This window comes from Cryptomeria japonica, chromosome 1 (genome assembly GCF_030272615.1).
Source record: "Cryptomeria japonica chromosome 1, Sugi_1.0, whole genome shotgun sequence".
Taxonomy (NCBI): Eukaryota; Viridiplantae; Streptophyta; class Pinopsida; order Cupressales; family Cupressaceae; genus Cryptomeria; species Cryptomeria japonica.
The window spans coordinates 250,579,525-250,723,703 of NC_081405.1; the positions used below are offsets into that span (position 1 = coordinate 250,579,525).

General features: G+C 37.1%; 1 protein-coding gene across 2 annotated transcripts; it reads left to right on the forward strand.

The window, feature by feature from the left end:
• The first annotated feature begins 10,776 nt into the window (after nt 1-10,776).
• On the forward strand, nt 10,777-115,369 carry LOC131053683 (vacuolar fusion protein MON1 homolog). 2 transcript variants are annotated; one of them, XM_057988286.2, is made up of 14 exons: nt 10,777-11,923; nt 44,674-44,753; nt 44,883-44,954; nt 45,075-45,114; nt 46,532-46,633; nt 46,813-46,934; nt 47,332-47,464; nt 50,088-50,179; nt 50,571-50,652; nt 50,834-50,898; nt 51,138-51,434; nt 51,572-51,663; nt 113,930-113,994; nt 115,085-115,369. In XM_057988286.2, exons 1-14 carry the CDS (start codon nt 11,243-11,245, stop codon nt 115,178-115,180), a joined length of 2,019 nt encoding a protein of 672 aa, XP_057844269.2. In that variant the 5' UTR covers nt 10,777-11,242; the 3' UTR covers nt 115,181-115,369. The 2 variants fall into 2 exon arrangements, with proteins under 2 accessions (XP_057844269.2, XP_057844270.2); XM_057988287.2 differs by lacking the exon at nt 44,883-44,954.
• The last annotated feature ends 28,810 nt before the right edge of the window (nt 115,370-144,179 follow it).

Here is a 144,179-nt window from a genome sequence, read left to right on the forward strand (position 1 = left end):
ATCACCTCACAAGGGTAGTTCGAATTGGGACACGTCAGAGATATCAACCCTCCTGGCATGATCTCGAGCAGGTTTTTCGAGCTGCTATATAAATAAGTTGATCAAGCGATTGAGGTGCTAAGTGAATTCAACGTATGTGGGGGCCCTCCCTGCACCAATAAGCTCAATTAGAGCCTTTAGTGGCTTGCTTCGAGAATCCTTTGTTGGATTGGTGATCCCTTGAAATTTACACTACACACCAGTTTTAGTAGCCAAAATCCTGCATTTGATAGTGCAGGGAATGCGAATCGTACCCCGAAGTTACTCCTCATGTATTCGCTCAGGATGAGACAGAAAATCCCCATGTAATAGATCCTTGGATCTTTGGGGTAAGAGAATTTTCTATGCCTGAGAAGTGAGTGTTGTGGAGTGGAGCCAATGCTACTAGAATCTCTATTTGTTCATTTGAGTGAGGTGTTGCTTATGCAAGGGGCCTATCAAGTGGTTTCCACTTTCCCGCCTAAGTTGTATTTCTTCAAGCGTGTTTTCATTTGTGCAAAACCTATAAAATTTATTTGGGCTAATCTAGGCCCCCAATCCCTCTCACGCTTATCATGAAGCGTTATCTTGGCCAATATATATTCATTGTTTGATATCTCTTGCCAAGTCAAACAAGTCCAATATTCCCACATCTAATCAAACCCTTCAAATTCCACCTTGTCACTATCAAATCCCTATCCCCTCATCTCCATCCAAACGATCATCAATCCCCGACCAAATATCTTTATCCCATCATCAATCCATTCTTGGGTAGCCTTCCCCTTCTTCTTCCTTCCATTAATCCATAATCATTTTCTTCTCACCTTCGAGGACTTAGCACATCAACCTAATCAAATCTCCAAAAATCTTAATTAATCAATCAATATTTCTTTAATCCAATCATCAATCATAAATCTTAATCCAAAGTCAACACTTTGTGAAAGTTTGATTTAGACCTTTATCTTTAATCAATCATCAATTGGCTTTTTGTGCTTGGGAAACAATCTCCCCCAAGTACCTTTGCTTAATCATTTGGGTTGATCAAAACCCTAAATCCTTTGCCCTATTTTGCTTAAGCACGTAGGTCAACCCTGACTAGAAGAAGGCTTGATTATTTGGATCATTTTGCCCTATTTTGCTTAGGCACGTAAGTTCACCCTAAGTAGAAGAAGGCTTAATCATTTGGATCCTTTTTCCCTATTTTGCTTAAGCACGTAAGTCCACCCTAAGTAGAAGATGGTTTAATCATTTGGATCATTTTTCTCTATTTTTCTTAGGCACTCAAGTTCACCCTAAGTAGAAGAAGGCTTGATCCAAAAGTCTGAATTTTACCTAGCTTGGTTGTCACCTTGCTTTGTGGTTTGCATCATCAATCTCACGCCTCACTTAAGTCCTAATCCAGGGGCTAAGGTTTCATTTTAATCCAAATCAATCTTGTCCTAACCCAAGGACCAATCCAATTTAATCAAATTCAACCCGATCCAAGCAAATCAAATCAAATCAAATCAATCTATCAATCCAATCTAAAGTTGCCAAGTCCTAGTCCTTATCTTCATCTAACATAATCTCATTACTTTTTTTCGATTAAGTCTATATCCAATCCCAACTTATCCCCCCATTCTCAGCATTTTGAGGTTACATGGCTACCCAAAATCCTCATCCAAACTTCAAAGCTTGGTATGAGAAAATGTTCATGGAAGTTCATGGATCACCCTATCAACCATCCACATCTAGCTCATACATGCCTTAAAATTATCCGACTTCCACCTATCCATGTCTCCCATCCCAACCCATTTACCAAGTCAATCCCAATTCATCTCGCATCTCTTATCTTTCTTGGTTTATTATAGCATATATACTATCCACGAAACTAGATGCCTGAAACAAGCATCATGTGCATTCCCCCCGTATTCTTGCACTCTACACTTGGGGGAAAGCTTCATCCATGCTATCCTACCATCTGCATTATCCATTTCCATTATCCTCTATCCACATGCTATCTAAGTCCATCCCCCTTTCCTATCTTTTGTCTTGACTATACTATCCATATCCTCCATCTCATATCCCTCATCTTATCCAAATTCATCCTGCATTCCTACCTTTGGTCTTGATCATGCTAGAGAAAAAATGATGTGTACGCATGCTTTGGGAATTTATGCAAGCCCAAATTCCTCCTCCATTCTTATCCACCACACATTATCTTTCAATCTCACACATCTTTATCCGTCATCCTTCCATCCCTAATTGCACCACCTCTAGTGTGGGGCAGTTTACTCCTTTGCAACATAGTCCTTGGGTCTCCATCCTACTATCCTCCATCCTTTAGTCCTCCATATCCTATCACTATTCATCCATTTTCCTATCCAAGAAATCTCTCCATCCATCCATCCTTTTACCAAGCCTTGGTTCTCCCTTGTCATTGGTCCCCATTCATCCATCCAATCCCATCCTATCCAATCATCTATCTGCATCCTATCATATCCAATCATATGTCCTCATCCCATCCTATCCCATCCATTTATCCCCCTCCCATCCTATCCAATCCATTTATTCTTCCTTTCATCCCTATAATCCAAATATCACAAATCAATCCAATCTAATATAATCAATCCTAATCCATGCAATCCAATCTTGTAATCAAGCCCGTCATCCTTAATCAATCCATCATCTTGATCCAAATCAACTGATAATCCATTAATCAACCTTTAATCAAATCATCATCATGGGATGTATCCTTCCCAATCCTCGGGGTATGCATTGTTCTCATCATTGACATTTCTATCCTCTCAATCAATAAATCAATCACTTGGTTTTCAGCTTGACTAGGGGCAAATTTTTGGTTTGCTTTTGGTTTGTTGTGCATGCTTACTTATTGCTTGTGTGTGTTATCATTAATTGCATTTATCGTGGTCTCTACATTCCATTGCCACAAAGGCATCATGGTCTTCCATATCATGGTGTTATAAGGCATATGTTTGCACTTGACCTTTTTAATCATGTACTTGGCACATTGTCATCTAGGTTCCTCATACCTTGGTGCATAATGTCAAGTACACTATCAAACCTATGATTTCTCTTCACATAATGCATAACAACAATCCCATCCTCACCCATTCCTTCCATTCAACCCATCATATCATTTTTCATTCCATCTCCTCGCTTTCCTTTGGGCTTTAATTTATTCTCTCCCTTTCATCCTATAGTCCTATCCATTTCAAGAGCACACCCTTATTCTTGGAACCCGTGTGTCCTCTCGAGGGGGCATACCATAGCTTCCTCGTCATCCTTCCTCAACCCACTAGTGACTGGGGCATCATGCTACTAGTCCTTATCCTTTTCTATCCACTATGTTTTATTCTTCTTTGACATAAAATCACTTCATGATGATATATCAAAGACTTGGGCAAAATGTAGACACATACAATTAATATTTAATTAATCATGTTAGACTATTATTCCCCTAAATTAATTAAATTACATTTAATTAATTTTCCCCTTCCACATATATAATTAATTTATTAATTAATTATACATGTCTCTTTTATCCTAAAGTTGATTTATTTCATTAAGTCAAGCTCACCTTTAAGGAATATTCCAATTTTATTCTTAATCTCAATTAACAAATGTGTAGGGGAAAAAGCGAGACTAGGTTAACATGCCCTAATGCTACCTTTTGACACACATTGTGGAATACGAAAGAGCCTAGAGGTATCACACAATTGGCTACTTCTTTTTGTGGAAGAGAGAGCCACGGGCTACCTATTAGGATTTCTATTCCTTTGTTGTAATTGAAAGATAAAATGATGCAAGTTCAATTCCTAACCCCAAAGTGCAAGTATGAACTAATGACAAGATTGTAGAATTGAGATTAAACAATGAAAAACTATAAACACAAGGACAAGACAAGAATGCAGATGCGTACCCGGGGTTAAAATCTGAGTGAAAATGTTCGAGACAGGGGCGCGGGTGCCACTGTCCTGATACTGCTCCGGAAACTGCTCCTGAAACTGCTATTTTGCAACCTGAAAACTATCGGAAAAATGCTGAAACTTGCTGTCTGGCTGTAGGACCAGGGCACCCAGCGCCACTGTCCCAGGGACCAGGGCGCTCAGCGCCCCTGTCCTAGCAGGACCAAGGCGCCCCACGCCCCTGTCCTGGTCTTCTGGGTTGGAATTTGGTGTGAAGTTCTGTCTCGGTCTGCTTCCGTCGGATCTGCAACTTGCGGCATCGTCCGAATCCCGAAACTTGCACTTATATCTGAAAAGGTATGGTGGGCGGCTATATAGGGTTTTGCCTTAGTTAAACCCCCGCTTTGGTGGTTTCCACCTCCACGAATAGCCAAGTTGTATTGTAAAAGTAGTGTGTGTGCAGACCTTGTGTGCGTGCAAGATCCTAAAATACAAGTAAGCAAACTAGAGCCACCTAGAAAGTAAACCCTAATTGCTTGTAAATGATAATGTAAATGCTCCAAATCAAGATGCAAAGTGATCTAAAGCATGAATACAAATGATATAATGAGGCTTATGCAAAAGACATGAAAACAACATGAAATCATACCCAACTCCAAGGGAGAGGTACAAGCCAATCTTCAGTCGGTGATCCCTTATTGCTCTTCAATGCCTTCAAAGCCCTAAATGGATGAATGAAATTGATGAATGCTTGATGTATGGATGTTGAATTTTGTTGAAGTCTTCAAAGATCTACTCTTTCACTGCATATAAGGTCCTTGAAAACCAAAATCCGGATCCTTTCAAATGAAGAAAGAGAGTTCTTATATATGAAACCCTAGGTCGTAATTTCAACTTTTGGCTGACCTAGAGATTGAATCTCCCGCCAATTTCTTGGGGTTAAGCTTTATTTTATGATTGGATTGCCCTCCTAAAATTTCGGGAAAAATGTCTAGGACCGTGTGCACTCCGGGCGCCATGGTCCTGGCAACTTTTCACCAAATTTTTAGGGTCGTCGGATATGATGATTTTAGAGAGAATCTCGAAGTTACAGGAGATTTCGAGATGTTTTGACCCCCAAAATCAAGCCCCTATGTTCAAAATAGGACCTAATTAGGGTTTTTGATTAAATGATGTATTGGAGAAATAAAATGAAAGGGGCACACTATAATGAAAGGGCCCAACTTTATGATGTGGAAGATGATGAAATAGAACCTTAGACCTAATTAATTTAATTAATTAAGTGCTAAAGGGAAAATGCGATGCAAAATGCAAAATGCACCAAGGCGGGTGCTAAACTAGGTGTGAAATTGTACCACCCTAGCAAGTGCGTACAGTTTACGACGCTACAACAAAATTAATTTGTAATTAATTAAGATAATTCTAGGATTCCTACAAAACTATTTTATAATCCCCCCATTAAACTAATTAAACTAAGGCCTAATCCCTATTAGTATTTATTCAAATTAAAAATACTGCACATCTACCCAAAATCCATATGTGAATCCAAGTGTGAACCCCTCTTGAAGGACTTGCATGCACAAGTCACTTCAACATCTCCACACCACCTTTGACCAAGGGGTGCTCACACATGTGTGAGAATCTCTCTTCCCCATAGAGCCACCCTACATTTTCCCTTTTGGCATGAATGTCATAAACCCCCTTTTCCTAGTTCCTACCCCTTTCCACAAGTATTTCACTTGTCAACTCTTTGGACTTCCCAAGGTTGCTCACACATGTGTGATCACATCTTCTTCTTTTCCCTAGGATAGTTGTTCTTCCCAAGATGTGCTCACACATGTGTGAGCACACTTATCCTTGCCCCCTCTTCCCCTTGTGACACTTGTCACAAGGCTAGGCCTTTAGATATGGGATCACACTCCCTTTCAATCTAAGCCCTTCATCTAACTTTCAATCTTAATCATCCATTTCTAAGCCCCAAACTCTATAAATTGAGTCCTTATCTCTTATCAAATCATCCACTTTTCATACATCATTATGCTGGCCTTTTATCTACTCATCATTACATAATCATAATGTCATTTTGATTTCAAAAGCCATATCCATATTTCATCCATATACACTCATCCACAATATGTTGTTATGCTAGTTGAGAGTATTCCACTTTCACTACATCTCTCTCCCACTCTCCATTAGTCAAACTTTGGAGCTAGCAAAGTTCGTGGAGAGGAGGAGAACAAGGAAGAGTTATTTGCAATGGGAGCTTCACGAGTATACTTTATTTTATGTTGTTTATCTCTCATTATGTTTTCATTTCAAATCTTCCTTGATAATGTCTTTAAAATGGTTTGATTTGCTTGACTAATCATACTAACCATTTTATGATGTTACAGGTAGATTCAAGCACAGGTAGGGAAAGATGGGTTAAGATGGATTTCAAGGTTAAAGGTATCAGAGATAGTTACTGTTAAAGAGTTGCAACTTGAGATGTATGCCATTGCGGCAAGATCATAACTTTTTTGAGAATTCAATAATATAAGGATGAATCTTTTGAAGGTTAGATGTCCCTCTTTAAGAGTTCTCCTAAGATATATCTTGTGTCACTTTACTGTGAGTTTCTTGCTCATGTGTGTTATTTTATTGTTGGTTGGACAATTGCATACTCCTTCATTGGACCTTCCTATCATAATTGCATTATTTTGCCTAAAAAAAATAGTTTCATTAAGCCACAATACATCCTTGATAAACATTATTGTTGTTTAGAAAGTGATGGAATGGGCTCAACACCAACAACCTACACTATTTTTCAAAAATTATTTTACCAAGGATTATGACCAGATCGAATGTCCTTTCATTCTTGTAATGCTTAAGTGTTGGTATTTGGGCCTCATATTGTGAATTCAATTAAGAGTCCTTTTATAAATGGTTATGCTATTGGTCAACAATCCAATACATTTATGATCTTATGGTCCATTCTCCAAAATTTCCTTTATCTCCTACAATTTACATGCTTGTTGTCGAAGACTTTGACTATATTTTGACCCACACACTCTCCTAAAAATTAGTCAATGACATTGCTTTGCATTATTCATATAGCTAACTCATTAATGACCACTTTGTAGACAACTCCTTTCTTACTTTAGTTGAAGGTAATGATAGTGTCAAATAAGTCCTTAATTGGATTGAATTTTTTTATAAAGATTTAGGGTTGAGTATTGAATGACATAAGACATAATGCTAGAAGCAATCTTCCTTCCTAAACTTTGTTGGTTAGATTATTTCATCTAGAAATAGATCGATCACATGAGGTTTTCCAAATTTCTTGGCATCCCCTTTATCTTTTAGGCCTCTACTATTGCCTTATGCAAGCTATTATATATCCATGATTGAGAAAAATATAAATTATTGGATTACTAAGCCTCTTGAAAGACAAAAAAGATGCAAAATAATGCTTCCAACACTAATCTAGTAGGGTTATGTTATCAAAAATTTCTTAAAAAGCTTAATTATTATAGTATAATGAAGAACACACAAAAAGAGATATTTAAAACATGCATAAATATTACCATAATAAACACATGATATATATTGGAAAAACCATTTCAAGTAAAAAACCCAAGACTCCAAAAGCACCATACTTTGCATTATATGTAAACAAAGTGGTTACAATATAATTCCACCACAAGGATTCTTCAACATGAGCCTACAACAATGAATCCTACACTTTGAATCAACTCTAGTAGCATAACATCACCTGCAAAAAACTTCATATACAAAATACTCTCAAAGACATCTAATAAATAGAAAAAACAAGAATGAAGGAAGCTTCTAGGCCAAGACAAGAAAGGTTTGTGTACAAATCCACATGGCACATTTTCCAACCACCTCCAAACATGCAAATAACAAGCTTCTTTTATCCCTCATGCATACCTCCAAACTTGGACACCCAATTTTTGCTATAAATAGGTATGAAATATGCTCTTACACAACTTATAATTGTCATAGAATCTATCATAACTAACAACACTTATAGTTGAAAGCGAATTTGTCAAACCTAAAAAAATAATAGTTGATTCTTTTACATCCTATCATTACCCAACTTGGGCGTCCACCTCTTCATGCAAAAATGTCTCTTAACACTTGTCCTAATCTGGTTCTTATGCATCATAACTTATTATGAATCTATCAATTGCCATAAGTTGTTACAAGATCTTACACACTACTCAAGATGTTGACACATGGAAAAGAATCTCTACCACAAAGTGGGACGCCTACATCCTCAAATATAGACAAAAATATCCTTGTCACCTCCCAACAAGATGACAACTCACCATGTCAATCACACTAAAAGACAAAACAAGATGTGTAAGCAAATACAAACATAGGCATACATAATATATTAATTAAATAAATCAATGCTAGGAAATACTAAGGTTGAGACACCTTAATTCCCAACACTTCTCTCTATAGTTGGTAAATTTTAGGCGTGATAAATTTTTTTATTTGTTACTCATGTGTATGATTCCTCTTGTTAGGTTCCTTCTAAGGCTCCCTGTTTGAAAATTGAAAATCTTCTTAGAGACTTTCTTTGGATCTCTTTTGATGGTAACAATGGATTTTATCCTATATCTTGGGAATATTGTTGTCTTCCTCATGATTATGGGGATTTAGGTTTACTCTCAATCGAAGACTTATTACTTCATGCTAAATGGATTATTGTGGACCTAAAAATGAGGATGTCTCGAAAGTCCTCATTCAACATTTTATATCCTATGGAGTACCCTTTAGGTGTCCATTAAAAGGCCCTAAACTTCATTCCCTCCTTAATATGAAGTAACCCATTTAGATACATGATACATTAGTTATCAAAAGTATTTGGGGGGATTGAGAAATTATCAAGCCCTAACTTTTGTTAGAAAAAATGATTTTTGCAATGATCTTTTATTAATCAATAATATTTTAGTGGTCTACAATCCTTTTTTGTTGAGTTTTGGCTAAAGCCACTTGGGTTTGATCTTTAAAGTTTTAAAAAATTAGGGCAAAAATGTTGCTAGATCTTTTTAATAAATTTACTAATAATTTCTTAACTTGGCTTGAGGCCAAGTTAAAATTTTGATTGTCAAATTAGGATCATGACACTTACAAGGCTTGATTATTGATCCTATTCCTTTCCAAGTGGTTCACAAAATTGGGTTAGTAATTTCAAGGCTTGTTGAAAAGATTAGAAATGGCATTTTGATACAACTTTTCATGATTGTAAACCTCATAAGGGATATTTGTGCCTTACACCTCTATCTCTACACAATGGCATAGTTAAATCTCTATTAGCACCTCTAGGCCTATCTAGGCACTTGGCATCACATTTTCTAAGTTGTTTGGTTGACTATTTAAACCCATGTTGCTTATTTTGCTTAGTGTATTATTTATCAAGGCCTTCTACTTAAACCCCACTTATCTCATTTGGGAATTTGTAATAACCATTGTCCATTTTGTGGACAAATTAAGACTCTAAATCACCTTTTTTGTTTTGTTTTGTACTAGAGCCTAAGAAGCTCGGACTTGGATTTATGACTTCTTCAAATAGATCAAGTTTGACTATTTTCATGGCATACAAAATTGTTGGAAGATCAATCTTACCTCCCTTTCAAATTTACTTAGGTTTGACATGCTTTTAGGCTGGAGCTACTTTTTAGCACTAGGAAAGGCAAAAAAATTGCTATTTTTATTGGTTATTGAGTTGATATTTATTTTGTATTTTACATTATAGAGATGATAAACTTGAATGTATTTATGCAAATTTAGGTGCAAGAGAACAAAGTTGTAATCAAACTTGCTCATTTGTAGGGGCTTTTGTATCACTAGAGTAATGCTCCTTGTACAAATGTTAGAGCGCTTCTGTTTCCATCTCCCACCAAGGTCACTCCCTACATGTGGGCACACACATGGATGCAACTAGCCTACCATAAGAGATCATGGCTTCTAATTGCATAGCTCTCAATTACCTTCGAAATGAGCTAGGGATTGTTTTTCTCATAAATTATATTCAATCTTTTCAATATCCATCAACTAGATGGTGTAGTTCTCTTTGCTTAACAACTTTGTTGATTCTTGCTATTTGAACTTGATCCCATTAGACTTTATTTCACTATTTTATTTTGATTAAAATCTAATCATACATAGACTTGAATAACATGCCTTCTACCACCCACCTTCCTTTGAATGATATATTATTCTCATTTTAATATATAAATAATAATAATATAAACCATTCTTCATGATAAAAACAAAACAGTATAATTTCAAATCCGTAATATGCCCTTACAAAAAAGCAATTAAAGTCTTAAATAGAGAGCTAAAAGTAATCATGTCGTTTTTAAAAGAATATAGGCTATACTAAACCAAATACAAATTAAAGTGGAAAAACACAAAACAAGACAAAAGTAGAAAACTACACAGCATGCACTTTTGTCTCGTACTATGCCACAAGTTAACTAGGGATTGAACTTTTTCTACGTTACAAATTCGGAAATTTTGTTAAAGAAAAAAAAAACAATGTGATAACGAAAATGCCCGCTCTCATTCCCTACCGTTCCATTCCATACAAAAGGTAGGGTTGACAAGGCCTTATAATAAATCACATTATACAAACTCTCCAACTCATACCCGAAACCACAACAAAATAAATATTATAATAATAATAATAATAAAAAGATTAGGAAGTGAGGGCTCCTTCTAAAACTTAGGAACCTACCTAGTTGTTTACGAAATCATGAAAGTGACACTCTTCCATAACAGAGCAAAATAATCCCAACGAATTATTTTTACTCCCAGTCACGAGTAATTGAAAAAAACAAAAGATAGAAAAATAAAATAGGCAAATCTAAATATTTTCTTGTACCCGTTGTTATTTTTCAGCAACTACCATTCAACTCAAGGCTGGTGAACGAAGAATGGCAGATATGGGGGCAAAGATTGTGCCTGGTTTTTGCACAAGTTTGTTGCCATTTATGTAATTGTGCCGGATTTTTGTCGCCGAGTGTATAATTTTTTCCGCAATTTTGGACCCACCTGGTTGAATTTGGGGAATTTTTGATGCTGGATCGGCAGAGTTCCGAGCATTCAAGGGTTTTGAAAAGTAAACGGGTTTTTGAGAGATAGGCTGTTCATTTGACTGTTTAAAACCAGTTAATTTGTCTGTTAAAGTCGCCGGGCCGGCTCATTCATCGTAGATTTGTGCTGATTTGGTGAAAAAGTTCAGGTGTTGATCAAATGTGAAAATTGTGTAGTAGTGCAGAATTTTATAGAGATTGGAACTCATGGAATCAGTTTCCGCTCCGGGAAATAGCGAAGAAGAGAATAAATCTACTCCGGTGGATCCTGTGGAAATTGATGTCGCAATAGAAAATGATGATAATAATAATGATGTCGGATTGGTGGAAGAGGCTTTAGAAGTATTGAGGTTAGAGGAGAATAGCTTTGTGCAGGAACAGGGGAGCAACGAAGACCTTGGGAAAAATGAACCTGATATTAATAATGGAGATGATTTGATTCGAGCCGTGGACGTTGATGATGATGGCGATGGTAAAATTTATAATAAGAATGCGGACTGTAGCTTAGAGGTTGAGGAACCCTATCCCAGCCAGGAATTCGCAGAATTAAGTTCGCAGAAAGAGGTTTCTGAGGAGAAAGATGGGAAAGACGAGGAAGTTTTAGAACCGGAAAAGGGCAGCGTTGATGAAGGTGCAGAAGTTAAGGAATTTTCAGAATTACCGGAGCGATTGGAGGAAGAGATCTCGGAACAGGAGGATAATGAAATTGAAGCTGCGAGTAGCCCGAGCAGTAGTGGATATGCAGGTGGAAGAGGTAGTAGCAGTCCTGCCAGTGTTGGTAGTGGCAGTGGAACGGACGAAATCAAGTTAGGTGGGGAAACAGGGTTTTATGATAATGGAAATGGCGCACGTCCAATGAAGGCAGCTTCGAAGCGGAACATTAATGAGGTGAGGAAAATTGACAAATATAGGTTTATCAATGATTTTGTTCCACTGGTAAATTTCACCTGGACTTGTAAGATTGGGCTTAGATGTCACAACAGTTTACCCGCCTCATCCATAGAAGTACATTTTGCCTGCTATTATATGTGCAATTTAACCTAATTTTAACTCTTGCCTCCTCGATTCGATATGTTTCATTCACCGTTGGCTGTGGCAGTATTTTACACAATCTCAACAAATGGGGGCTGGGTTTGAAACTCTTTGTAATGTCCCCTTAGAGACTTTTCTTTTGTTTTTAGGATATATTTATTATTTTCTTAATGTACCAAAATGAAATAAGAATTACAAATAGCTTTATCAACAACATGAAACTCCTCATATGCCATTCAGATTTGACATCCTCGGTATAATGATAACAATGTAGCATGTACAGCTAATAGTGCTTACAGCCTCTTGTCACCTATAGAAACATAAATTGTACTTACATAAGTCTGCAACTTATCTATGTAATCTTCAAATATAGATCGCACTCACATAAATCTGCAACTTGCATATAAAATCTGCGCCATACTTATGTATGAACTGGATTTGGAAATGCGGATGCCATGATAGATCAAAGTACCGTTGCAGAAAGGACCACCTCCAGACAGTGCGGAGCAGAATATAAGACTACAGCATATGAGTGTTTTAATTGTCCATATAAGTTATAATTGCCCTTCCTCAAAATGTGCAGTGAATACCAGCCTGTGTTTGGGCTGTTGTTTGGCATGGCTTCATATGATCAGCATCAACAGCAGCAGCTAATGAATAACTTTCTTTGAACAGCTAGGATCACCCTTAATGATGAGTATTCATGAGTATGGAATGCGGCAATTGATCACAGGACTGATGCGGTTCACTAAACAGTGATAAAATACAGTAGTAGACTCTAACATCAACAATAATGGTGCTCTAAATGGTCAACATATACATCAATGAGCTCCTCCAACATTTGCTTGCAAATTCAATCACCCAAATTTGGAACTCACGTAAAATTAACAATAGTCAGCTCTGATGCAACCTGAGTGGAGTTGCCCTAGTTGGAAATGAGGATTTTCGTTCTCCTAGACTCCACAAACCAAGGGTTTTCATCCTTGGATAAGAAATTGAACACAATGTCCAAAATCCAGAAAGTTGAATGCAACAATGACAATGAGATGCTTTCTTTGATCCAATCACCGTTCTTTTATAGTAATCCAATTTGGGCCCATCAATTCAAATTCCCTCCAAAAGTATTTAAAAATACTTTTTTTATATTAAGTGTTTAAGACAATTTAAATTAGCTATAATGATATATGATATTATTAAGTTGTCCCTTTTAAAATATACTTATTGCGACCAAACTAAAAGTAGTATTATTTTTGGAAAGGGGACATGACACTCTTGCCATGATGATTTTTCACTAAAAAACCATCTTATTCCCTGAAATCTTAAGGTGAAGTAGATAACATGATGCTGCAGGTGTGTAATGTGTTTTCTCGATGTTGTTGGTTTTTTGAATCGAATGGAACTTCTATAAGTAAATTTTAACATGAAATTCTTAAATAACTGACCAAACAAATTCCCACGAAATGCAATATTTGATATTTGCCATAAACCACACATTCCTTGAGAACCAGTTGACAGTTCATCATAAAGCCCATGGACATTGCTTGATAACTAGTTTATCTTATGTAATGCAATATTTGATAGTTTATTGTAAATCAAACCAAATGGATGTTGCTTAATAACTAGATTTGTGTCTGAAGTTCTGAACACTATGCCATATGTTGCTAAATGTTGACTACACCTGCTGTGATAGTTACGAAACTTTGAATTAACGAACATAAGTGTGGTGAGTTACAAAGCCACAAACTTGACACACACTACCATAAAACATGCGGAAAAATGGAAATGTATTTGCAAAACCACAAATGTCAAAAGAAAATGTTTTTGGTCGATGCAAGCTTTGAAATGATAATTGATTATTTTTATGGACAAAATCATGCAAAACCCTTCCATGATTTTTTGTGGAAAAAAATAAGAAACCCTCCATAAAAATCAGAAAACGGGAAAAAACCCGATCACAAAACACCAATATGCCCACACCAAAACCCCTGGTGCTCATTGCAGGAAACTCACGATCATGTAGAAAAACACCCATCACAGGAAACTGCAGAAAACTCACAAATTGTTGAAAAAATCGTGATCAGAAACTCGGACAAACCCTTCACGTGGCAAAAGAATAACACTGACTTTGCGTGGTATAAAAATATTACCAAACAAAAATCTGATATTCTTATGGTAAAATGAAGCCACAATTTTTATCAAAAAATCAACCAAAAAACTTTTGGAAAAATTTCCAGGTAACAAAACCATGATTTTTCATTAAAATTCGCAAAAAACTTATGGAAATAAATTCTAGGTAAAGATGCTATGAATTTTATTTGAAATGATGTGACTTATAGATAAGATATATAAGTCAAAATGTGTTCTTATTTTTTAGTTTAAATGATGTGACTCATATAGAAGATAGAACTTCATCGGATGTGTGTAAAATTTATTAGGCAAAGTTCATGTTCCTGACCACATCATATGTTTCTGGACTTGTTTGATTATTTGAGCAATCAGTCATAAACCTAAAAACTTATCTGTGTGTAAAATTCTTCTTCTTGCTTTTGTAACTACTTTATCTAACATTTTCTTTTTGAAAATCCCTGAAGCAGTCATCCTTCCGTTGATGTGTTTTTTAGGACACCTCAAACAAAAAATAAAATACTAAGATTTCTATCCTCTCTTGACAAGGAAACTTTATATGCTAAATAATGTGATCAAGGCTACCCCAAGGGATTTCGAGTCAGGTTTTGACATGCAAATTGGATAGTCTTAGTGAAATGATGTGATATGCTGGTATCACAAAGGGACTTGGTGTCATTTTATGACACCCTTGGTCCATCAGTGAGAACTGATCAGATATATGTTCCATGGACAAGCGCTGCCCCAGTCGATCAAGGACAAGGCTAGTGGTCATGAAGTGTTAATTGTTGTCTTGTCAAGAGGTAAGTTCCGAAGCCTTTTGAAACCCGGAACCTCAGAATCCTGAAATTCCCAAGTTCCCAAGCCTTTTGAACCCCGGAACCCTGGAATCCTAAAATCCCCAAGCTCCCAATCCTTTTGAAACCTGTGAAACCCGGAATCCCGAAATTCCCAAGTTCCCAAGCCTTTTGAAACCCGAAACCTTGGAATCTCAAAATTCCCAAGTTTGCAAGCCTTTTGAAACCCGGAACCCCGGAATCTTGAAATTCCCAGGTTCTTGACTCCTCTCGACTTGCAACACTTCCCAATGACATGATCAACACTCAAGACTCTTAAGGCTCCATCAAGCCCTCTGACTTGTATGCCTTCGTTCATGGAGCTACAGGGGGCATATTTAATGCTTTTTGCAGGATTGCCATCAAGTGGAGTACAATGCCATGCTTATTTATGGTTACTTGATGACCTTCATGTCTGGTTTGCATGCTTTGACTTTGGAATGTCAAATAATCCACCTTCTAGAAGTACTTTCCTTCTTGGGATTGCCTTGTCAGGGTATGGCCAGGTTGCTTGCATGTCCACCATGTCAGGTCTGTGCACCCCCTTGCTTTCCTTGATTGACATTCTCCTGTGCACGTCAGGGTCAAGGCTTCTCCTCCTTGACCATTGGTCTCTCCTTTGCGACCAATTTGCTATATATAGGCTGTTATGCCTTATAGTAAAGGGTTCTCTCCCTGTTGGTTTGAGCTATTATTTGGTCTTTCATTTCTTTTGAAGATTTGTATATTTTCTTGCATTTCTACAACTCTAAGTTTGGCCATTGGCTTGAGAATGAATTGAAATTATCATTCTTGCCTTCCTTCAACTTATGCATGTTGTGTATGTTTTCTAACCTTCATTGTAAGTGCATGTTTTGTGGCTTTCTTTCACATATATGTCGTGTTAACTTGTTTTTGGGTGTGACTAGTGGGAAACCTTCTCCCCTTTTGACATTCAACAAATTCTAACCTCCATACATGCATTCAGGGTCGTTCATGCAATTGATGTTTATGCATCTCATGGGTATTTCAATTGATTCTTTGTGTCATTTCTGGGTGGGGAGAGAAACATCTCTTATCTTGGTGCATCACTTTCTTTCATTTTAACATTTCCTTCTTCCCTTTTCCTCTACAAGCTGTTAGGATAGGTTGAGAAGTAGAATTTGGAATGTTGAGTTGGTTCAACACCTACACTTGGATTGAGAAGGAAGCCAGCCTTTTCCAGAGATTCAATCCCTTGCACAAGGTCCCACACTTCGGGGTAATTTTTGGCATGCCTGGTGGGAGTCATCCTTCATGAAGCTGAAGATTTGGTGTGTTCTTCAGTGTATTCAGCCTTGGAGAGGCATCTTTCAAGCAATTGGCGACTCTGCTATCAATTTGGTGAATTTGTTGGTATGTTATGTGTCTTTGGTTGAGTAGATCCGTTTGCTCTTTTAAGCATTTCATTAAACAAGTTCTACCTCTTGCAAATGCTTTATAATGAATAAATATCATGGGAATACCTTCTTTTCCCATCCTTCCCATGAGCCTACTGGTTATTTTCCTTCTCATCAGCAATATCAAACAAGGAATGCTCCTAGTTTCATCCTGAAAAACTTTGCTGCCCCAGGGTGTTGGCACATCCAATATGCTTGCCACCCTCCCAGCCCAACTCAATCTTCTTGGCAACCTAACCATGCTTATCGACAACCCCAAGAAGCCTATTTCAATCCCTTCTAGCATGCCCGTCAAAATGAGAAGAGCCTGAAAGATGTCAGCATCAAAGATATAATGTTGAACTTCCAAGAGCAGTTAGAAGCTGTTGACAGAGAGCAGGCGTGCGTTCTAAAACAAGGTCAACTTGCTTATCAGGCTCAACTTCAACAACAATAGATGGAAGCCCAAAGACGACAACATGAGGATTTTCTTGCAAGGCAACTTGCTTTTGCTAGGAAGAAATTCAACCATCTTGCAACTATAGAGATGCAGCTCATACAGGAGGAGGGTTCCCGCCCCTAAAGTTCCCAAATTTGAAATCCCAAGCTTCAAGCAAGGGAGACCTTCTAAGCTAGGTTGCCAGTTCGGGTTCAGGCACCGGTACAACAAAATTTTGAAAAGGGGTTTGGGTTCGTTAGTACAAAAACACAGTGTTCCACGGGCGTTGGGGATGGGGGGACGGGGGGATGTGGGGACGCGTTTCCGGGACGGGGGGACCAAGGGCCTAAGTTTGGGGACGGTGGGGGGACGACGGCGGGGGGGTGGCGGGGTGGTGGTGCTAATATAGTTATACATATACATATAGTACTTGAAAAACTAGTTTTGAAAAGATGTATGACAGTATTACAGTGTAAGAATTATATTTCAAATGAGACTATAGGAAATTTGAAATACTAAATCTAAATACCAAGATTTCTAAGTTGTGTTGTTATATGGAGCCTAATCAGACTCGGAGGTTAGATTTTCCCTACTTCTATTGGCGCGGTTTCCCCCTATATTTTTCAATGGGGGTTTGGGGGCAGCGCCCCCAAGTTGGGGTCAAGGGGCAGCGCCCCTTGCGTGTTCCCTGTCGCGATACAGGGCGGGGTCGAGGGGCAGTGCCCCGCGAGGCCAAAAATACTTTTATTATTTTCTAAAGGCGTCGGGTGTTATTTTTCTTTTGGCCCACGTCCAATTAGAGTTACCCCTTAACCCTCAAAAAACTTAAAAAGTCACTTTTTAAATTTTTTTTAATATTAAATATTGCATATACGTGGGGGCGACAGGAGACGTCTGGGCGTCTCCCCGTCCTTGGAGAGACGTCTGCACGTCTCTCTAAGGACGGGGAGACGCCCAAACGTCTCCCAAGGAGACGTGGAGGCGTCTCCATGTCTCTCTGGGAGATGCCCAGACGTCTCCCAAGGAGACGTCTCCACGTCTCCCCGTCTCCCTGGGAGACGCGGGGACGTCTCCGCGTCCCGGCGGCGCTTGGGTGGCGGTGGCGGGACGGCGGGGGACGTCGCGTCCCCGTCCCCCCGTCCCCGAGACGTTTTTGACAGGGGCACGCGCCCAAAAAGGGGGGGGACGCGTCCCCGTGGAATGCTGCTGAAAAACATGTAAATTATATATATATATATATATATATATATATAAGCATGAATTAAGATTAGCATGTCACATAGCATCATATAAACAACAAAACCAACATAAACTTGTAATCATAGCATCATGATCATACCATAACAACATCATATACATCAAGTTTAATATCAAAATGATAAAATATTCAAGTATCATTGTTTCAACTTTCAACAATTTAAAGTTTGATCATCAAATGGATTCTCTAATTTATCATCCTCATTCTCCGCCTCCTCATCATTGACATTGACATTAGATGAATTAATGCCAATGCCACTTACACTTGCACTTTAACTTTAAGTTTGCTCGCTATCTGAGTCATCAAATGCAACAAGCTGAGAAGTGAAATCATCCAAATCAGTATGTTTTGGCTCCATATCCCACATCTTCGTTTCCCCTTGCTTGTAGTCATGTTGCTTGTGTGAAATGAGCCAAGTTAATGTTTTAAAACTCACTTGTAGGGTCATATTTTAATTTTTTATGTGGTGGAATTAAAAAAAAATTAGATTTTGCTAAAAAAAAATCCATTTTTGGGCTGTCAGACCCCTGGGTTCGACCTGGGTCCTCTTGGGTTTGCCCTGGTTCGAACCAGGCCTGTGAATCACGAACCTTGTCCAAACCATAGGCGAACCGGACCCGAACCCGAACCGGGACCGTACCGGACCAATACCAGGGGTCTAGGGGGCCGAACCCGGAACTCAACTTCAAAGACTTCAAATAAGTCTCCTAGGTTTTAAATCCCAAGTTTCAAAGGAGCTCAAGCTGTTCTTTTACAAGAGTCTTCCCCTCTACAACCTCCCTTGCAACATCCCCTACCAGGTCAATCTTCTTTCCTTGACACTATCTCACTCTTCAAAGGTGGACTTGTTGTTTGGAATGGTGGTTGGCTTGATCATCAAGGAAGAGGGGAGGTGTTGTTTGCTAGCTGTGAGCTTCCTTGTACTCAACAAGATTGAGGTTTAGACTTATTGCAAAGGAAATTTGAAGATGATCTACGACAAGAGGGCATTAAGCGAGGATGTGAGGACAACATGGAGGAGCCACTTAGATTAGGTCATGATGTTGATCATTCAGAACATAAGTCAGCCTATGATGAAAATGGTGAAGAAGAAAATATTTTTGATGTCTTACCTACTTTTGTTCCATTTTCAAAGGATAGGATGGAGATTGATGCTCCTTTATGTTCAAAGGATGTGTTTGTTGCTTCACATGTTGAGGAGGCCACAAGAAATGATGTTATTGCTTTAGGCAATATGGGGGTTAGATCATGCCATGAGGCTGAGATTTTTGCAGTTGGTTGTCAAGAGGGAGAAACAAAAACAGAGAGGCAATCCAAAGATTTTAGATCTTCTTATGAAGTGCCTCATAAATCAGAAGTTGGTGTTGATGAACTAAGTATCGACCCATGTGATTATGATGTATGCTGGTTTTGCCCTGCCCCTGAATGTGATGATGTTGAATATGAGGTCTTCATTCAAGGTGAAGACATTGCGTTTAGCATTAGGGACAGTGCTGGATTGGAATGTTTTACTTGGGACTAGCATATCAAGGATGGTGATGTTGAGCAACAACGTACATGTCAAAAAAGTAATTCCCTTGTTGCTCAAATTGATAGTATACCCGAGCTTCAAAGTTTTCTATTCGATGCCACGAGGAGCCCCCTTGTGCAAGTCAAGGAGGTATGGTATACTTTTCATCCCCATGAGTTTGAGGCATTTTCTTTTGGTTTCAATTCATGTCTGGAGGAGGTCAGCTATTGTGGGGACAATGATGCCCCCTTGTATGAAGAAGATGCCTTCTTTTTTGCAAGGGGTAGTGCTTTTTAGGCTAACCTACTGCTAAAATACTTCCCCCTTGCTACTGTGTGTATGCTTGATGCATCCTTGGATGTCTCAGATGCCTACATTCTATGGCTTCCTTATGGTGGCAAGGTCAATGGTGAAGTGTTCTTTCACCATATAAGCAATATGTATGATCTGATGCACACATGCAAGAGACTTCAACTGTTGCAGTTGAGTGATGAATGCAACTATGGTATGAAGGAGATCGACTCCTTCAAAAGACTCATCTTTGATAGAGGCAAATGCATTAATTGCCACTTGTTGTAAATCAATGTAAATATTAGATTAGAGGCTATTTTGCTTTCATAAGTGCTTTTGCACCTACTGCATTCTCCTTAAGAGGGTGTGTGCTCTAGTTTCCAACTTCCCTCCAAGTGTTGGCATGCACGTGTTTTGGATCCTTCCAGTGACTTAGTGCCCAATGGATGCTTAAGGCTTTTGGACTCCAAGCTCAACAGGCAAGCACCTCGCAGAGGTCGCTAAAATGTTGTCATTTTATGACATTCTCAGTCCATCAATGAGAATCGATTAGAGATATGTTCCATGGACCAGTGTTGCCCTAGTTGATCAAGGACAAGGCCAATGGTCATGAAGTGTTAAGTGTTGTCTTGTCAAGAGGCAAGTTCCCAAGCCTTTTGAAACTCGGAAGTTCGGTACCCCGAAATTCCAAGTTCCCAAGCCTTTTGAAACCCGAAAATCTGGAATACTGAAATTCCCAAGTTCCCAAGCCTTTTGAAACTTGAAACCCTGGAATCCCAAAATTCCCAAGTTCCCAAGCCTTTTGAAACCTAGAACCTCAAAATTCCTAGGTTCTCGACTCCTCTCGACTTGCGACACTTCTAGATGACGTGATCAACACTCAAGGCTCTTAATGCTCCATCGACCCCTGCGACTTGTATATCTTCATTCATGGAGCTACAGGGGCGCATTTAATGTTTTTTTTTTGTAGGATTGCCATCAAGTGGAGTACGTGGCCATGCTTATTTATGGTTACTTGATGACCTTCATGTTAGGTTTGCATGCTCTGACTTTGGAATGTCAGACAATCCACCTTCTAGAAGTACTTTCCTTCTTGGGATTGCCTTGTTAGGGTATGGCTAGGTTGCTTGCATGTACACCATGTCAGGTCTGTGCACTCCCCTGCCTTCCTTGATTGATGTTCTCTTGTTCACGCTAGGGTCAAGGTTTCTCCTTGACCATTGGTCTCTCCTCTGCGACCAATTTGCTATATATAAGCTATTAAGCCTCATTCTAAAGGGTTCTCTCCCTACTAGCTTGAGCTATTCTTTGCTCTTTCACTTCTCTTGAAGATTTGTATATTTTCTTGCATTTCTACAATTGTAAGTTTGGCCATTGGCCTGAGAATGAATTGAAGTTATCAAGCCTGAGAATGAATTGAAGTTATCATTCTTGCTTTCCTTCAACTTATACATGTTGTGTATGTTTTCTTACCTTCATTGTAAGTGCATGTTTTGTGGCTTTCTTTCACGTATATGCTTCGTTAACTTTTTTTTTGGGTGTGACTTGTGTCAAACCTTCTCCCCTTATGACATTCAGCAAATTCTAACCTCCATACATGCGTTCGGGGTTGTTCATGCAATTGAAGTTTGTGCATCTCCTAGGTATTTCGATTGATTCTTTGTCTCATTTTTGGGTGTGGAGAGAAACATCTCTTATCTTGGTGCATCACCTCCTTTCATTTTAGCATTTCCTTCTTCCCTTTTCCTCCGGAAGTTGTTAGGATAGGTTTAGAAGTAGAGTTTGGAGTGTTGAGTTGGTTCAACATCGACACTTGGATTGAGAAGGAAGCCGACCTTCTCCGGAGATTCAACCCCTTTGCGCAAGGTCTCACACTTCAGGGTTGTTTCCATGTTTCACAAGGTTGCTGAGTTGATAGCTCAACAAGGGTGCAAACTTTTGTGACAACAAGACCTACGCAATTATTCTTAGGATTGTATCACCTCTTTTAGAAGGAAAACTTTAGTAATTCCAAATTATAAAACTCGAATGACATATGATTTTGCAATAATGCTCTTGAAAGCAATCTCGATGAATGCTTTGAAATATAAGGCAAAAGGATGAGGGTTTAGAAATCTAAGCTACTTCTAACAATGTAAGAAATAACTATTGACTTAGTGAAACCAAACCATACTTTACCTTGCCATGAGATAACAACTACACAAATATGATGCGATCTTCTAAGGTATATCAATGATTTTCAAATCAATTTTGCACATCAACAATATGAACAATGAGCATAAAGCAATCAAAGCTGAGCTTTGAAATAAGTTTAAACTAACCATACATTGCAATTTGCAATTAAAAAACCACAAATGGTATGGACATAAGAGGTTTCACCATAAATCAACAACAATGTCTTCCATTCAACTAAAGAACTCCTTTAAAATTGACCTTAAAATTAATATGAAAAAATGAAACCTAACATTCAAAACAACACATAGGCTCACCAAGCTTCAATGAGTTTGTAGTTATTTTGGTAGCATCTTAGCAACAATTCCACAAAAGTCTCCCTTAGAAATGAAATGGGCAACTTTTTTATATAGAGCTCCCAATTACAACCAAGGGCCCAGATTGATTTCAAATCAATGGCCAAGATTGAAACAGTAAAACCCTAATTAGGGTTAGTTACAATTACTTACTAACCCACTAACTTAATTACATAATGACCAATGAAAAATAGAGAACTCTCCTTAGCACAAAATGCGAAGAGTGGGAGCAAATAGGAAAATTCCATGCCACCAAGGAACTACGTGCCCCTTATCTGCTTCCACCTTGAATTCAATGATTGCCAAGTCCTCATTACACAACAAAAATCTTTTCCCATTCTATCCTTTGCTTATGAATTCCATTCATGAAACTTAGGAATGAAGCAACATCCTCCAAATGACTCCCCAAAATAGAACCTGTAGCTTTGAAGAAGACACTTTTCTATTTATCCTTCAAGTCATTTACATGCACATCTTCATCATCATTCATCTTTTGCCCAAGTATTGACTCTACTGGAACAAGGATTTTGTCTTGAATTTCCTTGACTGTTTTCTTCAATCGAACACAATCATTATTAACTTTCTCAAGACCTTCCTTTTTAAAGATCAATACACAATACCAACTATGAAAATCATATGTCTGATTCACTTTCATCACCTTTCCTTCTACCAAAGTTTTCTTAGGAATATCCTTTAGCACATGCAAACGTGGAATAGTTTTATCTTGATGATTATGAAAGTCCTCCCATAATTCAATCTTGATTTGAATTCTATCCAAGATAGCTGCAGAATTCCCATATTACTTGTACCAACTCTTTTGTGAATTCATTTGTTTTATTGAAAGTATTCTTAATCCATTCCTTTGTCTCTTGAGCCATCTCTTTCATTTCTTCAAAGTTCTCAACTAATTCCCTTGGAAGAACTATAGGTGGTACAAATGTATCATCTTCTTGTCGAACAAGATTCATCAAGCGCCTTATGTAGTCTTTCAATTGCTGGTTCTTGACTTTAAGCTGTTTCTTCTTTTCTTTTGCCTTTCTCCATCTTTCCTTAATCACTTTTGCCGACTCATCAAATTCCACAATTACTTGTTCCTTTGTTGCTGCTCTCAAATCAACTGTTGTGATCTCACACTCTTTTGGAATGATGTCTTCCTTTGCTTTGTCTACCTTTGGAACTGCAAAATGCAAGGTGCAGGATCTTGAACTCTCATGTGTAATCTTGCAGTACTTAGCTCTCTTCTTCTCCACAATCTTACCAATCCTTTATAGAAAATCCTCCAAGTTATTAACTAGATTACTTTCTATCATAGATTTCTTCTATATTCGTTCTCTTAACCATTTAGGAATTGTTGAATGTTCCTTGTCCTCATCTTGAACTTCTCACAATGCGGATATCATCCCCTCATTGAGCTCCTCATCCTGAAAATTCAAGTTTTCTTTTAAGACTTCCTCAAGTGGAATCGGTTCCATTGATTGATCATCGTCAATTTCCATGGCCTGAAAAGGATTTTCTTCTTGATTTCTTTGCAAAGTAGATTGCATAGACTCATTTGTACCTTGACCATCTCAAACTCTTGGATTTGATTCATTTTCCTTCGATGGCTCGTTCTTAGCAATAGATGCCCCATTCTTGTCTACAGAAACAATCACCTCCTGCATTGAAGAATTACTATTTGATGAGTGAGTCATACTTTTCTTTTGCTTTTTTGCTTTGGCTCTTCACTAGGAACCTCCTTCCTTTCCGCCTCTTGGGTTGTGAAGTTTCAGCTACATCTTTCCTTTGCTTGTGACTTTCATCCTCTTGCCTACTTCTTTCATGTTCAATATTGATTTCTTGTTGACTTTCTGTCATTTCATCATCAGAAGATTGTGACTCCACATCTTCCATCAAAGCATACGTTAGGGGGATATCTCGTGCTTTCAACTTTGCAACCTATTGATCCACCATTTATCTTTTATATGTCGTAATTGGTCTCATCAACTCATTTAGGTCCACTATTTCAACTTCTGATCAACTAATATGAGTACTTGAGGTTCATTCCTTTCTTTCACAAACTGATGTTGGACATAATTTCCATCATCTTTCACTTGATCTGGCACAGGAAATGATTGGCAAATTATGATCATCTATACTGGTAGCCTTGAATACATTCTCCTTTGGATCTCAAAATCATCCACTGCATTCGCCCAATAATCCTCAAGGTGTATTTTGTGCCGGTATTTTCTTCCATAAGCTCTCCCTATATTACCATAAGGATCAAAATTCACTCTAGATGGGTAAGCTACAAGAGGGTAGAATTTTAACTCCTTGGACTTCTTGGCTGCTTGGATTGAAGGACATATTGTTGTGACGTTTTCACACATCGCCCCATTGCAAATGGGGACCCCCACTTTTTTCCACTTAGTTGTAGAGTCTTTTAGACTTTTACAATTAGCCTTCCACTTGGATGAGGTGTAGTATCTTAGGAGGCCAGAAGGTAATCAAGTCAAGTCTCTCTTTAGCATGAGGTGAGGTCAGTTAGTTCTCGAGGCTTACGATGTGAACGATTCATGATGATCATTCCATTCAATCATCTGTTGCTTGCTTTAATGGAAATTAATTGCAAATTTGGCAAAGGCAAGTTGGTTTTAGAGGTTAAATTTCTAAGGAAAGGAGGAGCTGAAGTTCAAATTATCATGAGAAGTTCGGAAAAAAAGCATTAAGACAGCGAAAGTCGCCATTTTGGAAGACTGACTTTGCCCCCACAAAAGTTCGACTTAAGCTTTGGGACTTCCTTGACCCTTCAAATCAGCAAACTAAGCTCTATGCATTTCATTTTTTGGAATAAGGTCATGATCTTGCTAAGTGCATTGTTGCAAGCTTAATCGGTAGCAAGTCAGGAAGAAGATTGATCACTTCCAATGAAGGCCCCAATCTATGACCTAAGGATTGATCATTTCCTTTGATGTCTCAAATGTGCGACCTAAGACTTCCGATACCCAAGCAAAAGTACGATCCTTCATTCCACTTCCTACTTCTCCCAGCACTGCCCGATCACTCCCATTTCCATCCCATATCCTTTCCAACCTTCCATCTCCCCTCATTTCCATTCCCTCCCATTGCCATCTCCCTTTCACCTTTCCATCTTTCTTGTCACCCTTCACCACATTCTTCGCCTATCCATCCTTCTACTTCCTACCTTTCCACTTCACCTTTCACTCCCATCTCCTTTCACTACCTTTCTTCACCTTCACCTATCATAACCACCTCACCTACATCTTCTATCCCTTCATTCTCCATTACTTTATCCCTCACCTTCCTTCCTTCCATCACCCCCACCTCCTACCTTTCTTCCATCCCTTATGTCTCCCAACTTCCATTTCCTACATCCTCTAACCCACATCTCACATCCTTTACCCCTTACTCCCCTTAGCCTACCCTTTTGTTGATGCGTTTTATATGCACATACGAACACAAAATAAAATACCAAGGTATCTTATCCTCTCTTGAACAAAATCTTCCCTAGTGCTAAACTATGTGATCAATTGGAAGACTCCAAGGTTCCTATTGTCGGGTCTCGACTTGTGGATAAGCTCAATGGTTGATATGATTGTTGGTAATCCAAGGGGACTTACGATGAATAATTGAATGCTTGAATTGTTGGAACTTAGATTCTAATTACTTGCTGGGAGAATAAAAAAAAGCAAAATAGATGGGTGTAGGAAGACTATGCTACTCCTAAGAATGCAAGAGACAATGGACAACCTTTGGTGAAACTCCATTAAGACTTGCTTTGACATGCAAAGCAACAACTCTGCAAAGCTTAGTGCAATCTTCTAAGGAAATTAGATGATTTTCAAATCATTACCAAACATAGACACCATTAATTGAATGCATATCGATGACTGAATAACAATTGAACTTAAGCTCATTCAAGTATTCCAGTTGACCACGCAAGGCAAATTTGCAATCAACAAACTGCTAGTGGTATGTATTAAGAGTTTCACCATGAATCATGCACAACTCTTTATCATTCAACTAATCAACATGACAAGAGTACATCCATTTACAAGCCTTAGCAACAGTTTCTCTTCTCCTACTCTATTCTAACTTCTAACTTCTAATCTATCTATTCTTCTATTTTTCTAACATTAACCTCATATTAGCTATTCACTATTTGTAAACTATCAACCTTTACATATGAGAAGTTTGAGCCTTATATAGAGAGCTCATTACAATTCAAAGGCTCAGATCGATTTGAGATCAATGGCCTAGATTACAAGATGAAAACCCTAATTAGGGTTTTTTACAACAAACTCTGCTTAGCCAATGAAATAATTACAACATTTGGACACGTCTTCTCTTGAATATTTGACCAATAAATAGTTGGGGTAGGTACATTGGAGTTTGTGTCCCTATGGATGAGCTTGGTTCATTGGATCTGGACATGCTGATGCAGAACCCTCTGATTGGTGGAATGATGACTAGGATGACACCTCAGTTTGCTTGTAGACTTAATAGATCAACACAAAGTGTTTGAACAATATCTCTTGATACTCAACATTATTCGCTTGCTCAATGTGGTGATGATGGGAAGCATCATCATGATTAAGTCAATCCTCCATCTTTTCTTGCTTATCTTGCCTTGAGATAGTTGTATGATCTCTCCTTTATGCTTCAAGGTTTTGACCTCTTCATGTCATCACGATGCAATGTGAGTTCTTGAATACCTCAAAATCCTTCCTGTGAAGTCACCTTCCTTGATACCCTTGTACTTGCTGATAAAATCTTTCCTCTTGAAGACATGGTCCTTGTATGGACCTTGACCTTGATGGAAAAAATTTCCTCCTTGGAGTACTGTGCTGATCTTCTTACAATCTGCCCCCTTTGATCTCCTCCTTTACCACCTGCAAAACAAACAAATAGGTATCAAACACACATAACATATATCTAATTTCATCCTTCTTTTATTCCTTATGTGTTCTGATTTTGTCTGATTTGGACTATTTTAACCCTGAATTGATGCACCTGATCCAAAGACATGTCTGATAGTGCTTAGGAATTTCGCTGATGTTGGAGGTAGATGAATGAATTTGCCTTGCACCTGATCAAATTTGCTTTATTTCTAATCAAGTTCGCTGTTCTTTCTATGATCAGATTTGCTCCCTTGCTGATTGGGTTTGCTGCTTTGCTGATTATAATTGCTGCTTTGCTCTTAAATTCACTGTTTGGAGAAGGAAATCGCTTTGAATTTGTGATTAAATGACTAATTTTGACTTGACCTTTATAGGCCTTTGAAGGAAAAGATGTGTATTTTGGGTTATAGGCTGATTTCTAAAGGCTTAAATAAAATTAATATCATTTCCCTAAATGGCTGACTTGTTTGGTATTCAACACATTTTCTTTCTAATTTCAGATATTGGTGCCAAAATACCCCTTCAATTGCTGCTGGGCATGGTTATTGGAAGTTCGCTCCCTTCCATTGGCAAAGGAAGTGCATTGAATTCACCATCCAGCTTGCTCTTAGCAAATTTTCATCAATTTGTCCCTTTTCATCAATTCATGCCTTAAGGTTCTGTTTTCCATGCATGTAAATTCATCAAATTATCTTCAAAGAATACCTTGGAAGTCATGTCGCTCCTTTCCATTGGCAAAGGAAGTAGGTTCACTCCCTTCCATTGGCAAAGGAAGCAAGTTCTCTCCCAAGAAGGAGCAATGGAAGTTTGCATATGCTTAGCCAAATTTTCAGGTTGCTGGTTAAAAATCACATTCCCTTGCCTGCAGTGAAAACTTTAGTGGCTAATATTCGCTAATTGGCTATTTTTTCAAATTTGGGAATCAAATTTGGCTAATAATTTCAACTTTTAAGGTGACCTAAATCATCACATTTTTACAAATTTTTATTTTAATGTTATTTAAATCGCTAGAGAATTTATTTTATTAATTTTTTTAACTTAAAGATTTGCCACAATATTTGATACACGATTGGATCAGATTCGCCAACATTTTATAATTTATTGTAGAAATCCAAATTAATTCACCAATAATATATCATAATTATTAGTTACTTTAGGGTTATATAAACAATCTTTTGTTTTCACCATTGATTTAAAATATAATCTAATGACCTTCATTGTATTCCATTAGGGAAAATGTACCTACAAGTTGTAATGCTCGTGGCGTTTGAAATTGCTTTTGAATTGTTGACTTCAATGAAAACCAATGGTCTAAAAGCAATTTTTGGCCCCATGAGTATTACAAATTGTTTGTAAATTTTATCTCACAAAATAGAAAGAGGGCTATTAGATTATTTTAAGTTAATGGTAGAAACCAAATAAAGCATAGTCTAACCCTTAAACTCGTTAATGATTTCAACCTTCATGCCTTTACTTTTTTTATAAAAGATTATTTTTAAATGAAAGGAAATGCAATGGTAATTACTGCATGCAATGATTATTTTCTAAGATTTGCCAATATTTTCTACCCAAAAAAATTGATATAAACAAATTCGCCAATAAAATTAATTTTTTTTTTATAAAAAGGAAAGATTCCCCAATAAACATTATTATTATGTTTAGAAAAAAATAAATATTCGCCAAGATTTTATACAATTTTTTGAGGGGGGGTTTCTTAAAGTTATCACTACTTGCTTGACCAAGGTTCCATATTGCAATTCAAGGCATCTTGGACCTCCTAAGTGACAAGGTACAATGGAAGTAAAGCCGCTCCTACCAAGGGACAATGGAAGTAGGTTCGCTCCAACAAGGGAGCAAAGGAAATTTTCATACACTTAACCAAATTTCTTCCATGCGACCTACCCCTCAACAAAGTGCAATCAGACCTCTTGGATGGTACGAAAATTTTGTATAATTGGTGAAATTTCATCCAAGGGATTCATCTATCCAACCTCCTCACTAGTCTTGTTTGAATTGATACCTCATCTCACATCACCTCAGTTCACATCGCACATTTTGCTTCTATGAGTTCAAGGAAGTGCTACCAATGCCTTGGAAGAGCAAAGGAAGTCACTGTTAGTGCCATTGAAGGGCAAAGGAAATTTTCCTATACTTAGTCAAATTTCGCCTAAGACACCTCATTTCACATCTCACATGCCAATGATGATGATTAAATGGAATGGTCATCATATATCATTCATTTCCTAAGCTTTGACAACTGACTAACTTCTCTTTTTTCAAGAGAGAGAGACTTGACTTGATTAGTTCTTGACTTCTTCAACACAAAGGTTAATAGCAAAAGACTCTACCACTATCCTAGAAAGCAGAAAATAAAGTGGGGGTCCCCATTTGCAATGGGGTGATGTGTGAAAACGTCACAACACCTTTCACTACCCACCTTCATTTCCACCCATCATAACCCCGATCCTATCCTAACCTAGCCACCTTAATCCCATCCTTTGCCACGACATCCCTTTACCCCTTTATTTCCCTTTGCATATCCTATCCTACCGCGTCACTCCTCCTACCCCCACATCCTTCATTTAACTTACCCCTTGTGGCATCTCCTTACCACTCCTTCTTCTTCACCGCATCTCTTCCAACTCATTACCTTTGACTCCCCTTCACTAGCGTGCCACATTGTGAGGAAAAGTAGAGTTTCTTTATTCATTTCATATATCTTTCGAAGAAAAATTAACATGAATATCTTTTGGACTCCTAAAGATGGTTGTAATTTTATTCAACATATATGATTTGATGTTTTGTATCTTGCAAGGAAAATTGAGAAGATGGTGAGGATGGGCTTGCCATTTGAAGGAGAGGTTGAACTTTGAACCACACAAGAAGGTTAATAGATGATTCATCAGCGGATACACTTCACCCTTTCAACATTTGCAAAGGAGAGATAAAGGCTCACCTTCATTAAGGAAAGGTATCAGCATCTTCAAGGCAAGATCAAGATCAACATCATGAAAGAGAAAAACACTCGTGATGAGGTGCAAGAGCAAGCATAGGAATGCATGAACTAGAAAAATAAATTTTCACAATCTTGAATTTCCTCTAGAAATCCAAGAGGCATTGCTAGGACAAGAGAGTAATCCAGAAAGGGAATTCTAAAGAGGATCAAAGACAATCAAGACGAAAGGTTCCAAGGTTGGGAAGCGAAACATATCCAAGACGAAGGAGTTTCCACACAAGACAAGGAGAATGCAACTAATCAAGACGGAAGTTAGTCCCAAAAGAGTTAATCAAAGTTAGAGAATCGACTTGAGCAAAGTCATCACCACATCAGGCGCTTGGAAATGTTGAGTATCAAGAGATATGCCTCATTCATCTACAACTCGCGATGAGTTACAAAGATCAAGCAAGCTAAAGTAGCGTCTAGTCATCACTTATCCAATCGCATTGTTTCAAAACAAGGTGTTCAGATTCAATGTACCTGACTCATCCATCAAAGAGGATAACTACCAAATGTGGGCACAAAGTCGGATGCTCCTACCATCGTCACTCATTGGTCAAATATTCAAGGAAGGACATGTGTCTCATAAAATGTAATTTTATCATTGGTCAAGCATTAAATGCTTTGTAATGGGTGTACCCTAATTAGGGTTTCTATCTTTTGATCTTGGCCATGGATTGTGAATCAATTTGAGCCACTCAATTGTAATGAGAGCACTATATAAGGCTCGACTTCTTCATTTGTGAAGGTTAATAGATCGTAGAGTAGAAGAGAAGGCAAAGATTGTTGCCAAGACGTTGTAAGAAGCATGTAAACTTCATTGAAGATATGGTGAAATTCATATGTTGATTCGACAATTTGCATTGTCTCTACTTCTCATTTGTTTTCATGTTGTTTAGATGAATGGAAGAACTTTGTGCATGATCAATGGTGAAATTCGTACACCCATACTACCAACACCTTGTTGATTGTATAGTGTCTTGCATAGTCAACTGGATCCATCTTAGCCAAGCTTAACTTTAATTATCACTTTGTTAATATGCTTCACCTTGAGGGTATCTATGCTTGTAGTGGTGATTTGAAAATTGTTAACTATCCTTAGAAGATTGCACTAGACTTGTAGAGATGTTCATGGCATGTCAAACCAAAGCTTAGTTGAGTTTCACCAAAGATTGTCTATCACTCTTGCATTCTTAGGATTAGAGTAGCTTCTTAAACCCTATCCTTTTTCCTTTATTTTTTAAGTCAAGTGAAATTTCCACGTTCCATCGACATTCAAGCATTCAAGTAAAACGTATGTCCTCCTTGTGCTTCCAACAATATCACATCAAACAATTGAGTCTATCCAAGAGCATGTCAAGACTTGACATTCGAAACCTTGGAGTCGTCCCACTTGATCACTCATCTTAGCATTTGGGAAGTCTTTGTTCAAGAGAGGATAGTATACTTAGTATTTTATTCTGTGTTGCATGAGTAATAAAACACCCATCAACACATACCTCAATTGAATTTCCCATAATGATTGGAAATGCTATCCTAGCCTTGTGTTTATTTTTTTGATTTTTGTCATACATAGACAATTGTCTTGTAACCTCCAACAATACCATCATGTTTGTTGGAAACCTCGGGTGCTTGTAGAGAGAGGATGAGAATCCCTACAATTGGATGTAAGTGAACTTAGAAAACTGAACGAACCACTAACCATACTTCTTCACCAAATCCTTGGCCTTGTGTGACAATCTCATATGAGTGCCTCCTTGTAAAATTCTCACAATATACATTGAAAAGGCATCATTCTCTCTTCTAAAATGAGTAGTCTTATGCAGGGGCTGTTACAAGCTAGGGTTGTCGTTGCACCAAAAGATCGACCTGACAATGCTCGATACAACCACTAGACTTATAGAATCCACAAGAGGTTGTTAAACCATCTCGCGAATCTCCGCGAGGGACGCTGGCCCAGTGCCAACAATCCCCCTCCTAGCGTCACTCGCCGTGGCCTGAGTGATTCAAACTTGTGACCAAGCTCTGATACCACTTGTTACAAGCTAGGGTTGCCGTTGCACCAAATGATCGACTTGTCAATGCCCTATACAACCACTAGACTTATAGAATCCACAGGAGGCTGTTAAACCATGTCGCGAATCCCAGCTAGGGACACTGGCCCACTGCCAATAGGGGCAATTGAGGGTAACAATCATATACTTTCACTTGTCCTTCATTTTTCCCAACTATTCCTTTGTATGTTAATCCTTCATACCTATATGTTCTTGCCAACAGGTAAACAAGGTATGAACTCATAGAGAATATCAGGAGCCCTCCAACTTCCTCAGCTGATCATCTAAATTATTACTGATTATCCGTGCCCAACTGATCATCTTCACTCTTGATAAAATTTCCTCAATTAAATAAAACATCCATGGTTCGAAATTAAAAGCTTGAGGGCATCCCATGACTCTGTTCAACAATGTGACAAGATCCCCATACTCCATAAAATCTGACCTATGAAGTTGCTTGGGCATCCTAGAATGATGAGGTCTTGGTTTCAACTTTCAACAACCAAGAGTTATTGATGATTTCTGCACAAGAATCAGATCCATCCTCATATATCTTCAAAGCCTCTTCCTTTGTCATGTAAATTGTGGAATTATATATAGGAATATCTAATGTCTCTAAAATAGCCTCCTCCATAAGGTAAGCTAATACTTTTGCCATTAGGAGCTACCATGCGCTTTTCCTTGGGATCATAATGCTCGACACATTCTGCTATCAACTCGCTACACGGTATTACAAGAGGGAAACTGACAGCTTGCACAATTCCATTACATATCATCCATTTAGCAATCTTCGACGGGTCGTGCCTATACACTCGCCTTTTGAACTTCTCCATGTTCATGTGTCCTAATTTGGTATCTGCAACTTTCTTCCATTGTGAGATGATCCTTGATGCCATAAGTACTCCCTTAGCATCATTTGTTATTTGAGTTTGCCTTTACATCTCTCTGGTCCTAGCATCCGACATCTACCTCCTGAAAACAAAACACCTTAAGTTACAAAGTGAAAGAATGCAAAATTGGTTTCAAAACATTTCAAATAAAATGCAAGAAGTAGCTATGATAACATAATGGAAGTTTTGACAACCCATTGCATATGTAGAAGGATTTTCACATAATCAATTGAATTCACAAAAATCACCAATTCCCTTATTTGAAACCTGAAATGTATGGAAGTCTTGGTATGAATTCTGATTTTGTTTCAAATCTGGACTTGAATAAGGCTCAATGCACTTTTACTCTTCTCAAATGGGCACCTTTTCCTCTTCCAAAATTCAAATTTCCCTTGAAAATTATGTTGTAGGTCAGAAATCTGATCAGAATGCAGGTAAAATTGCCTCCAAATCAGTATGTTTCTCCTTTCCCTTGGCTGGAAAATTTGCTTCAATTAGGTCAAGTCTGGAATTTGTTTTGCAACTTTGATTTTTGATGGTGAAAATCATCTAACTCCTGCTGTAACTCACACTTGAATGCTGGAAAAAAATGCCTCCAATGCCTGCTATAATTTGCACTCCATGTCTGATCTACAAATTTGCTTCCATGTGCAAGGTAATTGGTGGAGCACCCAAAGATCGAACTGTCAACGCCTGATACAAACACCAGATTTAACCCGATCCACGGGAGGCAGTTTAGCCATGTCATGAGTCCCCAAGGAGGTGCTGACCACCAAGTCAATAATGTCCCCCTCAGCACCGACTGAGCCTTTAGCACCCATTGAAGGGAGATTCGAACCTGTGATCTGTTGATGTGTTTTTTATTCACATGCGAACACAGAATAAAATACCTAAAGGTACCTTATCCTCTCTTGAATTAAGTCTCCGCATGCTGAAGATGTCGTGAAAAGGATCAATCGGGATGACTTCAAGGTTCTTTGCTGTAGGATCTCTACGTGTGGATAAGCTCTCTGTGGTATGATGTGATTTTGCTGGAATCACAAGGGGACTTACTAACTAAGCTCTCTGTGATGACTGAATGTCTGATTTGTTGGAATCACAAGTCCTACTAACTAACTGGAAGACAAACAAATGGCAAAAGATGCAGGGTTCAGGAAGTCTACTCTACTACCTAGAATGCGAGAAGATGGATGAATGACTAGGTGGAGTCCTACTGGGCTGGGTCTCACCATCAGGCTGAACAATTCAATACCAACTCAATGCGATCTTCTAAGGGGTGCTTCCAATATGTTCAAATCGTACACCATCAGACACTGATCACCATTCAAGATAATGTATGAAACAATAGACGTGTAACGACTTAAGATTAAGCTCATTTTTTTCCAGTTGACCACGCAAGGCGCACTTACCATCAACAAGAGGCTAGTGGTTTGGATTAGATGGATTCCACACAGGTGCATTCAACAATTTCCTTCATTCGATCTAATCATCTACCATCTAGAATTGAAGATTCAACAAGAAACCATGCATATTGCAAGAAACGACACACTTCACCATTACTTCAATGAAAATGGAGTTTATTTACAATCAATGGCAGCAATTTCTTGCCTTGTCCTCCTATTCTACTCTAATTGCTATTCTATCAACTGACTACTCACCTTCTAACTATTGACTAACTATTTTCTATTCTAACTCCTTCTATTAGCCTTTACAAAATGAGGAGTCGGGGCTTATATAGTGCCCTTAATACAATTCAATGGCTAAGATCAATTTGAGATCAATGGCCAAGATTCAACAATGAAAACCCTAATTAGGGTTTGTTACAACAAACTTAATGCTGACCAATGAAATAATTGTATTAATTGGACACGTCTTCTTTGGAATATTCGACCAATGGATAGCCGGGGTAGGTACATCGAAGTTTGTGCCACCTCCCATGAGTTAGGTACATTGAATCTGGACACGCTGAGGTGGACCAATCCGACTGGAGGAGCGATGACTAGGATGCCACCTCGTCTAACACTTGCAACTTGGTAGATATCCAATTCAATGATGTTGAGAAGCTAGCTTTAATTAATTCATCTGAAACTATCTGCTTCTTCAACGAACCCTTGCTCTGACCTTAGTTTGTCTTTGATGTGCAGGATGATGATGTACCTCGCCTTGGAATACTGGATTGGAGGAGGTTATTCCTGATGATGCTTGACCGAAGAAGGCCGTCCTTGTCGATGTTGGATTGGAGGATAGATGGAGAAGGTCGTCCTTGTCCTGGACCAGATCTTCTATGATGAGAGCCTGCCGACCTGTAGATCCTCCGGGCTTGGGAGTCGCCATTTGATGCCTTCTCTTGAGTACTTAACTCTAAGACCTTCGAAAATGATGAAAGAAGACTGGATTTTGCTAGACAAGGTTTAGATTATAGTCTTCCCTTGGATGAATTACGCCTCCATTAGTCCTCAAAAGAGCTCCACCTTCCACTAGCTTCTTTAAAATCTAGAAATTCACCTTCAATCTAGCAAGAAATTCGCCTCTCCAATTTGCTCCTCAATTTCGCACTTAGAAGGATGAATGAATGATTTGAGACTTAAAGCAATACTCCCCCATTATATAGAGTGCTCACCCTAATCAACCATGAGGCCGACCTAGCAAATAAGCCTTAAAATTAAATAAAAACCACTAAAAAGGAGGCCGACTTGACAAATAAAGGCAAATAACAAATATTGAGCGCCCAACTTAATTTTTCATTTTCAAAATTAATTTCAATGCCTCCAAGGGGAATTTTTTATTTATTTCAAGGCCTAAAATTTAATTTATTAAATTGCCAATGCCTAAATAAATGGGAACTTAATTTATCCTTTCCAAAAGCTTCGAAGTTAGCAATTTTGGGGAATTTGAGGAATATCAATGTTTGATTAAGGCCACAATGAAGATTGACAATAATTTCGCCCTGGACCCTCAGCAAGGGTCAGGAGCGATTTTCCAAATTAGACCTTGAATATCCAATTTTTGCAAATCCAAAATATCACCAAGGCACTCCAAATGGCATCTTTTACTGGAGTTTGGGCTTGATTTCACTTGAATTTTGGAAGAAAGTGCATTTAGGATTTTTTCGCCTTGGACCCTCAGCAAGGGTCAGGAGCGATTTTTCAAATTTGTGCTTACTCCTTCATCAACTTTTCTTGAATCCACCCTTCAAGGCTAGGCAAAGGTCTTCTCCTTTCACTCCATCCAAGCTTGGTTTGTTCCTGCAAGGCAAAATAGGGGATTTTCAAATTTTCGCCCTGAACCCTCAGCAAGGGTCAAGAGCGATTTTTCTTCCCTGGCTTAGAATCATCAAGTTTTGGAAGCAAATCTTCATTCATCATGTTTTTGAAGGCCATTTTTACCCTAGTGCATCCTTGCCTTAGCCAAAACTCAAAGGAAATAGGTTGATTTTGCAATTTTCGCCCTGGGCCCTCAGCAAGGGTCAGGAGCGATTTTTGCAATTTTGACTAAAAATCTTCATTTTTCAAACTTGAAACTCCTTCACCACGCAAGACCATGTTCATTTCTCTATTCAATATGCCTTTGATACTTCATTTCAATCAAACCAAGCCAGAAAAGCCTCCTTCTAAGCCTTTTCGCCCTGGACCTTCAGCAAGGGTCAGGAGCGAATTTTGCAATCTAGACTCAAAATGTTTCATTTTTCACCTTGAAACCTCTTTGACATTCCAAAACTAAGCAAAAACATCCCCCATAAAAGGCTCAGGAGCGAATTTTAGGTTTTCAACAAAGTCCTTCATCTTTTCAAGTTGAAACTTTCTCAGGTGGGTAAAGGGAGATGCCTTTATTTCACTTATGTTCAAAACTTGATCTTTTTTCACAGCAAAATAAGGGAAATTCAAAATTTCTCCCTGGGCCTTCAGCAAGGGTCAGGAGCGAATTTACCTTTGTTGCCCAAAATTCACCATTTTTCATGCTTTCAAACCTCCAAATGCATCAAGTGACATCCAATCTTCCTTCCAGGAGACCCTGTACATAAAAATTTAGCCAAAATTAGTTACAGATAAGCTTAAATAAGATTTTCGCTTTGGACCTCCTGAGAGGGTCAGGAGTGAAATCTTCATTCTAGGCCAAATTGCTCAATTTTTTAGTTTCAAACCATTTCACAGGGCAAGGTTAGATCATTTTCAAGGCCAGGAACAAGGTTTCAAGCTCAAACAAGATGGCAAATGAAGTTTATGATGAATTTCGCTCTGGACCCTCTGGAAGGGTTAGGAGCGAAATTCCTCTCCAGGCTAGAATCCATCATTTTTTTCAAGGTTTTCAAACATTTCCAATTTTCCCTTCAAAATGCCTTGCAAGTCAAAATTTGGTCAAATAAGGCAAGAAATGAGTCCTAGGTTGATTTTCGCCCTGGACCCTCTGGAAGGGTCAGGAGCGAAATTTGACTTTTTGAACTCTCCGTCAGGATTATTTTATGGAATATAACATTTAAGTATAAGCTTATACTTTAAGTTATATTCCATATATACTTTCAGGATGTTTGAGAGTGGTTTTAGACCTCCAGGAGTTATATTGCAAAATCTAGGTTTTGGAGGATTCTTCAGTTTTCCAGACTTAGCCAAATTTCAGGATAAGGACTTTCCAGACTTAGCCAAATTTCAGGATCAAGACTTTCCAGACTTAGCCAAATTTCAGGATCAGGACATCACTCAAGCAAGACTTGCTATCCAGGTGATCCCCTTGGCGACACTCAAAATGCAAAGGCTAACAGACAAAACCCTAAAAAGACCTAGAAAACAAACCCTAGAAAGCAAAAAGCAGGGGTCCCCATTTGCAATGGGGCGATGTGTGAAATGGTCACAACATCTAGCGCCACCTTGAATAAATGTTCCTTAACATTTCAGAGATAAAGACTCAATCGACACCTAGAATCTCCGGAAAATTCAACCTAGCTCATCAGGAGATTAGAAAATGTACTCAAAGTGGAAGGAAAATCTCTGACCAGATCTAGACACTTAGTCTTTGATTACCCAGGTGTGTGCAAATGCATTCATTCCTCTCAACAAGACAATTATGACCTTCAGGTTCCCCTATGATTGGCTACGTAGTTTATCTGAACCTCAAAAGCATCCTGGATAGAGCCCCGCTGCCAGTCAGACATCTATAGTCCCCACGAGGTTATCGCCGCAAGCTCACGAACATTGCTCCATTGCCAGCCGGATGTCCATAGCCTCGATGGAGTTATCTGTATATTCCCATTAGCCAATTTTGATATTTCATTTCATTTCATTTTTTTTTTCTAGATTTTTTCTCTTTTTTCTCATTTTTTCCTTTTGATATTGCTTTTTCATTCTGTCAATTCCTTTGGCTCGTAAGCATTGAAGCTTACTAGGGTTTGAGGATTGCGGTGGCACTGAAGTCAGATTTTAGATTTTTCACCAATCACAGCTTTGTTTGAAAACCATAATGACTCGGAGTCTATTAATGTGTGAAGATATAGTAATCAACAGATGTTGGCATCAAGATACAGAAAATGATTCCCTTCCAAGTCAAATACAGGTCCTGATCAGATGATAAAGCTGGAGAGGAACAACCTTAGATTCTGAGCATTTCATGAATAGATATCTAAGAAATGAGTCTAACATAAGATCCAAGATGTAGCCATCATGTGAGCAACAACACAAACGCCTGTCTCACAAGATGGAGGCTCCCACTCAAGACACCTAAACTAAAGCAAACGACCGACGGACTGACTCAAAGCAAACTAAGCTAAAGCGCACACCAAAAGCAAACTAAAGAAAGCAAACAACTAAACTACCTGAGCCACACTAGATCATGAGTCAAATGACTCAAGGCAAATTAAGAACAAGGCTCAAAAACCTCTAACTAAAGACACGAAAATAAAACCTACTCTAAACCTATATACAAGACTCCTAGACTCAACACGACTTAAAGAAGCAAAATATATACATGACTTCACATGATTTCTCAGGTTGTACAACAGGAGCATGGCAAACGTGATGGTTCTCAGTCAGGCAAATTCATCCTTAAACATAGAAAAGCAAGCTCTCACCATGCATATCTCATACTCAAGCAAATTTTCACTCAAAATGATCAACTGGGGTAATTCATTAGGGCCATGATCAATCCAGATGCAAGTTGTTTTCCCAAAATCCCCGTAATCAAAATCATAATAACTTTCAAGGCTAGGATTAAGGAAAGAGGCAACCTGGCATTGTTCGTGCTTAGATGGAACTACATTGTCGGAAGCGAGATCACCAGCTACTTCAGGAGGTCGCCATTGGTGATGAATCATTCCACGAGCATTTGTAGTATGTTGATCTTGATTTGGAAGTTCCTCTTGAAACAAGCTTAGCGCCCCTTTGAATAACTCAAGATTCATTGTTTTCACTGAGACATCTTGCATAAACCAGGCATCTTTATGAAATTCCAGTAGCATATCTTCAAAAATGAGAGTTTCCTTGAGGGATTGAGCTTCAAACATCTCCTCTAGTTGATCAAATGTAATCTCTGGTGGCCTTTCTTCTTCAAGCTTAGTCTCAGGAGGTCGGAGCTGATGATGGATCATATCACTCACAGTAACTTGCTTATCTTGAAAAAAATTTGGCAGTGATTCCATTTGTGCTTCCTCTACAAGATCTTTCAATGCTTCCTCAAATAGCATAATGGTGAGGGAATCTTCAAGTGCCCCTTTGAATTGTTCTTCATACCTGGGCTCACTTATGATGATTTGTATTTCTTTGTTCAATATGTCAACTTGATTGTCTTCTTTAAGAATGCCATTTGAAACCTCCTGCAATTCAATCTCAAGGATCTCCTTTTGTAGCATAAACGAGAATTCTTCAAGGAATGAGTCATCTTCTTCTTTTATTTGCTTGTTCAACTCCTGAATCTTCCTTTATCATTGTTTGAGTATTCTCAACTGATTCTTCAACTTTTGTTTCATGGTATTCCTTTTCAGGTGCAAGGCATGGCAAGCTATCTACCGTAATATATTGTTCCTCAGGTGCATTTGTATCATCAGCGTACAATTGATCCTTCTCACAATCAGATGCCAGAGCAATGTCCTGTTCATAGGTTCTCCTGAATTCAACTGCAAGATGTGCACCCCAAGATCTATTAATGATACATTCTTCCTCGGACAAAGTTGGCATTCCAAACTGGTTTCTGACTTGATTGATAGCCATTTCACATACTGAGCAAGTAAATTCAGAGTGAGGTGAGTTGTGAATTCTACACCACAATGGTAGCAATATGTTTTGCAAACGCATTTCACCATTCAAAATGAATTGACTCTCGATCATCCACATGAAGCTTAGAAGAGGATCCTTGCTCTCTGGGACACTGAAGCTACCTTCTTCTGTTTTTGGCCTGGGGACATCCCAAAAGAAGATTTTTCCCTGTGTTGTCGATTCCATCCTTGATAAGTACTTCAAGCAATGCATTTCATCATGTTCCTCTGTCTCATGGACTCGACACTGCCCTGGTCTTGCGAACTCGGACAATCTGCGTGGATAAAGCTGTGTATCTAATCTCCACCAAAGTTCAGGAAAATCAACTTGTTGCTCCTCGTGAAACTGTTGTTGCTCCATGAGAAATCTGTTCTTTTTGATTTTTTTTTTTTTTTTTGATTTTCTGGAATAAGGGAGATCTTGAATATCTCAGATTCAACTTGAACGTTCAATTGGTTCCAGCTTGATTCCTTGTTTTCGCAAGTCCAACTGACAACCCAACGATCACCTTCCTCCTTTGTATCACTTCTGTCGAGTGTTTGAGAAAAGGCTTTCCACTAATCTTCCTTGGATTCAAGAGTTCGTATTCGCTCACCTTTCTTCTGCTTCAATCCTGTCGAGCGTGGAGGAGGGTAAAAATTCCTTAAGATTACTCCTTGCCAATTATGAATTGATAGAATCTGGATTTTCGGGTGTTTAGGAATTCATCGCGACCAGGCCCTCCTTCTAGCGCCAATTCTGTTGATGTGTTTTTTATGCACATGCGAACATAGAATAAAATACCTAAAGGTACCTTATCCTCTCTTGAAGTCATCCCGATTGATCCTTTTCGCGACATCTTCAGCATTCGGAGACTTTATTCAAGAGAGGATAAGGTACCTTTAGGTATTTTATTCTGTGTTCGCATGTGCATAAAAAACACATCAACATGATCCAAGGCTCTAATACCAATTGTTGGAATCGTTTGCCATTTCGCCTAAAGCTTGAACTATCAACACCCGATACAAATGCTAGATTTAACCCGATCCACGGGAGGTGGTTAAGCCATGTCATGAGTCCCCAAGGAGGTGCTGACCACCAAGTCAACAGTAATTACTTGAAAATTCGCCCTTGGTTTGCCTTAAAACTAGTAAAAATGTCTTCCAAGTTCGCTCAAATCAGGCTTCACAAGTTCACTTCAATGTGCAATTCAGAAATTTGCCTTAATTTGCAAGATGATTGCCTGAAAATCTGATGAAATTCACTTCAAGTCTGCTGTAAACCGTTTCCTCCAGGTCTGCTTATAGTTTGTTAAGAATGTTTTGAATGAATTGATGTTTGAAATGAAATTCCATGACCCTCATATATAGGCGATACCTAGATTCCTAATGTGGTGAGCCTAGGTGAAATTTGAATTGTTTTGTTTCATCCTTATAGGGCCGACTTGGTATTGTTTTTCTCAATCATGGCTCATCCCTTAAGCTGACCTCCACCACTTAAGCTTTTCACCTACAGGTTTTGATAACCTTCATCAAAGTCGGCCTAGTAGAAGCAATTACTCATTTGAGTCAAAACAAGAAGTGGCAGGTTTTCACCTAGTGCATGTATTAAACAAGGCATTGATTAGGAGTGCATATGCGCTGCCTGGTGGAAGTTAGGGGATCTTGTGCAATGCATGGTGGAAATTCATCTTGTGCACGCATTGATGAGTGGAAATCACCTCTTGGCTTGCATTGACAAGCAAACTTGATCTTATCATTGCATCCTTTGGGCGGAGTTTACAAGGATTGCAATATTTTGAATTGGATATCACAAGGATTTTGACATTGCTTTTTGAGAGGACTTTGATCCCTAGTCTATATTCTCAAGTGAAATCCAACCTTACCCTTAGAATTTCAAGCTGAAGTGATCCTTGTGCATTATCGGACTTCTCATGCATTCATGTATTAGAGATCGGAGGTTTAATGAGCTTATTTATATATTGCCTATCGGAACTTGAGGCTTGTCTTGCACAACCTTGTGGAGATACACTTAATGCATGCAATACATGGTGGAGTTTTCAAGTGTATATGTATTCCTTGGTAGAGATGACCCACCCAGGCAATGCAAGGCATAGTTTAAGGGTCATGTAATGCTTGGCAGAGATATGGGGTGCTCATGTATAAACCAAGGCAGAGATTCACATTGTGCATGCATAAAAGGGCTTATACATGGTGGAAATTCACCTTATGCATGCATAAACTAAGAGATGCAAGGTGGAATTTCTCACAGTGCATTCATAAAATGACTAATGCAACATTGGAAATTAGATGTAGTTGTGTATAACAATCATACTTCCTCACTTAAGCCTTCACATAAACTTTGTATCAACAACTTTGGCAACTTTCTCGCTCCTTGGCAACACTTTGCATTTTGATGACTTTATTGTTGCACTTGACAACTTTCTTGCACTTTTGCATTTTTGATAACCTTTCGACAATATTGACAAACATTTTACAAAACTGTCAATATTGTGCATTTTGCCTAAGTCATAACCTTGATGGTCATTCATGAATTCTGATTCAGATAATTGACTTAATCATACCCCCTAGGGTAAATTTCACCCCCAAGGATCAAAACTACTGCCAAACATACCGAACCCTAAGAAAAACCCTAAAACCCTAAAGCAAAGCAACTCAGAAAAGCAAAGACAATGTGAGTTTCCATTTGCAATGGGGTGATGTGTGCAAACGTCACAACACCTTCTAGCTAAACTTCTCAAATTGTCAACATCATCAGTTCTAATTACCATTTGCAATTGACATTACTTGTGAAATTTTAATTTGGATTAGTTGTCCAGACGTCTTGATCACTCTTTTAGTAATATCTGGATGAATTTAATCTCACTGGTTTTTCAGCATCTATTGGATTTTTTTCACAACCTTCAAAGAACACACGAATAAATGGTCTTTGGGACATTTCATTATTTTCTGGAGCAACAGTTGAATTTTAGTTTCAGAGAATTATTTTATCTATTCATATGATATTAAACAATGCAGAAGTAGCATTGTCAGATATGAGCCATAATTATTGAGACAAATCTGCTGTTGGTGTTGGAAATAAGCCACACTCGGACCTACGATGGACTGGTCCAAGAGGAGCCAGTAGCTCAGTGGTAGAGCACTCCAGCAGCGTATGGAAGGTCCTAGGTTCGAGTCCTAGCTGGTCCATGTCTCAACATGGTATCAGAGCCAGGTCCAGGCTAGGAGCCCCAAGCACACGAGAGGTGTGGCTTAAGGGGGGTGTTGGTGTTGGAAATAAGCCACACCTGGACCGACAATGGACTGGTCCAAGAGGGGCCAGTAGCTCAGTGGTAGAGCACTCCAGCAGCGTATGGAAGGTCCTAGGTTCAAGTCCTAGCTGGTCCATGTCTCAACATCTGCCAAAGGGAAGCTTTGATTACTAATTGATTGTGTAGAGATTCCCTTAGGGTTTTTCAACTTTTTTGAAAAGTTGAAAGTAGTGCAATTAGAGCTAATGTCAGAAATCAAGGAAATACTGTGGATTTAAATAACAATAGGTATAGTGAGGAAATAGGTAGATAAACTGAGTATTTGGTGCATTTTGCATATGAAAGTTATTCCTTGTCTATAATGTACCATGTTTATTTATTTTGCAAGGCTAATGCAGCTGTGTGACTTCTGTAAACAAGATTCTGATGAGATATAAGATTGAGGAATTTTATATAGTAGGCAAATTTTTGTGAGATAATAGGTAAATAATACTATGAAAATGAAGATTTCTTGTGTACATTTCCTGAAAAGTAGCAGCTACTTTGCTTAACCAGTAATTGAATGCCTCACATTGCTACTGTTAGAATAATCTTTCACTCTTTTCTCGTGCTGGATTCTTTGTTCAGAATCGCAAGGTTTGTATTGCTGGCCTTGGAAAATGATGGCATTGGTACATAGTATAGAAAATTTTTGGTGGTTCAATTAATACTATTTTTAATGTTTGTAAGCTTGAAGATCAAGCATAACTCTTATTGAAAGAAATCAAAATCTTACGTGTTTGTGGTTATTAAAAATTCAGTTATCTATCGATTACCTGTGATTATTTTCTGTTATAATTGAAGAAGAGTTTTCATGGCTAACCATACATGTAACTAATTCTCTTGGAAACTGTAGGACGAATCCTCAATTTCATGGAGGAAGAGAAAGAAGCACTTCTTCATACTTAGTAATTCTGGCAAGCCAATTTACTCTAGGTTTGCACTCTGCCTTCCAAATAGAATGAGATATTAGCTTTGATCACGACATATAATTTTTATATTAGTTATACATTTATATTCAAAATCACCAATTTTCATTAAGATTTTACTGGATATGCTAATTAGATATGGTGATGAGTACAAGTTGGCTGGTTTTTCAGCAACTCTGCAAGCAATTATCTCTTTCGTTGAGAATGGGTACATAGACTACATTTCTATATAGCCTTTATCCATGTTGATTCTCTTTGTTTCTTCGTGCAAGAAGTATTTGATTTCTGACAATGTTCTCTGAATCATTGATTGTGTTGTGTGATGTAGTGGAGATCATATCAGATTAGTATGTGCGGGTAACTATCAGGTCAGTCCTCAGAAGCCTTGGTCATTTTATTAGTATGGTACAATTTTCTATGCTTAGTCATTTTAAAGGACTTCTGTTCATTTTTGGAGATTTTTGTCTGTTATTATGATGCAAGTAGTCCGGAAGTCATATGTAATGAATGAAAGATGAGAAATGTGAATTCTTTTGGACCCCTAGATGTGGTTCTGGAGAGATGAGATGTGGTCATTGAAGTATGTTGCTCTGCCAAATGCAGGTTCTATGAGTTGGAATTCCCTATAATTTAATTGCTATCCTTCCTTACTGTATTAATTGATTGAATCTGTTTAATAGTGTGAGTTGTTACATGCATTCATAACAAATGTTTCAGGTTTTTGCTGCTAAGAGGAATTTTGTTGCGCTTAATTCCTCAAGATGATTGCAGATAATTTCTTAGGTAACCAAAGGGCTACAAATATCTTGTAATTTTCATCTATCTGCCAAGAGAGTATATGCTTTGCAGGATTTACGACATAAGCAGACATAGTTAACAAAACCAAAATCACTGCACAAATCCAGCCTACCCAAAAAAAAAATTCTATGCCAAAATTTATAAGGATTCATTCCAACATTTGATTTAAAATAGAATCTGTTAAGCTGTCCTCGTGTTCAATATTCTTATTTTTGTACACTTGGTAATGATTCATACTCTGTGTCACTGAGCTCTTATCTTAAAAAAGTTAAATTATTATTGGCCCTATAAAATGTGTTAATATTTCATTGTTAGCACTTGGAGAATTAGGATGACTTCAATTTAAATTCTTAATCATGTAAAATTTTATTTTTTTTTAAGAAAAGCTCTAGACAATGGTATAACTATAGTTTCCAAGGATCAGAGTTACTGCTCCTGAGGCCTGTCTTGTTGTAGACTGGGTAAATGAAACTAATTAGTGTGACTCATCATATATAAATAGGTCACAAACTCCAACAAGAACAAAAGATAGCATAAATCACAAGTTCACAACCTAATTGTTATAGGTATTGGTTGCTTTTGTCATCAGTCAATACGTGGATGACATCTCCTTTCTGCTTTGTTAGGTAATTATTGATTTATGGAGTTTTGTTGGGGATCTGGTTTTAAAGATCACACTTTTAACATCAGTTGTAACTTTCCATACATTACTATTTCTTATAAAATTTTCACTTAGCACATATAATATTAATGAAGATTTATGTCATCCTCTTCATTTCAGCAGCAAGTTCATTACTCCTGAGTTTGGACAGATGGATATGATAAGGGTTTTAGAGGGTCCTGCATGGTTCTGACAATGTGGAGCAATTGTGTTTGTTTCTATGAAATAATCGAGTTAGTGTCTCTAAGTTTGATGTGAATATCTTGTTGGTTTCTTTCGGGTACTTGCCATGCAGGGGGATTAATGTATCCTCTACTGTCATTCAGATTATTTTTCTTGTTAAGGGTCCAATTTATTTGGTCTGTATAAGCTGTACAGAAGAACCGTTTCGAGCTTTGAAGGGGCAGTTAGAACTTCTTTATGGCCAGGTATTGTTTTTTGTTTTTTCTTCTTTCTTTATGATTTGGCTTTAAAAACTAGAGATTTTAATTGTAAAGGGTAGTTTCTTGATGTATTTTAATGGGACACAATGCCTTGTAAATTTCTTGTTGATGAAATTTGTTTATATTTCCTATCTGATCCATATTAAAATGTTAACACCATGCAGATGTTGCTAATTTTGACAAAGTCAATAGACAAATGCTTTGAAAAAAACTCCAAGTTTGACCTGACACCCTTACTTGGAGGCACAGATGCTGTCTTCGCATCTCTTGTACATGCATTCAGTTGGTATTGTGCTTTCAACATGGCAGTTTTTATGGATATGTTTTTATGTCCTCCTTATTAGAGTAAGAAACAACTTACACAAGTAATGCTAGGGCTTGGCTTCTTAAATTGTAAACAAGAAACATTGAATACATGATTTTCTCATGATAAGCATCTGCATAAATTTTTTATAATTGTTTTGTGCATCACTGCAATGCATACATGCTTATCTGAAAATTTGATAGTGCAAGGTATGAATTGAGTAAATAGAAGGGAAAGTTTTGTCATTTAAGTTAATTAATATAGTGGATTTAGAAATGTATAGAAAACCACACATCATTTTATTTCTAGAGTGCAGTGGTTCTAGACAATGTTTCAGGTACTTGTTTATCTGATTTTAATTATTCTTTGGCTTTTGTAGTAATCCTGCAACATACTTGCATGCGTATATGTGCCTTCCTCTACCTTACTCGACCAGACAAGCTGCAGGCGCTATTCTCCAAGATGTTGCAGATTCTGGTGTCTTATTTGCCGTTCTCATGTGTGGTCATAAGGTAAATCTTCTTTTTTCTGTATCTGTTATAACTTAGTTGGGGTGGAGGAAGTTTTGAATGCAGATTAGGAGAGAGAGTTTATGAAGTTGGTTTTCTTAAAACATAGTAATTAGCAAAAATATTTCTTGGGAACAAATTGGCAAACCAAATGATAAATATTTTTTCACATAATTTGGAAAAATTCAGGTTATGGTTAGAGAAATATAAGATAATATTTCACTTCAGAATTCAGAATAGAACCCAGAAAAATCAGAAAAAATAAGGAAAATTTTGAAATTTGTTTGTTTAAAAAAATTGGCCACCTGACCAAATGCCAATTATCTGCGATTTAAACATGATTTCTCCTCTTAAATTGTTGCAGATAGTACTGTCAATTTGTTAACGTGGAGAGCTACAAATCCTATAAGGGCCATTTCCTTGCCAAACATTTTTGAAGGCTGTAATATCAAGATCAAAGTTTCTTCATTTTTGCTGAATTACATGTTTTATGTCTACTTCAGCCCACTCTCTCGGGCCCCTGCAGCACCCCCCCACTCTTCTCTCCACATATATACCACAAGTCATTCTTATTGATACTTATACAGTACTACCCTTGAAGGTTCAATTAGAAAACCAGAATTTTAGCTAAATTAAAAATGTCAATGTTCTATTTTCTACTTTGGTGTGGACATGGATAACTAGCTATTCAGAATGCTTCTTAAATGAGTGGGTCAGCTATCTCAATCATATCAAATTAAATTCAAAGAAACAAAGATATATATTAGTTCTCCTTAATGATCCAAATTGGTCAATTTGACTTAAAGATACAACTAACAAAATTATTAGTATAAAGAGTGCCTATTGCATTTCCTGCCTAAATAATAATTACAAATATGATTTATGGAGGAATGGATGCCCTAATGAAAAAGTAAGGCTACAAGATTTGATTGCATGGATGATCCATTCATGCACGGATACACAATCTTGTCATGGTATGATACGAATGAGATTAGCTGAAGTAACAGAAGGTTAATTAGCCAAACTCCTGGCCTGCATCATATTAGAGGGAGAAACATCCAACCTAATAAATTCCCACTGGCGAATCTCAGGGCTTTGTTAGAACAATTACTTGAAGTGAGAGGACTAAGCGTAGCAATCCTTGTCGGCATGAGAGGAGGGAGTTCATTAACAGACAATGGTAGAGATCTAATACAACAAGAAATGAATTTAGTGATATAATCCTGACTATGAGTTCAAGATTGAACTAAGGAACAGTTATCATTTTATGTCATCCAATTTCAGTGTGATTTCATCTCTGAGCTCTCTGGTGTTATAACTATCACCCTACACCTCTGTGCATTATATCTAATACTTGGGCATAGAAGCTAACAACTAAACTAAATCTCAGACTAAAGTATAAGCAATAAGACTGAAGAAATATGGGGTAGGTGAGTTTGGTGAGTTTTGTCACGAAAAATTAAATTCTTTCATCAGTAGCACTTGCAGATCAAATTAGAAAAGTAAAAAAATAGCAGCCTTAGTAATCTTGCCTTGTCATTGCAGTAGCAACCTAGAGTTATGATATCCAGATTTGCAAGATGACTGAATATATGAGACATGATGATGTAAGGCAATATAATATTGACTGGATATATTGGCAGTTGCGGTGTATTAAGTAATCATTTTGATATCTGGATTGTACTTGCTAGTGATGTATAACCCAGGGATTTTTACACTAGTAAATCTCTTTTATAGCCAGTTGGTCTTTCCAACTACCATGAACTTATTATGGCTATCTGGCAATGTTAAATTAATCTCTTTCTTTCATTCTTACTGTACTTGGATGTATTTGCAATCATTAAGTCATTTATCTATAATTTAGATAACCAGTATATTGGTAAACAACAAATACAATTCATATCTTGGCATGTCCACAATTTTTTAAACTTAGATTATTTCTGTGTAGCAGTGTGTGTATGCTGTGGCTACAGTTCCGAAAACTTTGGAAATCTAGAAACCACTGCTTTGGGTAACACAAGTTGGAAAGCTTAGTGATGAAGTGGGGGGCACCTTATCGTAATTTTATAAATCTCAAGCATTGTAGAATTTGTTTATCAAAGATAGTTATCAGCATATGAAATTCAATCACCTGGTTTGGAAAAAGGCTAGAGATTCATTATATCTTGGAAAGTAACCAATCACAACTGGTAGCACTAGTAAATGAACCATAAAAATTAAAATAAATCTGTACGACTGATTGACTAGAGGATACATTCTAATTTGAAAATTGTTATTCATTATAGGTCACCATAATGATAGGCTTAAGGTTAACGTGTGATATGTACTGAGATGTGGTGCATAAATTCAACCAAATGCATAGGTGCTGTTATGATCATATCTTGACGTCTCTAGAACTCTTCGCACCTATTATATAGCAACCTTATTGCATGTTCTTGGTGAATTTGTATTGATACAGTCCTAGATTTGATTTGTGGATATAACTATCATTATGGAATTAACCTGTTAATAGATAGAACAACTCTGTTTACTTGCTTCATTTTAACCATGATGGACTGGAAGTAATCAGTTTCATTTAGTTTGATTCTAAGAAAATGGTGCTTGACTATGGACATCTTTGTTGCAGGTTATTAGCCTTGTTGGAGCACAAAAGGCAGTCCTTCATCCAGATGACATGCTATTACTTTCAAATTTTGTGTCCTCTTCAGAATCTTTTAGGTATACAGGGAAAACAATGTTTGTTGCACAACCTTTACTATTCTATGATTGCTAATTTTCTGATCTCAAAGAGAATTTTCTCAGGAAACAGGATTCATGAAATTGTCATTTTGTTCTTAATTTAGCATATTTGCAAACTTGCTAGGTCTCTTTATTGATTATAGCTACGCCACAGTAATAATTACTGAAATTTGGCTCTAGACAATAATAAGTGAGAATCTCTATATAAAATAGATGTCATTAAACTCTGAAGATTATTAATTGGAATTATTAAAATGATTCATGTCACATATCCTTGAGTCTGTGCAGATAAAAATGACGTAAAGTTGCTCTTTTCAAGCTCAATTTTTACTATCACATGTGGATTTTAATGCACTTTCTGTGCCTGCAGAACAACTGAATCATTCTCTCCAATTTGCCTGCCAAAATACAATGCAATGGCATTCCTTTATGCTTATGTGCAATACCTTGAAGTGAGTCAATCTTGAACATACTTAAGCTGGAATATATTATGATCGTTTATGTGCTAGATCTCTTAAATAATCAATATATTTATGATCTAGTTTTCAAAAACTATTTTGAATGTTTGTGCTGTGCTTTGTTCATGACACACAGTCATGCATTTGTCTTTGTTTATTGTTTTTCTGATGACAGGTAGATACATACCTGGTGTTGCTTACCACTAGTTCTGATGCTTTTTTCCATCTCAAAGAGTGCCGGTATGCATATGCTTTCTACCCAATTAAAGAATGAAATGGAAAGTTGACCTTGTACCATTAAAGAAATCTAGAATATTTTAAAATGTTTGCAATCCTCCATCACTGTTTTCAATGCCCGTGTTCAGATTAACTTAGAAGTTATTTGAACTGTCTTATGGTATTTAGATTGTAGTAGACTATTCATTTATGAGAATTAAAGCATTATCACATTTCAATCATTTGGATGATAAATGTCCCAGGATACGCATTGAGAATGTTCTGGTCAAATCACAAGTTCTAAGTGAGATTCAAAGGTCTGTGCTAGATGGTGGTCTGCATGTGGAAGACCTACCCGGTGAGAACACAGTGCCTATGAGATCAACGTCCTCCCGTGCTGAACAGGATATGGTTGGATCTTCTACAGGAATTGAGAGAAGAAACATTGGAATTGGAGGTCCAGCTGGGTTATGGCATTTTATGTACCGTAGTAATTATCTGGATCAGTATGTAGCTTCAGAATATCCACCACCCTTAAATAACCGTAATGCACAGAAGAGGTAGTTCTTAATTCTTAAAGCATAAATACTGAATATAACATCACATATATGAACGAGATTAGTGTCATAGAGCTACTCTTTATTATTTTGGTGTAAAGGCCACTTTATTTGATATGACTTTTGGTTATTGGTTCCAGGTTATTCAGAGCTTATCAAAATTTGTATGCCTCAATGCATGATAGGGATATAGGACCTCATAAGATGCAGTACAGGAAAGATGAAAACTATGGTTAGTTGCATCACTCATGTTTGTCATAAATGTGGTTCTTTCCTCCCTTCTATCTTGATTTATCTGATTGATTTTTATTATAATATACTTTCAAACATTGGCTGCATGTTGAACAAGAAATAGGATATTCTCCTCGATTTGGTTGCATTGAGAATGTTCTTATTGAATATAAATTTTCTACAGTGAGATGATTTTGATTTCAATTTTGTTTTTGGAATGAAAAACTTACATGGTTTGAATTCTTTGCTGTTATCTTCTCTTTGTATTTGTCATTGTCATTCTGTTTGCCATTTTTGGTCTTGCTTTGGATTCTTATTATGCTTTTTCTTGTCTGGTAAGATTTTAAGCCAATCCTTTTATCTTGTGATTGCTATTATGACTAATAATATTGTAAACAAAGCATCTAGGATTTTGAGTTAGATTGCTCTTTCCTCAGGGTTGGTTCTTCTAACTTTAAAGTGCTTTGGAGCTTTTGTTATGGGTCATCATGGATACATATGTTCTTCATTGGCTTGAGGCTACAATGTCTCTTTTAACATTGTAAAGATATATTTCATCAATTAGAAAAGCATTACAGAATGTTGCAACAAAGAAGCTGGCTGGCATGATGGAACAATTTAACTTATGAAAACACAACATATTTAAATAGGAAATTGTCTGAAATAAAAACCATTACAAAATCTGAAGTCCTTGTCGAGAAAAAAATTGGTTGGAATGCAAACTTTACATTGTGAAGGGTGAAGATAAACCAGAGACAAAGTGCCATTGGATGATCATATTCATGTTTTCTTTATGGAATATGCAAAAGCTTTGTTTTTCTGTCAACACTTGGTATAGTCTTTTTATCTCTGATGTTTGATATTGAACAAGGACATTGTAAAAAAGGATTTGGGATATTTAGCTTGATTTCCCTTTGCAAGACCTGGCTCTAGGTCTTGTAAGTAGTTATTGGAGTTTTTGTTTCTCAAGGGATTGTGATGTAACAGTACTTGAGTAGTTGTAAACAAAGTGATTCGAGTTCAATTCTCCTTGGGTAGTACTTGCTTTAGCACACCTGATATTAGATTGCAAATTGTGTCTCAATGGTTGCGGAATCTATCAAAAGCTGTCATTTACCAATTAAAAGATTATAGCATTTGTTCTTGGTCAGCATGGATACATTATGTGCTCTATTTGACTGTAGGTAAGAGTATCCTATTTCTAAATTGTAAAAACATAATTCACCTATTGGAAATGTTCTACATATTAATGTAATGAATAAATTGGTCAGCATTTTGGCACACAGCTCACATAAATATGTTTCCCAAAAATGTAATTGATTGCTATAATAAATAACATAGCAAAAACAGTTAGCCACATTCATTGAAATAAAATCAGACCTTAAATTTCCTCACATGGTGAGGACAAACAAGAGGGTAAGTGCCATTAGTGCCTATGAAGGTACATTAGAATGGCTCTCCAAATGCATCATACAAGAGGGAGGACATTGCATAAAGTTCCATAATGACTATTGTATCGGAATATCGAGTATTAGATGTTGGGTTTCTTCTATATGATGTGACATATAAGATGTACATGGGGTTAATGCTCCTTACGATACTCAATTCATTTGTTCAATTATAAGTCATTGTTGGAATTCAAGTCCTAATTGGAGCACAATAAAGTTTAGGGAAATTTACTAGTTCAAAAGCATTCAATGAAATGACATTGTATCTAATAATAAAATAAGTTAATAAAGGGGTGACCCATGAAGTACAGCGGTTAAAACACTTGCTTGGTGAAACCGCCATCAAGGTTCAAATCTCCGCTGGGTTGCTTGGCTCGCAAGCATGGTACTTTCACTGGGCTGTTGTGCTCGCGGATTTGAACAACAATAGTGTTCAGCACCTTAAAAAGTGAACATTACTGATCAAAAAAAAAAAAAAAGTTCATAAAATTTCATAGGAATTCAATCACATAGTTAAGAAACTAAATATAAATATGAGAAAACATAATAACTATGTTCCTGGTCCGTAGGTTTGAGCAGCTGGGTCCCGAGCCGGTTCAAACCCACTGTGGGTCCAAATGGGGTTTCGACCACAATCTTTGGGTTTGGTCTAGATGGACTTGGGTGAATTTGGGGCATATTTCATCTCTTCATTTTCTGTTCCACCAAATTTGATGGTTTTTTGGAAAGATCTTTATCTCTCTGTTTGATCAATTGGTGGACCTATACCTGCCAATAGTAGTCCCTCGCCGGATGAACCATGCACCTTTGAACTCGATACTGTCTTGCTTCTCTTGTTTCCTATGCCATTTTTGCTCAAGAAAGATAGCGGGGAGTGCCTAAGTATATTTAGCTTATTTTTTTGTAAGTTCTGCGGGGCATATCTTTGGAAGCACTCCATCCTTGTTTCCTGTGTTGGTCCCTAATCAATTCCAACACTTTCCTTTCATGTGGATGAACATACGTATCCCTATGAACTTACTTTTCATGTGGATGAACATACGTATCCCAATGAACTTTCCTTTCATGCGGATGAACATTTACATTTAAACATTTAAGTATTATTTATTATTGATGCTCAAATTGAAATTATTTTATTTTATTTCAATTCTTAATTTAAATGTAAGTTTAACCATTTTAAAAATATGGAAATTTATATAAATTTTAATATTAAAAATCATCTTAATATATTGACACACATATAGAATTGTCGTATCCAGCCACACACACATATTCATGTTGATAATTAATTTATTAATAATAATATTAATATATAGTTATACTATATTTCATATGTATATGTTTTTTTAGGACGACCCCAAAATCAACCCGACCCCAAAACTTTTTTGGACCAAACTCGTGAACTGAACCCGAACTAGTACCAGGACTAGTAACTTAGCATAATAAACATTACATAATTGAAGTATTAAAATACATATTAATATATGACTAACATCATGTGATGATATATCAGGATTCAATTGTGTAGTTTCAAGTCAATCTCCATTAATCGATATTTCATGCGTAATGGTTCACAAGAATCTATTTCTCATGGTCATGATTGTTCCACTTAGCACTCATCGCATATAGGTGATGCTCATAAGGCTGAAACAAGAGAACATTCCAAGAAGTCATTTGTCTCATTATTGCTATGACCCATGCGTGCTTAACCTCAAAGTTTTGTCCATGAGCAATCTTGCTTAGCTTGCTACCCTGTTTGCAAAACCTTAAGTGTTGTGCGTATGAAGCATTTGTTATAGAGCTCCCTACCTCATTCATTTTCATATATGTGGGATAAGCAACATATATGAAATGACATTAACATTGTAATGTCCCCATTTTTTGGAGGCGGAATAATTTAATTAATTTAATTAATTAAGTTGTCCCAATTAATGATATTTCTTACGGATAGCTTAATTGATTATTTTAATTAAAAGTATTAAGTTAGTTATTTATAAAGTTATCAAATAAATAAAAATTAAAAGGTAACTTTATATTTAATTAATCTAATAAAGTGACTTAAATTAATATTATATCAAAAAAAGTCACTTAAAGTGAAATAATATTATTTCTAGAAGCTTCTTGAAAGGTTGGAGAAAAAGTATAAAAGAAGGTCAAGTTAAGCTTCTACTCATTGAGGATTTGATATTTGATTTGGAGTTCTTCGTGGTGAAGGAGCCAGCTTGGGTTTCTACCATTATTGGTCATTGGGAACAATACCTCCCATGATTCGCATAACCGAGGTGGTGAAAGGTTCCTCTGAAGGGTTGCAGCTGAGAGGAAGACATTTCAGTCTTTCTAATTGAGCTTCATTGGTGGCCATAGGCCAAAATTTCTGAGGTCATCTTGCATAGCAGATTGGAGATCATTGGTAGAATTAGATTGCATTGATTAGTTGCATTTGAGGCATATTGGAGGCGTTGGAGGACTGATTTTATTATTTTCTGAAGTCTAATGTAAAGTTACAGTCATATTGGACAGCCCTTAGAAACCAGGATTTCACTCATGGAAGGTTCATACTACATCGATTCCACTTGCTAGTTGGAGCGCCCTCTGCCTTGGGTTATAGCAATGGAGTTTAATGCTTAAAGGGAGACAAAGGGGCTGCCATTTATAACAGGGGCAATTTTGGGAAAGAGGTCGATTTGGCAAGAGGAGAGCATAAAGTGTATTGATATTGCTTGCTTCTTCATCCAGGTTCACTTTGCATTGTTTGCACTCAAATTTTAGTCATGTATGCATGAATTTTTGGGCTGCCATTAGTACTCAGAATTTTCTAAAATAGTATTCATTGTAAGCCAAGAGTCTTGGCCATTGCTTAAGTACTTTGTAATCAGTCATTTGCTTTTCAATAATGAGGAGGAATAAGGTAGCATTCAGCTCATATGTTGTTACTTCAATTAATTAGTTGCATGCCAAGTGTTTGTGAAAATGCCTCTTGGCTGTAGGAGCACATTTGTCATTGAAATTCATCTATATGCATTTGAGAAGAGCAAGAGTCATTAATACTTTGAATTTATAATTTAGATATCATAGAAATCATTTGCAAATGCATTTCTTGTGTATTGGTGTCAATAACACACAAAGTTATGCAAAGCCTTTTCCGTGGCAATAACACACAAGGTTATCAGTCTGAAACTCAGAACAGCAAGCCTAATGTTTGTATGTGAAATGTTTGATATTATACCTTGGGTCATAAACATAAAGAAAGCAATCAGTTTTTGGTAACGGCAGGTTTAAGGTTGTAGGACAACTATTTGACAATATTCCTTGAGCCTATCTTCAACGTTTTAAAGTCATAATCAGCAAGGGATATTACAAACATGTTGAAAAACAACATTTTAATGATTGAATGGAGTTGATCATGTTTTCTTAAACCTACTACAACATTTAATATGATTATAAAGCTTTTGATGGAAGATTTATCAAAAGAAAAAAAGATGGAGGATTTGCAGAAGGAAAAAGGAGAAATTGGCAGATTCAGAAAAAGGAATATCAAAGATGGAAGTAGGGGATAGTTGGTGAACCACAGATAGGAGATATAGAGTAGGGATGCTGGAAGAATGGAAGACATGCATAACATAAGGTGGTTGTGAAGAAAAAAGTAAGAAAGGAATTTCAAAGAATGGGGGCCTTTGTGAAAATATGGAAAGAAAGGTAACAAAGCAGGAAAGGTTAAGACCTTCAAAGCTGGTGAAAGAACTGTGTTACTCATGATTGACGAGGAATTGATAGAACTCAGAGGTGAGATTTCTACTTTTCAAAATCCTCATTTAGGAATTTATGGGTTTTGGTTTCATATGCTTTGACCTCACCAAAACACATTTTCTACATTCCATAGTAGTTCTATCATTTAAACTCAAGTAATTTGTAAAATGCTTGTGAGTTTTAACAAGAAATCATCATTTAATTTCAACCATTTATCTTTATCTTTGCCATCTTTTACCATTGAAATGAGAAAATTCTCAGCAGTTTTAAACTCTTAAGCAACATATGAAATGGGTTCAAGCACATTGTGTGTAAAATTTCCATCCTCTCTAGCCCAACCTTTTATCTTCTTCATTTTAGTAGGGTTAGGGCTCAACATGAAGGTCACTGTTCCAGTTGCTAATAGTATCAATGACTTGACTATTTTGGTGATGGTAGTCTTGGTGGAGTTGAGAACCCCTTAATCTTGCAATGTCAAGGTGTTAGGTGCCATCATTAGATGTTGGTAGCTCCATAAGCATGTTGCTGCTGCTTCGGACATTGGTCTTATACTTAGGGTATACAAACTGATTCATTGTATTACAATTTTTGTGCTGACCTTTTTCATGAGAGGTGGACTATCAAATGCAGCTACCAACAAGGTAAAGGTGTGATACTTGATAATTCCAGTGGGTAGGGTAAAGTCTTCAATTTTGATCTTGTTGACAAGGAGAGTGTGTATACTCAAGTAGTTTCAAAGTATTGTGTGCAAGAAGCCAAGGCAACTCGAATGTGTGCAAGAAGCCAAGGCAACTCGAATTGGGCACCGTTTTCATTTTGGTTTGGAATCAATGATCTAATTCTCATTCACTTAAGCTCATTATTTTCTAGATACAGCATTTTTTCTGTTTTAGTTTACAAGGCTTTATTAAGTAATTTGAATTGGAATGGTGAGTAAATATATTGTGCTCTCAAGAAACATAGTTCATAAAGCTAATACACTGTAACCTAGCCACACTGCACATGTTTCAATCTCTGCATTGCTACTTTTGGGGTTATAAGGTATATTAGTATCTACATTAACTTTATGGCACTAAAAAGATAATAATTAGTTATATTTTCATGACAGTGCATAATAAAAACAATTTGCATTGCATGTGCAACCGTTGCTCTTAACATTGCAAGAAAATTCAAAACTTAATAAATTCTAGTCTACATATTAAGCATAAAGAGGCACTATATTTGGTGATCCAAATTGTTCCACACAATCCTTGAGAAAGACCTAAACCTGGAGACTTATGTCAATTTAAATCAACAAGGCAAGAATCATGGATAGATTGTAGCAATTGTAGCCAATTGACAAGAGTGGCCAACTCTTTTACTCTTTTGGCTTTCTAGGACCAAGGAGGGTGTTGCCAAAAATTTTTTACAAGACAATTCAAGAAAAATGAAAAACTTATTAGATCACATAGCTGAGCCGCACCTTTTGTATAACCATATCCCAAAAATTTGTTACTAAATACCGCTTACACTAGCTTACTGGTCTTGCAGACCTAAATATCTTTTAACAAAGCATATTATGATTAGGCTATGCATGCAAATGTAGATGCAAATATGGATTATACCCCTAGGTTTGAGTTCATTCACTAAATCATACTTCATGCATAATCCTTGAAATTACAAAATGCATAACCCGCTAGAGATAAAAGACAAGTTCAGGCTCTTAAAATATATGCAGTGTTCCATGAGAATATGTCACCCCCCAAAATCCCCATGTTTCTAGTACAAGGACGTCCTTGGGATTGGGTACTTGGAGGGCATGTCTCCTCACTACGCCACCACCTCCATTCAAGACTTAGGGATACTTTTTAGTTGTCCTCCTTAGGAGGGGATGTTTTTGGAATGTGCCCTTGTTGGGGGGGCCTTTTGGGGAACTCTAGGATGTCCCCTTGATGTCCAAGAGACTCCCAAGAGTCTCTCAAATGCCTTGGAGACTTCCAAGTATCCCTTGTGGTGGATAGATGCAAAAGGTCATTTAAAAAAAAATAAAAATGTTTTTCTGAAATGTGTGCCATAGTTCTTAATCCTAATGGCTATGGGCCCCACCCAAACACTCAACACTCACAAAAAAACTTACAAATAGGCATCTAAGTCTCATTTGAACTCTCTAAAGTTTCAACAACAGAGTTAAAGTTGAAACAAGCTCTAAGAGTGAGAAAGATTACAAGTGAAGGCATTAGGATTGAGGAATAATGAGAGGAAGAGTGACATCAATCAACTATTGAATCAAGCGATTCAAAGCATTATCCAAGCTTCAAGGTAGGCTTCCTTCATGATTGTTTTTCTTTTTTTTTTTTAAATAAAAGTTTCATTGTTCAATTTAATAACTAGTTAGTAATTACTAATTTTAGTTGACAAATTTAGTAATGAATTTCGGGGTCTACTATTTACATTGTTGTAAATTTTAATTTAAATCCATTATTTTAGTATCACAGAGGAATAATGATCAAATTATTAATTTTAATATTTTATAACGGCAATATTTTATTATTTTGGTGTTCAAATTTTGGTCAAATTAGGACTTCTTTTGTTTATCCTTTGCATTTGCACTTCATGCAACTTGAATTAAGAAAAACAAAAGTGACATCCTTGTTCGACAAAGGTTAAGAATAGGATTCTTATTTTTATATATTTCTGCTTTTGTGTTTAATGTGACCTGAAGCAAGAAAAAAATAAAAATCCCTGTGTTTTACCTATGCATTATGCTTGGTTTGAATTTTAATTTTTAAATTATATACTTCAAAGTTTATTTCATTTCATGCAATGTTTATACAAGTAGGAGTTCTCACAACATGAGTGAGGATGTGGTCGAGTCTCAAAGGTATTTTCAATCTTACATTCTGTTGTGACCAGTGTTCCACGGGCATTGGGGATGGGGGGACCAAGGGCCTAAGTTTGGGGACGGCGGCACGGGGGGGGGGGGGGATGGCGGGGTGGTGGTTCTGATATAGTTATACATAATACATATAGTACTTGAAAAACTAGTTTTGAAAAGATGTATGATAGTATTACAGTATAAGAATTACATTTCAAATGAGACTATAGGAAATTTGAAATACTAAATCTAAATACCAAGATTTCTAAGTTGTGTTGTTATATGGAGCCTAATCAGACTCGGAGGTTAGATTTTCCCTACTTCTATCGGTGCGGTTTCCCCCTATATTTTTCAACGGGGGTTTGGGGGCAGCTCCCCCAAGTTGGGGTCAAGGGGCATCGCGTTGGGGTCAAGGGGTCTAAAGGCGTCGGGTGTTATTTTTATTTTTCTATTGGCCCACGTCCAATTAGAGTTACCCCTTAACCCTCAAAAAACTTTAAAAGTCGCTTTTTAAAAAAATTTTAATTTTAAACATTGCATATACGTGGGGGCGACAGGGATGTTTGGGCGTCTCCCCATCCCTTGAGAGACGTTTGCACGTCTCTCGAAGGACGGGGAGACGCCCAAACATCTTCGGGCCCAAATGTCTCCCAAGGAGACGTGGAGGCGTCTCCATGTCTCTCTGGGAGACGCGGAGACGTCTCCCTGTCTTCGGTGGCGGTGGCGGGACGGCGGGGGACGTCGCATCCCCATCCCCCCGTCCTGGAGACGTCCCCATCTCGGAGACGCGGCCAAAAAGGGGGGGGGGACGCATCCTCGTGGAACAGTGGTTGTGACGTATTCACACATTGCCTCACTTTTTCGCTTTCTATGTTAGTTGTCTTAGCTTAGTTGTTAGTAGTTTGAGTCCTTGTGCTATTAACCTTTGCATTGGAGAGGTATAGTTGGTCATGAGGCTAGGAATCAGGAGGATAGCCCTTTTGTGAGGTGTGAATAGTAAGGAGAGATGAGGAGTCAAGTCAAGATTTTGATTGAGGAGCCCCTTAAGGCCAAGTCTAGTCGACTATGCAGGTGTTTTCTTGATCCTCCAAGTGACCCAATTACACTTAATTGGGAAGTATGTTGAAGGGGCAAATTTTGACTAAGTATATGAAAATTTCCTTCGCCCCCGATTTTGAGCGACCTTCCTCAAGGTCACTGTTATCACAAAAGCTTGCACCCTTGCTGAGCTATCAACTCAGCAACCTTGTGAAACATGGAAACAACCCCGAAGTGTGGGACCTTGCGCAAGGGGGTTGAATCTCCAGAGAAGGCCGACTTCCTTCTCAGTCCAGGTGCAGGTGTTGAACTAGCTCAACACTTCAAAAATAACTCCTAAGCCTATCCTAACAAAGTGCAGAGGTAAATGGAAGAGAGAATGCTTGAAATAAAAGGAGGTGATGCACCAAGAAGATATTTTCCCCCTCCCCACTCGAAATGGCACAAGGAATCAACTGAAATACCCAAGAGATGCACAAACTTCAGTTGCATGAGTGACCCAAATGCATGTATGGAGGTTAGAATTTGCTAAGTATCAAGAGGGGAGAAGGATTCCCACAAGGCACACTCAGAAAAACAAGTTAACACAACATATATGGAGAGAAAAGCCACATGACATACACCTATGATGAAGGTAAGAAAACATACACAACATGCATAGGTTGAAAGGAGGCAAGAATGGTGATTTTCAATTAATTATAAGGCCAATGGCCAAACTTACAGTTGCATAAATGCAAGATAAATACAAGAGAAGTGGGAGAGTATGGGATAGCTCAAGCCAGCAGGGAGAGAACCCTTTACAATGAGGCTTAACAACCTTTATATAGGAAAATGGGTTGCAAGGGTGATCATGACCCCTGCATGCCAGTCTGGAAGTGCAGGGAAGTGCATGCACTTGACTTGTACATGCAAGCAACCTAGCCATACCACCAAAGGCAATTCTGAGAAGGTGGATTGATTAACCTTCCAAAGTCAGACATGACATAAGTCACCCAACAACCTCTCTTGAACAAAGTTTCCTCGAACACAGAATAAAATAACAAGGTATCTTATCCTCTCTTGAACAAAATTTCCTCGAATGCTGAAGATTTCGCCTAAGGATCAATCGACGCAACTCTAAGGTTCTTATATGTAGGGTCTCTACGTGTGGATAAGCTCAATTTGGTCTGATGTGATTATGTTGGAATCACAAGGGGACTTATGTTCGAATGCCTGAGCGTCTGATTTGTTGGAACTCAAGTCTTATCTACTCACCGGGATAATAAAGAAATAGCAAAAGATACAGTGTTTGGAGAATCTAATCTAAGACCTAGAATGCAAGAAGATGGATGAACGACTAGGTGGAGTCCTACTGGGCTGGGTCTCATCATCAGGTTGAACAATCCGACACCAACTTAGTGCGATCTTTTAAGGGATGCTTCGAATATATTCAAATCGTACACCATCAAATACTGATCACCATTCAAGATAATGCATGAACAATAGACGTGTAACGACTCGAGATTAAGCTCATTCTATGCCAGTTGACCATGCAGGGCGCACTTACAGTCAACAAGAGGCTAGTGGTTTGGACTAGGTGGATTCCATGTGAGTGCATTCAATAACTTCCTTCATTCAATCTAATTAACCATCATCTAAAATGAAGATTTAACAAGAGACCATGCATATTGCAAAGAAACGACATATTTCACCATATCTTCAATGAAAATGGAGTTCATTTACAATCAAGGCAACAATTCCTTGCCTTCTCTTCCTAATCTATTCTAATTGCTATTCTATTTTACTAAGTATTAGCTATTCTAACCTCTATTAACTAACTCTTAACTATCAACCCTTACAAATGAAGAGCCAGAGCCTTATATAGGGAGCTCTTTACAATTCAATGGCTCTGATTAATTTACAATCAACGGCTAGGATTACAAGATGAAAATCCTAATTAGGGTTTGTTACAACAAACTCCCTTATCCAATGAAATAATTACATTCAATATTTGTGAGCCAATAGGAAATCGGGGTAGGTGCCTCGAAATTTGTGCCATCATTGGTGAGTCAGGTACATTGAATTTGGACATGCTGAGGTGGAGCTATCTGACTGGAGGAATAATGACTGGGATGCCACCTTGTCTGGTGTTTGTGCCTTGGTTGATCCTCCTCTGTCTTTGATGTGATGAATGATGTACCTCCTTGACTCCCATGTGTTTGATGAAGTCTCCTTCCTGGTCAAGTCAATCCTCCTCTGGTAGCTCATATTGCCTTGAAATGTTTATAAAATCTTTCTACTTGACATCCTGTGATTTTTCCATGTAGTAGAATGAGGTCTTTGAGGATGGTTAGCTTTACTGTTTGAACACTTGAAGTCTTCCAACATTTTAGAAGCGCCTTGAGTCCTCCTCCATGCTTTTGAGGTGTCCTTGATGATGATGGAACTTGAATAGGTCTTCCTTGTCTTGACCTGATCCTTCTAGCTCGGTCTTGTTGATCTTCAAAACAAACAAAAGATGATTAAGAACATATGACATATTCATTCTAACATATTTCTTACCTTAAATCATCAACAAGAAAGCATTAAGATGAAATTCGCTCAACATCCCCTCTAGGGACATGCCCTATAGTGAAATTCGCTCTGGACCCTTTGGAAGGGTCAGGAGCGAAATTGGACAAAGTTGCTCAATTAGACCTCATTTTCAACCTTACCTTACCAAGATCAAATCATTCACCTCCAAAATTGTTTAGGAATGGGTTTTGCTCAAGGACTTAGTCAAAACTTTAGATCTCCTAGGAATTTCGCTCTGGATCCACCCTTTGGAAGGGTCAGGACCGAAATTTGCATTTTAGCTCAATTTTCATCATTTCTTTGTTTCAAATCTCTTCTTAAGGCAAGAATACATCAATCTTACGCCATAGGGACAAAATCTAGGCTTCAAACAAGGGGCAAAATAGTGTTTTAGGAAATTTCGCTTTGGACCTTGGCAAAGGACAGGACCTATAAGGAATTTCGCTCTGGACCCTTCGGAAGGGTCAGGAGCGAAATTGGTGATTTAGCTTCAATTCCATCACTTCATTGCCTTAAATCACCTTTCAAGGGCAAGTACATATCAATTCTTTCCAAACCATGCCTTATAAATCAAGATCTTGGTCTCATCAATGAGCAAATAGAGGTTTTAGGAAATTTTGCTCTGGACCCTTTGGAAGGGTCAGGAGCTTGAAAAATTTTCGCTTTGGACCCTTTGGAAGGGTCAGGAGCGAAATTTGCCATTTAGCTTTAATTCTATCATTTCCTTTGCTGCAATCCACCTTGTAAGGCAAATATGCATCAATCATCCCTCTACTACGCCATAGGGATAAGGTTCTCGATTTGGACAAGGAGGAAAATAGTGTCTTTAAGGAATTTCGCTATGGACCCTTTGGAAGGGTCAGGAGCGAAATTCTTCCTTAGGCTCATTCCACACTTCTTTTCCTCTCAACTCACCTCAAACTTGACTTATCAAATCTCCTCCTACCATAATCAAATTAATTCGCCATCTATTTAGCTCAAAACAAGGTCCTTTTAGTGCATTAGGCAAAATAGAGAGTCTAGTTAAGGATTTCGCTCTAGACCCTTTGGAAGGGTCAAGAGCGAAAATTACATTTTTAGGCTCAATTCTCCATCATTGACTTCATTTTCAACTTTTCCCTATCAAAACAAGGTGCTTTGCTTTCAAAAATGCATGGGAAAAGGATTAGTTCATAGAGCAAGGTAGAAAGCTTTATGAAGAAATTTGCTTTGGACCCTTTGGGAGGGTCAGGAGTGAAATTTGCTCTTTTGGCCCAATTCTCATCTTTTTTTACTCATCTTTGCTTTAGACTTGTCTTCTTGACTCCTTTCCTTTCTATATATGTCCATTATTTGATGTCCTTAGTGAAGAAATAGGTCTTTTGGTAAATTTCGCTTTGGACCCTTTGGAAGGGTTAGGAGCTTGGATAAATTTCGCTCTGGACCCTGTGGAAGGGTCAGGAGCGAAATTTGTAATTATGCCCAAATTCTTCACATTTAGCAATTATGACCCACTCAATTGCATGCCTAAGGGCACTTCTAAGTTGAATCAACCTCAATTAATGCCATGGAACCTAAGCTTGATGCAAATTAGGGAGATCCAAGGAAATTCGCTCTGGACCCTTTGGAAAGGTCAGGAGCGAAATTGGTGTTTTAGCCTTAAATATCACTCAGTACATACTACCAAACCTTCTTAAAGGAGTTCCTAGCCAAGATGTTGAATAAAAAGTGCATTTTAACCATTTCGCCTAGGTATCTCTGAAAGCACAGGACCTATCCAGGAATTTCGCTTTGGACCCTTTGGAAGGGTCAGGAGCGAAATTTGTCTTTTAGGTTCAAATCTTGACCTTTTCATCAAATTTCCATATCCAAGCTTATCCAAGGCGTCTCCAAAGGTGAACTCAAGCTTATTTCCCCCAAATCCATGCCTTAAAGGGAAAGTTTTGCCTAAAATAGGAGTTAGAAGGGAGTTAAGGAAGATTTCGCTCTGGACCCTTTGGAAGGGTCAGGAGCGAAATTTGTCTTAAATGCTCAAATTCTTGACCTTTCTCCAAATTTTCAAGTGTAGACTTGGTTGTTAGGCATTTTTCAAGGATAAATAGGTCATTTTCACATCAATCAATGCCTAGAACTTCATTCATTAATTGGACCAATCTCAAACCCTCAAAGATGATATTCACTCACAAAGCTTCATTGACTTCCTTAAGCTCAAACAAGACATAACCTAGCAACAAGAGCAAAGCCTGACCTAGGGAAGGCTTTCAAAGAAAACTTGACCTGGACCATCTACTGACCAATTTGAATTCAAGCAGAGCTTGCTATCCTAATGATCTCTCTGACAACTCTCCAATGCAAAGGCTAATAGCCAAGACTAGACAACCAAGCAAAGAAAATAAACCCTAGAAAGCAAAAAGTAGGGGTCCCCATTTGCAATGGGGCGATGTGTGAATACGTCACAACACAACCCCGTACCTTCCTTGATGGAAACTCTGCCAAAAACATTTAATGCACCCTTGTGGCTCCACAAAAGAAAGTGCACAAGTCACTAAAACTGTCTGAGCATTAAAAGCCTTGAGTGTCGATCACGCCATCTGGAAGTGTTGTCAGTCGGAAGGAAGTCCGGGGATTTCGGAAGCTCGGAGTTCCGAAGTGAGGAAGACAGGGGAAGAACCTTGGAACCTCGGGGTTCTGGGGTTCTGGGATAGGAGAAAGAAGGGCAGCAAGGAACTTCGGAACCTCGAGGTTTCGGAGTTCTGGGATAGAGAGAAGGGGAGGAGAAAGGAACCTCGAGGTTTTGGAGTTCCGGGGGAGTGAAAAGGAAAGGAACTTTGGAACCTCGGGGTTTCGGAGTTCCGGGAAAGGGGAAAAGAAAAGGAGGAACTTCAGAACCTCGGGGTTTCGGAGTTTTGGGAGAGGGCAAAAGAAAAGGAGGAACTTCGGAACCTCAGGGTTCCGGAGAAACGAAAGGGAAGGGAGAAGAACTTCGGAACCTCGGGGTTCCGGAATTCCGGGGAAACTGGAGAAAAGCTAAGGAAGGAAGGGAACCTCGTAACCTCAGGGTCCCGGAGTCTTAGAGCAAAAGAAAGTGGCTAAGGCAAAGAATTTCGGAACCTCGGGGTTCCGGAGTTCAGGAAAAGAAAGGAGAGGCAGCAAAGGGAAGGAACTTCCTCCGGTCAGGGCAACACTTCACACTTCATGATTCTTCTCTTCTTGATCAACTGGGGCAGCGCTGGTCCATGGAACATATCTCTGATCGATTCTCACTGATGGACCAAGGGCGTCATAAAATGACAACATTCACTTCCTTTGATCCCAATTTGGAGCGATGTGGATTTCTTTTACATATTTGGCAGCAAGGAGTGAGTTCAATACCTTTAACATCAAGATTGATTGTGAAAGAGGAAAATGCATCATATTTTTGATAAGGGAACGAAGGGAAGATCAAAGCAACCTTAATTGAATGACTTCCATTGCCCATGAATTTGAGCAATATCCTTCTTGGATGCATTTCCTTTGCCCTTGAATTTTTGGAGACTTCCTTTGCTCTTGAATTTTTGGAGATTTCCTTTGCCCTTGAATTTTTGGAGATCACTTCCTTTGCTCTTGAATTTTTGGAGAAGACACTTCCTTTGCTCTTGAGTTTTTGGAGAGAGATCTTCGTTTTCTCTTGAATTTTTGGAGAGAGATCTTCCTTTGCTCTAGAATTTTTGGAGATCATTTCCTTTGCTCTTGAATTTTTGGAGATCAAAGCGAATTTCTTCTCTATTAAAGGCAGAGCAGGCATTCTAATCAGCGAATTTCAACCATAAGAAGGGCGAACTTATTCAGCAAAGGAAGCATATTGAGCGAACTTCATCATAAAGATAACAAATTCATTCATTAAAAGGAGCAGCCTCCCCTAAAATGCACCTATCAGACCTGCAACACAAAAAAAATCAGTGTTATATCAAATCAAGAAGGCGTGTAGGATTATATATCATGTGTATTTGATTTCATATTTGTTTGTTTTGCAGGGATGATGATGCAAATAGCGAAGCAGCACCTTGAAGCAATAGGAGAAAGGAGATTACAAGACCTACATCATCGTGCAACTTCAAAGGGAAAAACTTCATCAGCAAGCACAAGGGTATCGAGGAAGGTGATTACACAGGAAGGATCTCAAGTACTCTCACCGCATGAGGATAACATGAAAAGGGCAAAACCCCAAAGTATAAAGGAGAAGTCATACAATCACCTCAAGACAAGATAGACAAGCAAGGGTAGAAGGTCAAACTTGATTATCATCACACCAAGTTTTGAGCAAGTGATTTATGTTGAGTATCAAGAGATATCGCTCAACATTCCCTCATGATGATACCAAGTACAAGCAAGATGAGATGGTGTCCTAGTCATCATCCCAGTCACTACTCTGCCAAATCAAGGAGTTCCACATCAGCACGTCCAGATTCATTGAACCAAGCTCATCCATTGGGACACAAACTCCAATGTACCTACCCCCACTATCTATTGGTCGAATATTCCGAAGAGGACATGTGTCACATTGTTGCAATTATTTCATTGGCTAAGAAGAGTTTGTTGTAACAAACCCTAATTAGGGTTTTATTGTAAAATCTCGGCCATTGATCTCAAATCGATCTGAGCCTTTGAATTATAATGAGCTCTCTATATAAAGCTTAGGTTCTTCATTTGTAAAGGTTGATAGTTGGTAGCTCAAGAACAGTTTAGTAGCAGACATCAGCTAGAGTAGAATAGTAGAAGGCAAAAATTGTTGCCAAAATTGTAAATAAACTTCCTTTTCATTGAAGTTATGGTGGAATGTGTTGTTTCTTTACAAGTGCATGGTTTCTTGTTGGATCTTCATGTTAGATGATGAACGATTAGATGAATGAAGGGAATTGTGTATGATTCATGGTGAAATTCTTAATCCATACTGTTTGATTGCAAATTCGCCTTGTGTGGTCAACTAGAATCCTTGAATGAGCTTAACTTCAATTGCTATTTGTACCTTGATATGCATCACCTTGATGGTATCCTTGTTATTGATAGTGATTCGAACATCATTTTTTACCTTCCCTAGAAGATCGCACTAAGCTTTGTGTAGTTGTTGCTTTGCATGTCAAAGCAAGGCTTAGTGGAATTTCACCGAAGGTTGTCCATTGTTTCTTGCATTCCTAGGAGTAGCGTAGTCTTCCTAAACCTTTCTCATTTGCCCTTTTTTACTCTCCAAGCAAGTAGATAGAATCAAAGTTCCAGCAACTCAAGTATTCATATTCAAGGTAAGGCCCCTTGATGAAACAACAATCACAACGACCAACTGTGCTTATCCACACGTGGTGACCCAACATAGAAGAACCTTGGAGTTATCTCAAGTGATCCTTGTGCAAATCTTTTGCATTTGAGTAACTTTGATCAAGAGAGGATAAGATACTTCTGGGTATTTTATTCTGCGTTCGCATGTGCATAAAACACACATCAATAGGTTCCTTTAAAACAATTTGTAACTAAATTACAAGGGAAGCTTGGGATAGCTGGGGGTACTAGGTTGTGGAAGGGCCACATTTGTAAAATTGAATTTCAAGGTAGTGTTGCTAGAGTTAATGCTAACCTCTTTCATATACGAGGCAACAATGTAGAAGTTGGCACAAAACTTGAAATATAGAGCTAAAATAAGTAAATAATGGGGTTGTAGTGAAGTAATTGCACCTACATCTGCTTCTTTGCCACTAAAGGGAGGGGTATCTAGAGTTCTACTAGCTCTTTAGAAAGGCCATAGGCACGTATTCTATTTTTTTCTAGTTTAGGGACAACAAAATCTAAGGGGAAATGCAGGGTGACTAGTGATTCTCCAAACTCATTTGCAATTTTTTTCAATTGTTGTGTGACAAAAAGACCCATTGCAATTCTACAATGAACATGTTTAGCCAATCATTCTCACAGATGGGAGAAGCTCAATGCTTCCTTACAAATGGCTTCCTATGCATTGAACCCATAGTGGTATGTGCAAAGACTTGGAAAAATTACACCTATACAAGAAGTTAAGGTGAAGGGAGGGTTCATAAAGGCTATTCAAATGATGTTTGATTCAATAGTTGCTAGCATCATTTGTATTGAGTGGACAAAATTTGTTTCTGTTAAGGGATATTCTAGGTAGGTCAAGATACACAAGGAGATTGGCACATGAGGACTCAATTTTGTGGTAGACGATGGACTAGTCTACTTCTTGGACTACCTCCCTAGCCATTCATTTGCTACCCTAAGTTTCTAGTTCTTCTATGGAGAGGTATTGTTTTACTTATAGCTTCATCCACTCCATTAAGAGGAACATGCTAGGGCTGGTTGGTAATGGTTTGGAGGTGCTGGAGCATGAGTCCAATAGTTCTAGTGATGAGGAGTTTAGGGATGGTTAGAGGCATCACTTTCTACTATTTTGTCATTTTGAACATTGTAATCATCAGTTATGAAATTTTGAATATAATATGAATTTTGAATTCGACATTTTCATTGTTATTTTTCACTTCAAATGTTGAATGCAATCATTGCAATGTGTTTATTGTTTATTAGTTTTAGTTTACTTAGTATGCCAAAGTTTCATTTGTAAAATTTGTAATTCTAAGTTCTTATACTTATTCTTTATGCATCTTTTAATAACTAATTTTTCCGAGTACTATAATTCGTATTGAGTGGACAAAATTTTACACTCTTAAGGGATATTCTAAGTAGGCTAAGATAGATAAGGAGACCATGGCACACAAGTTCTTTGACTACCTCTCTAGCTATACTAGGTTTCTAGTTCTACTATTGAGAGGAATTGGTTTACTTGTAGTTTCCATTGAGAGTAATAGGTTTACCTCTAGAAGGGTGAAGAAATTTGTGGTTGTACATAGTGCCTTGTCTCTCATTGACCATAACACACTTGTGTACAAGGAGAGTCCAACATCTCAATGGAATGTCGAGTCAGAGGGGCCAACACAGGTTGATGAAGATGCTACAAAGATAGGGCTGGCTGGTAATGGATTGGAGGAGCTTGAGCATGTGGAGTCCAACAATTCTAGTGATCAGAAGTTTGGGGATGATTAGAGACATCACATTAGGCCGCTTTGTCATTTTGGTAATCATCATTTATGAAATTTTTGAATATAATATAAATTCTGAATTCGACATTTTCATTGTTATTGTTCACTTCAAATGTTCAATGCAATAATTGTAATGTGTTTATTGTTTAGTAGTTTTAGTTTACTTAGTATGCCAAATTTTCATTTGTAAATTTGTAATTCAAAGTTCTTATACTTATTCTTTATATATCTTTTTATAGCTAATGTTTTAAGTACTATATATATTTGTGCCACTCCTTGTCGCCATTGGAGCCCCCAACCCTTCCCCCCCATTGTCCTAAAACTTAGGCCCTTGGTTCCCCTATCTTGAAAACCCATCCCGCTATCCCCTCATCAACAAACTCTGTGAAATATAATCATCATTTTTGAAATTTTGAATATAATATAAATTCTGAATTCGGCATTTTCATTGTTATTGTTCACTTCAAATGTTCAATGCAATCATTGCAGTGTGTATATTGTTTAGTAGTTTTAGTTTACTTAGTATGCCAAATTTTCATTTCTGAATTTGTAATTCTAAGCTCTTATATTTATTCCTTATGCATCTTTTTATAGCTATTTTTTCAATTACTATATATGTTTGTGCCACCCATTGTCTCTACCCCAACCATCATCACTTCCCCCCATTGTCTTGAAACTTAGGCCCTTGGTTCCCCCATCCCGGAAACCCATCTCCCTATCCCACCATCAAGAAACTTTGTGGGACTACAAATATATGGCAAAGCACTCAATGCTGACATATGCAAACTGATGTGACACTAGCTAAACTGAATTATAGAAAATAGACTAGGTATTCTAATATGGAAGATTAACTATTAAAAGACCAATTCCTTAGTGTTGTGATGTTTTCACACATTGCCCCATTGCAAATGGAGACCCCACTTTTTGCTTTTAGTTTAGCTATTTTTGCTTAGGTTAGTGTTTTGCTTAGCCTTGCATTCAATTTTGTTGCCTAGCTTTGATAGGGAAGGTAAAGTCTAGTAAATCCGAATGAATGCATAGGTTAATCCATGGAGTAAGTGTAAGAGTCTGTCCTTGCTAAGGGTAATCACTGATTGGAAGACTAAGTCTAGGATCCTTGGGAGAGTGATTTTTAAAAAAAATTTCAGGAAATGTGATTTGAGTTGAGGAAATTCACAAGATGAAGAGTTGTTAAAGCAAGAAAATTGTTGCAAGAAATGTTGACAATATTGTTGAAAAGTAGTCAAAATTGCAAAAAGTGCAAGAGAAGTTGTCAAGTTGTCAAAAATTTATACCGAGTACAAAAATCAATATACAAAGTAGTAAAATAATATGATATTGGAAGTTGGTATGAAAGGAATGTTGCTTTTGGAAAAATTCTTTATCTTTAGCTATATAGTCTTGCTCCTCCATCTCTCTCATTGTTTCAAGATCATCATCACAATTAGCTTGATGACCCATGCATGGTCTTGTTGGGACTGCCAAGTTTTTAGGGTTTGGTGTTTATGTTTTGCCTTGCGAAGATCCCTAAGTCTTAAACCCTATGTCCTCATGTCTAAGTGTTTAAATCTTCTAATTTGGAGTTGATTTGTTACTTTTGGTTACCAATCTTTTAAGTTGCAACTTAAGTGTGCTTTTGTCGTCAGTTGGCCGACCTCGCATGTTAGAGTGTTACCTTTTCGCCTGGTCAATATAATTTTTCATAAAGTATAATTTTTAATTTATCGCTTTTAGCCTTATGGCCCCGTGCCACTCATAGTCCTTTATTTCCTAGTAACACTTGAGTCTTCACATGCTTAGTTCATAAATTAAGTTGTAGAGTCACCTCACGTTCCCGTAGTGGTTGGTCAGGGTTGCGTTTAGCACCCATTTGATGGTGGGATGGCTCCTTGTGACCTCCGCCTTCATTATACATTCTATCTCTATGCCTCCCCTGTGTCCCCGCAAGGGTTGGCTTTGAGCCTCCTTAGCCCCTGTTGGAAAGCGAGGTGGTTAAAAGAAACACTTAATGCTAAGAGATCATCCTCTTCAGTGCCCCCACAATGATAGTGACATCATCGATTAATACCTTGCGGGATAGCGGGAGGAGTAAGGACTTAACGACGTGGTTGATCCTGGTGGTTATCTTACGGTCTCGTTGGTCAATGATTGTGTTTAGGAGATAGCTTACGGGTTTGGAGGAAAGGTCAAGTAGTAATGACTAGTGGTAAGGAATGATAGACCCCGTTCTCTTGTGGGCTTGCCAAAGTAAGACTAATGTTAGGTCATGGAACGACGGGAGCTCGCCACGTGTCTAGTGGGCCGGATCAAAGAATGAAGAAACTATGTTCCCCATGCCCTTGTGAGGAAGATGACAAGGCAGCTGCGTATGCCACAAGTGAGCGGGAACTTGACAAGTGTAAGGTGGGCTTGATGGAGTAGAAAGAAATAAGAGACCCTGAGGCCCCGTAGGGATATTTGTGTGGAGCCTTGTTGACGTTTATTTTGTACACTATCAAACATAGAATAAAATACCCAAGGGTACCTTATCCTCTCTTGAGTAAAGCCTCTGAATGCTGAAGATATCTCGAAAAGGATCAATCAAGGTGACTTCAAGGTTCTTTGCTGTAGGATCTCTACGTGTGGATAAGCTCTCTGTGGTATGATATGATTTGCTGGAATCACAAGGGGACTTACACTTAATGACTGAACGTCTGATTTGCTTTGAATATTGCTGGAACACAGGATTTTACTAGCTTTGATTTGAAAAAAGGAAAAAGGACGAGGGCGAGGAAAGGATCTAATTCTGATACTAAGAATGTAGGAGCAATGAATGATCTTTGATGAAATTCTAACTAAGTCTTGTTTTGACATCACAGGACCATCTCCACAAGGTTAGTGCGATCTTCGAAGGAAAGCTTTATGATGTTCAAATCATCACTACAGGCATAGACACCATCAGGCTGATGCATATCAATGAAGAAGCGACAATTGAAGTTAAGCTTAAGCTGAATGATTCTAGTAAAATCAATTTATTAAATGCCAAAATGTTTTCAATTTAATGTCAATTTAATCTTAATTTTCCAAAATGCCTCAAAATTAGCAATGTTGGCGATCAAGTGCAATTTGGAGAATATGAATTTTTAAAACAAGGCTTAATGAGATTTCTTGAGGATTTCGCCTTGGACCCTCTCTGAGGGTCAGGAGCGATTTTTGAATTTTAGCCTTGAATATTTCATATTTTGACTTGAAAATCTCTGGGAGGGTAAATTGATATCTAGTTAATGCGTTGCACTTCCAATCTGACATTTTTTATGAGGAAAAATAGGTGAAAATGTAAATTTCGCCCTGGACCTTCACTGAGGGTCAGGAGCGACTTTTCATTTTCTAGCTGGAATCCATCTCAACTTGTTTGTTAAACTCACAATGTCACCTCCAAAATCCATTTCCTTGCACGATAAAGTTAATTCATCAATAATTTTGAAGGAAATAATGTCCTTGAAGGCAATTTCGCTCTGGACCCTCTCTGAGGGTCAGGAGCAATTTTTCATTTTCTGACCAAAATCATCAAGTTTCAAAGGCAAAATAATATTCATCATGTTTTTGGAGGTCTCTTCGCTTTATCCTAACCTTGCCTTAGCACCATTTTGAAGAAAACATGCATTTTTTGAAAATCTCGCTCTGGACCTTCAGTGAGGGTCAGGAGCGACTTTTTGGTTTTAGGCAAATTCCTTTATCTTTTAATCTTCAAATCACCTCCAAGGCATAACACATCACGTTCTCCTCCTGTCCAAGCAAGATTTTATCTCAATTCTTCAAACAAAGGAGAGAAACCTGGAAAATCGCTCTGGGCCTTCAGAGAGGGTTAGGAGCGATTTTTGCAATTGCCTTAAAAATCCTGACTCTCAACAATCTCTTTTCACTTCAAGGCAATTTAAACATTATTTCAAACCCATGCCTAGCCTTGGCTTTTCTCAAACTTGGATGAAAAGATCATATATTAGGTTTTTTGCCCTGGACCCTCACTAAGGGTCAGGAGCGATTTTCCATTTTTGGCCTGATTGCCTCTTTTGTTGATCATCCAAATTATATTCAACGGGTAAAACATACTTTCCTTCATCCATTCCAATTGTAAAAATCACTTTGACTTTGCAAGAAAAATGCACATTTGAAAATTTCGCCCTAGACCCTCTCTGAGGGCTAGGAGCGATTTTTGCTATCTGGACCAAAATGCTTCACTTTTAATCTCAAAATCTCTTTGCTAAGGAAGATGTCACCTTGTTTCATGCTATGAATAAGTTCTCATGCCCAAGAAAAGTCAAAAAAATGTGCTTGCAAAGAATTTCGCTCTGGACCCTCAGCAAGGGTCAGGAGCGATTTTACCTTTCCTGGGCAAAACTCCTTCAATTCATCATCTTCAATCAAGTCTGGATACTTTATCATGCTCACTTCATCCTCCACCATGCCTTTGACATCACAAATCGACCAAATAAGGCTAGCAATGACCTCTATAAGATTTTTCGCCCTGGACCCTCAACTAGGGTCAGGAGCGATTTTCCTGTTTTCAACAAGGTCCTTCATCATTTTAAGTCAAAACTTCTTCAGGTGGGTGGAGAAAGTCATTCATTTCCCCTTCATGCTCAAAACTTAGTCTCTTTTCATTGCAAAATGAAGGAAATCAAAATTTCGCCCTGGGCCCTCTCTGAGGGTCAGGAGCGATTTTTCCTTCCTTGGCCAAAATCCATCATTTTTTCAAGGTTTTCAAACAATTCCAAAGTCCAAACAAAATGCCTTGCAAGTCAAAATTTGGTCAAATAAGGCAAGAAATGAGTCCTAGATTGATTTTCGCCCTGGACCCTCTGGAAGGGTCAGGAGCGAGATTCACTTTGGGCCTCCTGAGAGGGTCAGGAGCGAAATTCGCTTTGGACCCTCAGGAAGGGTTAGGAGCGAAATTTGACTTTTTGAACTCTCTGTCAGGATAATTTTATGGAATATAACATTTAAGTATAAGAAAGAAGAAAGTAAGTTATATTCCATATATACTTTCAGGATGTTTGAGAGTGGTTCCAGACCTCTAAGAGCTATATTGCAAAATCTAGTTTTTAGAGGATTTTCAGTTTCTAGACTTAGCCAAATTTCAGGATCAGGACATTTAGACTTAGCCAACTTTCAGGATCAGGACATTCAGACTTAGCCAACTTTCAGGATTAGGACATTCAGACTTAGCCAAATTTCAGGATCAGGACATTCCAGACTTCATTTCATCAACTTGACCTCACTCAAGCAGAACCTGCTATCTAGGTGATCCCCTTGGCGACACTCAAAATGCAAAGGCTAACAGACAAAACCCTAAAAGACCTAGAAAACAAACCCTAGAAAGCAAAAAGCAGGGGTCCCCATTTGCAATGGGGCGATGTGTGAAATGGTCACAACAAGCCTGTTGTCATTTTATGACACCCCTGGTCCATCAATGAGAACTGATCAGAGATGCATTCCATGGACCAATATTGCCTCAATTGATCAAGCGCCAAGATAGGGAACCATGAAAAAGCTCAAGTGATCTTTCATCATGAGGCGGGCTTCGGGCATTGGAGTCCTTTGGTCCCGTTGTGACGTTTTCACACATTGCGCCATTGCAAATGGGGACCCCCACTTTTTTTTTGCTGTCTAGGGTAATTGTTGAGTCTTTTAGCTATTAGCCATGCATTTCGGAAGTAGTATCTCAGGTGGCTAAGATGTAATCAGGACGAGTCTCTCTCTTTAGGATGAAGTCAAGCACAACACTTCCTTTGCCCTCCAAGCTGTTGACCTGCCTCTCCAAGCATTGCCAGTGGGTGCCCAAGCCCGATCACTTCCCTTCCACCTCACCTTCTGCAATTCTCCATCCATCCTACATCTTCTACCCTTTCCATTTCCCTTTCCTACCCTTCTCTACCTTCACTTATCATTATCATCCCAAGTACCTATCCTCTATATACCCTACCTTCCATTACCCTCACTTCCTACCTATCTTATACCTACCACTCCCTACCTTCTTATCCTCCACCTACATCCACCCTACCTCCTACCCCTATCCTATCCTAATTGACCTTCCTTGCTACCCTTCATAACCTGATCTTATCCTATCACCTATCCTCTATATACCCTACCTTCCATTACCCTCACTTCCTCCCTATCTTATACCTACCACTCCCTACCTTCTTATCCTCCACCTACATCCACCCTACCTCCTACCCCTGTCCTATCCTAATTGACCTTCCTTGCTACCCTTCATAACCTGATCTTATCCTATCCCACAACTTATTCCCTTTATTCCCCTTAGCATACCCCTCATAACCCTCCTTGCTAACCTATCATAGCCTCTATCCTATCCTATCCTACCCATCCATCACCCGCACCCCTTTACTTCCCTAAGCTTACCTATCCTAACCCCATCCTAACCTGTCCTACACCCTACACCCTACACCCAACCCTTTGTTATCCCCTTATACCTTAGCACCACAGCCCTTATAACTCTCTCCTACCTTAACCCCTGTGCGTTCTCCATAACACACCCCCGCAACCGCTGTACTCCTATTTCCTAACCCCCTTACCACTTTCCTTACCTCTCTTACTCCCCGTTGCTTTCCCTTAAACTCCCCTTTCTTCACCGTACCCCCCCCTTTTCTAAACTCGTTACCTTAAACTTCCCCTCTTCACAACCTTGCCACGTAACATGCTTGGGCCCACAAATTTTAATATGGAAAAGTTAAAAGTTTTTTTAAGAACTTAAAAAGAACATAAAAAAAAAAATGGCATTGCTGGGACCTACCAAAGGGGAGAGTTAAAGGTTTTTTTGAACGTTTTTTAAATGTGGTATGCTGATCCCCACAAAGCAGCATTATGGAGGAGATTGAAAATGTTTTTAAGGCATTGATAATATCACTTCAACATAGAGTGAGTGAGAGTCATTTTAAATAAAAAATTCAAAAAATTCAAAAGAAAAAGAATTCAAAAAATCGAAAAATATTTTTTTTTTGGCTAAGGTATGGAAAAAGTTGAGGCGTTCTAGCCAAGAAACCCATCCTTTGAACATGAACCACGTCCTTTGAACATGATCCCCGTCCTTTTAACATGAACCCCATCCTTTAAACATAGCAATCTATCCAAGACAAGGCGTTCCGATCTAGAAGGCTACACGTTTGAGGCTAGAACATGAGATGTGATTGTCAAGAACCCCGTCCTTTGACCAAGAGGCCCGTCCTTTGACTTTGATCATCTATTACTAATCGATTCTCATGAACAAGTTCAAGTTCGAATGGGGGTGGGTTCAAGGTGGCACTGTTTTGATCAACACGATGTAAGCCAACTAATGAACATAGCAAATGAAGAACAAGAGACGCGTGCAATGCATAGACAATAAAAAATGCTACCTCAAGATTTAGAATCAATACGATGCAACTCATTCAATGCGAGTTGTAAGTGCAATGAAGAGTTCAAGAGACCGATGAAAGGCATTTATTAAAGGTGGTTGCATAAACTGAAGCATGTAAAATCGGTGTCTTATGATGTTAAGTTCAACACGAATCATTGAATTCAAGATAGCCAACACAATCGCAATTGAATATCAAAGTTGTAAAAATCTAAGATGAACGATTTGGATGCAGAACCCTATATTGCTTTATTAAAGATTGATCAAGTAGTATTAAATGGAGTGCGCTGCATTTTTTAATTCAATAACTGGAAGCCGTGCATAAAAAACGTCATTGGGTCACAGCTAATAAGGAGACTCATCTTATGAGATATCAATGGGAGATGCAATGAGGAGGTAATTTGATCGATGCAATCAATTAAATGCAAAGAGACTAACTGACTACACTAAGTCACAAAATTCGAAGTTCTTCATGAGCTTAGATTGCAATCGTTTAATGTGTGACGCCTTATATTCATTCATTGCATTTGATCTGGGTAGCAAGAAGGCCTCGATTTTATAGGATGTCTTCATTTAGCTGTATCGCATTGAATAATTATGACCTGATTGCTAATGGTTTAATTGCAGATGAGATTAAATGAAGGTCGCGAATGATTTGTGATGAGGTATCGACCTTCTTAGTGATTATAAACCTGAATTGATCATTTCATTTGATCAATTCAAAATTGACATTGCCATCATATCAGCGATTCAATTTCATCAACGAATTGGTTTAAGTTACAGCGATTTATCTAATATTGGATCCATGCGATTTTGGATTAGAGTTATGATGAATTCATGAACTGCGATTCTGATTTTAAGATCAGCGATTGATGTTTAGGTATTACCCAGCCCAGGTTCCAATCAAGTGTGGTCACAATGATTATTGATTGACGCCAAATTAACCTTTGGCGAAATTGAGTTCTTTTTCACACGATGTTGTTAAGGGCGGGCGATTCAGATTTTGGACAGTGATCTGAGTCTGAATAAGACAATCACAGCGAATTACTTTGTTACCAGAACGATTTTGATGCAGAAATATGGTGAGGGTATCAGGTGTGACCAGCGATTTTGTCCAAGGAGATAACAATTTTGTTTCCTTAAAACACCAACGAATTCAGGTCTGATTGAAGGCAATTTTGATTAGGATGGAGGCAAAGACATTCAAGGATTCAAACCATAGTGGCAATTGACTTTTCCCAAACTGCGATTCTTATCATTTGACAGCGACGTTGCCTCCTTTAAGTATCTGCAAGATGATCTACAGTGAATTCTGGAAACAAATTCAATGCCTGCATCAACAACTTGACAAAATCTAACGGATAGTATCAGTGGCGCACTCATTTAGAGTGACAATCTTGTCAAAGTCAACCAAATCGGAGTCTCAGTTCATGTTATATCACAGGGCTGAAATGCAGTATATGTCTTCAAATTGAGATTGGATCAGACCTTATTTATGATCAATTTGACCTTTATTTACTAAATTTTGGTTCCTTGAATGCATTTTGATCATTTATTTAGGCATTTGTAAGGACTGGTTATTTTCATAGATGATCATTTTCATATTAAGGGTTAGATATTCATCCTAGGGTTATGCATCCTAACTTAGGCCATTAAGTTGTTTGCAAGTAAATGTCATATCGTGAAACTAATTTGAACAAATCTTATAGGATGAAGGAGACAGGATTCGTTCTAGGCTAGGACGAGATCCATCCAAGACATGAACGAGATCCATCCAAGACATGAACGAGGTCTGTCGAACACAAGAACAAGGCGTCCAAGGCAAAGACGAAGTCCGTCCAAGGCAATGACAAGGTCTGATACAAACAATCAACATTAAGGCAATGACCGAGATTGATGCAAGCCATCAACACATCAGGAGCTTGATAATGTTGAGTATCAAGTGATATGCCTCATTCATTCACACACTTGTGATGAGGAACGAAGATCGAGCAAGATGAGGTGGCGCCTAGTCATCACTTATTCAATCATATCATTTCATGATAAGGCGTCCAAATTCAATGTACCTAATTCATCCTACAATTAAGATAACTACCACATGGGCACAAAGTTCAATGTACCTACCGTCATCATCTATTGGTTGAATTTTCTAAGGACATGTGTCCCATCAAATGTAATTTTCCCATTGGTCAAGCATTAAATGCTTTGCATTAGGGTTTCTATCTTTCAATCTTGGCCATTGCTCTCAAATTGATCTGAGCCACTGAATGTAATGAGAGTACTATATAAGGCTTCACTTCTTCATTTGTAGAAGTTAATAGTGAATAGTTAAGAGTAGATAATAACAAATAGCAAATAGTTAGAGTGGAAAGAGAAGGCAAAGATTGTTGCCAAGACATTGTTGCAAAGGCATGTAAACTTCGTTGAATATATGGTGGATTCTATATGTTGATTCAACAATTCGCATGGTCTCTACTTCTCATTTGTTTTTCAAGTTGTTTAGATGAATGGAAGAACTTATATATGATCAATGGTGAAATTCGTATATCCATACTACTAACACCTTGTCGATGGTAAAGTGCCTTGCGTGGTCCACTTGATTCATCTTAGCCAAGCTTAACTTCAATTATCATTCCTTCATTGATATGCATCAATTTGATGGTATCTATGCTTGTAGTGATGATTTGAAAATCATAAATGTATCCTCAAGAGATTGCACTAGCCTTGTGGAGATGTTCATAGCATGTCGAAGCAAGACTTAGTTGAATTCCACCAAAGATTGTCCATTGCTCTTACATTCCTAGGATTAAACTAGATCTCTCTCAATCCTTATCCTTTTTCTTTTTTTAATCAAGTGAAATCCTACGTTCCAACAACATTTGAGCATTCAAGTATTCAATGTAAGACCACCTTGTGATTCCAGCAATATCACATCATATACAACTGAGTCTATCCAAGAGCACATCAAGACTTGACATTCGAGAACCTTGGAGTCGTCCCACTTGATCACGCGGCTTAGCATTTGGGAGTCTTTATTCAAGAGAGGATAGAATACTTAGTATTTTATTTTGTGTTGCATAGTGCGTAGAAACACCATCAAAAGGTCCCTGGACTTCCCTTTCCTTCTGGATTACGGAATGCGGGGAACTGGTCGGGTCCCTCTTTGGGAAGAGGTATGCCATCTCACTAGACTTTGTAACTCAGACTTCCCTTTCCTTTCAAATGCAAGGAACCGGTCTATGCCTTCCCTCTATGGGAAGAGGCATGCCGTCTCCTCAGACTTCACTTTCCTTCTGAATTATAGAATGCGGGGAACTAGGCTACCCCTTTCCTCTTTGGGAAGAGATATGCCATCTCCTCAGACTTCGTAACTCGGACTTCCCTTTCCTTCCAGATTACAGAATTTAGGGAACCGGTCTACCCCTTCCCTCTTTGGGAAGAGGTATTCTGTCACCTCTGACTTAACTCGGACTTCCCTTTCCTTCCGGATTACGGAATGTGGGGAACTGGTCTTCCCTCTTTGGGAAGAGGGATGTTGTCTCCCCAGACTTCCCTTTCCTTCCGAATTATGGAATATGGGGAATTGGTCTACCCCTTCCTTCTTTGGGAAGAGGTATGCTGCCTCCGTGGACTCCATAACTCGAACTTCCCTTTCCTTCCGGATTATAGAATGCCAGGAACCGCTCTACCCCTTCCCTCTTTGGGAAGAGGTATGTCGTCTCTCTGGACTCCTTAACCCGGACTTCCCTTTCCTTCCGGATTATGGGATGCAGGGAACCAATCTACCTCTTCCCTTTTGGGAAGAGGTATACTATCTCCCCGAACCCCAAAGTTTGGGGCCCTCCTTCCTCCTCCCTTTCCTTGCTTTGGACTTTAGGGTTCTCACCTCCTCTTCCCTTGCAACGTTTTGCTAAACGCTCAACGTCTGTCTTCCGGTGACTACAACACTTCTAGATGGCGTGACCAACACTCAAGGCTCTTAATGCTCTACCAACTCTTGTGACCTGTCTACTTTCATTCATGGAGCTACAGGGGAACATTTAATGATTTTTGTAGGATTGCCATCAAGTGGAGTCCAATGCCATGCTTATTTATGGTTACTTGGTGGCCTTCAGGTCAGGTCTGTACGCTCTGACTTTGGAATGTCAAGCAGTCTACCTTCTAGAAGTACTTTGCTTCTTGGGATTGCCTTGTTAGGGTATGGATGGGTTTCTTGCATGCACTACCATGTTAGATTCATGCACTTCCCTACTTCCTCGGATTGACATTCCTTTGCATATGCTAGGGTCAAGGCTTCCCCTCCTTGACCATTGATTTCTTGTCTGCGACCAGTTTTCTATATATAGGTTGTTAAGCCTCATTGTAAAGGGTTCTCTCCTCGTTGGCTTGAGCTACTTTATGCTCTTTCACTTCCCTTGAAGACCTATATATTTTCTTGCATTTCTGCAATTGTAAGTTAGGCCATTGGCTTGAGATTGAATTGAAATAATCATTCTTGCCTCTCTTCAACTTATGCATGTTGTGTATATTTTTTACCTTCATAATAAGTGTATTTTATATGGCTCTCTCACGTATATGCTGTGTTAACTTGTTTTTGAGTGTGACTTGTGGGAAACCTTCTGCCCTTTTGACATTCAACAAATTCTAACCTCCATACATGCGTTTGGGGTCATTCATGCAACTGAAGTTTGTGCCTCTCTAGGGTATTTCAATTGATTCTTTGTGTCATTCTGGGGTGGAGAGAGGAACATCTCTTATCTTAGTGCATCACCTCCTTTCATTTTAGCATTTCCTTCTTCCCTTTTCCTCTGCAAACTGTAAGGATAGATTTAGAAGTAGAATTTGGAGTGTTGAGTTGGTTTAACTCCAGCACTTGCATTGAGAAGGAAGCCGACCTTCTTCGGAGATTGAACCCCATTGCGCAAGGTTCCATACTTTGGGGTTGTTTCCATGTTTTACAAGGTTTTTGAGTTGATAGCTCAGCAAGGGTGGAAACTTTTGTGACAACAGAGCCCACATGGAAATGGAAGAAGTAACATAGCCTTGCTAATGTGGAAAATGGACAATGACTCATCAAGTCAAAAGCCATTGATGCAATCTAAGCCGTTGATAAAAATAGATTAACGGGTGAAATTCAAAAAGTAGCATGACTGACTATCAAAGTTAAGTAGGTGTTTGCACGATTTGAATTTAATTGTTGAAACAATGTAGCTTCAGTAAGATAAATGATTGAATGAGAGATAAATGAAGTCTCTCATTCAATCATCTATCCTATCGATAAATCTACATACTAATGGTAGACATCATAATCATCTTTATAAGCATCAAGATATGATCGTATTTGCTATACAGTGATTTCATATGCTGTGATTGTAATCGGTTCTGTATATCTATTCTAGTTGTCATATGACAACACTAATTACTACAATAGTTATCACCTTAACATATTTTTACTCTTATACCGATTCATAATCGGGTTACATTTACCACCGATTACCACAAAATAGCATTAAATATAAACTGATTGATGATCGGTTAATGATTAAATTGCATTAGAATCTAATTGATTTATTATTGGATACAATGATAAGCAAACCACATTTAATCACAAATCGATTGGCATTTGTTATGAATCGGCTTTGACATTAACCGATAGTTATCGGTTTGCTCCACGAAGAGGCACCACCCTTGAATCAAGACATGTCTTGATTGGACATGTCATGAGACATGTTTGGTCAAGGCATGCCTTGATCTCACGAGGCAATGCCTATATATGTGCCGTGAAGCATGCTGAAGATAATATTGAAATTAATAAATATTATCTACAACACCTGCAACCAAAGAAGTTTCGGTTCATGATCAGAAATAACTAAGAGAGCACACATTAATAGCATTGAATATTGTCTAAAAAATTAAAGAAGATAAAATCCTTAACATTCCAATTTTGAACATAAATTTGAATACTTTTACATGGTATCAGAGCCAAGGTAATCGAACCTAAGGCATTCAAATTTGAGAAGTTCAAATCGAGGAAATAGACATCACATTTCCATGGCTAACGCTATCAGATTTGAGGATAGATTTGAGGGAGGCAACAATTTCTCAGCATGGAAATTCAGAATTAAGATGATTCTAAAAGAGAATAAAGTTGAATCATTTGTAAAAATTGAATCTAAAGAACTTGAGAATGAACCTGACAAATTGGCATGGATCGAGGGAAATGAAAAAGCCATGAAGATCATTGTCGATGGAGTGAGAAATCACATTATGCTAGTAATAACAAAACATGAGACTGCCTACCATATGTTCAAAGCACTCGAAAGTGCATTCGAGATAAACAACGCAAGTAGAACCCTGGCTCTAAAAAGGGAAACAAATCATATAAGTATGAAGGAGAGTCAATCAATGCATACTTTATGTGGATATCGAGCCTAAGGGATGAACTGGCAACACTTGGATATGAGATCCAGAGCAAAGAGCTAATGCTCATTGCTCTAGATGGGTTGCCTAGTACATGGGAAACATTCGTCCAAGGCATTAATGCAAGGGCTAAATATCCGAAATTTGATAGGCTAAGAGCAGATTGTCTTCAAGAGGAGTCAAGATTAAATAAGAAGGGGATCAAGCAAAAGAACATAGATGAAGATCTACATGTTCTAAATACCAACTCCAACAAGAAAAGCAAGAAGAAACATTTCAAGAAGAGAAAGACCTGACATGAGAAAGACAACTCTCACATTCAGTGCTTTAGGTGTGATCAATATGGACACTATGCAACAAGATGTTCGGATAGAATCAAACAACAAGCTACATTTGCAAAAGTGAAAAGGGAAGAATATGACTCCGAGAAGCATGTATTCTACTCTGCCCTCTCTAGCCAAGCATCCAATAAATCTAACACGTGGATCATTGACAGTGGGTCTTCAAGACACATCACTGGGTATAGAGAATTATTGGATTCCATGTTAGAAGAAACTGATGAAGAAGTAACCATTGGTGATGATTTTGCACATCTAGTGAAAGGCGTCGGTACCTGCACCATTAAGCTGAAGACAGGCATGTCTCTCCAACTCACTCGAGTCCTATTCATTCTTGGCATCAAGAGGAACTTAATCTCCATATATGCACTTGAAGATGATTGGTACAGAATAACCTTCATGATTGGTAAAGTTCTAGTATGGCCACAAAACTCTTCCATCAAGAAGGCTATAACCCCAGGACATTGAAAAGGCTATTTGTACGAGGTATGTACCGAATCTAACCTAGCCCTACTTCATGAGATTGCAGATTCTAATGAAATTTGGCATAGAAGATTAGGTCATTTAAACTTTCGTGCTTTATGTTCAACGAAAAATTAGTAATTGGTTTGCCTAAGTTAAAACAATACCATTTCGGTACATGTAAGGGGTGTGCCCTAGGCAAAAATACTAAGAGTTCCTTTCAGAATAGTTCTAGGAAAACGAGCAATGTTTTGAAACTAGTTCATTCTGACCTATGTGGGCCAATGTCTGTACCATCATTAGGAGGGTTCCTTTATTATGCAATATTCATTGATGACTTCTCTAGGAAGACCTTGATCTACTTCCTTAAACGTAAAGAATTTGAAGAGATTCTCAAGAGATTTAAGGAATTCAAATCCCTCTCTAAGAACTCTTTCGGAAAGAAAATTAAAGTCGTAAGAACTGATAATGGGAGGGAATACACCTCAGACATCTTTAGGGAATTTTGTAAAGAAGCTGGGATTAAGAGGGAGTTCACTGTTCCTTACAAACCCCAACAAAATGGGGTTGCTGAAAGGAAAAATAGAACCATTGTAGAAGCAGTCAAAACCATGCTCCTTGATCAGAACTTAGAAACTCACCTTTGGGCAGAAGCCTCCAACACTGTTGTTTACATACAAAATAGATATCCTCATTCCCACATTGAAGACAAGACCCCTGAAGAAGTCTTCACCGGGATTAAGCTAGATATCACCCACTTTAGAATATTTGGCTGCCCTATTTACTTTCACATACCTAAAGAGAAAAGGACAAAACTAGAACCCACTGGAAGAAAAAAAATCTTTGTTGGATATAGTGAAACCTCTAAAGCTTACAAAATTTTTGTACCTGGACATAGCAATATTGAACTTAGTAGAGATGTTATATTTGAAGAAGACATAGCCTTCAAAAGGGCTAAATACTCTACTGAGTCTGAACCTATGCTCCATCTTCAGACCTAGAAGAAGATCCCACTCCTGAGATTCAGAGGGAGTGTTCAGAAGAAAATGAAGTACAGATCCCTCCCCAAGAAATCCCTAAGAAAAGACCTCTATGGGCTCAGAAAACAATGGAGGATGCAAGGGACTTTGTAGCTCCTTCAGGGACTTTTAGAGAAAGTAAGAGGCCCCGAAGATTTTCTAGCTATGTAGCCCTTATGAATGATCTCTCCAAATCAGAACCCTCTAGTGTACCAGAAGCTCTTAGACTCAAGTATGAGAAAGTTGATTTGGATCTTCATGGGTTCACTGATTCAGACTGGGTTGGAAGTGTGACTGACAGGAAAAGCACCTCAGGATGCTGCTTCAGTTTGGGTTCAGCCATGATATCTTAGATTAGCAGGAAACAGTCTTTAGTAGCTCAGAGTTCTATAGAGGCCGAATAAATCGCAGCTTCCATGGTTGCACGAGAAGCTGTATGGCTTAGAAAACTACTTGTGTGATTATTCGATGAGCCACTGAAGCCTACTATAATTCATTGTGATAGCCAGAGCTGTTCGTGAACCCTGTATTTCATGATAGATCCAAAAACATAGAGATTCCTTACCACTATGTGAGAGACATGGTGGATTGGAATGTGATTCGGTTGTAGTATATCAGTACAGGAGACCAGACAGTAGGCATACTGACCAAGCCTCTGTCCAGAGTAAAAGTTGAACACTTCAGGAAAGGACTTGGTATGATTGAATTGTAATTTGCTTTATAATTTGTACTAATATATAAGATGTTTTAATGTGTAAACTTCTTTTGTCGTGTTATGACTTTATGGGCTCCTCCCCTTGTGTCCATTTCTAAGAAGTGACGACTTTTTAGATAATGAACACTTCTACTGAACATTACAAGGTGATGATCTTGTAATGTTGATATCATGCTGACTTGATATCATCATGACTCATGGATGTGCCATGATATGTTATGGTAGACATTATGTGACATAATGTCAGTGCACATACCATAACCTGGATATAAGAGAATTCAATATTCTAAAATCATTTTATATCCAAGCTATCGCGTGTTATGCGATGCTGATATCACGTGCTATGTGATATCTCTATATCACGAGATGATGTGATATATTTTTGTATCACGTGTTATGTGATACATCATGTCATGAGCATATGTGACTTGATCTTTTGTATTACGAAGTCATGTAATACATTCTATTATGAGAAATGTGATGTTATATAATTAGATGATTATTTATCTTCCCTAGCTAAGAGGGAGTGTTGAAACAATGTAGCTTCGGTAAGATAAATGATTGAATGAGAGATAAATGAAGTCTCTCATTCAATCATCTATCCTATCGATAAATCTACATACTAATGGTAGACATCATAATCATCTTTATAAGCATCAAGATATGATCGTATTTGCTATACAGTGATTTCATATGCTGTGATTGTAATCGGTTATGTATATCTATTCTAGTTGTCATATGACAACGCTAATTAGTGTTGTCATATGATAACTACAATAGTTATCACCTTAACACATTTTTGCTCTTATACCGATTCATAATCAGGTTACATTTACCACCGATTACCACAAAATAGCATTAAATATAAACCAATTGATGATCGGTTAATGATTAAATTGCATTAGAATCTAACTGATTTATTATCGGATACAATGATAAGCAAACCGCATTTAATCACAAACCAATTGGCATTTGTTATGAATCGGCTTTGACATTAACTGATAGTTATCGGTTTGCTCCACGAAGAGGCACCACCCTTGAATCAAGACATGTCTTGATCGGACATGTCATGAGACATGTCCGGTCAAGGCATGCCTTGATCTCACAAGGCAATGCCTATATATGTGCTGTGAAGCATGCTGAAGATAATATCGAAATTAATAAATATTATCTACAGCCACCTGCAACCAAAGAAGTTTCAGTTCATGCTCAGAAATAACTAAGAGAGCACACATTAAAAGCATTGAATATTGTCTAAGAAATTAAAGAAAGATAAAATCCTTAACATTCCAATTTTGAACATAAATTTGAATACTTTTACATTAATGAAGACATGATTGCAGTAAATCTGCAATACCATCCCATAAATGCCCACTTGATCAATAATTTTGTTCATTCTATATTTGAAAATTGAATTTAAGGAGTGCTCCAACCAAAATGGCAAATTTTCAGCTAGCAACAAAAAAACTAGTACGTCTTTTTATTCCCTCTGATAGGTGGTATAAGGTGGATAGCATTGCTTTCTCTACTAGAATTGTTGATTGGAATCGTTGAAATTAGCTAGAATTTCAAATCCTAGTTAGTTTTATTTGGACAAGATGCATAAGGGTAGTGAAGCATTTGGGTCTAAGGAGAAGAAGAGGCAATTACAACAAAGACATCCTAGATATTTTACCAGAATCAGATGACAAAGGAAGTAAGAGGGTTTTTAAGGATTCTTGTGATAGATGTCGAGATGTAGGAATTACTATTTTAGGGTGGGAGCTTTTTAAGTATTTTTATGGTAACAGAGAAAGAGATGTCCCTATGTCAAACCTGTGGACCTATGATCTGGGCAAGCTGGTTGTCCCAAATGTGTTTATTGATGTAGAACTAATTAGGGTTTTGGCAAAATTTTACCACCCTGTTACTAAAGTAATCAAGAGAAGTGATGGTTCACCGCTAGTGGCCGTGGACAAAATGGCAATTGTTGACACATTTATGGTGAATAGGCAAGCCCTAGTGCATATTAACTTTGATAAGACGAGGAAGATTATAAGAGGCTCAGAAGAACTTTAAGGAATGATAAAATTCCAATGTAGAGGAAGAAGGGAATGAATAATAAGAGAATGGATATTCCTTTTTATGAGTAGGAGCCTTTTCTGGTTGATAGTTTTGAGAGGTACTTCGCTAGGACCAACTATGCATTATGTCAAGTCTTGGGAAGGGATGGTGAAGAAAGGATGCTAGAAGAATTGATGTTTATGGCAATGAGGATCCAACATCTTGAAGTGAACATTGAGTTTGACTTTGCCTCATTTTTTTTATGAAATTGCATGAAGAATTGATGAGAGTAAGGGAGAATGATAAAAAAATTACTTTCAAACACTACTCCCTCTTATGTCACATTATTTTGTATCAGAACAAGTCTGCATGGGATAAGGGGTTGAGGTTGCAAATGGTTGATAATAGGAATAAAAGGCTAACGGTGCAATGTTGGACATATGTATGGGACAAGTGCCCAAATGCAGATTATGTGACCTTTCATGATTGCTTTGTGATGAAGATACTGGCTAAGTTTGGATTGTTTCCTGAGAGGCTGCCACCAAGAATGGTAACGTTATTGAGACCAGTGTTTAGGTGGCTCAAAAAAGGTCACAGCCATAATTTTGGTGACTGATTCATTTCTTCTGACTATACTATTATCAGACTGTTGTTCCTCCCAGGCTTGTTCCTCCCACAAGCACCCCACATATTGCCCAGAGTTGTTCCTCCCAGGCTTGCGTTTTTAGAGTTTGTGTGGCAAATAATGTGGGTGGAAAACGAGAGCATGGAGAAACAGAGGAAGGGTGCTTTCTTGCCCCATTACACAATTTTCTGATTTTGCTATTGGATCAGAGATGTTAGATCAAGTTCATAAGCATCTAAAATGTTAGGTTAAAACAGGCTACATCATCAAGCAATGCCCCACCTCCTCCAAGTTTGGATATTGTCATATATCAATTTCCTATTGTTGTTGTTCCCTCTCCCAAAATGTTTATAGCTGCACAAGTAAATGTTATGATAGAAAGTGGGTAGATAAGATGGAGAAGTTGGAGGAAATGGTAGCAGCAACAAAGGCAGGGGTAAGGGCTCAAATTGTAGCAACGTTAGAAAAGGTCCTCAGTTACAGATTGAAAATTTTTATAGAAAAAGTTGAAGATGTTTATAATAGCTACCAGACTTTGTTGCAAGCTAATCAATTGAAAATCAATGCTCCTACTTTGAAACCTCTATATGAAAGGTGGCAACCTACATATCATACCTTATCTACATTGTGAATGGTAACTCAGCACAATCCTGATGCTCCAACTAGCTTAAATCCAACAAAGAAGATGGCAAAGATGGTGATAGATGAATTTCAGTTCATCCCTGGAGCTGAGCAAAGAATAAAGTAAAAAAATGGTTTCTTCCACACATTCCAACATGGGTCAATACCAGAGATATTGGACCAGAAGTCATTAATCTAGAAATTGGAAGATTGGAAAGAGGAGTACTTTTACCAAATCTTGCCAATTGTATTGCTGCAACTATATGATGGTAATCAAGTGAATACTCAAATTTTCAATTTCACTTTGGATTGAATAATTGCAATTGAAACAAGATATGCAAATTTTATGGTTGATTCCAGGGTTGTGCTAGATAATAGATGGAGAGAGCATTTGGCACATGTACCACAGCTTCAGGAATACAAATAGCCCAGTCACCATCTTCCAATGACAGCAATAGTATCTTACTCCATCAGAGTGAATGATGCGCTCTTTTCAATTGTTATTTCCAGTTACTTTTCTTCCTTCTTGTTGATTAGTTCCTCAGGCACTTCAGGCCAGTAGAGTAGAAATGGAGTGAAATGCAAATCAATTTACATTTTAGTTATTTCAGAAAGGACCTTGTAGTCACTCTGATTAAGGGTGTCATCAGATTTCAGTGCCTTGGTTTTCAAATTTCAAATGCCGCTTGTCAGTTTATTCAGTTTTTGATTCTCCTCCAGCCTGATTTAGTTCAAGTTGTTTCACATCAATAGAAGCAGTTTGAAGAAGCTGAGTCAACAATAAATTTTGTGCCTCAAGTCTTCAAAGTTTCCCTCCAATGAATGCAAATACTTTTTGTCTTGTATGCAAGTAAAGATGCCTTTGGCATATTCTATAGTTATGAAGGATGTCAAATGAAAATATTGTTGATTTTGTAACTAGGTTAGGAAAATAAATAGGATTCAGATTGCCTTAAGGCATCATCCGAATCCTTATAGGGCAGGGCCCTATCTATTGTATTTATATGTAATGTGTAAAACAAATAGGGCTGGGCCCTATTCCAATGTTGTCCGAATCCCAAAAAGGGTGCTGGGCCCTGCTTCATTAAGGAGGCGTGTAAATAGGGCTGGGCCCTATCTCTATGTGCACAAACTCGAATAGGGCTGGGCCCTTTATCTCCTACACGCCAAGCAACATGAAACATGTTCATCATGTTATAGGGCCGACCCTATATCACTTCATGTAACGTGTGGCCCTAAATAGGTGCGCTCCCCTTGCAATATAACTTAATCATTATTAGTATGCCAAAATAGGGCAAGACATAAGGTAACGTGTAAGCCCTATAATTGTAATTAAGTCTTGGCACAAAACTTAAGGTGAAGCCGACTTGAATTGGTCTCCACGCCAAATATAAATAGAGATTAATGTGTATGCATTCATAACTCAGTTTTCATCATCAATGTGAAGTTAGCTCTGTAAGATCTGCCCACTCATTCTGGAGCGTAGCGAATCCTCATTGAAGGCAAGCGAACCACTTCTGATCAAGGAATCAGTGAATTACTTCTGCCATCAGCATTTGCCATACATGCGATCTTGGACAGTGAATACATTGAAGAGGATAGCGAGTTCCTCTTTAAGGTCTACAAACATCATTAGGTCTGCAATCTTCAGTGAAGAATTACGAAGAGCTGGAAGCTGTATGCTGATGATATTTAAGAAAGAGATAAGTCTGCTATCTTCTGCTGTTACATTGTGCCCTAGCTGGGTTACGACTGTAACTCTAATTCTGCCCTAGGTTGACAGTTATATCAGATAAGTAATCTGATCTTTATTGACATTGTATTCTACAATTAATAAAAGGATCTAGATCTGATTTGTTGCTGGGTTTTTCCTCCAAGAGGGAGGTTTTCCCAGGGTAGTCTTGTGTTGTGTGATTCTCTATTTGTATGCTTTACTGTGCAACTTTAGTTTTCTGTTTATTGTGGATAATCTGATCATGAAAACTAACAAATATGACACGTGTAAATGGTCCGAAACTTGTTTTGCTCCATTGTTTTCTAATAAAAAGGAATTCAAGGCCATATTTACAGGTTCTGAAGTTTTAAATTGGGCGGGTAGATAGAGCTAAGTGTCTAGCTAGAGTCATAGAATAGAGTTGCAGAAAATTTGTATGTTCATGCCATAGATTCAATCGTGTTTGAAAGAAATGAAAACATTACAGAGTTGTCTCCCAATTGTACTTTCAATTTTCATATGAATCAAATATATCTAGAATGTTTTGAATTGTCATTACAATTTCCTTGTAATTGTGTGATGTGTATGTGGGTTTCTTTTAATGAAAGAATTAAATTTTGTATGCACATTACTGTGACTTCAAAAGGATAGTGGTGATTTGTAAGTAGAATTTTATAGTGATAAATGTTGACACATTTATGTAATGCATAATTGTTGTTACCCGCCCTACACATTGATTCATAGTTGGTCTTTCATGTCGCTAGCCCCGCCTTATCGCATAAGCTCTTTACCTACCGTAGTTCTTAAAACCTCCGATCCGCCGATAAGCCTTTTCTTTTAAAGTGTCAAGTCTTGGTTGCGTCCAAAAGGGGCCCTACCTTGCCTTATTGGTTTATCGCTATTTAATGGAAGTTAATTCACTAGTCCTCATTGCCATCGAGTCTTGTTTCACCTGATACTTTGATCCCCGATACTATTGCATCAGTGGGTCCCTCACGAGTCATATATCGGTCGATCACACAATAGGGATTTTTTAGCACACACATTTCTCTGTTTAGTAGTTCTTAAAGGACGCGACTGCCCAATACTCCAATGGTAGCAGCTCCAAGGTCGGTGGCTTGTATTGTGACGTCAACCAAGTGCTTTTCCGTAATGGGCAATAAATGGGACGATTAATTAAATTTTTGTTTCAAATCCCAAAGCAGTACAACAACTGCCGAAACAAAAGAATTAATTGCTCTAGGTTTTTATACATCTGTCAACCTTGCTCATGCCATTTGCATTCAAGACTTCTGAAAGATTGGAAGAGGCGCTCAGGCAGAAACATAAAACCAGGTTTGAGGATAGAAGCTCTCTTTGCTTAAAATTGTTGAAATTTCTAGTTTTCTCTGCTATAAAGTAGGTAAAGTTTGTTAATTTGGCATTCATGAACACTTGCTCTCCTCGGTGCTCCTTCTTGTTCTATCCTAATTTGAGTTTCCACCCTCCTTTAGAAACACTAGCTTTTCTGCATTCAGTTTTAATGGCGCCCAAACCCTCTCAGCCCGTTGAGAATAAATTGGACTGTATTAAAGACACAGAGTTCAGTCCATTTACCATGCATGATATTCAGAAAAGGCTGCATAGTTAAGAGAAGTCTCCCATTACGTGAAAGGTCATCGAGTCTACTCTTTCCCAGGCCGGAGGTTACCCTTCTACAGTTGCATGCCCATGACTGGTGTTCTCCTGTGTACAACATTACCACCCTGATTCACGAGAAATCCGGAGTGCCAACCAAAATTTGATAGCCAAAATAGACACAAATAACATTTCTTTTGCTCTGCGCATTCCCGAAAGAGAGGTGCAGATGAACTTGTCTTATCAGTCAGGATGGGAGTATTTCCATAGCCGGATAGATTGGTGCCTGGACACAATTGCTCAAGGCTGGTTGAAAGCTCCTTGACTTGGGAAATCTAGGTTACCCTCTCGGATAAAGACAAAGCTCTTTAGGGACCGATATCATCGTGTTGTTGTGCCAAGTAGTTGGTCGACCAAGAACGAAGTTCTTTGAGGAGTGGATGTGTCAGTTTGTTCTCACTATCTGTGATGATAAGAATCAGATTGACTGGGCGAGATTGATATGTGACTCTCTCCATGAACAACTCATCAAGTTCAATGACAAAGCAATTTCACTTGTGCTCTGTGCTTTTCTATATGATAGCTATTGGGAGAATTTCTTGGCAAAGTTTGAGACAAGTTGGAAATCTTTTTGATGGTGCCCCTATTTACAATTGTTTCCCTCAGTTGCAAAGAAGAGAGGGTATGAGGAATTTCTCTCGCGTCCATGACGCTTTCCTCATGGCTGTCATTAAGGATATTGAAGGGAAGAATATCAAAGGAAGCCATGGCCCTAATCCAAACTTATGGTAGTTTCTATGTTCAATTCAAGAGTTTCTCTTACTTGAGGGTCAGAGGTTACGAAAAAGCCCTATTGAGACTACCTAGGTATGTCTCTGACTACCATGTAGTCTTAGAATTGTGTTGCCAGATGGCCTTTGCAAATATCAAATATGTTCAAATGAGAAAGAAGGGATATTCTTTTCCCTTGACCTTGTCCTATTTTTCTTGTAAAAATAATGAATCAATAAAGTTCTTAGACACGCTTCTAGCTAAGCTAGGTCTCCCTTCTTTGCCATTGAGGACCCATTTTGATAGTAAGGGCTATGTTAAAAAGAATTTTTACGGAGCAGTTCACTATGTCCACGTACCCAAGTTGGAGGACTTTTGGGAAGATTATGTTGATGAGAATGAAGTTTTCAGGAGAAGCTTTATGCGTCTAAACTTGAGTCAAATGTTAAATTTCAATATTATTTTTGCTGTTCTAGAAAATGTAATAGATGATGATTCAGACCTGATAGACAACTCGTACTAGAGTGGTACCTTGCCTCCTTTTCAGTTGTCGGAGGGCGAAGAAGAAATGAATATTAAAGATAGAACTTCCTAAGTTCTAGATAGGTCGCAACACTGGTTGGAGCATGCAGATAGAAGTCATTTTGGTTCTTTGTCACAAAAGGGAACCCCCAAGGAGGCCAGTACAGTTGCTTAAACTTCTCAGAGGGTGGCAGGAAAATCAATGCTAGAAATTGGTGTACCTCGGGCAAATTCACTGTTCGGTGGAGATAACGACCCACCCAAAAAGAATCAGAAGTTGAAATCTGTCTGTGAAGCAGGTGCCATAACACCACCTAAAAAGAAAAGGACAACTCTGCGAATCAGTTCTAGTGAGGAAGACACCTAGTTTCTTCATCAATTAGGATAACATAGCCCACTAGTTTCTTTAATTGTTGATGTAGATCCCCAAACTCCTCCTTCTGATGATGCCCGATGCTATCATCGACACTCTATCTGTCAAAGGCCCGACAAATACTTCATTCGCTCCATGGCTTCAAAAGGCAATTGAAAAGCAAAGGAAACAATATTCACCAGTCACTGAAATTAGAGTTGATACAATGACGCGCTTGCTAGGAGAGACGCCTAAACCTAAAAAGGCAAGGCGGATGGCTAGGATGATTGTGGATCCGCAAACGAAACACCAATGCAGACAAGACTAAACAGGAGATCACAAAAGAAGAATTTAATATAAGCAGAATTGACATGGGGCCTGCAGCAATAGAGGGAGATATCTACCACGCTAAGCATTTTGTTGCTGTTCTGTCTAGGAGAACTAAAGACGCAAAGAGGAAGAATCAAGAGCTTGCGCAATATGTGGATGCTGTTACTTCCTTCATCCAATTTACCTGGTCAGTTGAGAATCTTGCCACCAGTTCATCCTCCGGGGTATTGTTGGTGTACGTTTTATCATATATCGAACATTAGAATAAAATACCCAAGGATACTCTATCCTCTCTTGAAAAACCACCACTTATGCTAAGGTTGCAAGAAGACTATATGGCGATTCCAACGTTTCTTTGGTCAGGTCTTGACATGTGGATAAGCTCAATGGGCGTTGTGATATGCTGGTAATACACAAAGGGACTTACGCTTGGCTCGTTCAATTCACAATGGAGATTTATCATTTGAGTTTTGGATCATGAATTTCAAGAAAATTGAAAAAGAGATAAGGGTTTAGAAATTCTAACCTATTCCTAAGAATTCAAGAGACGGTAAATACTGGGTGAAACTAATAACAACACTTTGTTTCGCCACACTTAGGGCAACTACGCAAAGCATGTGCAATCTTCTAAGGTTGTGCTCAAGATTTTCACACTTATGAATAATACCAACAATTGAACAATATTATTCTAAGTAGAAGTTAAACATCCACATCAAAAGCTTAGGCTAACTTTACACATTGAATGAAAATCATCCATCCAACAAAAGTATGAGCAAAAAGTTTCACCAATCTAAACTATCAAATCCTTCATTCTTCTAACATACATGAAATAAAATCTACACTATGATGAGGGATAAGAACCATGCACACTCCAAAATAAGGGAAATATTCAGCGTCAATTCGAACAAAGTATTACTTATAATTTTGGAAATCCTAAGCAACAATTGCTTATCTCAACATGTTTTGCAACATGCTCCCATGATTTACAAATGAGGGGTGAGCTCAATTTATAGGCTCCCCTATTACAATTCAATGGCCAGGATTGATTTCCAATCAACGGTTGAGATTAAAACAACCTAACCCTAATCAAACTTTCCCCAAATAGGTCAAATATCCGTCGGATGAGAGACAAGTGGCACAAGGTGCTATCTTTTAGGATTGCACCCCCTTCTTCTGCTGAGAGGTAGTGTGTTCAATGAACCTGGACATGTTGACTTGAATTCCCCAATTTGTGCCGAAAAATTTGCCTTAGTATGGAAATTTGTTTGGAATACTCTTCTTGCCGGCAATTTATGTTGCGTGTGGGAGCTTGTCTTTGACTCTTTAGAAATGAAATCCTTCAAGAAATGTGGAATTTCTTTCCATTTTTCATGTATCAAACTTTTATCAACCCATTCGTTTGGTTGACCCTTGATTTCATGTGCTTGTCAAATTTATTTTCCTGCTTGATTGTTGGTCTGATTTCATGTGAATTTGTCAAAATTCGTTTTTCCTCATGGCGTGCCAACTTTACTATCTTCTTGTTTAATGGATCAAATTTTGAGGTTACTGATCCAGCATCTTCACATATTCCATTTATGCCTTGGACAAATTCGTGTTTGAGTTTGATCAACTTGCTTGGACAATTTTCTGTCCTGTCTTATGTCCTGACTGTGAATGTGCCAATTTATGTTTTCTCCCTCTTAGGCTGTCTTAAACCAGGAACTTGAATGTGTTTGACATATTAAGGTTTGTGTCTTGGAACAAATTTGTGTCAGTCTTTATGTCTTGGCATACTTCATGTCAATTGGCCTGTCCTCGGTCTTGGAATATTCTTGAACAATCATCCTTCATGTTTGATGGATCGGAAAAGTTCGGACAGTCGCATGTCCTCTTGTCTTCGGCAAATTTTGGAAATATAATCAGACAATTTGTCTTGGTATTTGTCATGTCATCTTGGCAGGCTTCGGAAGTATGATCAGACAAATTGTCTTCCAATTTGTCAGGCCATCTTGTTCTTGGAAGGACAAATTTCATGCTTTGGATTGTTTGGCATGCTCAAAGGCTTTCCTCTTGGCAGGGCAAAGTTCACATATCCTTAAACAATTTTTTATTTGCTCTTGATTTAATTGGACAAGACCTTGGACATGTCTTATTCTTCAGTGAATTTTGGATGATCTTCTTTCTCGAACATGGAAGGATTGACTTTCCACATCCTTGGACACATTTCAATTTGTGCTTTATTTGATTGGACAAGACCTTGGACAACTTTCTCCTTGATCAAGACAAACTTGGAAGGCTTGGAATATGCTAAGACATATTGTCTTGTCTCTGTGCTTATCAAATTTGGAGGTCTGATCACCAAGCTTTACTCATTCTTTCCATGTCAAGCGCTTAGAAGATCATTCTCCAAGCCTTCTCTCCTTATTATCATGCGAACCTTATTATGTTTCCCTTCAAATTTTGGCGGTCTTGAGAGAAATTACTCAGGCCAATCTACTGTTTTGTGTTCATCTTTAACTGCTGTTCTCGACTGGTTTGAACAGAATTCAAACAGTCTTGCTATGCCACAAGCGAATTTGCTTTATGCCAATCTGATTTCTGAACTTGGAGAATTCAATTTACTTGTCCTTATCGCTGTTCATGACAGAACTTGCACAGAGTTTCCTTGGCTTTCACACAGACATCTTTCTCATGCCTTAAGCAAATTTATTGTGAACATGGTGAACTTTTGGTTTTGATATGCTTGGTTTCTTATCTTCATGGCAAATTTTACTGTCTCTGATCATGTTCTGATTGCTTCTCCATGTTCTTCATGTTTGGAAGCTACTTACTTTAGCTCATCCTCGGTGAATTTTGGGCATAGGCTTATGCTCCAACTTTGGCGAACTGGGATGATGTCTTGAAATGTATCATCTTGCAGATTTGAAAGGTTTCTGAGGAGTTTATGTGCAGATTTTGATTCTTTCTCCCAATGTAGATTCAAGGATGATTAATGGTGAAATCAGAATACTATTAGCAAACCTTTAGTCTGCTGTAAATGGCGAATTTGTTAAATCTCTTGACTGTCTCCTTCAAACCCTTGGATTTGCTTTATATTGCCAATCCTCCTAAAATCTAATCATACTTTGGAGTGTTTTTCAAGAAGAATTCGAACTTCTTTCTTGAATCTGCTTTATTCCTTCTTCTGGAGATGGTCAAGGTAGGATTTTCACCCTTAAACTGTTATCAATGGCAAATTTGAGGAAAATATTGAACTTATTTGATATTTCCTTCAAACCCTTGATTTTGCTTTATTTCTCATCCAAATTCTTTTGAAAATTTGATAATCTAATTGGATTTTGGAGCTGCTTCCTCTGAAGAATTCGAATTTTTTTCCTTCAAACCCTTGAATTTACTTTATCTCTGCAAGACTAATCTGATAATATGATCAGATTTTGGCATGATTCTGATAATCTTTTAAGTTTTTTGAGCTGCTTACTCTGATCACTCTTACCAATTTTCTTGAATTTCGCAAAGAGAAGTGATGGTAAAACCTCGTCTTTATAGCTTCTTGAGTTGCTTCTAGAAGCTTTATTGTTTTATTCTATCTTTAGGAAATTTAAACTCCTTGCCTTCTTCTAGAAGGAAGCTTGGAAGATTCTCAAAAATTAGAAAGTTTTATTGTTTTATTCTCCCTCTAAGAAGTTGGAATTTTATCCTTAGAAGCTTCCATCATGTTTTAGAAAGTTTTATTTGTTTTAAATCTCCTTCTAGAAATTCAAATTTGAGGAAGGCATGTCACAAATGTTTTTTTTTGTGACTTTAACTGTTAAAATGCCAAGTCATCATACTTTTCCATCTTTAATTCTCTTGGTATGCCATGCCATCTTTTATTGCCAACTAGGAAATTTATATCATTTTTATTCTATGCCATCTTCAATTTCGCCTAAGTGGGCCCTACATTCTTTCTCAAGCTTTGGCGAATTTCGCACATCTTCCTTATGCCATGTTTTTAAAGTGGACTTGGAAATAATTTCTAGCTTGGACATGAGGTGCACTTTGAAAATTGTCGTGCACTTTGAAAATTGTCAGACATTTTTGGTGCATGAATAAGCTTAACCTTAGGCAGGAGTTAAGTAACCCTTGCCATGAGTTAGTTAACCCTTGGTAAGAGCTTAACACTTGTTGAACAATTTTTCTTGGACAATTTTTAAATTGATCCTTTTCAAACTTCTGCCACATTTTAATTGATCGTCTGCCATTCTACTCTTGAACCTTGTTGAACTTGTCTGCCATTTTTATTTCTTCAACCTGGACGAAATTTTTGATGTGCCATTCCACTTGCCTTCTTTTGACTTGGTCAACAATGTTCATGCCATGTTCATACCTTGCTGGTTCATTTGGACAAAAACCCTAATTTGGATTTCCATTTTGCTTTTTGCACTTGGAGACCTCATTTTTGAAATCTGAGAACATGGGTAGGAATAATTCGGCATGGGGATCAAAACCCTAATCTCAAAAAAAAGCAAAATTTTCAAACCCTTGCTTTTACACTTAGAAGCAAAATTTTTCGAATCTAAAGACATGGGCAGGATGAGAATGACCTAAAGAACAAAACCCTAATCTAAAAAGTAAAAAAAAAAGCAAAATTTTTGAAGCCCTACTTTTTATATCTAGATGCAAGATTTTCAAATTTCGACAAAATGGGTAGTAATAAAATAGCTCAAAGAACAAAACGCAGATGCTAGTTTTAAAAAAGCAGAAAAAACAAAATTTTCTAAAAATAGTAGGTTGTTAGAAATGACTCAAAGCAATTGCAATTTTTCGTCCTTCAGACTTTCTGAACACTTTGGTAGTGTTCAAATTTAATTCTGAGCATAAATTCTCAATCTGGCCCGGAATGACCCCAAAACTCTAACTCCTCATTGTAAAAAGATTGGTGATTAACAGTTGCAATGCCAAACCAAAACCCTAAAAAGAAAAAACAAGGGGTCCCCATTTGCAATGGGGAGATGTGTGAAATAGGTCACAACAGGTATCCATCACTGAACTTATCAATAAGTTAGAAATTGTCAAATGATCACAAGCTATAGCTAAGGCAGTAGATAGTTGGGCTAGTCGAGTAATTCTGAAAGGGCTATCATTCATCGAGCATGGCCTGAGAAACTATGACACTCTTAATCAAATGATTAGTGTTCATCGGATCAAGTTGCAAAAGACAAGGAAGGAAACTGGTAGATTGGTTGTTGCCCTCCTGGAAATGCAAGAGGTTACCAAATTGCCCCAAAATGTTTTAGATTCAGAACATATCATTGATAATTCTGATGTAGATAATGTCATTGTTTGGATGAAAATGCTAGAGTGGAAACACTATGTTACAAATGAACTTCAATCACATCTCACTGCTTCTGTAGTTCAGAACACGAATCTTCGGCGAGACCTGAAAAGTTCCTTTGATACAATTGGTGTCAATATACTTAGTAATGACGGGAAGGAGTTGCTAGGAGGAGAAATAGTAAGGAGAGCTTTCCGCTAGAAGGTAGAGGATAGTCTTTCCACAACTAACGCTGGATCCAAATCTCGAGCGCTTGAAGGACATGATGTTACTGTTAAACCCTGTCAATGAAGAAGTTCAAGATATTCTTGGCAAAATTGGTCAGGCGAGTCAAAAAATTGCCAAGTGGAGAGTCAGAGTCAAGACCACAACCGAGCCTGCAACATAAAATATACCACCAATTCTCTCCAATTTCAGGGCATACAGAAAGAGATTAAATCCACAAATGGCACAACAATTACAGGAAAATGTAACGGATACAACAGTAGCAAGTCAAGAAGCAGCAGCAGATGACGTGGAGCTGGAAGATGAAGAAACAGATGGGGGCGTGGCTGTTTAATTCCTTGCTTTCTAGATAGTTGTTTAATTTTAATCTTGGCTCATAAACTATTAGTCCTCGTGGACTATTTATTTGGTTGTTATGTTTAAGACTTTCTTTAACCGATTGTCTCCAACAAGCCGTTATCTTTGATTAGTTTTTGTTGAACTATTTAATGATGGTAGGAACCAGTGTTAGGTGTGTTCCGATTTGGCTGATATTGATAATGATCTGGCTTTCAATTAACAGTAATTTTTCATGATTATGAAAGTTTAATGAAATTCTGTTTGAAGGAGACTTTGTGCTATTTCGATTAGAATTCTAATCCATATTTGATGCTATCTTCAATGCTTATATCTGAAATGGTTCATTGATTTTTGCAAAAATCAGTTCTTGATTCAGACTTTGTGCTGTTGTGAAGGGTTGTTTTCTGCATTATTGTGAATCTTCATCAGATATTTTGTATATTCCCGTTGCTGATCTCCGTATGTAACCATCATTCATTAGTAGAAGTCTTTGCATGAATGCTAGTGGATGATTTGAATTTGAAACATATGGTCATTGGTCTTTATACTTTGTTGTAGAGATCATGAGTGGTTAGCTTTATTCTTTCTTTTCTTTATTTTGTGAAGTTTGCCTCTCCTGCTTTCTGGTTAAAAGCATACTCGAAAACCCCAAATTTACATCATAAGAGGGAGCTGTACCTCTAAAATTTAGAGGGAAGTTGCAAAACAAACACAACTTCTCCAACTGTTGTTAGTAGTTTGTTCCCTAGTCCAGGGCAAGGAGTCATATTGTTATATTTTGAAGGGAACAAAATCTGTTAACCAACAAATGTTAAGGTCTAAATGATTTGAGTTAATTCTATTGCATGGATATGCTTATGGTTTGCATCTTGACTCCATTACCCTGGATTTAGGCACCATTTTGTTTAAGTATTCAAATCTAGTTCTGAAACAATCTAAAATGATAAATCTCTTTTAATTTCCTATTGTTAGGTGTAGGCTTAGGTTAGAATCAGCTTCCAATTGCTAAATGAAAGTTGATAAGCCAAGAGTGAAGCAATGTTTGAAGCAAATACCATGAGATCATCAGGCATTGAATGGGGAGACCACCTTGGTCCTGCAAAGCTAGAAGTGTAGAGGATTTCAATTTTTGTTGAATTCTGTTAGTTGACCACCCAGGATTTGCTGATTAAGAATTGGCAATCTTACAGGAATTTATGGACAATCAGTTGGAAACACCAACAGGTCCCATTCTATCCACATTAGAGGTAGCAAAAAGATTATTTTGGACCAGTATATCTTGACCTGTAAAGACTTGCTCCTCCATCTCTCTCAGTGTTACGAGACAAACATCATGTTTAGTTTGACTGACTGATGCATGATCCTCTTCTATAAATGTGGGCTTGTCATCTTGGATCATCCACTCAAATGTAATAATTATACTCCAGCTCAATAGGGGTTAATTCTTGCTCTGCTGCTATATTTTTCTTGTGACAAAGATGGAGGTTTTAACTTGTAATGCACAAATACAAGTTCATTAAACCTTTGTTAATTGGCAACCTATTACATTTTTTAAAGTGTATATGCTAAAACAAATTATAATTGTGCTCACAATCCAAAGCACTGCATGGTTAGCTTAACACTTGGGTGGGAAACCTTTGAAGATTGGCACTTCAGCACCAAAAAATTTTCTACCATGAATAAGGAATGATAAAAATTAAAATGTTTAATAACAAAAAGTACAAAAATTTAAACCAATGTTTTGAAGAATGCAAATTTTACTTGGCATAGTTGTTGTGCAACTATTGACTTGCATATGTCTTAAAAAATGATCCTAATGCATGTTTATAGATATCAATCTCAGACATGGTCTTTGCTTTGGACTATGGGCTTGGTTCCATAGTTTTTATGGTAGCGTAGAAACAACCCATAACCTCCTTGTCTCCCTTAAAGCTTTGAAGAAATTGTAACATTAGTTTGAGAAAGATTGTACAAGCATGAAGTGATTCATTGAGTTGTTTTGTCTAGTGCCATATAATGACTTGCACCATGTAATAGATAAGTTTAGTGTGCTTTTTGGCTCTGTCCATGTTTTATATGTAAACTTTTGATTCCATGTTTCTTCTTAATCATTTAAATTTTGACCAATATTATTTTTAGTATCATTAATTGTAATTATGCAATTGATAGTAATTAACATTTACAACTCTTAACATTAATATAATTAGTGTAATTAATAGCAATTTAATTCCTATTTGTTTTTTCTATGCTCCCCAAGTCTTGGGGATGGGAACGGCAAGGGAAGGAGGGACGTGTTTCCAGTACGGGGGTACTTTTGGGCTATTTTTTAAGGGATGACGGGACAATTGTTAAAAAATATAGAGAAATTTTAAATATTCATTTCATAACATTGATAAAGCATTCATCATAGACATTGTAGAAGCTTACACAATAGCGTTAGACTTGAATTGAGATTTCACATGAGAATTGACAAGCAAATTAACAAAATTCAATTGCTTTCATTGTTAATGCATTTACAATTACATATTATATAAGAATTATAACAAAAATGTCCAAAGGCTCCAAGTTTTAACTATAAAATGACATAAACATAGAACTAAGAAAATATATGGCTTTCCTTAATCAATAGATGCAATTGGTAGCTCTAAGTCAAAACCGGAGCTCGAGTTTGAGTCACTACTAGTATAAGGGGCTGCCTTAGGCAATGGAACCCCAACCAATCCCTCATGTGTCTCATCGATTTGTATAGTGTCTTTGGGATCAACATCCTAATGTAAGGCTGGAGTTCGACAATACTCAGGAGTGGCGAACTTGTAGCTGTAAAGCATTTTGTACAACCACCAGCTTCTCCTATCGTCTACAGGTAAGGTTGTTCCTCTTGATTGATTGGATGAAGTTGTATGCGGAGCAATTCCTCTTTGCAACAAAGGAATGGCACTTTTTGAAAGAAGATGAACGACAAATAACCTCAACTCCAGTGCATCCTGTTGTTTTGTAACTATGAAAGAAAATAGGGCTGGGCCCTCACGCTACAAGAGGTAGTGTGTCCCTTTAGGGCCGACCCTAAAGGGAGAACACGCCTCACCTTATCAAACAACAAACAATATAACGTGTGGCCCCAAAAGGATTTTCGGCAAAATAATAAAAAGGGTTTTTGGTGCCAAAGTTTATGAGGCCGACCCCATATTGCATCCCCAACAGCTCATATAAATAAATAACATTTTGGTTGCAAATGAAAAAAAAACAAGTTCGATCTGCTCTTCAAAAGAAAGCTGCGAAGCTGCTCAAACAAGTGCGAATTATCTCCAAAAGGGTGAGAATTGTTTTGAAGCCTCTCCTTCCAAGGTGATGGTTGATGAATCATCTTTAGGCCTGTATGCTGGTGAAGAAGAAGATCTGTAGACTTTGTTTAATCAGATCTGAACATTGCTGTTTGAATTCTACACAAAACTGAAGGTGATAGGTGCTGCTCTTATCTACTGTTAAGGTGCTGTAACAAAAGCCGTATCTATGCATTTTATTGTTACAATTTAAAGTGAATACATAGTCAGACCTATGAGTCTTTATAGCTGGGTTTTTCCTCATCAAAGGTTTTCCCAGGGTAAATGTTTTGAGTCTCTTGTGCACTTGCTTTGTTTTCATGCCTACTTAATCTGAAATTCATTTTATTAATTCTGATTTATGATCTGAGACACAAAATTCTACATGGTATCAGAACCAGGTTATACTAACATTAGCTTTCAGTAAGGTCATTTTTGTTGCATCTAGTTGCTGTTTGTTTTCAGATTAAAATGTCACGTTTGAAGGGTGAAGACAGATTTGATGGAGCCCTTGATTTTGCTGCCTGGAAAGTTCGCATTCAGCTCATACTTGAGGAGAATGAGCTCCTCAAATTTGTTGAAGAAGAAAAGTTGCCCCCTCCTAAAGATGCAGAGGAACTAAAACAGTTCAAGAAGGATTCAGCCAAAGCTAGGAAGATCGTCATTGAATCCGCCAGAAATCATCTTGTTACTGTCATATCGAAGTTTGGTTCAGCCAGGGAAATAATCAAACACTTGGAAGGAATGTTTAAAGTCAACAATCTTAGCAGAGCCCTTGCTCTAAGGCAGTAGCTACTTCATATCAAAATGAAAGAAGAGGACTCAATCATGACCTACTTTATGAAGATCAATGAACTGAAGGATAAACTTAAGTACTCTTGATTGTGAAGTTCCAGACAAAGACCTTGTTCTAATTGCATTAAATGGTCTACCTGATGAATGGGATCCCTTCATTTGTAGCATTGACGGGAAAGCTGAACGTCCCAACTATGAGCGTCTTCAAGCTGATTGCATTGAAGAGGAATCCCGCATTGAAGTGAGGGGAAAACACAAGAACTCTCACAAAGATGATAATCATGTTCTTACAGCTAAGTCCAAGAAAGGTGGGAATTGGAAGAAAGATAAGAGAAGCAAGGATTTCAGACCTCCTTCCTACGATCTAAGAAAGAAGTCAAGAGATTCCTCTCACATTCGTTGTTTCAGATGTGAAAAGTATGGTCACCATGCTAGAGATTGTCAGAATGAACCTAAGGAAAGGGAAGCAAATTTAAATGGTCTCTGAACAAAATGAGGACTATCTTCTTATCTCTGTCTTATCAAGCAATGTTCCTACAGACAGTAATACTTGGATAATTGATAGTGGAGCCTCCAGACACATTTGAGGTTACCGTGAACATCTTTCAGATCTGATAGAAAAGGACACCAATCTTCATGTGGTAATTGGTGATGATGCTCAATACTCCGTATAAGGTTCTGGTACTACCTCTTTAAAACTAGATTCTGGTATTTCCTTACAAGTCAGTGATATTCTTTTTGTACTTGGAATTAAAAGAAATCTTATTTCCATTTTTGCTTTAGAAGATAAGGGTTTGCAAGTAGCATTTTCTAAAGGTAAAGTACTTGCTTGGTCTAAGAAATCTAGTTTCAAATCTGCTCGTGTTATTGGAAATAGATATGATAGTTTGTATAAGCTTGCAGCTAACCCAGTTCAAGCCCTCATTCATGAGGCTCCTGAATCATGCGAGCTATGGCATAGAAGACTTGGACATCTGCACTTCCAAGCTCTCCCCACTCTTGGTAAAATGGTTAAAGGTATGCCTAAACTCAGTTTATCCCATGATGATGCATGTAAAGGTTGTGCAATGGTTAAGAATGTGAAGAGTCCATTTCATAAAAGTGATAGTAGGGCTAAAGAAAGGTTAGAGCTTATCCATTCAGATCTATGTGGTCCTATGTTTGTAGCCTCTCCTAGCGGTTTCCTTTATTATGTTATCTTCATAGATGATTTTTCTAGGAAAACATGGATTTACTTTCTTAAATCTAAAGAATTTGACAAAGTCTTAAATAGATTTAAAGAATTCAAAGCATTGGTTGAAAATATTTTTGGAAAGCGAATTAAATGTTTAAGGTCTAACAATGGAGGTGAGTACAACTTAGGTAGTTTTTATGATTTCTGTGTTGAGACAAGAATTAAGAGGGAGTTCTGTGTTCCCTACAATCCTCAGCAAAATGGAGTTGCTGAAAGAAAGAACAGGTCCATCGTTGAAACTGCAAGAGCCATGATTCATGATCAAGACTTGCAACCCTTCCTATGGGCAGAGGCATCCAAAACAATAGTTTACATTCAGAATAGATGTCCTCATCGTGCTCTAAAGAATGTAACTCTTGAAGAAGCCTTTACAAGAATCAAACCTGACACCAACCACTTAAGAATTTTCGGGAGCCCTGTGTATGCTCATGTGCCTAAGGAAAAGTGAACCAAGTTGGATCCCTCTGGAAAGAAAGGTATCTTAGTAGGATACAGTGAATCTTCCAAAGCCTTCAGAATCTACATTTCAGGTCAAAGGTATGTTGAGGTAAGTAGAGATGTAACTTTTGAAGAAGATATTGCATTCAAAAGATCTAAAGGTTCATTATCTGATGATGATAAATATTGTGACTGAAAATCAAGAATCAAATGTTGATACTAACCCTGAGATACAGAAGGAGTCTGTTGACCCCCTAGAACAGGAAGTTCAGGATGATCCAGTTGAACCCATGGATTCTACAGATATACTTAAGGATATTGTGGTCAGCAAGAAGAGGCCACTTTGGGCTAGAAACACCATTCAAGATGCTGAAAGATTTTCTGCTCCCAGAGGAACCTTCAGAGATAGCAAGAGGCCTCAAAATCATGCCAACTACATTTTAGTAATGTGCGACATTATTGAGTCTGAACCTCACAATGTTGAAGAAGCTATGGATCACCATGCTTGGAAGTTAGCCATGGATGAAGAGTATGAGTCTATCATCAAGAATGATGTTTGGGACATTGTACCTAGACCCAAAGGTAAGTCTGGTGTTTCCTCTAAATGGTTATTTAAAATTAAGCATAATGCTGATGGTAGTATTGAGAAATATAAAGCTAGATTTGTAGCTCGTAGTTTTTCTCAAAAGGAAGGAATAGATTATGAGGAAACATTCGCTCTTGTTGCTAGATATACTTCTATTAGATCTATAATAGCTATTGCTACAGCTAAAGGTTGGAAACTACATCAAATGGATGTTAAGACAACTTTTCTAAATGGTGTTATTGAGGAAGAAGTCTACATTGAGCAACCAAAAGGTTATGTAATACATAGAAGAGACTCTCATGTTTGCAAATTGAAGAAAGCCTTATATGGACTCAAACAGGCTCCTCATGCTTGGTATGAAAGAATTGATAAATACTTACTAAGCTTAGGGATTTGTAAGAATGATGCTGATGCTAATCTTTACCTTAAAATATGCAATGATGATATGCTTATTCTGGTTTTATATGTGGATGATTTATTTCTCACTGGTGAAGATAAGTTGATTATGAGATGTAAGAAAGAATTAGCCTCAGAATTTGAAATGAAGGATTTAGGGTTACTGCATTACTTCCTAGGGTTAGAAGTATGGCAAAAATCTAATGAAATTATCCTAAGTCAAGGAAAGTACACTATTGATATTTTGAAAAGATTTAGAATGATGGATTGTAAACCTATGTCTACTTCTATGGAATCTAACTTAAAGAAGTTGAACATCTCTACAGCTAACTCTGATTTTGCAGATCTATCTGAGTACAGGCAATTGATCGGATCTTTGATGTATCTAGTTAACACTATACCGGACATCTGTTATGCAATGAATGCTCTCAGTCAGTTCATGAGCATGCCTAAGCATGTTCACCTTGTTGCAGCTAAATATATACTGAGATATCTGTGAGGCACTATTGGTTATGGAGTGAAGTATTCACTCAATACTTCAATCTCCTTGGAAAACTATTCAGACTCAGACTGGGCAGGAAGTGTCAAAGACAGGAAAAGTACTTTGGGTATCTGCTTTAGCTTGGGATTTGTAGTAATCTCTTGGGCTTGTAGAAAACAATCTTCTGTAGCATTAAGTACTGCATAAGTTGAGTACAGTGCAGCATTTGTTGCATCCAAAGAAGCAATATGGCTCCGCAAACTTCTTGTTGGATTGTTTGGACAACCTAGTGGTCCTTCTACCATTCATTGTGATAATCAAAGTTGCATAAAGATGTCTGTCAACCCAGTATTTCATGACATGTCAAAACAAGTGGAAACTCATTATCACTACATTCAGGATATGGTTCAAAGAGGCGCCATTCAGCTAAAGTATATCAGCACAGATGAACAGGTTGCAAATGTTCTTACCAAGCCCTTGTCCAGAGTGAAGTTTGAATACTTCAGAGACAGACTTGGTATTATGGAAAATGAAGTCCAGGTTGAGAGGGAGCCTCAACCTCAGTAATTCACTATGGATCAAGAATGGTCCATTCTTCGCTTGTGTGCAAGAATGGAAGGTTCCAATCTACGCTTGTGTGCTAGATGGAAGGTTGTAATTGTATAAAGACCCACTTGTGTATTGCACTTTCTATGCTTGTGTGCTAGAACCATCCTATGCTTGTGTGCTAGGTGGAAGATGTAATTCTATGCTTGTGTGCTAGATCCATTCTATGCTTGTGTGCTAGATGGAACTCTAAAGGTTCTGATTATGTATTCATTTTCTTCCTAGTTAAGAGGGAGTGTTGTTTTGTAACTATGGAAGAAAATAGGGCTGGGCCCTCACGCTACAAGAGGTAGCGTGTCCCTTTAGGGCCGACCCTAAAGGGAGAACACGCCTCACCTTATCAAACAAACAATATAACGTGTGGCCCCAAAAGGATTTTCGGCAAAATAATAAAAAGGGTTTTTGGCGCCAAAGTTTATGAGGCCGACCCCATATTGCATCCCCAACAACTCATATAAATAAAGAACATTTTGGTTGCAAATGAAAAAAAACAAGTTCGATCTGCTCTTCAAAAGAAAGGTGCGAATCTGCTCAAACAAGTGCGGATTATCTCCAGAAGGGTGCGAATTGTTTTGAAGCCTCTCCTTCCAAGGTGATGGTTGATGAATCATCTTTAGGCTTGTATGCTGGTGAAGAAGAAGATTTGTAGACTTTGTTTAATCAGATCTGAACATTGCTCTCTGAATTCTACACAAAACTGAAGGTGATAGGTGCTGCTCTTATTTGCTGTTAAGGTGCTGTAACAAAAGCCCTATCTATGGATTGTATTGTTACAATTTAAAGTGAACACATAGTTAGACCTGTGGGACTTTATAGCTGGGTTTTTCCTCATCAGAGGTTTTCCCAGGGTAAATGTTTTGAGTCTCTTGTGCACTTGCTTCGTTTTCATGCCTACTTAATCTGAAATTCATTTTATTAATTCTGATTTCTGATCTGAGACACAAAATTCTACACATCCTTGCCATGCCACATCCACCATCCAATAGGGTCTTTTTGAGCTAATGTAGCTCTATCCAACCTTGCCTCCGTTTTGTTGAAGATTGGACCACAAAGATTGACAAGTGCAAGCCATTGTGTGCAAAGTAAAGCATATTCCTCTTCAGTATACTTTTTCCCAAGGGCCTTCATGAAGCCTTATTTCACCTCTTCATCATGAGATGGAGGCACTCTCCTAGGTCTTGCTTCATACCATTTGGGATTGAGAGCATAGGCTGCCATATGAAGCGGTGTGTTCATAATGTTCCACCATTGTGTCATAATGGGCTTAAGATGCTCCTCATAAAATCCCAAATTAGGGTCCCTGCTATGAATTGCTTGCTTGGATCTATACAAGCATGCTATCAAAGGTGTTTCATAAATCTCTCCAATGTTGGGACTTAGGAGAGTCAATATCAACATATCTAATCACTTGCACAATAGGGTCAATGAAGGAGCAAACATATCGACAAGTGCAAACAAGTTACAAAAATTAAAATCATTTAAAAGAATGGAAATGTTTTACAAGTTAGAAACCTTAATAAATGTTAAATTATTAAATTAAAATTTTAAAAATTAAATGATAAAATCAGCAATTTTCTTACCTCATTGTGGACCACCAGCCATCATTAAGGTTTTTTTGTTTCACACTTCTTCCTTCCGATGGGCTTGCCTCTTGCCATCTACCCCATTTTGCATTGACCACCATTAATTATAGAGCCCTTTGGACCTCAAGCCTCCTCTTAAACAAAACGAATTAGCTGGCATATCTAGTCTCCATGGGCTTGAGGGATTCCTTCTCTGAAAATGTCTTAAACAAAGCAATAAGTGTGGTTGCAAATGAACATCTGCACATCTGTAGCCTTTGACACCACTACCTTCACCCAATCTATCTTTCCAATGTCCTTCAAGGTATTGTTCAATGCATGAACACAACATGGGGTCCAAAAAATGTGCTTATAAGAGCCCGTCGACCATTAAGCCAGCTAACTTACACAAGCTGAATAAGTCACTACTTGCACGACATTAGAGGCTCCAACCTCTTCTATGGCATCTTTCAAAATTTGACATTGGAAGGTTGCATCCTTCCTTTTCCTCGAACAATCAATAGCTCTAAGAAAATAGAAGTCAGCTGAACTTGTGACAATAATATTGATGAGTGATCAATGTATGATATTAGTCCACCCATCCATGATGATGGAGCATGCATCCCTTATCCATGTTTGTCTTATATCTTCCATCAACACAGTCACCTTGGAATACTCTCTATCAAGGAGGGTGGTGTGTAGCTTATGCTTTGCAAGTGGAACAAATGAAGTACCAACAGCTTCACATCTTTGAACGTTTCTTTTAAATATGGTGAATGTGCCACAAGAAATGGTATGGCATGAGCGATAAAAAAACTTGGCAATACAGAACTCAGCCACATCTCATAATTGTGTGTTAAACATAGTTGCAACATTTTTGTTTTTTTTTCTTTCCTCTAGTAGAAGCAGAAATAGAACCCTCTTCCCCATGAATTCCAACATCTATGGATCTTGTAGGCAATGATACACTAGGCTGCAAACTCTCCAATGAAGTTCCTTGCTTTTTTGCCTCCCATTCCATATGCAATCTAGATGCCTCAATCTTTTGAGCTGGAGTTATAATTTCACAACCTTTCACCTCTTTACCACCCATCCACAAAACATGATAATAAACTCTTGTATAGCTGCTCCTATTTTTTTGTGGCACAAATGGCAAAGCCATTCTCTACCCCCCCCTTCCTTTTTTTTCTTATCCTTATCAACCCGTATTGCAAATTGTAATAGAGGTTTCTTGGAGTGAAAAGGCCCTTTTGCAAAGTTTTTAAGTAGTTCGGAAGGACAATCAAAAGGTTTGAACTTGTTGGCTATGATACACTCCCACTTGCTGAAGAACCCCTAGTGGCTGCTATACTTCTATGAGTTCTACTTCTTTCTTCCACTTGAATCTCAACCTCCTCACTAGCACTACTAGTACTACAACTGATGCTCATGATTTTTGTTGGTTAAGAATTACAAACAAAGCTGCAAGTTCAAATAAAAGGAAAAATAAACTCACAATGCCCTTCCTATGTGTTAAAAATTTGAAAAAAACTTGAAAAAATGCAAAACAAATTGAAAAAAAACAAAAGTAATATGAAGAACTTACCTCTAATGCAATAGATTTGATGTACTAATCTCCTCTTTCAACTGCTGTTCGCTCCTCTTTAACCTGCTGCTTTTCTCTTACTGCTCTTCACCACAATTTTAGAAATGTCAAAATGACTATGTTTTTTTTCTTTTTGGTTGTTTAGATATGTAAGATAGATCTAGGTTTTGTTTGAAGGTGTGGGGGGGTTCTTGTGGGCTTGCTCATCCCTTTTTTAAAATTTAAAAATGTGTTTTTTTATTAGAAAAATGTCAAAATAGTGCTGGGCCGTAGGAGATGGCTAACTGCCACGTGGCGTCACTTGCCTTCCATGCCAAGTTTTTGGGACTTCCTCGATTTTGGGACCTGATGGGGGGCAGACATTTCCGAGCCATCCCTGAGTCCTTGAAATGTTCCCTAAAGGGGATGAGGCAAAAATCATAGGGGACGCATCCCCAGGGAGCATAGGTTTTTTTAAATTCTATTTATTAATGTTATTTAATATTCTTCCTTTTTAGTATAGTCCTTGGATTACTAGCCTTTTGTTTTAAGGTATTCTTAATTCCTGTTTGTTTTATTTTGTTCCAATTTTTATCTTTTATGCTTTTCTTCTTGTTTGAGTTTTCTAATGTTTTTAGTTGTCTTGTCATTGTTCTTGATTTTCATTCTTTCCTTTCCTTTTACTTTTAAGTAACTAGTTCTGCAATCTTATTCTCAAATTCTTCCCTTTTTTGACAATGGATCATGGAGTGTGATCTGAAACATAGATTAAAAGCTTACAATTTTTTCTAACATCAATTGAATATTTTTTCGATATGCCATGATTGTAAAAACAAAGCTTAACCAACTCATGTACAAAGTCTCAATACTGCCAAATTGAGGAAACATTTTATTTATTAGAAGACAACCTTACATGGCAAAGCCAAATTTGAAGGTGGCCCCATGAATCCCTAGATTTAATCTCAATGAATTTTAACCATTTTGTCAACTTTCCATTTTTGTTGACCTTTTTTACCTTTTTCCCTCTTTATAACCTTTCAGATCTTGACATTTTATCCAGTTATTATTGTGGTAACTTGGTTATATAATAATTATTTTGTAACATCCTTTTCTTTCATCTTCTTTGCTAACCTTTGGAAACCCTTGTGGTAACATAATCATAACCACTTAATAGCATTTGAACCTTGACCCTCACAATATCAAAATCAAAATTAGTTTTTAAGATCTATTGCTAAGCTATGAACTCAGGTTGTCCTAATAACTGCAGGATTGCATTTGAGCCTCGAGAATATGTCAAATTATCATGATTTAATCTTAAATTACATAAGAGAATATGTCAAAGTGATCATGGCTATATTTTAATAGTTTTATATTTTGCATGTATTATTGTCAATGATTGAAATCATGGTACAGTATAACTGTTTCTGAGATTATTGTTGGATTTCTTTACACTATCCAGGTATTTTCTGTTTATGTCGTCTCTTTGGCCTATAATTATTTTTAAGATTACAAGTTTCCATAATTTTTAACTGTACAATGTTGATTCTGTCGGGTTTGGTTTAGGTTTGCAAGTCTCCATAATAACCTATATTTGTGTACAGTTGACTTTGATATTGCCAATAATATTTTATTTTGCATCAATGCCTAGACACAACGTACTTTGTGCTACAACGGAAACAATTTGTGTTTTAATATACTCTGCGTTTGCTTTTAGTTTCCTTTCTAAGAAAGTAGACATTTAAGTTGTGCACCATGGGATTTTCTCCATTTGATGCGTTTACTTTACATTGGCAGTTCTATTATGCTGGATTACTCAGGATTTTGAGCTTTATGCAGCTTTTGATCCACTGGCTGAAAAGGTATGTTATCACAAAAGTGTGATCATATTGATTGAATATGCCGTTTCTGAGTCTATACATTTGTGACCTCTATTTAAAAAACATTTTTGGTCAAGTGAAATAATTGGCTTACATTATTACAGATAATGAGGTAAATAGAATCTATTTGTTGAAAGATTTGTCCCTTTTTAATCCATGTTAGTTTTATCTTAATGTTAGATTGAGATTTCTTCTGGAGGATCATATTCTCTATAAGAGTACAAATCACATGTCAAATTACATATGCAAAATTAGAGTAAATGGACGACTAGTTAATCCTCACCAGCACTGAATCTGTGTCTCATAATGAAAATAAAAGTTTTAGAATAGAGCAATGCTTTTAGCAGTTTAATTCGCATATCCTTGTATTATAGCTTTATGTGTTTTGATGTTCAAGTTCCAGCACATTCCATTTTATGTGCCTCTGCAATTCGGTGGGAACATTAATTGCCTAGATTGTTTCTAAATGGCCTGGAAGCACATCTGCAGAGTACAGAGCAGTAAAGTCAGTTATTTATATATATATATATTGTGGATAGAAGGCGTATCATGTCAGGCGTCCTTCGAGCCTTAAATAGAATCATGACATAAAGGCCACTACACAAAAATTACTTTTGGATCTGTATTGATCATTCTGTTACTATATGCAATATTGAGGATGGAAAAATATGCCAGAAGAGAATTTGTATCAATTCTTGACCACCATAAGGTTTTGTGAGTAAACTGTCTTTTTGTTGAACTTGTAGAGGGTACTGTATTCCATTCTAAGGAGACTGATTGATTTCATGGATTATATATATATTGTGGATAGAAGGCATATCATGTCATGTGTCCTTCAAGCCTTAAAAAGAATCATGACATAAAGGCCACTACACAAAAATTACTTTTGAATCTGTATTGATCATTCTGTTACTATATGCATGTAAAATATGCAATATTGAGGATGGAAAAATATGCCAGAAAAGAATTTGTATCAATTAGGTTTTGTGAGTAAACTGTCTTTTTGTTGAATTTGTAGAGGGTACTGTATGCCATTCTAAGGAGACTGATTGATTTCATGGATTTAATGCAGAGCTCAGCAATAACTGTTTGCAATCGTGTCTGCCAATGGTTGCGAGACGTTGAAAGTGAGATATTTTTACTAGGAGCAGGCTCATTTTCCTGGTGATTCTTGTTAGTTTACACCTAAAGTTGTAATCTTGATTATATCCAAAAACAATTTATTTTTTCTCATCTGGGCTGACAAATCAAGCTGATTGTATATTGGAGCATAAATAGCTTCCCTCTGAACTTGTAATATAATATTTCTCAGGAATTTTTTTTGCTAATAAAATATCTGAGAGTTTTTCGAAAAGAATATTTTCTTTTACTTCAGGTGAGCCACGTTGTATCTATTTGCTGAATGTTCATATTGTCCACTAATTTATGACTTGGAAATCTTATGTTCTTAAGACATAATTATGGTAGAAAGTTTACAACTCATAGATGCTTTAGCAGGAATGGAAGGAAGAGTGCTATTTCACAATTCCAACCGACATCACAAGCTAAGAGTAAATGTGAAATTCGACCAAGCATCAGAAGAGGAATATTCCATTTCCTCTTTTCTAGATCTTTCTGTTGCTACCTGTCAACGTTGATTAATAAGATATGTTCTAATATTATGCTGATCCCTCAGGATAGCCTATGAAGGAGAAAGCATTTCTAGTCATTTGACCATATGTAATGGAAGTCAAATTTCTAATGTCCGGGAGGAGGTAGGGCAACCCATCTGAGTAAAATTTTAAAATTCAAGTACATCTTAAGCATGCGAAATCCTAAAAGACAATGATCAACAATAGTTCAGTTCTATGATTGTTAAGGACCAAATTAAAACACTGAATTAGAAAGGGTTTTATACTCTACAATCTGGTTTCACTGATTCTTGTATGTATTGATAGAGGGAAGTCATTGAATGTCATAGAGCTTATAGATGAGATACACTGGTTATGCTTCTTTCTTGCATGGATTGATGTAGGGAAATAAATGGATACCATTATTTTATGAACGCAGATTTTCATTGGAAGAGTTGAGCCTCAGCATTTACTATCGAGTGGCTTTATCTAGTTTATGACATGTTACTTATAAAACTCAAAATTGTATAACCTAGCAGCTTCTTAACTAATGCAGTTTTTGATAGAAATCTTTTCAAGCATTGAAAAATGCCCTTCCTGCTCAAAGTCCGTTTGTGCTTTGTGTCCGAGTTTTCCCCTCTTGCAGAGGCCGCTCTTGCTCTCACTGGTGCATCCCCTTCAGTGGCTCCCTCTGTGGATGTGTTCAGGCCTTCTGCGTCAGGTGCAGTTGAGGCTCTTTCTGGCATGACAGCTCCTGGTGGCAATTTGGGCTCTGTGCTCATGGATGTGACTGATTTCAGTCTAGGGCAAGGTGTTGATGCTGCGAAACTTGGTCCTAGGGCTCGCCTAGGCCCTCTCTTGGGGTCTAACCCTTCTACCAAGACTCGCAATCATGCTCATGCTGCTCGGTCTGGCCTTGCTTGCTCCCACTGAGTGTTCCGAGCTCTTTCCTGTGCCAAATTCTCACTCGTCATTGTTTGTGGCGAGGACTGTTGCAGATAATGATGATTTCTACCAAGGCGTGTTGGTTCCCCATTGTTTGGCGTACTCTTCTTGACCTGCACAACTAGGTCTAGACCTCTTGGAAGCCTTTGGCGATTGGTAAGATCAAGCTCTTTCACTATGCTAAGGGTTTTTCATAGCTGCCTTTTCTTCATCTGATGACAAAGATTTGGTGCTGGGACAACCTTGGGCTCAGGGAGAGCATTCTCCTTCCATCAAACCTTGGACTCCCTCTAGTCCTTTTTGGAAACACGGTTGTTGTTGCACCAAAAGATCAACCTATTAATGCCCGGTACAACTGCGAGACTTAATGAATCCATGGGAGGCTATTTAGCCATGTCACAAACCCGAGTGCTGCGCTGCACAACACAAGGAGACCAAGGGTGCACACCTTGCAACAATCCCCTCCTAGTGCAAGCGAGGGGTTCGAACCCAAGACCTAGGCTTTGTTACCACTTGTTGAAAACACGGTTCTCGTTGCACCAAAAGATCAACCTGTTAATGATCGATACAACCGCGAGACTTAATGAATCCATGAGAGTCAGTGAATCCATGTCGCAAATCCGAGTGCTGCGTTGCACAACACAAGGAGCCCAAGGGCTCACACCTTGCAACAATCCCCTCATCAAACCACTTACTATGCATTTAGTTTGGGTCAAACTGTCAAATCTTGCTCTTCAATTCTAGGAGGAAACCTGTAACGAGGCCATTGACAACTCGTTCGTTGCTTGAAAGTTGATGATTCCACTCCTTGCATGGGAAAATCCACCTTTGCTCGCATTCTAGTTGACATCGACATCTCCAAACCTCTTCATAGGGATGTGCTTTTGATGGTTGGGGACATGCCTTGGACGCAATCACTGGATTACAAGGGCCTCCCCTTTTGTTGTCATTTTTGCTTCGCTATTGGTCACTTGGCTTCAGATTGCTCTCTGTTGCATCAAAAAGGTGCTGCTACTTGGTGGAAGGATGCTAAGGAATATCACTTAACTGTTGAGGTTCCTACCTTCAAGGAGATTGGCATTGCCCAGGATTCTATTGAACTTCTAGTTTCGGGTGTGGCTCTGTCATGCCCTGATGTTCCTACCATGATTCCTCTTGCTCCTAGTCCATCTTTGGCTTCATAGGATGCTCCCTCACAGCTACCATCTTCTCTAGTGGTCGATGATATGCCTCATAATCTTGAAACCCTGCCTTTGGTTGTTGTTGATCCTCTAGTTGGGGGGTCACCTCTTGTTTCCCCCTATAATGGGTGCTGGATGATAGTATTGCTCAGATGATAGTTCGTAGGAGGAAAGGTCCTCCTCCTCCCTCCCTTACTCTTTTGGGGGTGGTAAAAGAGAATTATGTTGTTTAGGGTTGGGATTGTCTCCTACTGGTTCCCAGCTCTGGTCAAAGGCTTTCTTTCTCTTCTTCTTTGTCCCACTTCTTGTGAGATTAGCTCCATTTACCTTGATGGCTGATTTGTAATGGGCCTGAGCCCTTCCTGTGCTTATCTAATCATAACTAATCCAGTTATTGTAAGTTGGAATATCTGAGCCCTATTTGATCTTATAATACCATGAAGAGAGGTTTCGCAGGAGACTTATAATACCATGAAGAGAGGTTTCGCAGGAGACTTGGAATTTTAAAATAAAATTTCAGATACAACAGATACACAATACTATGTTTACCTTTGAAAATCTCAAAATCTTTAAATATGAATCTTATATTAGATGAAAATAAACTAAATATATAGTCCAACAAGATTCGACCTCCCTAGCTTTATTTGCTATCCTGGAATTAGTTCCCTAGAATACTGTCTCACAAGCATTTACATCATAATGCTATCGTAATAAATTTCATGAGAGTTTCAGAGGGTACAATTATTAAAAATGCTCCTTACTACTTTGATACCAAGAAAAGCCGAAACGGTTAGTTGGCTCCAAGCTTACAACAAACCTTTTATCTTCTACCCTTTGGCATTACTTTAAGGTGCCCACAAGCTACCCTATTCTCCAATCCAGAATCAAATGTATTATTATTTTCACTATAATTATCAATCTAAATCCTGTAAACTAAATTGCTGGAAGAGAGAATTTTGTAGAGGTCTCCATTTGTACGAAAAAAAAATGGGATAAATTCTCCCATTCCCCCAATTCCACTTAGCGGTGCAGGTCATGCTACAAAAATACCAAGTAACGACAACGAGTTGTGGTTTGGAGTGGAGTAAGTTTGTAAGTGAAGTGAATAATTAGTAATTAAATATTTAATGTAATTGGTAATTTTAAATGTCTTATATTATGTTATATTTTAGACCTCTGTTAATTATATATATTTAATTATTTAATGTCAATATATAAATATATACATGTATACACTTTCACACATATATAAATAAATAATAATATTAATTTAATTATAATTATTTAATATAATAGAAAAAGCCATCTATATTAATTTTATAACTGAAATTAACTTTCCCCAATATAATCTAGGCTTAGTTCAATATGATGCAATCACATAAGCATTAATATAGCATTACTTAAAAGGATGGTTTTGGATTCTATAATCAATTGTAGTTTATGAAAGTAAATGCAAAGAGAATATGGGTACTTAGTTCGATAATTAAAGATATGTAACTTTGATGAAGCTGATTGTAGTTGGATTGGCAAATGATGCCTTGTATTTTAGGGAGGGCTTATTCTTTGATTGGGTTGAGTTCACACCTTAGGATTTTTTCTACATCCATGGATATGTGCTTTTATTACTTGGATTTGATCTTTTAAGTTTTGCATTTTTAGTATTTAGAAATATTTTTTGAAGATTGTCAATATCTCGTAAGGAAAATTGTTCTAGATCAATTTATCAAAGATTAACAAAGTAATGTTCTATAATGAATATTACATATACATTTTAAGACACTCAAATGCAAGTGTTCTACTATTGATCGCTTCTTGAATGCTTCTAGAATGTTAGAGGATGATTGAATGTGAGATGATCTCAAAGGAATGAACATGAATGCCCTAAGTATAAGCACTTAATGTAAAAAAATAAAAATTAGCTAGCTCATACCAATAAGTGGAATGGGTAGGATTTGGTTGAAAATTGAATTAAAATTTTTAAAAGATAGGCATTAAATCTCTAGATGTAAGATCAACCTTTGACTTATATACTTGGGATGGTAAAATAGTAAACTCTTTGCATAGAATTGATGTTTGATTGTGATAGGTGCAATAAATGTAGTTTGTATAGGGATGTTACATTATATGTAGATAAATATATAGGAACATGTATGGGGATAAATGAAGGCTAAGTAAATGAACCACACTTTGCACAAGATTATATCATTTGTCAATATGTACTTGCATTAAAATATTCTCCCAAAATGATTATAGAACTAAATGGAAAATGGTGCAAATATTCAAATATCATCATTACAATTGTATCTTTTGGTGTATCTTATTGAACACACTTTAAGACAGAGGGTTGGGTGGGGGAGTGTGAATTAGTCTAGATGAAAAACTTTATTCCACAATCCACAGGCAATTTAACCTTACTCTTGCCAACAATAATGAAAGATAAAATAATGAAATTATGCACAAGAGAACACCAGATTTACGTTGAGAACCCAATCAGGAAAAAACCAAGTGGGAGTTAACTCATAATATAAGAAATGATTACAATTATATTTTAGGCTCACTACCAAGGAAGCACATTGCTCCTTGTAGGACTTTGAGGTTGAAATGCATTGCCTTAGGGCAAGATACAAAGCTTGCAATGAAGACACTATCTTCAAGCAAGGTACATGAATATATGAGTCAAGAATGAATAGGCCTTTGGCAACATAGCTTCTAACAATCTCTAGATATAAAGATGTCTTTGAATCTTTGTCTCAAGCAACCAACTTTGCTGTAAGCACCACACACTTTCTCTATCACAACTTCGCATCATTGACTTTTGCAAATGATATAATCAGGTAAGCACAACACACGTATTGATCTATACACTCATCTACACCATCAACATCGATTTGATCTTCTATATATACCATCTTTTGTATTGCAAACATCAATGAGGTTGGTCGAAGGAGAGGACAAACATAGGTCCTATCAAACCAACCACCAAAACATAAATGTGGTGAATGTGGTCCAATCTAGGAGATAGAAAGGACTTAAAAACACTATATCACTTCTTTCTAAGTAGTTTGAACAATTTGCGTCCTATCACATATCCTTCAAGGTTGGCAACAAGGTAATGTGTAGATACATCAAACAACACATTGCAAGTCAGCCCAAAATATGTCTTCTAGATAATGTGAATCCCCACACGCCAAGATAGGACCCAAAATCAATGCAATACAGTCTTCAAAGCAAACAAAAACAATTAAAGATTCATCATAAGCAGGAGAACAACATCTGTTAGCTAAACTAGAGTAGTTACCTTGAAACACCCATTCTAGTTACAATGCAATATCAAATGGACCATCTAACATGATGCAAAGCACACCAAGGCATTCCTTAAACATCCAACAACATTCTCAAATCCCCCTTTCATCTTTCCATAACAAGATCACATTGGCACAACACACCTAATATAGAGCATTTCATTTTAGGGAGTTGTTGTGACGTTTTCACACATTGCCCCATTGCAAATGGGGACCCCCTTCTTTTTAGGTTCTGCTAGTCTTTTGACTTTGTTTTTTGGGTCTTTTCGCAACAGTCTCTACAGTCTCTCTGCTTTGCAAGTGTTCGGGGGTCATATTGATCAAGTCTGCTCTTCGTTTGGGCGAGTTTGGTGAAGTCTAGGACCTGTTGTCTTTTTTAGGGTTTCTGCCTTCTGTCCTAGACTTTAGGGGTTTTTGTTAGGGTTTTGGAAAAACTGAACATACAACTGGAATCAGGACCCTTCAAGGAACCTCCCAGTAAAATTTGAGCCAAAATGGAGCGAGTTTCTATTTTTAGAAAGTTCCTATTTTTTAGGGATTTTTTTGAGTCCCAGAATATCGTCATTTTGCCAAAAATCAAACTTACTTTTTTTTAGTAATTTCTATTTTTAGTAAATTTCTATTTTTAGTAAGTCATCCTGCGTCTTGTTTTGGGCTCCAACTCTGACATTTTGGAAAGTTTCTATTTCGGGAAAGTCTATTTGGGGCAGGATCAGGCTAGCAAACATCGAAGAATCAACATGCACAATCACTTCTAAATCTAGAAAGTTGAAAGAAGATAGGCAGGGGTCTAAAATGGCTAAGTGTGAGAATCATCCCTGAAGTGGAAGGCACAAAATTGTTCTAAGTCTAGAAAATCCACCTTCAAAGTCCCAAAGTGGCATCTCAGCACAGACTGTGGTCAAAATTTGGCTAAGTATGGGAATCTGTTCAGGAATGGAAAGCTTGAGAAATCATCTAAGTCTGGAAATTCACATCAATCCACCAATGTCATCTGGATCCGAAAATGGCCTGAAATTTCACTAAGTCTGAAAATGTGAAAGATCTTCCAAAATCCAGAATTTGCATTATGATTCCTCTGGACCTGAAACCACTCTCAAACATCATGACAATATATATGAAATATAACTTAAAGTGTAAGAAAGGAAAAAGACATATTGAAGATGCCACTTATACTTAAATGTTATATTTCATATATATATCCCGACGAAGAGCCTGGAACTTGTGAAAAAAATCCATGAATCCATGGCATAGTGAAAATTCCGCCCAAGGATGTAGTTGGGCGCCAAAATGGGTCAGGCAAGGACAGATGGAAAATTCCATGAATCCATGGCATAAGCAAAATTCTGCCCTAGTATGCAGTTGGGCGCCAAAATGGGCCAGGCAAGGACAGATGGAAAAATCCATGAATCCTTGGCTAAGTGTGATTTGCACCAGGACATGAGCAAGGGCGCCAAAATGGGATTCCCATGGATAGAAGGAAAATTCCATGAATCCTTGGCCAGATGAAAAATCCGCCCAACTATGGACTTAGGTGCCAAACTGGACATTCCATGGAAGGCATGGAAAATGAAAAAATTTCAAGGCACAGTGAATTCGACGCCCAAGTTAATAAGTTGAATTTTTTACCTAAGGCATGGAATCCAAGGGGTCAAGGAGGAATAGAAAATAAAATTCCCCTCGGGCAAATTTTTGAATTTGCTATTTTTAGACACCAGATCTTGCCGGAATGAGGAAATTGTTATAGATTCGGAATCGTGGCAGAATTCTCCATCCAATGAAACTGGCGCCTAAATTTTAGGAGGATCCCTAAAAAATAGGGATGTTGAAAAGAAGACATGGACAATTCACAAAACAATGAATTCCTTCCTCAGGAAGAATTTTCACCCTAGCCTTGTGGAGGGCGCTAGAATGAAGAGTGCATGGAGAAACAGGCAAATTACAAGAGTCCTTGACCAAGGCATTTTAGCGCCCAAGTGAGAGAAGGAGCACCAGATAGAGGGATGCAAGGAATCCATGGAATTGAAAGAATTGCCCACCAAGTGTAAAATGCCGCCTAGGAACATGAGTGCGTTAAAATGATCTTCTCATGGACAGTGCACAAAGAGATGAATTCCTTCATTGGGGAAGAATTGTACCCAAGAAGAAGAAATTCTAGGAAAGGTAAAAAATTAACTAAGTGTTTGAAATTTCTTCCTTTAGGACATTGTTCTTGGAAATCATGAAAATTGGCTAAGGTATGAAGAATTTCCTTCCTCGAGGTAAGGAACAAATTTCTTTCCAAAGGAGAATTCCTCCACAACAAGAAATCACATCCAAGGATGAATTGAAGATAAAATTTCTAAGGCAAGGAAGAAATCAGGGATAAACTAAACAAGAAATTTCCCCTAGGAAAGGTTTTTAAAAATCCATTCTTGGGCATCAAATCACATCCAAATTTCAAAACTTTTTACAAATTTGGATTCCTAGGAGAATTTTCTCTCTCCTCGACCGTGGAACCCTAATTTGGAAATTTTCCTAAAAAATAGGAAATGTGCAGAATTGATGAAAAACCTTCTCTGAGCAAGGAAAGTTGAAGAGACTTCAAGAAAATTCTTCCTAGATCAAATTTTCCCTCTCAAACAATTCCAGATGTGCAGGAGCCGATATACGATGGCGGGGTCCACTTGCATGGCGAGGATCTATTGAACACGTGGTAGTAGAGTGGCACATTCATTACTAGAATATTTGACCAAATGGCGACCCGATCATTGCATGTTGAATTTATGGCAGATTCCTTTTGCATGCTGCCGCCGCATGTGGAAATGATGGATCATTTATGACATAATGGGGTGATTTTTGCATGGATGAATGTTCAATGCATGATTGGGCGAATTTGAAGGAGGTGGTGCATTTAATGCGCAATGGATGCTATTTTGGGTACTTTTGAATTAATTGTATATGGGCATGATGGGTTATTGATTTGAGATTCCCACCTTGTTGCATCTTGAGTGGAGAATCTTTTAGGGAAAACCCTAATTAGGGTTTGCATATAATCATGGCATGAGGCCTATATAAAGGGATGGCCCCCCTCATTTGAAAAGGAGGGAGCTTTGTATGAAATTGTTGCGATAATTTTTTTGAGAAAATAATAGCGAAACATTGTTTTCTGGTGGTGTCCACTTGAATTATTTTTTCAAAGCTTGCATGGTTTCACATTCCTCACTTAGAGTAGAAGTAGTATAATGCTTTGATTTCAATGGAAAATGTAATGGTGTTTGATGAATTTCCATGGTTCATACTTTTTGCATCTTGCTGATTGTAAGTTGCAGTGTAAAGTTAGCCTGAACCCCCTAAATTTGTGCCAAGTTTGATTGTGGATGGTTGTTTGGATTGCACCGTTTTTGGGTATTCAAATGTACTTTCTCGATCTGAAAATCCTCTAGCATCTCCAGAAGATTGCACCGGTTCTTGCAGAGTTGTAGTTGATCTTGGCGAAGCAGAGCTTGGTTTATTTAGAATTTGTCCACCAAAGCACTATTCATTGTTATCACTGCCCTTAGGAGTAGATTTAGATCTTTTTGAACCCTTTCCCCTTTATTTTCAGTTCATTTTAGTCCGTTCGAAGCAGAAGCATCGCAAAATTGCCATATCCGTTGATGGAGTTCCAGCCACAACAAAGAGGTGAAGGAGTGATGCAAACGTAAGGCCCCTTGAATTACCAGCAATCACATCAGCCAACTGAGTCACGTCCGTAGCATAAAGGAACTTTGGAGTCGATTGTTTGAACTTCTTGCAATCTTAGCATGCAATCGTACTTTGATCAAGAGAGAGTGAAGTGACCGTTAGGCAACTTTATTCTGTGTTCGACGCTGTCATAAAAAACAAGTCAACATGAGCCAATCAAACACATAACACATTAGCACTACTTGTAGACCACATTAACATTTGATAATTGAACTGAGACACAACATAGATGTTATAAGCATGTCCTCGAAGTTGCAGCACCCGAAACACTAATGCAGAGAAATGTGGAGCATTTTAAGGACCCATTTTGAGAGACAACTAGACTATTAGCCGACTGCAATCACCAACCATATCAGTTGTAACATCAACAATTTGAAAAGATAGGAATACAATGTTCAACAAGCATAAACATTATGTTCAAGTCCGCAAGACCATATCAACAAATGCAAAGGAATGTGGAGCATTCTTCCAGACACATATCAATATATACTTTTGCACCAACTTGCTTTATCAAACTTCCAAGGACCAAAATGTCTTGGAAACATTATCTTCTCACATAGTGCAATTTCTTCATTCTAATGTCATGCATCTAATCCCCATCTTAATATCTCAAACCATCTAAACCTCATCATGCACTCCTTCCCATCAACATCATCAACTGTATTACTCAGTGTAGACATTAGACACCAAGAAGGTGGACATCCATAGATCATCTACAACGAACATCCATTTGTTCTTTATATCAAACTCTTCATATTAGTTATACTAAATACAATGAACAACAACTGACAATCAATTGTCAACAACCTCCTTATATACTAGCAATTGGCTTCATCATTGCTTTCCAATACACCAAACTGATTGTGGTCATCAACCAAGAACATTATTAACATCTCTACACCACTACATATCTAACAAAACAAGCATCAGTATCACAAAAGAGAAAGTATCTTCATCAATTGTTTCCAACTGTTAGAGAAACATCCACAATCCACAATAATCACCATACTAGTAATAGTTTGTACTATCCACAGTCCTCTATAGTAAAACAACCTCCATTCAATTGCACCATGTGACAACATTAGGAAAGATATCAGCAACAACTAGATAGAGAACCATCAAAACACCTTCTAACAATTTATCATGATCTTCCATATTTCTTTCAATCCATCATTATCATATTCATATGAGCAACTTATCACTTCCTCAATGATTGCAATAGTTTTGTATCCAACCAATCATCAATGACAACACAATCAAGGACAACATATATTGTCAAACATCACTTTGACATCAGTGACAACATATATTGCCAACATATTTTAGATATATCTATTTAAATATATCTATACCATTTTATTTATAATATAATTAAATATATACTAAAAGTTCATTTCAATACAATGTTGTGCAATTGCATTTTTGGTATATTTGTAAGTTGTATTCAAAAAACATGATTGACTATTATTGACTAACAAGTTTTTCATATAAAAGTGTATTATTGTAATGGTGAAACTTGTAGCCACACTATTTTCCATTTAATTTTGTACATATTTTGAGGAGTCTGTTAGGCTAGAAAATGGACTACAAAATTCAATTAAGAATACAAACTCAAAATTCTATTTTGAAATGGGATACAAAGTAGATATTTATTAACTATATATGACCTTTTAGTTCATCTTTAAAAAATGTTTAGTTCATCTTTAGGATGATTATTCTAATTCTACGAATAAACAATAAAATAGTATAACCTAGTATTATGATATAATATAACATCATCTCCTTAATCTACATTTATTGTAGTGACATGTAACATGCTTATAAATTTTTCAAATTTCTTTCTTCCAAGTGCTTTTGTCAAGACATTTGATAGTTGCTTCAAAATTAGGACAATATATCAATTTAACTCTATTTCTCTCACATAATGTTGAGTCACAAATTTGGTGTTGATGTGGTCAAGGTTTAGTTGTGAAATACTATATTTCTTGTCATTTTGATTGTACAAGTGTTATTTAAAAATGTTGAATTTCTTGCAGATCTTCAAGAACACTTTTGAGTTGCAATATGCCTATAATTGACTTTGAAGTTGCTATATATATATGTTTTTTCTAAAGAAAGAGTTGCCATTGACTATTTGTTTGACTTCTAGGTCATAATATTTGATATTAAATTCATTAGGAAATCTAAAGTAGATTCCCAATATTCTAAATCACTTGCATAATCTGAATCTATATATCCAACTAGTTTGTAATTCATTGCCTTAAGTAGTTTAAGCCCAAACTTCCAAGTTCCTTCAAATATTGAAGAACTCACTTTATTGTTATTTGTAAATTTAGATAGACTATCAACAACCAAAGAAACATTTATGCATAAATTAGAACTCTAATGAGATGTTGTATGGTTTTTTTCAGTCACTTTAATACCCAAAGAGTAACAAAGATGACCTAAAATCTATCATTTCAAAACCTTTTGTTAGTTTTGTTTTGACTTTTTTAATGCATGTTTCATTATTTCTTGTTATGAGTAGATTATTCACTTCTAGAATTGTATACAATTGTTCTGTCATCTCTGTTGATATGAGGAGTTGCATCTTTAAATTCATAATGATTGAAGTTCATGCTGAAGAGGTGCTTGTTGGGTTTTTCATACGCAACTCTTGGGTTTTGTTTCAAAATATTCACCATTTTTACTAACTTGCACATTTTTTTTCTTGACTTTCAATATTCCAAAACCTTCTAACTAAGTCATGTAAACTATTACTTTGAGATAAGCATTTAGAAAAAGCAATGTTTATGTCTGCTTAATGGATTTTCTATCCGTTTTAAAGCCAACAAAATTTGAATGGTGGTTCATTTGGTGTAAAGCCATCCTCACAGGCTATCCTCCTTTTTAGCATATCCGTTTGTGACAAACCTTTCTTTTTATTTGTCAAATAAGCCACTTACTTTGCATTTGTATTGAAAGATCCACTTGGAATCAATGGGTTTACAATTGAATGGAGTATCAACCATCTCTCATTTATTTTTTCCACATGTCAATATTTTTAACTTGTTTGAAGGAATTTGGTTCTAGATCAAAGCTATATTAATTTTTTCTTCTAGATGCCATCCGAAGATAAGATTTGCTAGCTCATCTTGAATCTCTTGTAGGGAGTTTTCTTCTTGTTGTCTAGCTTGTGTGCAATTGTATTGCATGATTTTCCAACTTATCAAGTGTGATATTTTTCAATGTACGTGTCCCATTCCAACATCCTTTTCTATGTTTCTTGCTTAATTTGAACCTCCTACATCTTGTAGTTGCTGCTTCAAAAACATGTTTTCATCCTTTGAAGAAGTTTCATTTTCTTTTGTAGGGAAAATTCCTTTTTCAATTACTCGAGGAAAAATATATTTATTAGATTCCAAAAAATATTACCTCCCCTCAATGTTTCAAATCTCCATATCTTTCTCCTTATGAACATAAAATTTTGTATGTTTCCCAAATCGACTAAATTGTAAATCAATGCTAGTCGTGCCTATTGTTATTTTTTTAATGGATGGAAATTTGGATTTAGGGTTTCAATTAAGATAATAAAACCACTGATAAGTCAAATTTACCAATACATTGAAAGATGGGCGAATCCAATAGATCCAACCACAATTCAAAAGGGGAAAGGGCTGAAATTTTGATTAGATTCACTGGTTGTTAATATTTATCCTCTTTCTTAGTTGAAATTGGAAGGTAATTGTAAAATTAGGGTAAAGTCATGAATAACTAAAGCAAATTATCAAAAACAGACTATTACAAATATCCCACAAAGCCACAAACTGAGATTTGGGCAAAAGAATATATTTAAAACCTGTTCCCAGAAGTTCGACCTAATTTTTTAGGATCAGGTAGTACAAATTTGCCTTGGTCCTTCGATTTTTTCTTCGTCAAAAGATGAACCTATTCATCACTATCGACTCTGTTAAAATCTCAAAGTACATCTCTTGAACCTATTTCCTTCACATAGAAAGAAAGGGAAAGATGTTGGGAATATGGGTTTTCCCTAAGTCAAACCTTGATTTAGGAATTTACCTTCAAACTGAAATCTGAATTAAAATGAAAATTATTGCTAAATGCTTTCCTTTTGAGGGAAAGGTTAGATTTGAAAAAAAATGCTTGTAATTGAAATGTATACCTTGATGAAGTTTTGTTTGATCCTCATGCAAGGGTTTAAGATGTCTTGTAGAATGTCATTAAAGAAGGTTGATCATGGATGCCATCTTGAATACATAAACTTGACTTCACTTATGATCAAACAATGCTTGATAAATGATCGATTGTTTGCTCTATTGAATTGAATTTTGCAATTAGGATCTTAGAATTGTTATATTAGCTTTAAGAATGAGAGGGGTAGAGCTCCTTTTATATTTGATTGCCCAAAAACTAATTAAATTTTTGGAGTAGGCCAATGCAGGATCATACTTCCTTCTCATTTGAGATGACCATTGTGGGCACCCAAGATGGGCCTTAATCGAGAGGACTAGGGTACCCAACGCCCTGGTTATGTAAATTACGACTCAGGTTTTGAGAAAAGACAGAGAAGGAGATGAAAATGTAGGATTCTTGGTTGCCTGAGCAGAATCAAAATAGGCATTAGGCTTTGAAAGTCGAAATACCAAGGTGAGGTCTAGGCGAGGTAGAAATTGTATGCAAATATAGTTTGTGAAGCTACATTTGGCACCCACTTTAGCGAGATTATGAGACTAAACATACTTACGGTAAAGTACAAGATCGCATTGAAATTTTTTCACCAAGATATCAAAGAGAGAAGACACACCAAGCCCCCTAAGGACTTTAGGATCTTACTACTCTAATATCAAGATAAAAGGGACAACACATGAAAGGGAAAGAGAGAGAGCATTACTGTACTTGGCCTAGTAATATTTTCTTTCTATGAGTAATGAAAAAAGAAAAAAATACCAAATTACCAAAGCAAAAGATTCAATTTGCAAAGTAACTTGAGCATCAAAACATAGCATGGTGTATGCAAAAGTGTAACATTAAGCAGATTGTAAGCCCCCACATTAAATCAATTGCATAAACCTTATCAAGAGAAATTGCTTTAAGGTACCATGCATCCAAAAGACAAGCACATTACCACAATGAGATGCCCCCGAGAAAGGACGAATCAAAGGATAATGGACACAAAAAATATAGGAAAAAACACCTAATAGATCCACTAACTCTGAGGTTAGTATGCTCTTATGATAAATAATGTATATCGAGAATATTTGTTTTGAATTGACCTCATCACCGAAAGGTAGTGGAACTATGAACACAATGGGAGAAGAGCACAAGTGTCTTTTTGAGTCAACATGGAAGATACTGAAAAGAGATCTCAATGCTTTGCATCGTCCCTAAGTAGACAACACAAGACACAACATATAGAAGAATTGAGATATAAATAGAGGAATGCCACAATAGATTCGACCTATTTATTACCTTGCACCAACAGAGTAACAAGGGTCATACAAAGATAACCTAACATAATGCAAAAACATATCAAGCAACACAAAACGAGGGAAGCACAATACAAACAAGAAAACACACAAAATAGAATCTATGACACAAATGAAGCTAGTCAAGTAAATCATCTGCCTCCCAATCTTATTGAACATTATTTAGGGATGGTGGACAAGATGCAAGAGGAGCCACTTCAAGCACAACAAATGGATGTACTACAAGTTCCAAACAAGGATCTTGCTCTAATGATGAGTCACTTTGTTTGTCACTAGGAGCTAGGGTTAATGCTTTTGAAAAATGTGAAGATAACTCATGATTAATCTCAACAAGCTTATACATATCATCATAATCATTAGAATCAACATTTTTAGCATTAACAACATTATCATCATCTGAATTAATAAAAATAGGATCTTTAACATGAAAATAAGTTGAACCCGCATTTTTCTTAAGCATTTTTAATTTAGGTGATTTGATGTGAATTTCCTCCCTAGGATTAGGTAAAGGTTGGACAAATGGGACCAAGTCAAAATTTTGAGTCTTCGAGGAGGAAATGGTTTGGGAAGCAAGCTTATGATCCTTAGCACAACCTCTTTGTCGGTGTACTCTCACAAAACAATTCCTTATAGTTTTATTTGAGACTTGTTAATCTTTAGGATCAATGGACATGGGCTTATTTTCTTCCCTTATAGGAGGGACAAAAGAAAACCCAACAGGTTGAGAGAGACTAGATGCCAAGCACTTTCCTTTATAAGAAAGAGGAGATGAGATTGAGGCATATATAGGAGGAATATGAATAGAAAGAATACTAGGTCCATTATGAGGAGGAGGGATATCCATTGGTGTAGGGTCTCTAGGCTTATTCAAGGACATGATCATCTCAATTTTCCATTTTTGATAGGATAATAAAAGGATATCATTTCGAGGCTTAAGAGATTCAATTTGTTTAGGCCAAAAGTAATTAAGAGTGAAATTTCCACACTTTGTTGTGGGTTGGTAAAGGCTATGATTAATTGTTATGATAGTGGCATTATGAGGGAATTTCAAACATTTATGAATTGTAAAATGGACAACTTTTATGGAAGAGAACTAAGGATATCCCAACTTCACATGAAATTGATCCGATGTAGGAATAATAGCAAATGTTATGTCTAAGAACTTAGTACCAACCTCAATGGGAAGAGTAATAGAACCAATAGGAGGGCAAGAGAAACCATCATACACCTTGACCACAACATCATATTTACAATAAGTTACTTGTTGTAATTGTAAAATATAAAGATATTCTTTAGTAATCACATTCACCATACAGACTGGATCAATGAGCACCCCTCATGAGAGTTTGTATATGATTTTTGCAGTGATATATAATGGGTCACTAGGTGCAACAATAGTTTCACTAGGATCAAAAGTAATACATAAGTCTTTTGGAGGTGTAGGTTTGTCAAGAAGGTTCACAACATTATTAGATTCCATACCAAGGCCATTAGGAGAAAAACCAAAAGATTTTGACTCAACAACATTGGTAGAATGAAAAGGCAACAAATTGGTAAAGATTTGGAGTTTTTGATTAGGAGGAGGTACAAATTTATTCCCTTTGTCATTAACACCAACTATGGATATAATATTGTTATCAATGAATTCTTGGATCTTATTTCTTAACTTGTAACACTTCTCAGTATCATGGCCAGGTTGACAGTGATATTGACATAAAGCTTTAGGATCACGTTAAGGTGGAAATGGCTTGGAAGTGTCAATTGGTTTGATGGGAGGAAGTTGAAACATATTAGCATTCACTAACCTCAACATTATACTATGCAAAGACTTAGAAAGAGGAGTTAATTATTTTCTAAAGTATTTGGATAAAGGGGCCACACCTGATGTCGTGGTTGCCATTTGAGTGTTGATGTTTTCATTTATCTTGATTAAACCTTTGTTGGGTTCTAACTTCACAAATTGTTGTTGAGAACTCTCATTCTTATCAACTAGAGCCATTAAAGAGGATGATTCAAATTAATCACTTGAAGTTAATAATTATGAAGCACTGCACACAATTGCATAAATGAAATAAATTCAAAAAATAGAATCCTATCTCTAATGTCTTTTTGTAAATGAGAAATGAAAATCATTTGATCATGATCAAGCACTCGATAAGAAATTTGAGAATGCAAATGTTTATATCTACTAATAAAATCAATCACTTTTTCTTTAACTCCTTGCTTACAATGAATCAAATCAATCAAAGTAATTTTAGTATTTTTAAATTGTTGAATGAAAGCATAAGCCAATTGTCGAAATGAAGTAATAGAATAAGGAGACAAAGAAAAATACCATTGCAAAGCTTTATCCCTAAAGGTTTGAGTGAACAATTTAGCCATAAGTCTTTGGTCACGAGGAAATTCACTACACAAAGTTTGAAATGTCTTCACATGAGTCAAGGGGATACCTTTTCCATTGTACAAACCCAATTGAGGAACTTCCATATTATTAGGAGGAACCACACAAACAATGTCATTAGATAATGGGCTCGCTACATGAAATCTGGGAACATTGAACTGAAATTGAGTTATGGAAGGCAATTGATGTTGTACTTGGATGTAACATTTTGGGCTAGGTTATTAACAGTTGCTTCAGTGGATGGATTGAAATTGGACATTGTTGGATTGTGATGTGGGAGTAACATTGTTGTATGTAGGTGGAGGTTGAGAATAAGGAGGTGGAACATTGTGGTATGTTGGCATGGGGGATGCTTGTGAAACAAATGGAAGACTTACGAAAGGAGGTATGTAAGAATATTGATTAAAGGATTTATCCCATGACTAACATGTGTAGGATTAATATTTTGTGTGGAAGTAGTCATGATAGAAGATGTAAATGTAGGAATATTAGGCAAGGTTGGAGGCATATGAATGGAATGGTTAACTTGACTAGTGTGTTGAGAATAAAGATTTTGATTGGAATAATATTAGTGCCAACAATATGAGAAAGGCCACACAACAAATCCACACCCATCTTCTCACTTTGCACCATTCTTTTAAATCCTTCAATCAAGGGGATTGCTTCACTTTTTGGGTATTGTTGACTCATCCATTGTTGAAGATTTTCAAATTCATTGTCAATGTTCTCCAATTGGTCAATGGCAACCCTAGTTAATCATTCATCCACATCATGAGAAGTATGAAGAGAATGAGAATAAGTTATGTCATTTGTTGGATTAGAGGAAACACCAACACTCTCATGGAACAAGTTATCTAACTGAGGCTCCATATCCTTATTATTTAAACCTTGGGAAGCCTTAAGTCTTTAACTTCTTCTCACTAGAATATTGTATGTAGGACTAATGGTAACAAAACTCATGCAAAAAGGAGGGAAAATTAAATGTAAAAATTGAAAACTATGATTAAGAAATGCAATTTGTTGTAAAAATGATTGATTAATAAATTAATTAAGCAATTTGAATTGTGATTTTGAATATTAGATGTCTCTAAATCTAAACATAACTTGTCATAACAATCACATCTAAAAAATATAAATAAAAATTATGCAACCCACAAGTCAATTTTAGAATAATAAATTAGGTTTTTTGTGAATTTAACCTCTAAATTTATGTAATTCAATTGCAAGTCAGATTTATGTGTGCAAAAATTGATGTTAAAGTGCATACAAATCATATTTAAGATGATAAATCAGAAACAAGCATGAAACAAGTCGTGTTCACCAAAATGTAAAGTATGAAAATTTGGAATTAGGCTTTTAACTAAGATAATAAAACCACTAACAAGCCAAATTTACCAATATATTGAAAAATGGGCGAATACAATATATCTTGCCAAAATCCAAATGAGGAAAAAGCTGAAATTCTAATTAGATTCATTGATTGTTAATAGTTATCCTCTTTCTTAGTTTAATTTGGAAGGTAATTATGGAATTAGGATAAAACCATGAATAATTGAAGCAAATTGTCAAAAATAGACTACTACAGATATCCCATAGAGCCACAAACTGAGATTTGGGTAATAGAATATGTTTACAATCTATTCCCATAAGTTTGACCTAATTTTTTGAGACCAGATAGTAAAAATTCACCCTATTCTTCTGAATTTTGCTTTGTTCAAAGCTAAACCTATTCATTGTTGTTGACTTTGTTGAAATTGCAGAGTACAAATCTTGAACCTATTTCTTGCACACAAAAAGAAAGGGAATGATATTGAGGATAGGGTTTTTCCTTAAGTCAAACCATGATTTATGAATTAACCTTAAAATTAAAATCTAAATTGAAATGGAAATTAGTGCTAAATGATTTCCTTTTGAGGGAAAGGCTAGATTTGAAGAAAAATGCTTGTAATTGAAATTTATACGTTGACAAAATTTTGTTTGATCATCATGCAAGGGTTTTAGGATGTCTTGTAGAATGTAATCAAAGAAGGTTGATCGTGGATGCCATCTTGCATACATACAATTAACTTCACTTCTGCTCCAATGCTTGATAAATGATTGATTGCTTGCTCACTTGAATTGAATTTTGCAATTAGGATTATAGATTTGTTAGATTAGATTTTCAAATGAGAGGCATAGACCTCCTTTTATACTTGAGTGCTCAAAAATTAATTAATATTTCAGAGGGCACCATCATAGGATCAAATTTCTTGTTCATTTGAGATGACCGTTGTGGGGACCCAAAATGAGTCCTAATTGAGAGGACCATGACACTGGGTGCTTTGGTCTTGAGCTAGGACCAAGGCACCTAGCTTCTTGGTCTCGTCAATTAAGACTCAAGTTTTGAGAAAAGACAGAGAAGGAGATAAAAATGAAGGAATCCAGATGGTGTGAGTAGAATTAGAACATGCATCAGGCTTCGAAAGCTGAAACACCAAGGTGTGGTCTAGGTGAGGACAAAATTATATGCAGATACAATTTACGATGCTATAGTTTCATACAAAACAACTTTTGTAGTGAGAAATTTCTTGTTTTTCTTAGAAAACAACATGTAGGTCTTTAACGATTCAAAGTATCCCAAAATAATGTATTTTTTACTCTTGTGTTCAAACTTGTTTGTTTTCTCCATGTGAATCAATGTATAGCATGAAAATCCAAAAAAAAGATGTCACATCGAGGGAGATGATCACACTAAATTTCATATGGAGATAGATTCTTGTTTGAGTTGTTTTGCCTAGATGTCATGAATTGTTCATTCTCTCAACCACTCAATTTTTTTGAGTGTGACAGATTGCAAGATGATGCTTCATACCATTTTTCTTGAGATCAGATTTAAACAAGTCGTATTTGAATTCTCCACCATTATTAGTCCTTTGTGTTCCACTATGGGATTGCACTTCTTCTCAACCACTGTGTGGAACTTTTGAAAAGTTTGAAATCTTATGATTTTTCCTTCAAACAATAGATCTAGGTCATTCTACTATGATCATTAATGAAAAATATGAACTATTCGACTTGTACAAGGGATTTCTATTGATGACACAAATTAGACTAGATCAATTTAAATTTTCTTTCAACTCTTTAGTTTGATTCTTGAAATGACTTTGTTGTTTAGCCAATATGCACGCTTCACATTTTTCAATTGTTTTGAGTAGAGTTGGCACACCTAAACACTAATTTTTTTCATTCTTCAAATGCCTCCATAGTTGTTATGTTTAAATATTGCATGTCAGAAAAGACTTGATAATATTCCTCATTCAACAAGGTGAGCAATTTTTTTTTGAATTTAATACTTGGGTGAACTCACAATGCTGGTTCTTACTTTTTGGTACATCCTGATTTTTGCTTAAATCATACATTTTTTAGAAAATATAATGAATTAAGCTTTAAGAGGTCTCATTTGAAGTAATTAATTGAAGAGAGCTAGATCAAAGGCTCTTAGATCAAAATTTCTTAGATAGAACCTCTCTACTTCTAAATCGTACTTGCAATGGAGTCTCCTTTGCATCTATCAAATGCTGATAAAAACCCAATTTTACATTAGCTTTTGGGGGGTCAAATGCATTCATTTAGAAGTTTTTTTAAAGTATTTAGTCTTTATTATAAGCTTTCCAAATAGTTTAATTTTTAATATATTTAATTTCATTAATATATTTTTTATTTTATTTCTTATGAATGTAGGTTTTTCACCAAACATGAACTTCTTTGTTCAATATATTGGAAAAAATAGTAAACTAATTCAATTCTTTTTTGAAAAATATCTATGCACTAGGTATTGATGTCTTCTTTCTAACAAAAAATAGAAAATTGAATTTTGTTATATATAGAACAAGTTATGTGTTCAAATGTACACCTATATCTAAATTATAATTAGTCAGACTTCAAAACTTAATAAAATGAAAAATATTCAACATATCACTATCAAACCAATTGCATTCCCTGGGTATTGATGTTAAGAACCAAAATTCAAAATAATTAAGTTTTTATCATTAATAGAAAAAAAGTTATGTGTTTCGAGAAGCACATCACTCTTAAAAAATGTTGTTTGCTGTAAAAAACTACTTTTTGAGGGAGATGGAAAAATCAATAAAATTTTATTCAAAAAAATGTGAAAAATATATATTTAGAATCTACTAACAAGATTATACAAATTACTAGTTTACATCATCTTCAAATTCTTAATAGTTTAAAAGTTATAGGTGTCAGACAGTGATGGTTTTTTTCAAAATATTCATCTAAGTGTCAAAGTTGGTCAAAAAGTGGGAACCAGTATTGTGAGTTCACCCACTTACCTTTGAGTTTTGATAACTTTCCTTACTCATATGCAATCAAGATAATTGTATTCACAATTTTTTCACTATCATCTAGAAAAATGGAGTGGCCTTTTTGTCAAATGAGAACTAGGGATTTTTTTAAATTTATTTATTTATTTTTTCTGGTTGAGGAAGATATGAAGCATTGTGGATGACGCAATTTTTACCTTTTCCTTATGGTTGTAGGTTTTTTCTATCAACTAAATATACATGACCACATCTTTCTTCATGAAACTCCTCAAAGAAATATGTTTGAAAATTCTAGAAGTCTTAGTGACTTGAGTCGATTTGTCCCTTTTCCTTAAGGTTGTAGATTTTTTCTATCAACTAAATACACATGACCATACCTTTCTTCATTAAACTCGTCAAAGAAAATCCCATCGAAAAATCATGTTCTATAGCACTAGTATTTAGGATCTAGGCATGATTTTAGGTTAAATTTTTTAGGCATAATTAACATTTGATATGAAAGGTATACATTCACTTAGAAATTGAGCCAAATCTCATTATGAAATTTTCTTCTTTCCTTTATATGCTTCTATTTATTTTTTTATAGGTGTTAATCTTATCCCATGACGTTTTATATTCTTGAGAAACATAAATCCCTTTTTTACCCCATCATTTGCAAAACATATTTTTTACATCATTTTTCTTGTCATGGTGTTGACCGATATTTTTCCTAGTTATACCTTCTCATTGTCTATTTCCTTGTTTGCCTCTTATGATTTTATCCTTTTAGATGATACCTTATTCAAAGAGTTGCATTTTTTATGAACATAGAAAATATTTCTCCCATACTCTTAGTTGTTATTCCAAAGGTCTTTATGCTTTCAACCATCTTTTCAACTAACTATTCAAAAGTGACAAATTCAATTGACCACTTACTACCAATAACTCCAAATAGGAAGAGATTTTATGAAGTCAACTATATGGTGCTTCCCATGGTGTGTTGCACAATTGTATGTGATGGAAGAACTTTTCATTTATCGATCCCCTTATCAAGGTGAATGTTTAGAATTTCTTTGCTACCAAACTTTAAATTCTACCTTTGATAGTGGTTCAACTAGTTGTCTCTCTCCATCACAAATGGGAAACCAAAAGTTGTTTAGCACGAGAGTCTTCTTAACTTTTTGTAGTGTTGAAATTTCACCTTATGCATTAATGATAAAATTCATGATCAAGATTAATCATTTTGACATCATGGATTTCTAATATGGAGCATTAGAAGCCCTTGGTTCAAATTTGGGATTAATTTAGTAGGACAACAACACAATGCACATAAGTCTACATGGTGCACAAATATCCTAAAAATATTCTAGATTCAAATGGGTATATTCCCATTAGGCCTCTTTTGACTCGTGTCCCTTCGCTTAAATGTGTTCGAAACAGCTATTCCCGCTAGTTTTGAGAAAAAAAACTCATCTTTCACATTCATTTTCACTCTAATACTCTCACACACTCTTGGAACTCTTGCTCTCATATTTTATAGCGAAGCTATGCTGAAATATAAATAGAATCTCACAAGCAGCCATGTCTTCTCTTAAGCACAATAAATTTGCCAACTCAAGAGGGGTCTTGCTGCATAATGCTCTCTTATCTATCGTATCTATTTTATTGCAATGCAGTATTTTTTTATTGATATCTAAGTGCATTTATTATCTATTTGCATTTAATATTTAGTAATAGGGGTTTTCCTTCATTGATCGAGTTTGTTTCGATTACACAATTTATTATATTTTATCCAAACTAACTATTTGGCTATTTGTGGAGGTGGAAACATCGAAATAGGAGTTTGACTACTATATAGAGCCAATATTTTTCCTTGTTTGAGTGTGTGTAGCTGACAAATAGGTGTGTGGAGTGTGAGATTTGGTATTTTTTGTTCTTTAGCCATATAGACAATAACATGATGCATAGACTTCATGCACTTATGTCCAAGGTCGAGGCTTCACCAGGTCACTAGTAAGAAACTTCTACTTCGTGAACTTTTTTGTTCCTAAAATTAAAATATTTTAACCATTATGTATATTCTTGCTATTCAATACTTTCAGTTTATGAGTATAGTTTAGTATAATTACATTTCCTCTTTTACATTGATCTTCTTAGCTCACCAGAGCACTAGTTAAGTGAGGTAGCAAAGGATCATTTTCTCCATGAGATCTTGTCACCTCAAGGGTATTGAATCCCTTGTACATTTTGGTGTAGCTAATGTGAATTCCTTATGTCAGATCTCTTCCTTCAAGGATTTGATGCATTCAATAAGCTATTCTCGAAGGATGACTTTGATATGTTGGATGATGTTCTGGATGATTTCCTAGAGACATCTCTTTCCATTAATAAGTCCACTAAACATAGTCCATGTCTAGATTCTTCTCCCTTGAAGGATGAGAAGTTCGTGAATGCTATCATTGTCTCTGCGACCCCTAAAAGGCCTAAGAGACCAATTTTTACATGACTACAACTAGCCCTTCTCCGGATAAAGTTAAGCCTATTTTTGTAAACCGTTTGAAAGTAACTCACCTAACCTATTCACGAGATTCACTCAATTTAATAATAATTATTACAACTCTATTGATCATACTTATAATATAAGAAGAAATAAGAAAAATGTTTATCATTCTAATGTTGCAAGGTGTTTGCCCTTGGTCTCCTTGTGCTGTGCAACACAACTCTTGGGTTTGTGACATGGCTTAATCACCTCCTGTGGATTCTATAAGTCTAGTGGTTGTATCAGGCATTAACAAGTCGATATTTGGGCGCAATGACAACCACACTTGTAACAAGTGGTATCAGAGCTTGGTCACAGGTTCAAACCCCTCAATTGCGCTAGGGGGGATTGTTGCAATGTGTGTGCCCTTGGTCTCCTTGTGCTGTGCAACACAACGCTTGGGTTTTTGATATGGCTTAACCGCCTCCTGTGGATTCTACAAGTCTAGTGGTTGTATCGGGCATTAACAGGTCAATCTTTTGGTGCAACAACAACCACACTTGTAACACCTAATACTTCTTTACCACCTTCTCAACCAAACCTTCCTCAAGCACCTAAGCGCATAGTCGAACAACTTAGTGACAATGATCTTATTGAGCAACTTCATGTTACTCTTGTTATGATCTCACTATGGGATTTGCTTCATATTGCTCCGAATTATTAGGATATGACTCAAAAATCTCTTCAAAATATTTTGTTGCCTTCTTTTGCTAGCTTGTGGATGTGACTGCATATTTGTGCGGGCATGCCAAATATTACATTCTATCTGCATGAACTCCCACCTTTGGAGGTAAGGAATTTAGCGAATCTATAGATTATAACTGTTTATGTTAATGGTGTTGGTATTAGGCAGACTCTCGTTGATACTGGCTCAACATTCAATGTTTGTAGTCCATACTTATTATCTAAGATCAATGTCAATGTGAACTCTCTTGTTGCATCTTCTTTATTTATATAACACTAGTAAAACTACTTTGGGAATTGTTATTTTTCCTTTAAAATATTGGACTAGTTAAGATCTTAATCCTAGTGTATGTAATGCCAGTACCTTTACCTTATAATCTTCTTTTGAGTAGACCTTGGCTACATGCTTTGGACGTAATTTCATCTACCATTCATTATTTAGTTAAGTATGTAGCTAAGAATTAGGTTGTTACTATCAAGGCTGACCTTTATGTTATGCATTTATGTCAAATGGTAATAGTTGGTCAGGCTTCGGTCACACCTTCCTTCCAGAATTATATTTCATCATTATCTTCTAACATGTCAACATCTACTTTTGTGGTCTTCCATAAAAAAGGAATCTCAAGAGAAAGTTGTCCTTAAACAAGAATCACTTGAGAAATAGGATCCTCCCAAAGAGGACCCTTCAAATATAGATCCTCCTAAAGAAAAAAGTCCTAAGTTTACCCCCATAAAGTCAACTTCTACCTCATCTCCTTCCAAAGTGAATGCATGTTTAGGTGATTATTGAGGAACTTTAGATTTCACTAAGTCCCACATTGGTGAATACAACGTACACCCTGTTCACATGAATATTCCTAAGATCTCATTCACCCCAGCTAAGAAAGATGATTATGTATCTATAAAGATGAGTGATACTTATCATATTGATCATATTTTCTAGACTAATCCCCTGACATCTAGATAGTTGCCTTGTATATATGGGTTGAGGTATAATATAGTTTCTAATTATGGCTATAAGGTATTCGAGTTCCTTTGGAGCATAATATCTATCACTATAATATCAGTCTTGGATATCGCACCACCTCCCGTAAGGAAACCATGGTTGAATGTCAAGATGATCTCTGTCGAGCCTTTCCCTCTTAGCTTGTTCATCTTAAGTATGTCGATACTAGTGAAAATTCCAATGAAGCTCCCTTGGATATTTTCTCTTTGGAGAAAGTTGTAGAGGAATTATTGTGTGTTTATTCTAATTTTCTCTATTATCACCACAAACATCAATTCCAATATTGTTTGAATAGTTAAACATATTTTTGCAAATCCATTATGAGTACTGATAAGTAAGACTCAGTATCATATGATGATGATAACACATTTGTACCTCATCCTAATGACTGTAGAACTCTCCTTAATGGGGATACTACTAATATTATCATGGATTCTAAATCTTTCGAGAAGGTAATTAACATTGGAAAATTCCTATACATGTAAGAATCTAATTCAAATTTTGATCTCTTGCATCATTATTTCGATATCTTTGCTAAGTCATATGAGGATATGTAGGGTATCGACGAGTCTAATGTGGTTCACAATATCATTCCATGTCCTGAATCCAAGTTTGTTAAGCAAAAGATCTGTAAGATGAATCCTAAGAGCACTTTATTAGTCAAGTAGGTAGAGAAGCTTTTGAAAGCTGGATTTATCCGTCTTAGCGATTATTCATCTTGGATATCGAATATTATTTTTGTTAGTAAACCCGATGGCCATATTCATATTTGCATTGATTTCCATGATCTTGATAAGGATTCCCTTAAAGATGATTTTTCACCTCCTAATATTGATATGATTGTTGATTTGATCGTAGGCCATGCCTTGATCTCCTTTATGGATGGCTTCTCAAGTTATAATCAAATCCTTATAAATCTACATGACTAGTATAAAATGACCTTTACTACCCCCTGAGATATCGTTTTCTATGTAATCATGCCATTTGGATTGAAGAATGCTAGAAAAACCTATTAATGTGCAATGGCTCTCATCTTTCATGACCTCCTTCATAAGATTATAGAGATATAATGTTGATGAAATATTGGTAAAATTTGTAACTCATCAAGATCGCATTAAGAATCTTCATCTTATCTTTGAAAGGCTTCAACTTTATATGTGAGACTAAATTCTCTTAAGTGTGTCTTTGGCATTGACATAGCCAAAATTTTAGGATTTATTGTCTCTCATTATAGAATTGAAGTCTATACAAATAAGATTGATGTAATTGTTAGCATGCCTCCACCTAAGGACATCTCACAACTTCATAGTTTGCGAGGAAATATATAGGTAATTTCTAGATTTGTATCTCAATAGCTCGATCATACCCTTTTAGTCATATGTCTCCTGAAGAAAGATGTGCATTTCAAATGGGATGATGAGTGTCAAAAGGCTTTTGATTCTATCAAGAGATACTTGGCCAATCTTCCTATATTAATGCCGACTATACAAGATAGATCCTTTCTACTTTATATCTCAACATCTTCTAATGATTTGGTGGCCTTACTTATAGCTCAGCATGATGATGATAGTAAAGAGAGAGACATTTTTTACATTATTCATGTTCTTGTTTATTATGAAAATCAATACTCTATGATGGAAAATAAATTCCTTTCTCTCATCTTTTCAACACAAAAGTTAAGGCACTATCTTCTTCACATGAAAACTTGGGTGATTGGTAAGCATGATCTCCTTAAACATCTTGTTTCTAGAGCTGATCTTTCTAGAAGATTAGCAAGGTGGGTGATGTTTCTTTCTGAGTTTGACCTTAAGTCCATGACTTAGAAATCAATTAAGGTTCAAGTTGTGGCTGATCAACTAGCGGTAGCTTCCTCACCCAAGTCATTTCCTACTTTGTATTTTACTTGATGTGAATTTGATTACAATTGACTATGAAACTATATGAGAAATATACTTTGATGGGTCGATATATAAAACTAGTTTTAAAGTGGGTGTTGTTGTAATCTCACCTGAAGGAAAACTAGTTCCTACCTCCTTTTGACTTGAATTTCATTGCACAAATAACAGTGTTGACTACAAAGCCCTTATTGTTAGTTTACATGTTGTGATTTCTTATGAAGTTACACATATACATATTCATGGTGAATTTGAACTCATTATAAATTAGATCATGGGAGAATATCATGCTAAGAAGCCTAAGCTATCTTAGTATATGGATTTGAATTTGACTTTCCTTAGTCACTTCTTTTCTTATACTATCGATATCATATCTAAGAGAGAGAATTGTCATGTGGATGCAATGGTGAGCGCAACCTGTCTTGGATGCCATGAGTATAGTGCAAACAAATACCACTATGTGGTACAAGTTTTCTTCTCTCGTGTTGTCTCTAACAAGCCTGAACTCGATAGTCTTATATGTGCTCATATAGAATTGGGGGAATGGTTTTCTCATATCTATAACTATTCAATTTTTGAAAATTTTCGTAATGATGCTAGTGAAAATATTCGTGTCTAGATTCAAAATATTTTAGCTTGCTGTATTATTTTATCTAATATTTTTTATAATAGATATAATAATGGTCTTCTTGTTCAATGTCTTACTGTAGCTAAGATACCCCTCACCATTCAAGAATCTCATTCAAGCTTTGGGGTGGACACTTTGGTAATAAATATCTGGTTCACAAATTGATTCATATGGAATACTATTGGTAGATGATGGAACAAGATTAATTTTCCTTTATCAAGAAATGTCCTCAATGTTAGCAACATAGTAATCTCTTTCGAGCTCCTACACAAGAACTTTGAACTCAAGCTTCTTCTTAGGGGATTTGTTAGACACAACCCCCATGGCTATTGGTTGTCATTTAAGAAAGTATGATGAGTCTTTGGGAGTTGATCAAGTTAGCTCTATGATTGGAGGACTATTGTATAAATGACTACCTCTAGACTTGATATTATGCAAGAAATATGTTTGGATGTGATATATC

Bases quoted from the DNA above. Each gene is read 5' to 3' on its own strand.
- LOC131053683 (XM_057988286.2), top strand. From the start codon at position 11,243: ATGGAATCAGTTTCCGCTCCGGGAAATAGCGAAGAAGAGAATAAATCT. The intron at 11,924-44,673 runs GTGAGGAAAATT...TGGAAACTGTAG, and splicing joins CGAAGCGGAACATTAATGAG to GACGAATCCTCAATTTCATG. The intron at 46,935-47,331 runs GTATTGTGCTTT...TGGCTTTTGTAG, and splicing joins CTTGTACATGCATTCAGTTG to TAATCCTGCAACATACTTGC.